The 132676-nt window shown below is 43.9% G+C and overlaps 4 protein-coding genes across 13 annotated transcripts in view; 1 reads left to right on the top strand and 3 right to left on the bottom strand.

Annotated features, from left to right (window-relative positions):
* The window catches only part of LATS1 (large tumor suppressor kinase 1), a 61770-nt gene extending 60385 nt beyond the window's left edge, over positions 1 to 1385 (bottom strand). For all 3 annotated transcript variants that reach the window (XM_070073424.1, XM_002722434.5, XM_070073425.1), the window contains exon 1: positions 1247 to 1385. The gene's annotated coding sequence lies outside the window, so the exon portion shown is untranslated. The remainder of the gene's footprint in view (positions 1 to 1246) is intronic.
* Positions 1386 to 11656: 10271 nt separating this feature from the next.
* Positions 11657 to 27119, bottom strand: NUP43 (nucleoporin 43). Its single transcript, XM_002722433.4, has 8 exons — positions 26929 to 27119; positions 26533 to 26655; positions 24795 to 24872; positions 22983 to 23163; positions 21252 to 21387; positions 18611 to 18762; positions 15935 to 16057; positions 11657 to 12017 (listed from the first exon to the last, which is right to left on the bottom strand). The coding sequence occupies exons 1-8, from the start codon at positions 27046 to 27048 to the stop codon at positions 11788 to 11790; spliced, it is 1143 nt and encodes a 380-aa protein (XP_002722479.1). The 5' UTR covers positions 27049 to 27119; the 3' UTR covers positions 11657 to 11787.
* Positions 27120 to 29064: 1945 nt separating this feature from the next.
* Positions 29065 to 79033, top strand: PCMT1 (protein-L-isoaspartate (D-aspartate) O-methyltransferase). Of its 4 annotated transcripts, none has more exons than XM_051836839.2 (8): positions 29065 to 29620; positions 43602 to 43706; positions 45999 to 46030; positions 61795 to 61899; positions 66611 to 66731; positions 67408 to 67493; positions 72026 to 72243; positions 78244 to 79033. In XM_051836839.2, exons 1-7 carry the CDS (start codon positions 29386 to 29388, stop codon positions 72203 to 72205), a joined length of 864 nt encoding a protein of 287 aa, XP_051692799.1. In that variant the 5' UTR covers positions 29065 to 29385; the 3' UTR covers positions 72206 to 72243; positions 78244 to 79033. The 4 variants fall into 4 exon arrangements, with proteins under 4 accessions (XP_051692799.1, XP_051692801.1, XP_051692800.1 ...); XM_051836840.2 differs by having other exon boundaries at positions 29103 to 29620; positions 72026 to 72251; XM_017338338.3 differs by having other exon boundaries at positions 29104 to 29620; positions 72026 to 72195.
* On the bottom strand, positions 73313 to 123693 carry LRP11 (LDL receptor related protein 11). Of its 5 annotated transcripts, none has more exons than XM_051836829.2 (7): positions 122774 to 123689; positions 115797 to 115954; positions 107189 to 107330; positions 102818 to 102943; positions 101216 to 101428; positions 89888 to 89977; positions 73313 to 77846 (listed from the first exon to the last, which is right to left on the bottom strand). In XM_051836829.2, exons 1-7 carry the CDS (start codon positions 123375 to 123377, stop codon positions 77749 to 77751), a joined length of 1431 nt encoding a protein of 476 aa, XP_051692789.1. In that variant the 5' UTR covers positions 123378 to 123689; the 3' UTR covers positions 73313 to 77748. The 5 variants fall into 5 exon arrangements, with proteins under 5 accessions (XP_051692789.1, XP_008248122.2, XP_051692791.1 ...); XM_008249900.4 differs by having other exon boundaries at positions 73313 to 85351; positions 122774 to 123686; XM_051836831.2 differs by lacking the exon at positions 101216 to 101428 and having other exon boundaries at positions 73313 to 85351; positions 122774 to 123690.
* Positions 123694 to 132676: the final 8983 nt, after the last annotated feature.

Genomic DNA, 132676 nt, shown 5'->3' with positions numbered 1-132676 from the left:
ATATAAAATCACAAAGACTAACAGTAAAAACAAAAGAACTCAACTGTAGAATGAAAGTCAGTTATCATTCATAAAAAATGTAGAAGCATTTTTTCTTTATTTTTGGAGAAAGGCACAGCACATTCAATCTATATTCACAAAAACAATGTGTCTTTCCCAGCATGGGCCATGATCCAGTTTCTTGCAGGAGCAAAGTGTCACAGGAACACAATGCTACTTCTTTTACTGTAAAATCAACCGAATTCCTCCAGTGCCCTGGGGAATCAACTAGCCCACTTTATCTGTCCGTCAATTATTTCACGGAAAGAGAAAACCTCAGCTAAAACAATCACAAGCAGAGAACATCCATCCATTCCAATCGTAATGTACTATCTTTTCTTCTTTGGCAAAAACAAAACAAAACAAAAAAACTTCTAACCGTCAGTAAATAGTTCACCAAGGTCTGAGAGATGTCATGATCCCGAGCAGTCAAATGCATTTCTACCGCAGTGATATAATAGTATTTGCGTGTGAAACAAAACTTACTGCTCATCAGACTTACGAATGACTTCCAGACAATGATCTGTATTTTAAAGTCGTATAATACGAGTAGACAGACATTAAGCTTTATTCGCTCGGTAAATGACTTTCAGTTGGACAAGTCAGAGTGAGTTATTAAATCAAGTCACCTCCGAGCCACAAGTTCTGTTTCACATTATAATGCACAATGTTACCTTGTCTTTCTCGTATTTACGCGCACATCTACTCCAGAAAGACTCCTCCATTTCTCCCACCACTTCCAGCTGCGAACCTAACATCACAGCGGACGGGGAAGAGATTCGGGGGCCCTCGGGGGTCCAAAGGGCCGTGGCTCTGTAACTGCAGTTTTCCCTCGGAACCACCCTTCGCCTCTGCTCCCCTCCTGGACACCGCTGGCTCGCAGGCGTCAGAGACGGCGGGGGAAGAAGGCAGTGGACGCAAGGCCGCCGCAAGGCCGGCTCTTCCCCGTCTAACCCACCCGAAAAGCCCGGGGCTCTGCCTGCAGCACCGGGCGCGGCCAACCCTCGCTTCCCCAGGGCAGGGCTCGGCGCAGGTCCACGCAACCAGCCACGCCAGGCCCGAACCGGGCCGGCTCAGCCCGGCGCCCGCAGCAGCCTCTGGACCCCCGCCAGCGGGGATGGGCGTGGGCCCCGGCGGCCACCGCCTCGCCGACTCCGGCTCCGGAGGAGAGAGTGAGCCCCACCCGCTACGCCAGCCCCGGACCTACCTGCAGGGGAAGCGGGGCTCCTGGACAGCGGCTACGGGCCTGAGGGCGGGCGCCGACGCGGCCGGAGCCCGGCCCAGGGACCCCAGGTGTCCCCGGTGGGGCAGGAGGGGCAGAGACGCCAGGGGGCTGCCGCGGGCCAGCGCGGCCTGTCGCAGGGGTCGCGGGGACCTGGCTCTCCCCTTAGCACCAGGCCACCGCCGCCGCCATTTTGCCTTCCACTCTGTGTCGCCGCCGCCGCACTCCGCGGCAGGTTTCCCGGATGTGGGCATTTCCCGGCGTCGCTTGCGCGGGGGCCGAGGACTGGGGGCTTCTGGCCGTCCGGCCGCCGGGAGCGAGCGTCCGGCCTGGGGCCTCCGTGCCACGGCCGGTGGCCCGCTGCCTCGAGCGACGGTGAACGGCGCCCCACGACGCTCGCGCGTGCCGCCGCAGGGCTGGCGAGTCCGCGGTCGTGGGAGCGGGCCCTCCCCCGCCCGAGCCCACTCGGTGTGTTCTGTGCCCGCCTTTGCCCGACGGGGAGAGCCTGCGACGCGCGGCCACCACGAGGGACTTGACTCTCCGGAGGGAACCCTGAAACTTCGCCGTGGACGTCGGCATTGGCGATCCGCAGGGCTTTGAAATGAAGTTTTTGTTCTTCCCGGCACAGTTTCCCCGAGCAAGCCCGTGAGCTGGCAGCGTGTGCATTTTCCGAACCAGCGCGAATTGAGCTTTATCTGTCAGATCCGTAGACGCTAGGAACGACGGTGATGGGTCGGGAAGGGGTTTTTATCTCTTGCTAAATCGAATTAGAAATCAAGGCTGGGGTCCCTGGGTGTGTGGTGTTGGCAGGTACCATCCACTCTGTAAAGATCGCCTTTGCCAATTTTGCCTCTAGCATGGATATGTATTTTCACGTAGCTCCTAATCACTATCTTACTGAAGACTATCACAGTGAAAAACATTAAGCACTTTTCTGATGTGTTTGCTTGCTGCTGTACCCACAAGTTAAAAAGTGGAAACGTTTTTTAAAAATCATTCAGCTGGGACTCATCCCCCCCCCCCCCTTTTAAGATTTATTTATTTATTTGAAAGGCAGAATTAGAGAGGCAGAGAAAGAGGTCTTCCATCTGCTGGTTCATTCCCCAGATGGCCCCAGCGGCCGGAGCTGGGCTGATCAGGAGCCAGGAGCTTCTTCCAGGTCTCCCTCGTGGGTGCAGGGGCCCAAGGACTTGGGCCATCTTCTGCAGCTTCCTCAGGCCATAGCAGAGAGCTGGATTGGAAGAGGAGCAGCCAGGGCTTGAACCAGGACCCATATGTGGATGCCTGCACTGCAGGCGGCGGCTCTACCAGCTAAGCCACAGCGTCGGCCCTGAGAACATACTTTAAAAAGCTCACGTTCCGAAAACATTTGATTGAAAATGTGTTTTCCAGGAGCACAGGTCTTACTTTGTTCAGCTGGAAGACTAAGGAACCTATGGGATTCCTTTCAGACCTAAAATTATGTGAATTACAGGAATTTAATGTGGTCTTAGGCCTGCTCACCCTGTCCAGAAGGACTGTGTATCTTGAAGAACCATAGCCACAGAATCTTGTCACCTCTGTCACCAACCCCAGGAATTTCTTAAGTGAAGCATTGTGGTCAGTGCCCCTAAACTCTTTAGGAAATTGCAGGATAATTCAAGGAGCTCAATGAATTGCTCTAAGTAGGTCTAGAAGTTTTTCTCCTGTGAGGTGAGGCTGGGGAGAAAAATAGGGGAAGGAGAGAAGGCATGATCAGGAGAGAACCGATGCCCCGCTGGGGCTCAGCAGCCATGCCGATGGAAGGCCTGGGGCGCGCTTGCTGTGGGTGGCGGTTGTCCAAGAGTGCCAACTCCTCCCGTTGCTTTCCAAGGACTTTGCATCATTGCTGCGATGAAAAACCTCTGGTCCAACTTCAGCTCACTTTTCAGTGCTTCATAGAAGAGGGTTTTTTGGTTGCATTTTCCTTTTAGCAATAGACATAAGGCCAAATTTAATTTTTGGTGACTAGGGAGGAAAAGAGGCGGCACACAAGTCTAGAGACCAATGTGGCCCAGTAAGTCTCCCCACACCCTAAAATTCATACCATCTCAGGGGAAGACAACACTTAAGTTGTGGGAGTTTTCTCGACCTCCTTGAGGGAGGACCCTAATAATTTAGGACTCTGCATAGACTTCTCCCCCATTTATTTAAATACTTACATCAGCAGGGACTCACGGCTACTTCTTTTATGTTCAGGTATGTTATTTGTTGCTCAAATTGTTCTGGTTTAGGCTACTGAGAGCTCTTTCAGCTGGACCTCTGTATTGCTTTAACATATTCCACTCATTGTACTTTATCATTTATATATTTATTTTTAGAACTTATTTACTTTCTGACACTATGGAATGTTCCAAGCTATCATTATTTAAAAACTATTTATGTGAAAGGCAAAGCAAGAGAGAGAAAGAGAGATCTTCAACTTGCTGGTTCACTCCCCCAAATGGCCACAGTGGACAGAGCTGAGCCTGGGAGTCTGGAATTCCATCTTACGTGGGTGCAGGGGCCCAAGCCCTAGGTCCTCTGCTGCCTTCCCAGGTGCATTAGCAGGAAGCTGAACCAGGAGCAGTCTCCAGGACTTGAACCTGTACTCTGATATGAGATGCTGGCATCCCAGACAGCAGTAAGCTAAGACCCAATGTGCCTTGTATATTTCCTGCCTATATTATAATCAGCATTTTTCCAAGGAGCTCATTTTTTTGGAGAATTTTGTTGGAGAATGGTATTAGAAATCAAACCCAGTACCATTACTTTTAGGACTTCTCTGGCTAGGAGAGTTTTAAATTTATTTATTCCATAACTTTCAGAGGTCAAAACTAATTTTTGATTTGTTGCAGCTACCATTTTTATAGTCTAGTGTTAATTGCAGCTTAGATTCATACATCCAAGGCCTATACAAACATTCTTTTGACAGGTAATACATTTATGATGGCTGTGTGTTAGGCTGGTCTGTCAGCTGTTGTCTCCCTGAATACACTCATGACAGGTTAGAATTGAACATTAGTTTATTTTTAATTAATTAAATATTTTTACCTGATCAGACAGCTTCTAGTTATTTTACTTCTTCCACACTCCATGTGGTTTCTTGCTCTGTATAGCTCTAATGGAGGTAAATGTTAATGGGAATAGTTTCCATGTAAGTTGACTATTAAGACCTAGTTGTCCTTGCAGCGCCGGCACACCGGGTTCCAGTCGCAGTCGGGGCGCCAGATTCTGTCCCGGTTGCCCCTCTTCCAGGCTAGCTCTCTGCTGTGGCCAGGGAGTGCAGTGGAGGATGGCCCAAGTGCTTGGGCCCTGCACCCCATGGGTGACCAGAATAAGTACCTGGCTCCTGCCTTTGGATCAGCGCGGTGCGCCGGCCGCAGCACACCAGCCGCGGCGGCCATTGGAGGGTGAACCAACAGCAAAAAGGAAGACCTTTCTCTCTCTCTCTCTCTCACTGTCCACTCTGCCTGTCAAAAAAAAAAAAAAAAAAAAAAAAGACCTAGTTGTTAGTCGTTCTACATTGCCATTTAACACTGATGGGGGTTCAGAATGATACCAACCAAAGAGTTCCAATAGTTGCGTATCTTATTTTGGGTATCTCCAGATTTCATATCTAAAATAAAAGCACTACTGCTTTAGACCTTTCATAGTCTGAGCTAGATATTATATCCTTTTTTTTATTTAAAAAAAGATTTATTTATTTGAAAGAGCAAGAGAGAGAGAGAGAGCCAGAGAGCCTCCATCTTTTGGTTCACTCCCAGGATGGCCGAAAGGCTGGAATGGGGCCAGGCCAAAGGCAAGAGCCAAGAGTTTCTTCCAGGTCTACCACGTGAGTGGCAGGGGCCCAAGCACTTGGCCATCATCCGCTGCTTTCCCAGGCTATTAGCAGGGAGCCGGATTGGAAGTAAAGCATCTGGGAATCGAACAGGCATCCACACGAGGTGCGAGCATTGCAAGCAGTGGCTTTACCTGCTATTCCACGCCAGCTTCATGAGCTAGATATGATATTTATACCATATACTTAAATGAAGTTTTGATATAAACTCTACATTGGTGAGGTAGAGTGCTTCTCGGACAAGATTCTAGAATGCATTATGGAAAAGATGTTTCTACAGTACTCTGGAATAGCATTTCACCAAGGTCAAGGATTTTTTAAATTATGCCCAGTTTCTGAAAGGATATTAGCTATAGCACAGATATTTCCTTATAGTAGCCTTGTGAACAAGATAGATGATGTGGACTGCCAATAAACTAGGGGTTTTTTTTTTTTTTTTTGGTTTTTGTTTTTTTTCTTGACTGTCAACCACATTTATTAATTCAGGAGGTAAGCAAAGATAATTTCACCTAATAAAAACCTCCTTATAAACAAAACATAATGAAGATTTGATCACACCTAGCCAGAATGTTTTTATTTTTGAGAACTAGTATACTTATGAAGAAATAATTTAAGTTGGTAAAATTCTAGTTTCAAGTAGTATGAAGAGATGTTGCCATGTATTTTGTTTATAAATATTTTAATAACCACAGGCCAAATACCAAAGATGATTCATGTGTCACTGATAACACAGAAGACTAGCAGTGGGCCTAAGCCCTCTAGTTCATTTAATATACGTCCTAACCAATAGGATGAAAGCAGAGGGCATTCTAGGCAAATCCGAAAATAATTAGCTTCATCAGAATATCCAAAGGAGATTTTTAACTCCTTTCCTGCATTGAAATGAAATCTGAACAAAAAGATGAACAAAAAGATTAGGCATATTAATAAGGAACAAAAACTGCAAAATCAACCACATCACCCCAAGCATATGGAAAGTGTGGCTTAGAAGTATGAGGTGTGAAGTTCAAGTTCAGTCAGCGGTCTAATTAGGAGCAAGCGTTAAGCCTAAGTGAAGATACTCACCTCTCATATCAAGAGCACCTCTCACTGTCTAACTCTGCCTGTCAAAAAAAAAAAAAAAAAAAAAAAAAAAAAAGTACCTGGGTTGTTTCTGGCTCTGGCTTTTTATGTCAGCTCCCTGCTAATGCAGACCCTGCAAGTAAGACCGTGAATTGAGCTCCCAGCTCCCAACTCTGGCCCAGCCCTGGCCATTGCAGGCATTTGGAGGGTGAACCAGTAGATGGAAGCACTCTCTCTCAAAAAGTCAATAAAAATGAAATCACAACATTACAAAGGAATGTCTATCACACCTAGAACTAGGATAGGGTTTCTGTTAGACTCTGAGCAAGGCAATCATTACGTGGAGAAGTGTTCGTTTTGGAAGCCACAGTTAAAAGAAGGTTTTTTGGGGTAAAGTGCCACATCCTATATCGGAATGCCAATTCAGGTCCTGCTACTCTGCTTCCCATCCAACTTCCTGCTAATGCACGTCCTGGGAGACAGCAGATGGCCAACATGGAGACCTGGATGAAGTTCTGGGATCCTGGCTTGAGCCTGGTCCGGCCCTGGCTGTTGTGGGCATTTAGGGAGTGATTCAGTGAATGGAACATCTGTCTCCCTGACTTTCAAGTAGATGAAAACACACATTAAAAGACATAAAAGAAACCTGCACCGCGGCTCACTAGGCTAATCCTCTGCCTTGCGGCGCCGGCACACCGGGTTCTAGTCACGGTTGGGGCACCAGATTCTGTCCCGGTCACCCCTCTTCCAGGCCAGCTCTCTGCTGTGGCCAGGGAGTGCAGTGGAGGATGGCCCAAACCCTTGGGCCCTGCACCCGCATGGGAGACCAGGAGAAGCACCTGGCTGCTGCCTTCGGATCAGCGCGGTGTGCAGGCCACAGCGCGCCGGCTGCGGCGGCCATTGGAGGGTGAACCAATGGCAAAGGAAGACCTTTCTCTCTGTCTCTGTCTCTCTCTCTCTCACTGTCCACTCTGCCTGTCCAAAAAAAAAAAAAAAAAAAGAAGACATAAAAGAGTACTTTTGGCAAACAAGAGCATTTTTTAAAGGGAAAATAACTTTGTGAGTTTAGTTCTGTGACTCATTGCTTACTATGGATCATACCATTAAACCCTTGGACAGAACACTGAGTGGGCTCTGTTCTTTATTTTTTGGGCCAGTGGGGGGGGGGGGGAAGGCAGGGGAGCTATTTATCACACTAATTTAAGCATCGTAATTTCTGCACCATAGCCTTTTGAAGCAGAGTAGAGTTTATCCAGACCACTTAAAGCTTTCTATAGAAAATCACATCTACAAGACATGAAGGACACTCAAAAGTAGGATTCAGCTAAGAAAGACTGAGAAAGGAATCTTGACCACAGATACCACAGAGGATTACAAAGGTTTGTCATGGAAACATGGAGTTTTATATATCTGAATATGTGATGAGGGGAATTAAATTTATCTTTTGTGGCTCCTAGGAAGTAAATTTCATTTCACTATATGAAAATTCCTTTATTGAGTAAAAGCCCTTATTAACCCATCTCAACGAAATATGTTAAATGTAACATGACTGGCTTGTTTCACAGTAGACTAGAGTGTTCCATCAATGTACATAGGTTCTACCTATGTACAACACTGTTTTGGATTCCTCACACACTCAAACCCTGCGACAATGCTGGCCTCAATTAGAGCTATCCCAATGAGAGGCTGCACTGGGAAAAGAAACTTTATCACAATATGTTTTTTAGTTGGATAATTTATGACAAATTGTAACACTATTTAAATGTTCTTTTACTTGTGGTTACAAATTCCCTTAAATTACAGCAAAGCCTCAAACTGAGAGCAACTGTTTCCAGTTCAAGCCAGTATTCTAAATCTGTCCGGCTCCCTCACACTACCCATCATTCACCATAATGATCAAGGGAAAATTCATACATTGCTGCAGGAAAGTGAGAAGGGTGCCAGCAACATTTATGAATCCTTCAGAAATGTCAGCAGCCGATGCTGCTGATGAAAGGAAAGGAAAAGAAAGGTGAAACAGAACCGTCGGGCCATTCACTCCATGCGGGAGACGGGCTACCCAAGGGGGAGGTCTCCAGAAGTTGAATGCAGGCCCACTCAGAGCAGGGGTGCCAGTGTGCAGAGTGGGACAGGGAGAAGAGGGCCGTTGCTCCAGCCGACTTCAGGCAACAGCAACATGCATTCACGCAAAAGGGAAACAGGAAGTTGGACCTCATTCATTGCAACCCATATGAATGTGTTCAACTACAAAGTCCTCTCCTCCAGGCCCAACTGCGAGAACAATGTTTTGTTGAAGAAACCAAATGTCAAGCTTGTCTTCTAGAAGTTCTCAAATTCTGCATTAGGCTGATTGCTTCTATATAGTCATTGAACATGTTCTTTTGTCTCTGGTAGTGCCTGTAAACTAGTACATAGGTAAATTAGATTCAATTTTGTCACTGGGAGTTGGGGAGGGACAGATAAATAGAAAATAGTCCTCAAATTAATATTTAGGGGAACAGCATTTATCTGAATTATTTAGTCTACTTCTTTTCAGTGCAACAGGAAAAAATAATACCCTGAGTTGAAGAACTGTATGTTTACATTTCATCCTAGAATACAGGAAGGGTGCCTTCTAACAGACAAGGGTATTTTATAGCTAGTGTTATTTGTTCTTTTTACATCACACCAGAAAACATGTCTACTTGCCTGCTTTTGTGCTGTTAAGATTGATCAGTGGGTTCAGGGGTTGTCTGATCCATTCAAGCTACCCATCAGCAAGAAAGAAAAAAGGAAAAATAGGGGGAATTTATACATTAAAAGCAGTTTAAGAGACAGGTGATCCAATGGACCTTGTCTGCTCACTTGAAAAAACTGACTATAAAAAATATATCTGGGGCCTATGCAGTGGCATAGGTTAAGCATCCACCTGTGGCACCGCATTCTTGTCTCAGCTGCTCCTGTTATAATCCAGCTATCTGCTAATGGCCTGAGAAAACAGTGGAAGAGGGCCACAGTGCTTGGGCCCCTGCACTCACACGGGAGACCTGGAGGAACTCCTGACTCCTGGCTTCAGATCAGCCCAGCTCCCGCCATTGTGGCCATTCGGGGAATGAACCAGAGGATGAAAGACCTCTCTCTGTCTCTCCCTCTGTCTGTAACTCTGCCTCTCAAATACATAAATCTTTAAAAAAAAAAAAATTGTAAGATAATCTTAGATATGTGATATTATGAAATAATAGTGTAGTACAGGCATGCAAAAGGTATTATACTTCTGAAGAGGGGGGTTCTGACTCTTCAGAGCTGCTAAGTAGGGAATTATGAATGAAATGTGAGATATAGAATTTGTTTAAAAAAAATCCAGAGCAGAAGTGGAGGGGTGTGGAATGGATGGACAGCAGCAGAGATGGAATAAGACTGGGTATGTGTTATAATTGATAAAGTAGTTGAGGGGCTGGCACTGTGGCACAGCAGGTTAAAGCCCTGGCCTGAAGTGCCGGCACTCCATGTGGGCACTGGTTCTAGTCCTGGCTGCTCATTTCTGATCAAGCTCTCTGCTATGGCCTGGGAAAGCAGTGGAAGATGATCCAAGTCCTTGGGCTCCTACATCTGGGTGGGAAACACAGAAGAAGCTCCTGGATCCTGATCAGCTCAGTTCCGGCCATTGCAGCCATTTGAGGAGTGAACCAGCAGATGGAAGACCTCTCCCTCTCTCTCTGCCTCTGCCTCTCTGTAGCTCTGCCTTTCAAATAAATAATCTTTAAAAAAAATGTATTTCCACTTTTATATAAAAGTCTTATATACTGATAGATAGAGAGGGCTATCAAAAAATTGTTTTAGACAATAAGTACTTAAAATTTTCTTTATATTTACTTTTCTGTAATGAATTACTTTTTAAAACAGAAGTCTGTTTTTGAAAGTCAGAATTAGAGAGAGAGAGAGAGAGAGAAAGTGTCCATCTGTTGGTTCATTCCCCCGATGGAGCTGGATCGAAGTGGAGCAGCCAGGACTCGAACCGGCGCCCAAATGGGATGCCAGTGCTGCAGACAGCTGTGCCACAGTGCTGTTCCCTGCAAGGGCAGTCTTAAACAAGTGCAAGGGCAGTCTTAAACAAGTAGTCGCAGCAATAAAACCAGAAACAATAACGTTTCTTATCAGTAATATATTTTCCCTTCTCTAGTTCTTTTACCTAAATATATATATGTGTGTGTGGGTGTGGGTGTGGGTGTATGCATGTGTGTGTGAACATGTGTCATTGTAAAGTATTGACAAAAACTGAAAAACCCTTGAAGTGGCACCCCAAAAAATGGAATATAATTATTAGGACAGAAGAGTAAAACTTTATACCATGATTTCTATTACTGGAACTATAAAATAAATGAACACACCCTTCAGTTGTGCAACAGCAATAATTTGTCATTAAGGTCTTATATCAATTATGCATTTAATCTAATAAACCCTGGACAATCTCATGAAACTGTCTTAAAACACCACATGTTAGACCATTATTAACATTTGGATAAGGATAAAGATAGCAGAATTCTTCACTTTTACCACATCCTTACCACAGTATCATACTGTTATCATACTTGTTTCAAAATGTAGTTTGGAAGTCAGTTTACTTATTAATATCAAATTGTGCTTTATTACATAATGTTCAGTTTGGTAATTTTTAAGTATATTGAAAAGATAAACAAAAGTAAAAACCCTTAGGAAAAGCCCATTTTCCCTTATCTCTTTCAAGAAAAATAGTTAGATCTAAGTAGTTGACAAGAGTTCTGTTCAAATCTATCCTAATAAATGAACTTGTCAAAAACATTTTCACCTTAAAAAAAATCTGACTTCAGGGCAAGTGACATGGCACAGTGGGTTAAGCTGCTGCCTGCATTGCTGAGATCTCATATTGGTGCTGATTTGAGTGTCCGCTGCTCCATTTCTGACCCAGCTCCCTGGTAATGCCCCTGGGAAAGCAGCAGAGGATGGCCCAAGTGCTTGGGCTCCTGCACCCATATGAGAAACCTAGAAGCTCGTCCTGGTCCAGCCCCAGCCGTTATAGCCATTTAGAGAGTAAACCAGTGGATAGAAGATCCGTCTCTCTCTAACTGCCTTTCAAATAAATAAACCTTTAAAAAAATTTTTGAGCCACAAATTTGTCATTTTTGCTCTATTCACCTTGAAAATGTTTATTAAAATTGTTAAAATAAAATGTGGAAGGATTGAGGAAAATATTTGCAAGAAGAATGTCATTATTGGCTAGTGCCACCATGGAGGGGTATACTCCTACACTGTTGACTACTGGAACCCAGTGGTGGCTTGACAGTGTTAAGTTCCACAGCGTCAATAATGAAGAGGTGCCATGAGCTGTCAATAACGGGCTGTTTGAAGGCAACATATTCATTGGCACAAGGATCCCTCTGATGTTCATGCACATGTTCCAAACTGTTTACCATCAGTCATTTATCAGATTCTGTAACTGCTGGGGGAGAGTAGCCAACTAACAAAGCCAAAACTGAACATTGATGTTAACAATAGTTTATTGATATTTCTGCTGCAAATCTCACATTTTCTGATAATAAAACTTAGTACACAGGTTGGGTTTCAAAAGGCTAACTGAACGCTGTACCTGAAATCTTGTAGTTGCACACTTTCAGGAAAACAGTTGTCTGGTAACGTAAATTGCCTCTGCATCAGTTCCACAAACAAGACAAGGACCTAAAACATCCAGAGTGTTCACAGACAAAGTCCTACTGGGAAGCAAACTGGTGATTTCAATTCGGTCTTTTGCAGGATCGGTGCTGAGCCAGGAACTTGTAAGAGACTGGTGAGCATTAGCCTGGTGATTAATGCCATGAGACAGAAAAGTACTAGTTCTTCCTCCTGGGAGAAAAAAGGAAAAGGGAAATAAACCTTTGAAGACTAACTTTGTATTAGTAAACATCCAAACTTCTACAGATACTTTTATTTTAGAGAATTGATAATCAAGTTGCTTAATTCTCAGAATAAAAGGCTGATAATTCTATTATCATATATCGTCACTTTTGACCAAAGGCATATTCAGTGATATTCTATGGGATAACATGGGTATCACACAAAGTCTTCAGGGAAAGCAGAAGATTTAATGACTCTATTTTTCTGTTCATCTTTTAACGGAAAGTTTCAGAAAGGTATCAAAATAGCCAGAAGGCAAATAGAATAAATAAGGAAGAATAAAAAGAAAAACCAAAAATAACGATAACACAGAGAAATATAAACTCTTGGGTAATAAAAAAATGAAGTGATCATGAGAAAGAGTTTCTGGACATATTTCCAAGTATTTCTGTTTTTAAAAAGTAGCATTAAGTACCTTTTAAACATTATTTACTTATTTGAAAGGCAGAGAGATAGGGAAAGAGAGCAAGACATCTCCCATCTGCTGATTCAACTCCCCGAATGCCCACAATAGCCAGCGCTGGACCAAGTCGAAGCTAAGAGCTGGGAACTCCATCTGGGTCTAACATCGGTGGCAGAGACCCAAGTACTGGAGCCATTACCTGCTCCCTCCTGGTGTGCACGTTAGCAAGAAGCTGGAATCAGGACTAGAGCTAGGCCTCAGGTGATCACTGATGTCATACGTAAGAGTGTCAGTTGTTCAATCAGCAACAGGAGTCACTGTGCACTTGCTCCCCATGTAGGACCTCTGTCTTTAATGAGTTATACTAAGAGAATTAATGGTAAAACTTGTCTTCAAACAGTACTTTATACTTTGTGTGTCTGTATGGGTACAAACTATTGAAATCTTTACTTAGTATAGAGTTGGTCTTCTGTATATAAAGATAATTAAAAATGAATCTTAATGAAGAATGGGATGGGAGAGGGAGTAGGAGATGGGATGGGAGTGGGGGTAGGAGGGGGGTATTGGGGAGGGTTGAACTGCTATACTCCAAAAGCTGTGCCTAAGAAATTTATATTTATTAAATAAAAGCTTTCTTAAAAAAAAAAAAGGAGTAGAGCTAGGACTTGAACTCAGGCACTCTGATATGGGATACAGGTATCTCTAGCTTCATTATAATAGCTGCATCAATCATTTGCCCTTAGACAAATATTTCTAAAAATATAAATGTCTTAGACTTTCATTCTTTACTTTTGTAGGTAAATGTTCTTAAAAAATAGACTTTTAGATTACTAGATTATACATTTTCATCTCATCAGTATTCTGCATTTAATAAAGAATTAGGTGAGAAAGAGGTAACATATCTCAATCTTAGGCATTATTTGTAATTTTATTTACTCAACTTTCTGTCAAATCAGACAGACAAACTTAATTCACTGGACAAATAGCTGAGTAACTACTACGTACCATCCTGAGCCAGATGAAGTCCCTGTGCCTTGAAGCTTAAAGAACCGCAAGTTTACCTCTTGCTTATCCTTCAAGGCTCAGCTCAACTAAGCAGCCTATGAAAACACTTGCAGCTCATGTTTCTCCCTTTCTAAAAGGAAGCGCTTGCATGTACCATTTACTATCTTGCAACACTTTGATACCATGATTTAACTTCTCATGCCTCTTCTCCATAACTAAATCAGGTCGCATATTTTACATGCTTTTTCAGTCTCTAGCATTGCAGCTTCCAATAGCAGAAAAGGGATTTAGTAAATGGCTTTGTTTCCAGTCCAACCAGGTTTCTTAAGTGGTAAAATTTCAGATGCAACATAATGGGGTAGGGCAGGAAGGGAAGAACGACCAAATACTTAGCTAATCCTTAGATAAAACTGCTAGTTTCTCTATAAGTCGAGCTGGCATAGATATGCATACAAACTGTACACAGTGCACACTTCTCCAGAATTTTTTGCCCTTCGTCACTGTTTTAGTGCTCCTGTATTTTATGCTGTTCTTGAATACTGTGAAACCTGACCCCATTATTACAATCATTGTGATGAGACTCCCTCCTGGTCTCCCTGCTTCCACTCCTCTACAGTCTGTGCCACAGCCGCCACACTCATTCTCTGCAAACACAGATCAACTCCTGCCACCCCGGCTCACCTGATGGCTTCTATCATACTTGGAATAAAATCTGAAATCCTTATCGCAGCCTACACAGATCAGCTCTGTCCCTCAGCCACCAGTCCTTATCTTCTTCCACTTCCTTCCCCTGCAGCTGAACCACCGCCACAGTGGCCTTCTGTTCTGTCGTGTAACTCACACCTTCCCTTCTACTCGGGTTCTTTCTGCCAAGTTCCCTCTCCTTGGACCTCTCACCAAAGCAGCTCCCTCACCTGTCTTTTCTCTACCCCATTCTACTTTACTCTTTTTCGCACTGATGATTATCAGCGTACTTAGTGCAGTTATTTTCTTTTTGGCCCGGAGGCCTCTCTCCCACTTCTCTGTGCTCTCTTCTGTACTGTGTGGGGGCGGCTCCTTTGCCATCTGCTGTCCAGATGGGCCCAGGCAACAGGAGGTCTGCTGGTGGGTGACTGCAAGGCGGAGGAGGGGAGAAGCAGCTCCACTCCTGCTCCAGGTTTTTGAACATGAGCACTGGCAGGAGTTCCAGTCTGAGTGAGGTGGCACTTTTCCTGCTGATTCAGAACCAACTTTGATAGCATTTCCAACAATGCAGCAGCAGAGGCACTATTTCTGATTTCTGGATATTATACTTTCTTCCTGTTTGCTCTCTCAGCTCCCTGGTCAGTCCTTACTGCTTTCACACACCCTCCAATGGGAAACCAATCCCTTCTAAACCTAGGGTAGTTTGCTTTTCTGATTGGACTCACACTGATAACATTTTTTTTTGTCTGTTAGATCATCTATTCTAGGGCTACAGACTTGTTCTGTCTGCTGCTGTAGACACCAACACTCAGAAGCACTAATAGTTCTAAATGAATGAATGCACAAATGAACTTTGGAATCACAGGGGAAAAATCCTCAAACATAGGAAGTTTGGAAGATGCAAAAAACAAAAAACAAAAACAACAAAACCAACCAAAAAACACACACCACTGAGTACAGTGTAGTTTCTGGCTGACCTCTATTTAACACCGACTTCAGTCAGGAGATAGGGCCTTTAAGCTGAGAAGAAACCAGTACCTTCATACACGAAAGATCCACTTCTGCCTGCCAAACACCCTGCTTTGGCAATGCAACATAAAAGAGCTGCCAATGCCTATCCTATTGTCACAGGCCTACGCCACTCAAAAAGAACCACCTTGGCTATCTGAAGTGAGTCAGCTTGTAGCATCAGCAGTACGGCAGTGAGTAGCTGAGATTTCAAGACCTATAATACCCAAATTTACTTACTTGAAACATAAAGATTTACACTTGGGCCACCCTCCGCTGCTTTTCGCAAGCTATTAGCAGGGAGGTGGGTCGATGTGGAGTAGTTGGACATGAACCAGTCCTGTATGGGATGCTGGCATTGCAGGGAGTAGATTTAACCACTATACCACCATGCTCATTCCTCTGCCATTCTTTAATGTGGAAAATATGGGAATGTCGAATTTGGTATTTAAAAGCATAATGGAAGAGGGCACATGTGGCTTAGTGGTTAAGATGCAATTAAGATGCCCAAATTTGCTCCTATCCTGAGAATGTGTAACCTGAGAGGCAGCAGGTAATAGCTTAAGTAGTCGGTCCCTGCTGCTCATGTGGGAGGTCTAGACGGACTTCCTAGCTCCCAGCTTCAGTCTGGCCAAGCCCCAGCTCTTGGGGACATTTGGGGAGTAAACCAACAGATGAGAACTCACTCTCAAAGAAATAAATAATGAAATAAATCTTTAAAAAGTATATAAAAATACACAGAAGAATCTCCACCACGATGTTTTACCTTGATGAAAGAGTGATGACTTTTCAGGGACATCTGTGGAGGCATCCCAGTGCCAGAGGGATCCGTCTTCAGAACACGTGAAGAGATGATCGGGATTGGAGGGGTGGAAGTGAACTTCCCACACTGAAAAACAGGAACCAAGAAGCTTACTCCTGCCTAGACTAGGGAACAAAGCACGTTAAAGCCCATTTCCAGGCAGCATCTTCCACTAACCTCTTCTCACATAACTTGAAACCCCAAAAAGCTTCAGAATAAAATAAAGCTGTAGTACAACACGCCAATGGTATAACATGTAAACAGAAAAAGAAGCCAAGTGAATCTACTTGTGTATTAGCCAGAAAATGGATGAAAATAACTGCAAGTCAAATGACCATATAATCCAAGAAATTTTTGGCAGAAAATCATGAAAAAGGGATAATACCGAAAATATTTTTTAATTGGTAAGTTTTCTTAATTTTTGTTTTACTAATACATGAAAGTTATGTTATTGGAAAGACAGAGAAACCCAAAAAATAAATATACAAATGAATTTTTTTAAAAGATGTATTTGTTTATTTGAAAGTCAGAGTTACACAGAGAGGCGGAGAGGGAGGGAGGGAGGGAGGGAGAGAGAGAGAGAGGTCTTCCATCTGCTGGTTTACCCCCCAATTGGTCACAATGGCTGGAGCTGTGCTGATCCAAATCCAGGAGCCAGGAGCCTCCTCTGACTCTCCCATGTGGGTGCAAGGGCCCAAGGCCCTGGGCCATCTTCTACTGCTTTCCCAGGCCACAGCAGAGAGCTGGATCAGAAGTGGAGCAGCCAGGACCTGAACCGGCACCCATATGGGATGCTGGCACTGGAGGTGGTGGCCTTACCTGCTAGGCCACAGTGCTGGCCCCACAAATGAAATTCTAAAAATAAGAGTCCGATACTGGCTCATGCCAATATTGACAAGACTGGATATTTCTGGCCTCTGTCAGAAATAGCAACTAACATGTAGCAACCAAAATGTGGGAATGTTCTAAAATTTGGATTCAGTTTTACACAGAGGGCTTCCAAGAAGCCATCCTGGGATGTCTCTCTCCCCTAAGCTCTAAATTTTAAGAGAACATTGTGTGTCCATAGACATCTATAAGCCAATGATGGGTCAAGAATTCTTAGGAAGTTACATGCAGCATGCAGACACGTAAACTGTCAATAAGCGTTTTGGGAGTCTGAGTTAGGTCACCTTAAAGATTCAGCACAGAAAGTGAACTGCGGTGTAACAAGGAAATGACAGTCTTCATTCAGACAGCTAGCACAATTAAGTAGCAACTATTAAACATAAACAGGTCACCTTTCTCAGGAAAAGAATGTATTATGGGTGAATCCACATGATGTATATTCATATTTCATTAAAGCAGAGTGAAACAAAACAGCCTGCAGAGCCCCACAGACTGCCCACATCTACATTCTGATGGTATTTACTTCTTTCAAACTAGAAAGTAAACCCTTAAAAAGAAAAAACCATTTTATTTCTAGCTAGGAATCACGATACACTCAAATGAACACATTATAAGCCAATGCATTTGATTGCATTGCTTAACAATACAGGCTGGCCCTTAAAAGGGACTGATAAGAGATCTGAAAAGGTTGCAATTCTACCCCAGGTAAGCCAACATCAGAATCTCTGAGAACATACCTCATTCCTATTTTAGCCTTTTTACCCCTAGCCAGAGCTGGGGAGAAGCAAACAATTTTGTATCTTTTTATTTCCTTCTTGAATATAATCTTAAGATGATTTATCTTTCCAAGGAAATAATGTGAAACTTATTTAAAGAGAAGTTGCACTATTGGTTCAATGTCTACTTTCTTGTACTTTTAATCAAAAAGGGTTTAATATAAATTTCTTTGAAATTAGAATTTAAGAAATATAATCCAGGGGCTGGCATCTGGTACAGAAGGTTAAGAAGCTGCTTGCAATGCCGGCATCCCACACTCGAGTGCTGGTTCAAGTTCTAACTTCTCTGCGTCTGATTCAGCAGATCACCTGGGAAGGCTGCACAAGACAGCCCAAGAGCTTGGGCCTCTGCAAACAAGGCTGGAGAACAGAATGGAGTTCCAGTCTCCTGCCTTCTACCTGGCCCAGACCTGGCGATTATGGCCACTTGGGGAGTGAAAGCAGAGGATGGGAAATCTCTCTCACTCTGCCTTTCTGATAAACAGAGTGATCCATCTATCTTTTAAAAAAAACCCAATCCATCCTGGCATGTCAGTAGCCTATATATCTCCTGTGGTAATATTTGATGTGGTAATATTTGAAAAACACAACTTACTATCACATATGAAAAAAAGTCTGCATAAAATGGGGAAAGGGAATCTCATACAATTAAACATGGCAAAATAAATTGATATTTTTATGTAGAACAATTTGACAACACACATTTCAGCTTTCAAAATAATGCAAACGTTTTGAACCACTAATTCTACTTCTAAAAACTATCCTAATAAAGTACATTTAGAAGAAGGTGATTATCTATATTTACCACAGTTCTGAGACATGCTACAGAACTCACATGTCAAAAAAAGGGGTTATTTAAATTTATACAAGTCAGCCCTTAAAAGTTATGATGCAAAATGATGTGCATGAATAGCTGGAAAGTTGGTTATGTCAGGTAGCTCCCCCGAAACACTTTCTGTATTTCCATGCTACTTACTCTCAGCCTCGTGAGCCTTCAGCAGTGACACAGGCATGGTACCTTGTCTAACATCCCAAATGCTCAACATTCCATCCTGGCCACCGGTCGCTACAACATGCTGCTGGTTGGGATGTCTATCGACACAGTGGAGTGGCACTCGGTCACCAGTCCTTTCATGGGAAACACAATGAAATCAAGTATGCTGTAAAACATAATTTATCCTTGCAGAACCCAATAGCTGGAGCTACTGGCTGAATTTTAATGAGGCCAAATAATTAAGTAGATTAAAAATGAGATATCCATTCATTACAGTTAGAATGCAATTATCAAAGAAACAAACAAACAAACAAAAATCCACAAATGCTCATGAGGATGTGAACAAAGGAGAATTCTTATATACTTTTGGTGGGAATATAAATACAGCCCTCAGGAAAAACAATATGAAGAGTCTTTGAAAAAACCTGGGGTGGATATTTGGTGTAGCAGTTAGGTTGCCACTTGGGACACTTGCTCCCAGCTCCTGATCCAGCCTCCTGCTAATGTGCATCCTGGGAGACAGCAAGCAACGCCTCAAGTGCTTGAGTACCTGCCATTCACAGAGGAGACTTGAACTGAGTTCCCCACTCCTGGTTTAGGCTTGGCTGAGGCCTGGCTCATCCCTGGCTGTTATGGACATTTGGAGAGTGAACCAACAAATGGAAGATCTTTCTTCCTGCCTTGCAAATAAAATGGAAATAAATACTAAACAAACAATCAATCCCAGAAATATAACTATTGCATAATTCAGCAATCCTACCACTGAGTATATATCTAAAGGAGCTGGAATTGTCATGTTGAAGAGACATCTATACGCCCATGTTTATGGTAGCATTATTCACAATAGCCAAGACACAGAATCAATCTACATGTCCACAGCCAGATGGCTGGATAAATATGACACAGATATATACACGATTGAATACAGCCCTAGAAAATAACAAAAACTCTGTCACTTGCAGCATATGGATGGAACTGCAGAACTTAATGTTAAGTGAACGGTCAGGCACAGAGAGATGAACACTGCATGTTCTCACTTATATGTGGAAGCTAAAGTTGATCTGATGGAAGTAGAGACCAGAACAGTGGTTACCAGAGCCTGGCAAGGGTTTGTGAGAGGGAAAGTTTGAAGAGAGGATACTTAATAGGCACAGAGTTGCAGCTGAATAGAAGAAATAATTTCTAATGTTCTATATAGCACAATATGATAAATTATGGTTGACAAAAATTAATTGAATATTTCAAAATAGCTATCAGAGAGATAAAGGATGTTCTCAACCCAAAGAAATGATAAATGAGGTGACAGATACGCTAATCACCCCAATCTGATCATTACACACTCTATACGTGTATTTAAGTATTATATCATACCCTATAAATATATACGATTACTATGTCAATTATTTTTTTTTAAAACAAAAGCAATAGTAAAAAAATTACTAGATAAAGCATACTTCCAAATAACAAAATAATTTTTGGAATTAAAAGCTAAAATTATCCATTCGCTCTTCAATCTGGAGACGTGGGAAGCAAGATAATATGATGGCAGGATACACAAAATACATTTCCATTTCATAGGTTTTTAAAAATATCATACGTTGGGGTGAGCACTATGGGACCCCTCACAACACCCACATTTCATGTTGAAGTGCTGACTCAGCTACTGTTTCTGACCCAGCTTCCTGCTAATATACCTGGGAGACAGCTCAGGTGCTTGGTCCCCTGCCACCCATGATGGAGTTTTGGGCTCCTGACTTTGGCCTAGCCCAGCCCTGGTTGTTGTGGCCATTTGGTGTGTGAAACAGTCTCAAAAAAGCTAAACATTAAAAAATATGTCATATATCAAATATGCTGAATGTTCTTTACTCCCATCTTATTTAATGCTCAGCTTATATAAATGCTGTTTCTTAATTTGACACATTCTATTTTCTTAAGAGAAAAAAAAGAGTTGAACATCCAGAAAGCAGGATTTCTGCTCTGGAAAAAACTCATGGACTGTATTTTCACTCCAATTACTAACCAAAAAAAAAAAAAAATCATTTGATAAGCAGAAGTAAGTTCTCCATGAAATAATATGAACTTCAAAGAGATAAAGGCTCTGAATCGAAAGAATTTACTAAATGAAGCCCACCACATTAACTTGCTCTATCAAATTTAATCAAAGATTATTCTCTTTATTTAAAAAAATTTTTTTAAAGATTTTATTTAGTTATTTGAGAGGTAGAGTTATAGATGGTGAGAAGGAGAGACAGAGAAAGGTCTTCTCTCTGCTGGTTTACTCCCAAAATGGTCACAACATCTGGGGCTGCGCTGATCCGAAGCCAGGAGCCAGGAGCTTCTTCCTGGTCTCCCAGGCGGGCCCTCCCAGGGGCCAAAGCACTTGGACCATCTTCCACTGCCTTCCCAGACCACAGCAGAGAGCCAGATCGGAAGAGCAGCAGCCAGGACCAGAACTGGCGTTCATAGGGGATGCTGGCACCACAGGAAGAGGATTAACCTACTGCACCACAGTGCCGGGCCCAGGGGTTATTCTCTTAAAATGCAATTAAAATACAATATGGTTTAAAGCCAATTGCTGTAAACAATTGAATAAATTAACACTGCATTACACATCAAAACTTACAGTGATAATATTTGAGAGGGCTCATTTCCTTGTTGTCGGAAATCCCATATTTTTAATTGTCCAATTGAATTTACCGTGAGAATCTCAGGAGTGCGAAGGAAGGTGACAGCATGGAGTGTACTGCTGTCTGCATTGTCTACAAATTTAAAAAATGGTAGTGTGTGTTAATGGAGCTCTTTTTTCTAAGAAAATGTTAAATCACATGCCTTCTACTGATGGAAATATTACAAATAACATTTCCAATAAATCACAGCATAATCTCTACAGAAAAACTCATAATGTATAGGTTTAGACTCTTTTTGGACAGAAAAACAAAACTCACAGGACATCTGAACTGTTTTCTGAGTGGAGGACTCAGTTTTCAGATTTCTTCCTTTATCTGCTCTTAAGACTATTACCCTGTATTTCTGAGATAGCTGTTGAAGCTCTTTTATATCCAATTTTTTCTCTTCAAGTCCTTGACCCTGAACTTTTATTTTAAATTGAGCCCAAACTCAGTGCCAACTACAGATTTTATTATTTGTATTTTTCTATCTCAGATCTATTCATCTTTACTCTCATCAGCTCTCTCCTCCAGAAGATCCTTCCTGATTGTCCCAATGATCCTTTTCTTTGAGCTCCTAGGGCGTTTAGAATTTACACTGCGTAACTTAACATACACTTACAGGTGTTAGTTTTGTACCACTCCTCTTCATTGCCATCAGGCAGCGGTTCTTAACAATCACACAAGTCATGTATTTCAGAAGTAAAATCCATAAGTAACACCCGATGCCTGGGCTCAGTCCCTAGGGATTATGACCCAAGAGATCTAGCGTGATGGTTAGAAATACCCCAGGCGAGGCCGGCGCCGCGGCTCACTAGGCTAATCCTCCGCCTAGCGGCGCCGGCACACCGGGTTCTAGTCCCGGTCGGGGCGCCGGATTCTGTCCCGGTTGCCCCTCTTCCAGGCCAGCCCTCTGCTGTGGCTAGGGAGTGCAGTGGAGGATGGCCCAGGTGCTTGGGCCCTGCACCCCATGGGAGACCAGGAAAAGCACCTGGCTCCTGGCTCCTGCCATCGGATCAGCGCGGTGCGCCGGCCGCAGCGCGCCGGCCGCGGCGGCCATTGGAGGGTGAACCAACGGCAAAGGAAGACCTTTCTCTCTGTCTCTCTCTCTCACTGTCCACTCTGCCTGTCAAAAAAAAAAAAAAAAAAAAAAAAAAAAAAAAAAAAAAAAGAAATACCCCAGGCGAGTTTGTGTGAGGCATGGCTGAAGACCACCACCTTAGAACTACTCTTCAAAAGCATGACATGGAGTGTTATCACTCCCTTGCTTAAACACTTTCGATGGCTCTCCAGTTTTCCACCTGAAAACGTAACCCCAGTGGTTTAGCATTAGAGAATCTTTACAACCTGGTCCCATTTACCTTTCTGGATTCATCATTTGTCTCTCTTAGACAAATACCTAAAGTCAGGTCCGGCTACATTTTTGTCAATAGCTGTTTAACTGTATCCTGCTTCCATACTACTCCTTTTGCCTGGTATGTCATCTTTTAGTATTACTTATGGTCTAAAACCTAGACGAAATTGTCAACCCTCCTTCTTCTCTGTGGTCAGTCTCTTACTAGCCTCATCAACACAGTTTTGACAAAGGCCTTGTACATTTTTAACCCTCACTTAGCCTTATTTATTTAGCATATGGCACATGCATACTTGCTATGTACAGAGGAAAGACACGTAATGATTTTTCTTACCTATAGTTCTCACAGCTTCCTTATGATCCGCTCTGAAGAGATTTATGCGACCGTCTTCTCCAACTGTGACAATTTCTGGGTTGTCGCACACAACCCCTGTGCAAGGTGCACTGCAGTAGGAAGGGCTGCCAGGACCCGTGTGGTAGTGAGCTGTTGTCCACTGCTGGCTGACTGATAGAGTCTAGGCATCAGAAATGAGCACACTATATTAATCAAAGAAAGCTCTAGGGAACTAGTGCTTTCCCCCAACAAGAGTATTTTTAAATCCTACCTCACACCTTCTTTTTAAAAGAATAACTCTTGGGGATGGTGCTATGGCATAGTAGGTTAAGTATCAGCCTGCTGTGCTGGCACCCCATATGGATGCTGGTTTGAGTCCTGGCTACTACACTTCTGATCCAGCTACCTGGTAATGGCCTGGGAACGCAGCAGAAGATAGCCCAAGTGTTTGGGCTCCTGAACCCATGTGGGAGACCTGGAAGAAGCTCCTGGCTTTGGACTGGCCCAGCTCTAGCCATCGCAGCCATTTGGGGAGTGAACCAGCAGATGGAAGACCTCTTTCTCTGTCTCTTCCTCTGTCTGTAACTCTGCCTCTCAAATAGATAAACAAATCTAAAAAACAAAACAAAAACAAAACAAAACAAAACTCTCCTTTCTCCTTTACAGTATTGATACTCAATTACTGCCAAAGCTCTGTGCACACTGAACTAGGCTGAAAACGAATGTGGTCTAACAATGTTCCACATTTATCTCAAACTAACATAATTGTTTTTAGGTAAGAGGTAGTTGAATGTTCAAAAACAACTAAATTTTTATGGGAATGAGTACATCTAATAAATAAATCGCTACAGTCTCTCATAAGTGACTCCATTAAGAAAAATACTTAATGAGATCTGGGTCTTATGTTTATTAGGCATGCCTGTAAGTAAGGTGGCATTTAACCTTAAAACCTAAATGAACACTCTCCTCCAGCAACTTCAAACTGCGTTATTACTGGTGGGGCTGTTTTAAGGAACTGCCTGCACCAGTAGGTTCTGCAGGCTGGGCCTGATGGGCTTTAGCACACAAGAAAGTACTGAAAAATAAGTCATGTCTTCATACAGCAGATGCTGGCTTCAATTGCAGACCTGAGTTCTATCCACAGAGGCAAGACAGCCGATCCTGTTCTCTGCTACAGTATCTGAGCTAAAAGAGGCTCTTTCTTCAAAAGACTAGAATAGGAACTTAAAGAATTATGGAAAATTACCTGCCAAATTACCATATTGCTTCATCCAAACTAACAGAATGCATTGCAGGTTTACCCAATTTCAATAACAGCTCACAGGGCTGGCGCTGTGGCGTAGCAGGTAAAGCCACCACCTACAATGCCGGCATCTCATATGGGCAATGGTTCAAGTCCTGGCTGCTTCACTTCCCATTTAGCTCCCTGCTAATGGCCTGGGAAAGCAGTAGAGGATGGCCCAAGTGCTTGAGCCCCTGCACCCAAGCAGGAGACCTGGAAGAAACTCCTGACTTCTGGCTTTGGTCTGGCCCACCCCTGGCTGATGCAGCCACTGAGAAATGAACCAGTGGAAGGAAGACCTTTCTGTTTCTGTCTTTCCCCTCCTTTCTCTGTAATTCTCTTTCAAAAACAAACAAACAAACAAACAAACAACTCACAAAAACATGGTTCTAGAATTACATTCGCAAAAAGTAATGATATTTTCCCCCCCTTCATATCGTAAGGCTTTAAAACTATTAAATACGGTTTTCCTTACACCTTTCTAAAAATAACTAAAATACAAATTCACTTTTCAAACCAAAGTTCTTTACCTGGTTATTTGGATGGTGAAGGAAAATTGTTACACATCCTGTTGATGAAGCAGCTACAATTCTTTCCTGGTCAAAAAACTAAACAGAAAAATTCCTGCTTATTATAGATTCAGAAAAACTAGTAGGGAGGAAACCCGTTGTTTAACTGAATTTATAGCAAATTACGTAACTGTAAAAGGTAAAAAGCCTGTAAGTGCTACCCAAATAACATTTGTTAGATCTAAAAGTTAACATTGCTATACAAATAAAGGTATTTTCATGAGGAATAAATGGTTGGCCAAGTTAAATTCTCTAAGCCTTGGAATGTGGTGGGCATTTGGCTTGCTATGATGTTGGGTTGAGATGCCCAAGTTCAGAATGCCTGTGTTCAACACCCAGTTCTGGCTCCTTATTTCAGCTTCCTGTTAACGCAGGTCCTGCAAAGCAATGGTAATGACTCAAGTAATTGGGTCCATGCTACCCACATGGGAGACCTGGACTGAGTTCCTGGCTCTTGGCTCCTGATTGACGCAGGCTTTGGTGAATGAGCCAGTTGATGGGAGCTCTAACAAATACATTAAAAAAGAAATTTCCCTGAGGCCACTGCTGTGGTACAATAGGCTAAGCTTCCGCCTGCAGGGCCAACATCTCACACGCACCCTGGTTTCCATCCTGGCTGCTCCTCTTCTGACCCGGCCCTCTGCTATGGTCTGAGAAAGCAGTAGAGGATGGCCCAAGTCCTTGGACCCCTGCACCCGCATGGGAGACTGGGAAGAAGCTCCTGGCTTCAGATCAGCCCAGTTATGGCCATTGCAGCCATTTGGGGAGTGAACCAGCAGATCGAGAACTTTCTCTCTGTCTCTAACTCTACCTCTCAAATAAGTAAATTTTTAAAAATCTGTATTTTTAAACAGGGAGTACTAATCCTACTCAGGGTGGGTTATGAGAAATCAAAAAATTTAAAAGACCTACCCTGCACAGTATTTGTCACAAATGAGGATAATTCAAGAAGTTTATGGAAAATGAAATTAAAAGATAATGCATTCTAGTGCAAAATTTTTAAAAGCCCATGCATAGTTTATCTATAATATGCATTTTCCATGAACTTTGAGATCCTTAGCAGTGTGTGCTCGAAAGATAATATTCTTAGCATTCTCACGGGCAAAATAGAAATAACAATACTGACTCACAGACATGTAATTAGAATTAAACGGTCTTATGTAAAACTCCAAAAATATCACTTGCAGGCCGGCACCGCAGCTCAATAGGCTAATCCTCCGCCTGCGGCGCCGGCACACCGGGTTCTAGTCCCGGCTGGGGCGCCGGATTCTGTCCCGGTTGCTCCTCTTGCAGTCCAGCTCTCTGCTGTGGCCCGGAAAGGCAGTGGAGGATGGCCCAAGTGCTTGGGCCCTGCACCCGCATGGGAGACCAGGAGGAGGCACCTGGCTCCTGGCTTCGGATCGGTGCAGCGCCGTCCGAGGTGGCCATTTGAGGGGTGAACCAACGGAAGGAAGACCTGTCTCTCTCACTAACTTTGCCTGTCAAAAAAAAAATAATAATAATAAAATAAAAAAATCGCTTGCAGCTGGGAGGTTGTGCCACTAAGTGATCAGTCTACGTTGGGTAAATCCTAACCTATGGAGAACTCGCTTTCCTGTAAACTAGGGGTGAGGCCAGGAGAGCTCTCAGGTCTCTGCACTCTAAATGCACTGCTCTGGCTTTCTTTAGAAGCGAGCCTCTGGGCACTGGACGCGTTTACCTGTAAGTCCATGACGTCACCATGGTGTTTGATATCGCACAACAGTCGATGGTCTCCTTCCAGGCTTCCATCAGAGTCCGGGTTTCCGAAATCTCCGATAGACCACAGTGAAACGTGATTCTCCTGTAAAGCAAACGGCTTCATCTTGAGATGACAGAACCGTCAACTCTGGAAAGTAAACCCAATGCGTATCGCCTTAAGGCAACCTGGGCTCCAAAGCATCTCACACGGCATGGGCAGAATGTGAAACAAGAAGACGGGGGCTCGGGCACACCCACGCTGGCTGCAGCCGAGCCCCCGGACCCGGGGCCGGGGAGGATGGAAAGTCGCGCGCTCCAGGGCACCTGGGCGTGGGAGAGGACGGAGCCCCGGGGTCCCGCCCCGGAGCCAGGGTACCTCATTGTCCCAAGAGCCCGTGGCAAAGGTCTCGGCGGTCTGCAGGCTCCCCGGAGGCACCGGCCGCCAGCGGGTTTTGCTGATTTTCTCAGACACAAACTTGGCATACAGCTCCTCCATGCTGAAAGCAACAGCAGCAGGCACAGCCAGCCGCGCGCCGCGCGCCTCCGGGTTCCGCCCCTTCCCGCGGAGCTCTGATTGGATGGGAGCTCGCCGGGCGACGGCGGCCGCGAAGGGCCAATTCCCAGCGGAAGGCGGTGCAGGCACTGCCGGGCCCGGACCAGGAGGGGTCTGAGGCGCCCATGATCAGCGAGGTGGCTTTGAGCAAAACCAAGAGTGCCCCGGCCTATGTGCAGTGGGATCTGCACCCGACATGCAAATGCAGAGGAGGAACATGGAGACAACGTGCTTGTGCAATAACTTAAGAACAAAATCACTGCGTGGGAAACCACCTTGCAGGCACATCAGCTGCTTGTCACTATGCATAGCAAACAACTCAAAATCCTTCAATCTTCATGGCACTATTTCCAATAAAGTACGAATTTATTATCCTAAACCTTTGACTCCAGTTTTAGTTCTGCTGCCAGTTACCTAAGGTTACCTAACTGTAACCTTGGTCAACTCACTTACATACGTAATTTTTTAAGAAAAGATTTATTTCAAAGGCAGAGTTGCAGAGAGAGGGAGAGACACACACACAGAGGGAGCTCTTCCATCCGCTGGCTCACTCCCCAAATGGTGGCTTAGGCCAGGGCTGGGTCAGGTCAAAGCTGGGAACAGCCAGGACGCAAATCGGCGGCTAAAACCACTGTGCCACAACACCGGCTCCACTTCCATTACATAATTAAGAACGGATTTTGTGATACCTAACGTCCACAGCCTGGGGCATGAGTGCTGCGGGTTCCTTTAGTGCCTTTGGTTATGGCTAAAATACCTTTCCACTCCTCCTCTCAGAATCCTGTCCACCCTTCACCCTTTCCCTGACGGCCTCAGCGGAGGATGAGGAGGAGAATAAAACAGAACGTTTCGTATCTGCATCACTAAGAGCACGCATTTTGCCCCGTTTCTGGTTTCCTTTTCCAAAGCTCCTTAGCGTGGAAATCCTACTGATTCCAAGAGGTATGATTTATTCCACCTTGGCAACTCTCTTACACCGCTGTATTCATAACTATATGTTGTCTCTTTAAAGGGGGCCGTGCCGGGCTGCCGGTTTACGAGGTCGGGGGTCCCACTTCACCGGGACAGTTTGTGCAAGGAGTGGACGAAACGTAACCGCCGCGGCCGGCTTCGGTGAGAGTTACCAGGGTCTGCTCTGCAGCCGAAGATCGCCAGCCGTCTGCGGAGAGACGGAACGGGCGCCCGGGAAGCGGATGAGCCCCAAGTCGACAATTTCATTCCTATCATATATCCACGGAAAGAACAATTGCGTGTGGGCTCGTTTACGACCACAGAACCCCGACAAGAGGACATGCGTATTTTTGAACAGTGTCACATTCGACAGAACCTGGTAAGCGCGAGAACTTGAAAACTGCTGCTGATCTAAGAGCTTAGACGCGGTGACACAGCTTTGTTTCTTTCCTAAACGTTTACCGAATGACCTAAACGACGGCTGCATTCTGTCAGACTCCGTGCTAGCTCGCAGTCTGCAGCTTGGACGCCACAGGCAGTTTCCCCATCCCGGGCTTGGGCACGGTTCGAGCCCAGCCTCACAGCGGAATCCGTGAGGCTCCGTTTACTGACAACGCACACTTGCGTTGGGAGAACCACACATTCACCATAGGACACTGGGGCGTTTTCCACCGGTTGCAGCTTTTTACGTTTGCTCTAAAGGAGCGAAGCATCCCCGCCTCACCGCACGCCCCAGTCTCAGTTTTTTCTCCCTGGCTCCCACTGTTTCTGCATAACCAAACAGGGGTGCGCCTGTCATAAAGCCGGAGGCTGGTGTTCTCGGGTCGCAGAGGGTCCTCGCCCTTGGGGCTCGATTAAGAGCATCATTTCGGCGCCGTCACTCCAGCCTTGACTCTAATCGACCCAAATATTAGTCGACGGGGTTGGGTGAGGCGGGACGGAGGGAGCCCACCGTCTAACAATCTGGACCGCTATAGGAGCAGCCCCGCCGCTCGCCTCAGGTGACACAGCGCCGACTGCGGAGCCACCAACGGCCACGGCACAGATCGGCCCCGTCATCCCGCCGCCGCGCCCGGCGCCCGGACCGCGCAGGAGACCGCCCCCACCCCCAGGGCTGCAGGGCAAGGGCGGCGGACAGCCCGAGGCCTCAGAAAGGGGCACGCAGGGGCTGCGGCGGCGCTGACTCAGCCCTGCCGCCCTGCGGCCCCAGGGCAGCCGCAGCGGCCACTGGCACCGGCGGCGGGGGCACTAGGCCTCCCCCGCCTGCGGCCCCACCCGGCCGCACCCGAGGGCCGCGCGGCGTCGCAGGGCGCATGCGTGCCGCGGGGGATGCCGGGAGCGCGCAGTGGCGGCAGCGGCAGCGGCGGCGACGGCAGTAGCAGCGGCGGCGACAGCGGGGACGCGAGCGGGGCGGTGACCGTGTGGGAGGTGGTCTCACTCTTAGCGAAACTGTTGGGGACCGTCGCCGCGCTGAAGGTGGTTCTGTACCTGCTCCGAGTGTGCTTAGCGATGGCCTGGAAATCCGGCGGCGCCAGCCACTCGGAGCTAATCCACAATCTCCGCAGTAAGTGCCACCCCCGCCCGGTGTGGGGCAGTTGGGGCAGGCTAGGCCCGGACCGGGTCCCCCGGGCCGGCCGCAGCGTTCGGTCGGCCACCCGTCCGCCTCCGCGCCTGTCGGAGGGCTTGGGCAGAGTTGCAACGGCAGTCGCGGGCTGCACGCGCCGGCGATCGCCTCCCCCTGGAGCGGTCCGTAGCCGGACGGGCAGCGAGAGCGCGCGTGGGGGCCCGCTGCTGCTGCTGCTGCTGCTGCTGCTGGGGCGGGGGCGGGGGCGGGGGTGGTGGTCTCCCCGCGCTCCTGCGAGCCGGGGGGCGCCGCACCGGTGATGACTGGGCTGTGTCTGGAGTCGGCGATCCGAGCGCAGCCGGGCAGGCGAGGGGCGTGACTCCGGGGTGGGGGAGATGCGGGCCGGGCACCTGAGTCGGAACTGAGGGGGACCCCACGCTGGCCCCCCGGCCTCCTTGAGGGGCTTCCCTGCGAGCTTTCTCTGCGGTCGCCTCCCCCGCCCTGCGTGTTTTCCTCTGGAGGGAGATGCCGCTGTCTGATACAGGCGAGCGGAGGGGGGGAAGGCGAGAGTCCTGCGGGTGCGAATGCGGGCTGCTGTCCAGTGGAAAGCTCCGTGGGGGGCGGAGGGACAGAGTGCAGGGGACGCTGGTCCTGGGAGACTTGTGTTTTCGGAGCCTTTAGAGCTCCCAGATCCAGCCAGAGGGTTTACGGATGGAATGCTCTTTTTTCAGCCCTACCGTAGGCTTTAAAAACCTGCTATGGAAGTTTATACACACACACATACATACACACACACACACACACACCATTCTCTTTTGGTTTTTGTATTCCTTCCTCTGATGATGATTTCAGGGTGGGATGGAGTGCTGTGTCACTTTCTTTTTTTAAAATTGAAATATAGTGTCGGCGTCTGTTCGGGAGGCCAGAAGGATCTCACTCTAGGAAGAATTGATAGCTCTTTCTTTGCAGCTAACTTTGCAAATAATCTTATCCTGCCACGTAGTATTTTTAATTGTCCTGTGTTTTATTTTAAGTTTTTTTTCGTGTGGTTGTCTTACTGCTCGACCGGATCTGGAACCACCTTGGAGGCTGGGAACATTTTTTAAAAAGTGATCTTTGAATCATCTAAAATAGTTTAGTATTCATTTTTTTCCCCACCACAAATACCTACTCATTGTCCAGTGTACTAGAGAACTTCAAAAAGTTCATGGAAAACGGAATTAAAAGATGAGTTTATTTTGGTGCAAAAATTGTTTGAAACCCGCCCATAGGTTATTTACGATAGGTATTTTCCATGAATGTTTTGAAGATAGGGTGGATGCTTTGATCTGTGCTAGGAATGCAAAGATAAATGAGAGAAACACTGTTTGGCACATGGTCAGTACTTATTTGTCATCGGACTTTTAAAAACAATACTTGAAAGTTGTGTTTTTAATGTTTAGCAAAAAAGATTGTTTAGATGTCAAAATTTTGTCACCCATTGCCAGTGTTTGCTTTCTGGTCAGGTGTTTGGAAGTAGACATTTATGTAATTGCGGCAGTGTGTGTGACTTGGGTTCCCAAGTAATTGCACATAACCTCAATATGTTGTAAATATATTTATAAAATTTCTTCATGTGATTAAAGTACTGCTATTGCAGTATACGTATGTGAAACAGTCTATACATGAATGGTGAGTCAGTCATTTTCAACCTGTAGATTATCAGAGTGGACTCCTGGCTGTGGCAGGGACTGGTAATCAGTCAGTCTCTTCATTTTGGCCTGATTTTTTGGTAAGCCAAGACTAGATCTTTGCCCACTTTAATGTATTGTATTACTGTTCTTACCTGAAATTTCCCAGGATGTCTTTCTTTCAGAAAATATATTTTGGAGTATTTACCATCGTTGATATTGAAAATACTTAGTTTTATAAAGACTGATGGTTGGTAAGAGGAAACTGGAGTATTCAAGTTGCTGTCTCTTTTGTAACACTTGTGCAACTTTAGTTTCAACTTCTTGCTGAAGTAATTCTAGCTAATAGAGTTCTTTTTTATTTATGTGTGGAAACATACTAGCAAGTAACTTGCAGTGCATTGATATTTGTATGATTTTTTAATATCAATGTGTGTCTACTTTAATTATAACTAAGTAAAATTAAAAATTCATTTCTTCTGTTATATTAGCCATATGTCAAGAGCTAAAAATTCCCATGAAGCTGTGGCACATTGCAGATATAGAGGATATCTACCATCACAGAAAGTTCTGTTGGGCTGTACTAGACCTAGATGCTTGATTGTATTACGTTCCATTTAGTGTAACCTTAGTCTATAGGAGAAGAAAGTTTCTATTGCACCGTTACAGATATTTGTATTAGAATTGTACTTACCTTTGGCAGACATACATTAAGGGTGGCAGTGAAAAACCTAAGATTATCAAACTAGGAAGCTGAAGATAATGAGAGGATTAATATTTTATATGGTGCTTTGCTGAGATTGAGGTTCTTTTTTTTTTTTTTTTTAAGTAATTAATTTGTTTGAAAGGCAGAGTTTCAGAGAGACAAGGAGAGATGGAGAAAGCGAGCTTTTATCTGCTGGTTCACTCCCCAGCTGGCCATAGCCCCTGAGGCTGGGCCAGGCCAAAGTCAGGAGCCTGGAACTGCATCTGGGTTTCCCCATTTGGATGGCAGGAGAGGAGGCACTTGGGCCATTCTCTGTTTCTTTCTCAGGCACATTAGCAGGGAGCTGCATTGCAAGTGGAGCAGCTGGGGCTCATGAGGAATGCTGACATTGCAAGGGGTGGCTTAACCCACTGGGCCACAATGCATACTAGTCCATTGAGATTTCTTTGGTTTAGTGGAGAGAAGACTTTAGGGAATAATGGTGTTTAAATAGTTGAAGAAATGTTATGAAAAATAGGCCCAAGCCAGGACAAATAGAAGGCAAATTTTGGTTCATTGTAAGGAAGAATTCACAAAGCTATCTTAACAATCAGAGTCAGCTTTGAAAAATAGTGTTTTCTGTCACTGAATATGTTGAAGAATGGTTGACCATTTCCCTGTAAGGAGTATTGTAGAAGGGATTTCATCATCAGATTTGATTTAAATGCAGTCTAGATTTCTAAAGGTCTTTCTGAGTCTTACGATTTTGTAAGTTTTTAAAGGCATTCTGTTTACCATCTATTTCCATTTTATTTGAAAGGGAGGGAGAGAGAGAGAGAAACAAGGATCTTTCATCTGCTGTTCACTTTCTGCATGTCCACAGCAGCTGAGGTTGCCCAGGTGGAAGCCAGGAGCTGGAAACGTGGTCCTGGCCTCCCACCCAGATGGCAGGGACCCAAATACCTCAGCCATCACCTGCTGCCCCCTAGGGTGCTAATTAACGCGAATATGGAATCACAAGTGGAGCTGGAGCTTGAACCCAGACACTCTGATATGGGATGTGAACATCCCAAGCAGCGTCTTTTCAGAAATAGAGAAGGGGAGAGAGAGAAAGAGATCTCCCATCTTCTGGTTCACTACCAAATGGCTGCAACAGCCTGGGTTGTGCCAGGCTGAAGCGGGAGCCATGAGCTTCTTCTGGGTTTCCCGCTTGGGTGCAGGGGCCCAAGTATTTGGGCCATGTTTTGTTGCTTTCCCAGGTGCATTAGCAGGGATCTAGATCAGAAGTAGAGCAGCCGGGACTTGAACCGGTGCCCATATGGGATGCTGGCACTGCAACAGAGGCTTAACCTCTTATACTACAGCATTGGCCTCAGGCAGTGTCTTAATAACTGTGGTAAATGCCTGCTCCTAGTAGCATTATGAATTACTTGAAATCACTTTGTATGTGTGCATGTGTTTTAAGTATTTTATTTGAAAGGCAGAGCAACAGAGAGAGATCTTCCATCCATTGGTTTACTCCTTAGATGACTGCAACAGCCAGGTGTGGGCCAGGTCGAAGGCAGGAGCTGAGTAGTTGATACTGGTCTCTCACATAAGTGGCAAGGGCCCAAGTAGTTGGGCCATCCAGTGTGCTGGTGTCACAGCTGCTGCTTAACTCTCTGTGCAGCAGTGCTAGCCCCTGGTATGTATGTTTTAGGTACGAGCCAAAAACATTAATATTTTAACATTAACTTCTAATGTTAGCTGTATTTTAGAGTTTTGCATAACAATTTAGTTTGTCAGAGATGAACAGGAATCCAAGAGACATATCTTTCTCCTTTGAGAAATGACATCAAAACAGTTAATTTTACCTGTCAGTTGAAAGTGATTAAGATATAGACATCCCTTTCTGTTTTTTGTTTGTTTGTTTGTTTGTTTTTTAAGATTTACTTGAAAGAGTTACCGAGAGAGAGAGGAAGAGACAGAGAGAAGTCTTCTATCTGCTAGTTCACTCCTCAAGTGGCCACAGTGGCTGGGGCTGAGCCAGGCTGGAGCTGGGAGCCAGGAGCTTCTGCCTAGTCTCCCACATAGTTCAGGGGCCCAAGCACTTGGGCCATCTGTGCTGCTTTCCCAAGCTCATTAGCAGGGAGCTAGATCAGAAGTGGAGTAGCCAGGACTTGAACTGGTGTTCATATGGGATGCCAGTGCCACAGGACACCATAGTGCCATCCAGTCTAGATTCATACCTAGAATGATGTACCTGGTTATTGGTTGTCCCACTTAAAAAAACAAAAAATATTTATTTGAAAAGCAACGCATTAGAGAGAGGGAAAGAGAAGGTTGGAGAGAGATCTTCCATTCTCTGGTTCACTCCCCAAATGGCTGTTAATAGACAGGGTTTGGTCAGGCTGAAGCCAGGAGCCAGGAATACCATCTGGGCCTACATGGGTGGCAAGGACCCAAATACTTGGGTCATTTTCCAGTGTCTTCCAAGGCATATTAACAAGAAGCTGGATCTGAAGTGGAGCAGCCAGGACTCAAACCAGTGCTTTGATATGGGATGCAGGTGTCAGTAGTGGCTTACCTGTTGTGCCACAACGCTGGTGCTCTCTTGTCCCACTTTGAAATCCCCTCCTCTCAGATACATTTTGCCTTTTTTTTTTTTTTTTAAATAAGGATTTTATTTTATTTATTTGAAAGAGTTACAGAGAGATGGAGACACACAGGTTTTCTATCTGCTGGTTCACTCCCTAAATGGATGCAATGGCCGGAGCTGAGCTAATCCGAAGCCAGGAACTTCTGGGCTTCCCACGTGGGTGCAGGGGCCCAAATACTCGGGCCGTCTTCTGCTTTCCCAGGCTGTGGCAGACAGTTAGATCGGAATGTGAGCAGCCAGGACTAGAACCGGTGCCCATATGGGATGCTGGTGCTTCAGGCAGAGGATAAACCTACTGCACCATGGCACTAGTCCCTCCTTTTCTCTTGTAGCTCTGCTCTTTCTGTCATCTGCAAGTAGTTTATCTTTACGGTTTCTGTATTCCAGCCAGGGAGAAGAACAGGGCCCTTTAAGGGACATGATCTGGAGGTTGCATACATAATTTCTGCCTACATTCCATTGACAAGAACATAATTGTAAGCCTACTCATGGTTATGGGAAGCTAGAGAATGCACGCAGTTAAAATATATTACAAGGAAAAGAAGTCCTTGCTCCATCTTGCTTATTGTTGTCACCTACTGTCTATAACAGGGTTCAGAAAATTGAAAAGATAAATTTTAAGTTATGTATGTACATGGTTAAGATACAAGAAGGATTGACAGTGAAAAACAACAGTTGCCTACCACATTTCTTATCCCAGACTCAGTGTCTCAAGTGAGCCACTTTTAACTATTTTCGGTTCTTGGTGATCTTCATATCTCTAAACCATATGCTTAAGCTGCTATGCCTTGTTTTATCAACTTTAGACACCATTTGCTGACGTGCTGCCAAGACGAATGAATATTTATACACGACAAACTGACAAACATACCCCTTCCCCTATATAGTTACATCATGCTTTTTGGTTTTCCTTTTGAGGTTTGTAACCACAAAACTTTAAGTTACATCCTTTAATCTCTAATTCTTGTTCCTTAATTATTTCTTGTTCCGTAATTTACAAATTAACTCTATCTCCTAACTCCCCACTTAAAAAACCTCTTATTTATTCATTTTTATTTTATTTGAAAGAGATCTTCAATATATTAGTTCACACCCCAGATGCCTGCAGCAGTCAGGGCTTGGCTAGGCCAAAACCAGGAGCTTGGTATTGATTCCAGGTCTCCCACAGGGGCGGCAGAGACCCAAGTATTTGGGCCATCTGCTTCCTGGGGTGTCTATTAGCAAGAAGCTGATTGGAAGCAGAGTAGCTGGGATGCAGATCAGGTGCTGCAGTACCAGATGTGGGTTTCCAAAGTGGCTACTTATCCCTAACCCTCCCCCCACCCCCACTTTGTAGGAAACAATATTAGGAAGCTTCTCCTCACTTCTCATTTCAATTTATTAGCAGTTCTTTTGCCAAAGTCAATGGAATTTATATTCTAAGCAATAAATGAAACTTCTGCACTATTTGTTGATTTTAAAAATTGGAAGTCAGTTGCCATCATTAGTATTTATGACTGAGTCAGTGCTTTGCCAAGCTACATAGTGAGCTATGAGTTTATTCCATTCCTTGTTCTTTCTTTCCTTCCGGTATTGCAAACCCTTCAACTTTGAAGAGAAATATCAAATGTTTTTCTTATTTTTCCATTTGACACTTCATCATTTGCTTGAGATCATGCCACAGTTTAGTTTTCTTAATATGTAAATCATGGCTTTTGATTTTGTTACCTGTAATTTGATCCTTCTGTGCTCCTCTCCACTCTTCAAATTGGGAAGAGAAACGTGTACCTTCTTAAAAAGGCCCTAATTTTCTCAAACTTTATTATTTGGCTTATGGCTTGGATGCTATTTTATTCTCCTTTCTGCATCTTACTGACTTCTCATTTGGATCAGTTGCATATTTATTTGGGCCAACATTAGCTATTATAATTATTGAATTAGAGTCCTTGGACCCCAGGGTGGCAAGCAGATTGGATTTGGGTGGTTTTCAAGCTGTTCACTAGTTCAAAAAGCCCAATGATAATTGTACATTTACTATTAATTAGGGTATATATGCAAAGTGAGGCTTCAAATTATTTTGCTAGAAATATTTCAGGGCACTGAAATATTTACATATATATATGTTATACATATATATATATATATGTTTGACATATATATATATATATGTCATAGATTACCAAAATTAGGAAAACCGTTAAATAACTTAGAGTAGCTTGGTTTAAGTGTTTTTCAATACATGAGGTCCTGAGTAGAGATAAATAATAACAACCCTGATTTGAAAATGTGGGAAAGCACCCAGTTATGCCTAATGAAACTTCATTCTGAGCCTTGATGCATTGAGCTTTTTTTCTTTTAAAGAAATTGCTGTAAAGTTGATAGTGAAAGTCCTTGCTTGCTTGCTTTCTATTTTTTTTAATATTTATTTATTTATTTGAAAGTCAGAGTTACACAGAGATAGGAGAGGCAGAGAGAGAGAGATTGATTGATTGATTGATTGATTCTTCCATCTACTGGTTTACTCCCCAAATGGCCACAATGGCTGGAGCTGCGCAGATCTGAAGCCAGGAGTAGCTGGGTCTGGAACCAGAGCTCATATGGGATGCTGGCACTGTGGGTGGCAACTTTACCCACTATGCCATGGCGCTGGCCCCTGTGTTCACCTTTTTTTCCAAGGATTTATTTTATTTGAAAGGAATAGTGAGAGAGAAAGGGAGAGCTAAGGAGAGACATTTCTGTGTACTGGTTTATTCCCAAAATGCTTGCTATGGTCAAGATTAGGGTAGGCTGAAGCCAGGAGCTAGGAACTACATCTGGTCTCCCAAGTGGGTGGTAACCACTTAGGCTATCATCTGCTGCATTCCAGGTGCACTTTGCAGGAAGCTGGGGCAGAAGACTAGTAGGGAGTCGGTGCTGTGGCATAGAGGGCTGGCATCCCAAATGGGTGCCGGTTTGAATCCCGGCTGTTCCACTTCTGATCCAGCTCTCTGCCTGTGAAAGCAGTAGAAGATGGCCCAAGTGCTTGGGCCCCTGCACCCACGTGGGAGACCCAGAAGAAGCTCCTGGCTCCTGGTTTAGGGTTGGCCTAGCTCCAGCTATTGCAACCATTTGGGGAGTGAACCAGCAGATGGAAGACCCTTCTCTGCCTCTGCTTCTCTGTAACTGCCTTTCAAATAAATAAATAAATAAAATCTTAATCTTAAAAAAAAAAAAAAAAAAACCCTAAAAACCAGAATAGTAGTAGTCAAGACTTGAGCCAGGCATTCAGATATGATGTGGGCATCCCAAGTGGCAGCTTAGCCTTTTGGCCACAATGCCTGCCCACATTCAGCGTTTTAGCATATTTCTGAGTCATTTAGTAGTTTTGACAGATTTCATATGCTTCTATAACTGTACAGTAAGAAAAGAACCAAAGAAACTCACTTTGTGTGTGTGATGTTTAATTTTAAAATATATATGGAAGACAGGGAAATAAGAGAAATCTTTCATCCACTGGTTTGTTCCCCAAATGCTCTCAAAAGCTGGGGTTGGGCTAGACTGAAGTCAGGTGCCAGAAACTCATTGTGGGTCTTGCACATGGATGGTAGGAACCTAATTATTTGAGCCATCATCACTGCCCCCAAGAGTCTTTATTGGCTGGAAACAGGAGTCAGGGGCTAGAGCCAAACCCAAGCACTCTGATGTGAAACAGGGCCATCTTAACTGCTAGGCTATATACCCATATTCTGCTTTTATAACCTTAAGAAAATATTTTCTCTGTTTATTTTTAATAATCTGGGTAGCTTGTCTAATCTTCTTTGTATGTGAATAATATTTTTATTTTGGTTAATTTATCCCAAATTTGTATTTTAAAATGGGGAGATCATATAAGTTTGTCAGTCTTACCCTTTCTCTAGTGTGTATCTTGGTTGTTAATTAATTTTTATTTTTTTTCCTATTTGAAAGGTTTGTATTTATAACTTTTATAGTATCTTCAGTCCACTTTTATCTTTTCAATATCTAGTCTATCAGTGTTACATTCTTTGATTCTTCCTATCATACAATAATCAGTGATCTGATTCTTCTTTCTTCCTTTCTTCCTTTGTGTTTTTTTTTTTTTTTTTGCGTTCTTTCTACTTTGTCAGAACATCTAACATTTATTTAATTTTTTTAAAGGCTTGTTTATTTACTTGAGAGGCAGAGTTACAGGCAGAGAGAGAGACACAGAGAGAGGTCTTCCATCTGCTGGTTTACTCCCCAAATGGCCACAACAGCTGGGGCTGGCCTATCCAAAGCCAGGAGCCAGGAATTTCTTCTGGGTCTTCCATGTGGGTGCAGGGCCCCAGGTACACAGGTCTTCGTCTACTGCTTTCCCAGCCCATCAGCAGGGAGCTGGATTGGAAGAGGAACAGCTGGCACTGCATCCCATATGGGTTGCCAGCGCTGCAGGCAGAGGCTTAGCCTACTACACCACAGCACCAGCCCCCTAAACATCTAACATTGAAATACTATTATCCTACCCATGTCCTTGTCCTTATGTTAGTCTTTGCACTACTATTGGATATGTCTGCACTGCTGATGTATTCTGATTGTCTCTTGGTTAGATGAAATACATCCTCTAGAAGATTTCTCAGGTAGGGCTTGTGTGCATAGCATTCTCTTTAAGTCTTAGACATTCAAAATGGGTTTTTTGTCTGTGGCCTTGGTATTTGAAGGATATCTTGGCTGGGTATAAAAACCTGGCTTGCCCATAAAGAAGATCATCATAAAAATTTGCCAAATTTAAGAATATAATTTGAAGAATGTGGCAAACATCTGATTTGTAGCCACACTCTAATCATAAACAGCAATCAACAAACTAGCCAATCGGTCAAAACTGAGTAGCTTGCTGATTTTAAAAATATTTTTTGAAGCATGAATTTAAAAAAAAATGTATTATCTCTGGCTGTTCTTGCACTACAGTGACAGAGTTGAATAGTTGCAACAGAGACTGTAAGGCCTACACAACCTGAAATATTAACTATTTAGCTTCTTACAGAAGTTTGCTGGTCTCTGCTTATAGAATGTTCCTTTCACCTAAAGTGTTTCTTTATGCCTTCTTTGCAGTTATACCAACCCCTAGCCACTACAGATTGGCTTTTGCCACTCTATTTTTGGCTTTTTTATAATTTGATATCAACAGGATCATATAGAATATAGTTTTCTTGTCTGATTTCTTTCACTTAGGTTAGCGCTTTTGAGCATTATTTCTGTTGGGAGTGTTCGTGGTTTGCTGCTTATTGTTGGCTTCATTTTCCTTTCCTGAATTTCTTAAAAACACTGCTTCATTCTTCTTTTGCTTTGAATGTTGCTCTTAAGAGACTTGATGGTTACCTTTAAAAAAAAAGCAAAAAACCCCTTAATAAATAATTGGATAATTTTTGCCTTGAGAGCCTGATAGTTTTTCTCTATGCCTTTAAAATTTATGTTTTGCTTGGGTATGTTTTAAAGTTATTACTCCTAGAAATGCTTTTACTTACTTTCTAGTAAGTTTTCTTGGAATATTGTTTAAATATTGATTGTGTTCAAACAGCTAAAATATTTGACTTAAATTTTCTTTTTACAGTAACTTTGAATGGAGTTATCTTTTTTTTTTTTTTTAAGATTTATTTGAAAGGCAGAGTTAGAGAGAGAGGCAGAGAGAGAGAGAGAAAGAGCGAGAGAGGGAGCGAGAGCGAGAGAGAGAGAGAGAAGTATCTTCCATCCATCGGGTCACTCCCCAGATGGCTGCAACAGCCAGGAATGGGTCAGGCCAAAGCAAGGAGCTTCCCCTGGGTCTCCCATGTGGGTGCAGGGGCAAGCACTTGAGCCATCCTCTGCTGATTTCCCAGGCACATTAGCAGGTAGCTGGATCAGAAGTGGAGCAGCTGAGACTCAAATTGGTACTGTAGGCTGCTGCTTTAACCCACTGAACCACAATGCTGGCTCCTCTTTTCTTTTTTTCCTACTCTTTGGCATTTTGTAAAGAGGGTTCAAGAGCACTATTTTGTTAGTATAAACTTGCAGTTAGTAATGGTGGAAAAGGGCAGAGATTGGCATATCTTGTTTTGTTTGTACAGGATCCTTAATGTTTGTTTTTTCTCTTCATTGCTACAGCTCCCAAGAGGTGCCATCCTTTCTCCTACAAACAGTACTTCTGGTGGTTGCTACTTCCAGTCTCACTAGATTTTTTAAAAAATAATTTTTTAAAAAATAAAAAATTTTTTTAAAAAAAATTTAACCGCTACATAAAAATGGAACATACTTATGGAATATTATGTGATGCTTCAATACATTTATACATTATAATTTTCAGTTAGGGTAACCATACCTATCTCCTCTAACATTTATCACTTCTTTATGATGAAAGCATTTTTTTAGGAAAATATCCAGTCTATTATCATAATCTGTAGTTAACCCTAGTTTGCAATGGCACACCAGAACTTCTTACTCCTATATGACTGCAACTTAGTACCTGTTAAATGGCCTTTCCCCATTCCTCCCTTCTTCCTACTACCCAGGCTTTCTATTTTCATACTCTCTCTCTCTCTGTTTTTTTGTGCTTTTTTTTTTTTTAAAGATTTATTTATTTATTTGAAAGAGTTGCAGAGAGAAGGAGAGAGACAGAAAGAGGTCTTCCATCCACTGGTTCACTCCCCAAAGGGCCACAGTGGTCAGGGCTGGACCAGGCTGAAGCAAATAGCCAGGAGCCTATCCAGATTGCCCATGTGGGTGGCAGGGGCCCAAGCACTTGGGTCATCTTCCACTGCTTTTCTCAGGCTGTTAGCATGGAGCTGGATCAGAAGTGGAGTAGCTGGGACACAAACTGGTACTCACATGGGATGCTGACATCACAGGTGGTAGCTTTACCTACTACACCATAATGCTAGTCCATACCCCTAGCTTATCATAACCACTATACACTCAGCTAATGTGAAATCGTGAAGTTGTTTTTTAGGCTGCTTTTACTAAGATATAATTCTATACCATATAATTTACCCATTTAAATTGTAGAATTTAATGATTTTTAGTATATTCACAGATATATGTAATCATCACCTTGGTCAATTTAGCATTTGCATTAATTTAAAAAGATAGTTTATATCACCCTCCTGTTCTCTCATCATCCTCACCATGAGTGTCCATTAATGGAATTTCTGTCTATAGATATGCCTATTCAGGGCATTTGTAAATATGTAGTCTTTTATAGCAGGCTTTCACTTACCGTAATGTTTTCAAGGTTTATTTGGGTTGTAGCATAACTCAGTACTTCGTTTGTTCCCTTTTATGGCTAAATAATAGTCCATTGTGTGGATATTCCACATTTTGCTTGTCCATTCATCTTTTGTTGGACATTTTGTTTTTTTCCACCTTTTGTTTATTCTAAGTAATGCTGTCATGAGCATTCATGTATGAGTTTATATATGGTTATATGTCTTTTGGGTATATTCCTAGGACTGGAATTGTTGGGTCATATGGTAACTGTGTTTAAACATTTAAGGAGCTGCCAAACTATCTTCTTAAGTAGCTGCTTCATTTTGTATTCCACTTGCACTCTTCAAGGGTTCTGGTTTCTCCACATCTTTGTCAACAATTGCTATTAGCAACTTTTTTGATCTTAGCCAAAAGGCTGAGAAGCGATTCAAGTTTTTATTATAGCTATCTTAGTGGGTATGAAATGGTATCTCATTGTAGTTTTAATTCTTGATAGCATCTTTTTTAAAAAAAGATTTATTTATTATTTACTTGAAAGGCAGAGTTACACACAGAGAGAGGTCTTCCATCCTCTGGTTCACTCCCCAAACGGTTGCAATGGCCCAAGCTGAGCTGCTCCGAAGCCGGGAGCCGGGAGTTTCTTCTGGGTCTTCCATGCAGTTGCAGAGGCCCACGCACTTGGGACATCTTCTACTGCTTTCCTAGGCCACAGCGGAGAGCTGGATTGGAAGTGGAACAGCCGGGACTCAACTGGCGTCCTTATGGGATGCCGGTGCTGCAGGCAGAGGCTTAGCCTACTGTGCCACAGTGCAGGCCCCATCTAGCATCATTTCTTGTGTTTATTAACCATTTGCATATCTTTGCAGAAAAGTCTAGTGACAGTTCTTTATATGTTCTTGATTATAACTACTGTCTCAGAGGTATGGTTTGTAAATATTTTTCCCCTCTGAGTGGGATAGTGTCATTTGAATTACAAAATTTAAAAATTTTGATACGTTTGTTGCCATATCTAAAAACCCATTGCTAGGTCTTTGGTCATGAAGATTTACCCCAGTATTTACTTCAGAGTGTTATGGTTTGAACTGTTAAATTTTAAAAAAGATTTATTTATTGAAAGGCAGAGTATCAGAGAGAGAGAGAGAGAGAGAACGAACATCATTCAACTGTTGATTTATTCCCAAAATGGCTGCAACAGCCAGAGAAGGAGCAGACTGAAGCTGGGAGTCAGGAACTCCATCCTGGTCTTCTATATGGGTGGCAGGGTCTTAGGTACATGAGCCGTTGGCTGCTGCCATGATGGTGACCCTGAGCTCTTACCTTTAGTTCTTTGTTCCATTTTGAATTAATTTTTGTATATGGTGTGAGTTAAGCACTGACATTCATTCTTTTGCATGTGGCTTTCCAGTTGTCCTAGCACCATTTATTGAAAAAGACTGTTCTTTCACTGAATAATCTTGGCACTTTAAGTAAGTTTCTTATCCTTTTCACCAGCCGTGGTCCTTGTCCAGGAGTTTTCAAATCAGTGCATGGCATTAGCATCTCAGGCATTCCTCCCACTCCTGTTGCTAAGTACAGTCAGTCAGGTATACCTTCCTTATTAAAGGCAGCTCAAATCCTTCCGCTTTCCTCCATCCTTACTGTCATCGTTAGAGATCAAGTTACCGTTACCTGGGTGTTGTGAAAACTTCAATCATGCGTTTTCTCATTCTGGTCTCTGTAGTGCAGCCAGAATAATTATTCTAAAATGCATTTGATCCTGTCACTCCCTGTGTAAAATATTTGCCTCATTCATTTCAGAAAATGGTATCATAAAGACAGATAAAGTGTTTGAAGTTATGCTGGCTACGGATCGCTCCCACTATGCCAAATGTAACCCTTATATGGATTCTCCACAATCAATAGGTAAGCTTTAGATTTCTGAAAATATTATACTTTCCCTCATTTACTCTATAATTTTTGTAAGTAGAAAAAGACTGGGACACAGATGTTTATCTGTTACTGCCTTGCTGATTTGAATTTTGTGACTCAATAAGTTTCATAATCCCAAGCATATTCATCTTACTAAAATGATGTATCTTTTTCTGTTTTCGCTAATAGTACATAATATGTGTAATGAGTTTTTTAAAAAAAATTCTTAGAATATTTTAATGAAAACTTAGTTTTAGGTGGGTGCTGAGTTTTCTTTACAGGTCTTACTGTTGACTTTTTGTGAGGGCATTCTTTTTTTTTTTAAATGTCAGGGATGAGAAAGAGTCATATAACTTATTGTAAGCATTTTTATTTATTAATTTTTTGAGAGGCAGAATTACAGGCAGAGGGAAAGACAAAGAGATACGTCTTCCATCTGCTTATTCACTCCTCAGACGGCCACAATGGCCAGAGCAGAGCTGATCCAAAGCCAGGAGCCAGGAGCTTCTTCCATGTCTCCCATGTGCGTGGAGGGCCCCAAGAATTTGGGTCATCTTCTGCTTTCCCAGGCCATTATCAGGGAGCTGGATTGGAAGAGAGGCAGCCAGGACTCAAACTGGTGCCCATATGGAATGCTGGTGCCACAGGTGGAGGCTTAGACTAGTATAGCCCCGGTATTAATTTTTTAAATCAATATTTGAAGGAAATAAATGTAATTAAGTTATTACTGACTTTCTACTTCACTTGCCCTGATTTTTTTTGGCTTATGTTTGTTTTTAGAAATTTCCATATTTAACTCATTCTCCCGAAGCAGGTTTTGCTTAACTGCTGAGCCTTGGCAGTGGGCGCCTTTGAGGCTTAGAAGGCCTCAGGATTCTGTCGGCCGGCTGCCTTGCTGTCTTCTTTTGAAACACTCTGACAGTCCACAGAGAAGGTCCTGAGGAGCTTCTGAACCCCGAAGGCACCTGCTACCACCGCTCAGTGAAAATTGCTCCAGAGACAGAAGCAGGTAAATAAATTTTGAGAAAGTAACATTAGAACAAATTAAAATTAAAAGCCAAGAAAGACGGTATGAATTAATTTCAGGTGATAAAGAGTAAATTGAAGTAGATTATTAATCTCAGAAGCTACTTTGATTATCACTTGTTCTAGTGTTTTAAAAAGTTTTTGGTGCCAGCACTGTGGCGTAGCAGATAAAGCCGCTGTCTACAGTGCCAGCATCTCATATGGGTGCCAGATCAAGTCCCAGCTTCTCTACTTCCAATCTTGCTCTCTGCTATGGCCTGAGAAAACAGTAGAAGATGGCCCAAGTGCTTGGGCCCCTGTGCTTGCTTGGCTGACCCAGAAGAAGCTCCTGGCTCCTACTTCAGATGGGCCCAGCTCCAGTCATTGCAGACGTTAGGGGAGTGAACCAGCAGATGGAAGACCTCTCTCTCTCTCTGCCTCTGCCTCTCTGTAACTCTGCCTTTCAAATAAATGAATAAATCTTAAAAAAAAAATAAAATGTAACAGCTTACATAAACAAAAAATTTTTTTTGAAGTTGCAGAAATATGAAGCAATTAAAAAAAAAACCGATTTATTTATTTGAAAGGCAGAGTTACAGAGAGGCAGAGAGAGAGAGGTTTTCCTTCCACTGGTTTATTCCCTAAATGGCCGCAACGGTCGGAGCTGGGCTGATCCAGAGCCAGGAGCCAGGGGTCAGGAGCTAGGAGCTTCTTCTGAGTCTCCCATGTGAGTGCAGAGGCCCAAGGACTTGGGTTGTCTTCTGCTGCTTTCCCAGCCCGTAGCAGAGAGCTGGATCAGAAGTGGAGCAGCCAGGACTTGACCTTCTGCCCATATGGGATGCTGGTACTGCAGGCGGTGGCTTTACGCCCTATGTCACAGTGCTGGCCCCAAAACAATTTAATTTTACAAAGATTTTGAATAGTTTTAATATAATATTTGGAAGCTTATTTTCTTTTTATAAATTTGAGGAAAGAAATTTAAAATCTATTACTTCTTATTGTAATCCTTCCTTTTTAGCTAACAATACAAGAGAAGAAACTTGTAGAAATAGTGGGACTATTTCAAATGAACACATTGGCCATTGGCATGACTGTGCTTTCTAATTTTAACTGCTGCATATCAGTCCTCTAACAAATAAAAGACTTATTTTCTTGAGAGCATATGAGGTAGATAAGAATTGTTATGAAAATAATGTATGGATGTTAGAGCAGGAATAATATGAAATATTTGGTGTGTTTTTTTCAGCTGAATGTATCAGTAGTTCTCATCTTATTTTGCAGGTTTCCAAGCAACAATCAGTGCTCCACACATGGTAAGTTATTTTTTTTCATTTGGTTAAAAATGAATCACAGTTTCCTCTGTGATTATCATCTTCAGTAAAAAAGGTTTAAAGTTTTAAAATTTTAACTGTCAGGGCCGGCACTATGGCATAGCAGGTAAAGCTGCCGCCTACAGTGCCAGCATCCCATATGGGAGCTGGCTCGAGTCCTGGATGCTCCACTTCTGATCCAGCTCTCTGCTATGGCCTGGGTGAGCAGTGGAAGATGGTGCAAGTCCTTGGGCCCCTGCACCTGTGTGGGGGACCTGGAGGAAGCTCCTGGCTCCTGGCTTTGGATCAGCACAGCTCCGGCTGTTGTGGCCATCTGGGGAGTGAACCCAGCAGATGGAAGACCTCTCTCTCTCTCTCTCTCTCTCTCTCTCTGTCTCTCTCTGCTTCTCTATAACTCTGCCTTTCAAGTAATAAATAAATCTTTAAAAATTTTTTTTAACTGTCAATTTTATCATCTGTGAATTATAAAAACTAGTAATAAAATTATTCTTAATATATGTATGCAGAAGGAGCTGTTCTTGGTAAGAATTGTCATATTAAAGATTCAAGTGGCTATCAGTATGTAAAAATGTAAAAATTGAACATAAAATTGATTTAGTTATGAATTAAGGGAAGACTATTATAAATAGTGTAATGGACATATTATAGAAATTTCAAGTTGAATATTTTACAATTTATTTGGAAAAATCATTAGGGAATGGTTAAATAGAGCAGCTGTGAAGTCACGTGACCTTGTTTTCAGTGTTCTAGCACTTCTAACCTGTCGGGAATTTTCTTGTGTTTTAAATGTCAGTTATTTGAATGAGAACTCTATTGGATTTTGGTAGAGAGAACAATAGCTTTTTAAATTCTCTGCAAATATTTATAGTTGTAGAAGCTCATATTTAAACTTTAAATAAATTTTGCATTTGTATTTATAGTCAACCAATAATTATACTAAAATAAGAAATAGGAGACTGCTTTAAAGCATAACAAAAAAGAAACTATAACAGAAACTTGTTATGTTTTGCATCATAAATATTTGAGATTTTGTAGTGAAAAAAAGGTTAGAAGCAAAAATAAAATAAGAAAAACTGAGGGAAATACTTGTTTTTAATTTTAATTTTTTAAATATTTATTTTCATCTACTTGAAAGCACCATGGTGTGGGGGTGGGGGTGGGAGAGTAATATCTTCCGTCTTCAGATTTATTCTCCAAATGTCCATAATAGCCAGGGTTGGGCCAGGTTGAAGCAGAAGGCTAAAATTCCACCTGGATCTCCCACGTGGTAGGCACCCAAACACTTGAGTCATAATGAGCTGCTTCCCAGGATACATGAGCAGGAAGCTGGATCAGAAATGGAGCCCAGACTCAAACCCAAGCATTTCAGCACAGGATACAGGTGTCCTTAGAAGTGGCTAAACCACCACACCATGATGCTTGCCAAAGGGAGATATTTGTAATACAAATGACATCATAGGACATATTTCAATATGTATAGATATATGCAAACATTGTGTGTATCCTTTAATGAGTAAAACACTGGTAACTCAAAGGAAAATGGGTAAAGGACAAGATTGATTATTCAGAGGCCAGCATGTGGCATGATGGGTTAAGCTGCTGCCTGCAGTGCTGGCATTCCAGCTCCCTGCTAATTTAGCTGTGGAAGATGTCCTAAGTATTTGGGACTTTGCCACCCATGTGGGAAACCCGGATGAAATTCCGGACTCCTGGATTCGGCCTGCCCCACCCCCTGCCATTGCGGCCATTTGGAGAGTGAACCAGTGGGTGGAAAATCTCTCACTCTGTGTCTCTGTCTCTCTCTGCCTTTGAAATGAGTGAAACAAATCTTAAATGCTCGATGATTCCAAAGAAAAAAAAAAGACTGATAATTCATAGAAAAAGAAAAATGCTTTTTACAGCTGAATAAATAAAAAGCTGTTATGTTCACTTATATTTAATAAATTGCAAAGTAGCCCTGTAGTGAAGTACCAGTTTTCACCCATCTGATCGTCAGATCCGAAAGCTTTACTGTAGGTGCTGGAATGGGCAAGCCTTTTGGGAAGGAGTTGCTGAGTACCAGAGTAAATTGTTTTTGACAGGACCTGTCAAAGTGGGAAATGAATACACCGTAGACTCCTGGTTTTCAAACATTGAATTAATTAATTTTCATTTTATTTGAAAGAGAAGACAGAAAGCAGTCTTCCAACTACTGGGTCACTCCTCAATTGCCTATAATAACCAGGGCTAGCCCAGGCTGAAGCCAGGAGCCAGAAGCTTCCTCTGGGTCACTCAAGTGGGTAGCAGGGGCCCAAACACTTGGGCCATCTTCTGTTTCCCAGGCACATTAGCAGGGAGCTGAATCCGAAGTGGAGCAGCCTGGTCTCAAACCATCACCCATATGGTATGCCAGCATTACAAGCAGTGGCTTAACTTGCTGTCCCATAACACCGGCCCCACAAAACCTTCCCTCTCCTCTCCCCTCCCCTCCCCTCCTCTCCCCTCCCTTCCCCTCCCCTCCCCACCTCTCCCCTCCCCTCCCCTCCCCTCTTCTTTTCCTCTTTCCTCTTTCTTTCTTTTCAATATTTACTTATCTATTTTTAAAGATTTATTTATTTATTTGAAAGAGTTACAGAGAGGTGGGGCGGGTGGGGGGAGAGAAAGAAAAAAAGAGAAAGAAGTATTCCATCCGCTGGTTCACTCCCCATATGGCCGCAATGGCCAGAGCTGAGCTGATCTGAAGCCAGGAGCCAGGAGCTTCTTCCAATCTCCCATATGGATGCAGGGGCCCAAGGATGTGGGCTATCTTCTACTGCTTTCCCATGCCATGGCAGAGGACTGAAGCGGAAGTGAAGCAGCCAGCACTTGAACCGGTGCCCACATGGGATGCCGGCACTGCAGGCGGCAGCTTTACCTGCTGCGCCCCAGTGCCAGCCCCTGCCTTTTCATCTTTCAAAACTAAAACTGTAGTACTCGTTCAGTAACAACTCCATTTTCCATCTCTCCTTTCCCTAGCCCTTGACAACCACCATTGTGGTTTTTTGAATTTGACTACTCAACGTAACCTATATAAATGGAGTTATATAATATTGGCCTTTTTGTGATTTACTTACTTTTGCTTAACATAGTATCCTCAGAGTTTTTTCCACATCTTAGCTTATGTATGAATTTCCTTCCTAAATATTTTTAAAAATTTTATTTATTTATTTACTTACTTACCTATCTATCTATCTGAAAAGCTGAGAGACTGAGATAGACAGAGAGATTCTCATCCACTGTTTCACTCCCCACCAGATGCTCACAATGACCGGGGCTGGGCCAGGCTGAAGCCAGGAGCCAGGAGCCCAGTGCAAGTCTTCGACATGGGAGGTGGGAAGCCACTTATTTGAACTCTCACCTGCTGTCTCCCAGGATGAGCATTAGCAGGAAGCTGGAATTATGAGCGGAGCTGGACTCTGAAATGGGATATGGGTGTCCTAAATGGTGTCTTAACCACTGTACAAAATGCTTGCCCCCTAGATAATCATTTACATTTTCTGAGTTAAGCTGAGTAACACCTAATAAGGACAATAAGTATATTCATGTGTGTCTGTATGCATATACAAAAAGTAAGCATACAGTGTTCTTTGATATTTGTTGAGCAAGGTGTCAGTAGGATAAAATATTATGAATTAGATTATATGGACAAGCAGTTGTAAGCAGATTAAAAGCATCCTGACAGCAGTGAGCACACCCAGCATCCAGATTTTGGATTCTAAAGCCCATTGTCACTAAAAGAGTTGAGTACTCCTTGGACAAGTAACTGATACCTGGAGAAGCACTCAAGGCTGAAGGAGTAGTATCAGCAGGACATAGCAGGTTTGAAGAAGCTCCCAGAGACAATAATGAAGATTATAGATTGTAGCACAGTGAATTGAAAAACAGAAATCCATATGTCCATACATATTTAAAAAAAAAAAAAAGATGAAAAAAGAAAGTTGTTCTTTTGTCAAAGTTTACTTTTTTATTTAGGGAGAAAAAGAGACAAAGCTGCCATCCACTGTTTACTATGCAAATGCCCATACTGGATGGGGCTGGGCCAGGCCAAAGCTGAGTTTCAGTTCAGGTGCAGGTCTCTGACATGAATTGCAGGGACCCAGCTATTTCAGCCCTAACCTGCTGCCTTCTGGGTGAGCATTAGCTGAAAGCTGGAATCAGAAATGGAGCTGGGACTCTAACCCAGTCACTCATATGGGATGCAGGTGTCCCAACTGGAGTCTTGACTGCTAGGCCAAACACCCACTCAAGAAGGCTTTTTTTTTTTTTTTCAAATGGAAAAACAGAAGACTTCCAATTAATAAATGTGGAAGGAAAATATATATTTTACCCATTAAATTCCAAGTTTTTAATTCTGTGACTACTTCAGTGAAATTGACAGAGTTGCATTATAATAGGTTGAAAATAATAATCTAGAGCTTATATATCTTTTATTACTAAGAATGAAAATATGGGTTGTCCTATAAAGAGGATACTGGGACAGTGTAGTATCTTTTGCATTTGTAAGTTTTCCTATAAATATGATTTTGGGCAGATATGATATCCTTTCAAATATTACACCGTATACAAAGAACTGACTTTCAAGACCTGTTCAACAATTATTTTTGGTGGGAGGGAGAAAAACATTTCAGAGGGCTGTGTTACATTTTGCACGGTGTTGTCAGTTTCACACAACGTGATATGTTTTAATATTGTCGTTCTTGCTGCTTGAGAGTAATACAGCTTCTCATGCCAAATCTGATACCTTCTTGGACAGTAGTAGGTCCATGAGTGTTAATGTTTTCTTCTTCCTGATAGTTTCTCATTGCATCATTTCAGGTATGCTAAACCAATGTCTCCTGACATTCAACCAATTTGAGATCTTTCTTATCTTTGTTTACAAATTTGTGAATAATCTGTGTTTATATCGTATACACATCACTCATTTGAGTGAATAAAGGCCAGTGCCATTTTTTTTTTTTACCTCCAATAGAAGTAGAACATTTGAAAGCCAACCAGTCATATTTATCCACATCACCACTGAAATTGTGCATCAGTTCCCAGTACCTTTGGTTGAGGCATATTGGCTCTATTCGCTATTTCTTTTTTCTTTTCTTTCTTCTTCTTCTTCTTCTTTTTTTTTTTTTGGCAGGCAGAGTCAGACAGTGAGAGAGAAAGGTCGTCCTTCCATTGGTTCCACCCCACAAATGGCCACTACGGCCGGTGCGCTGCACCAATTTGAAGCCAGGAGCCAGGTGCTTCCTCCTGGTCTCCCGTGCGGGTGTAGGGCCCAAGTACTTGGGCCATCCTCCACTGCCCTCCCGGGCCACAGCAGAGAGCTGGACTGGAAGAGGAGCAACCGGGACAGAACCGGCGCCCCAGCTGGGACTAGAACCCGGTGTGCTGATGCCGCAGGCAGAGGATTAGCCAAGTGAGCTGCGGCGCTGGCCTATTTCTTTTTTCTGTAGTGAACTTTGCCAGGTGTCCCAATGTATTGTAATTCATTCCTACAGTGACACATTTATTATCTAACCCTTTTACCTAGAGAATTTCATTGTATTGAATCTGTAATAATATTACCTTTTTGCTTGTTTTATCATCAGTGCTGTTGGTTTCAGAGAACACTTGTTTAGTCTGTTTTCCCTTATGATGTCTGTAGCTTGAAATCCAGTATTTCAAAGTTGTACCAACAAGTCATGTCCAGTGAATAGATTGTCAAAAAAGCATGTGGTTGTGGGTTCTCCAGCACTTTGGACGTTTGTAGAACTGCTCCCAAGCCCACGGATCACAACTTGTCAACAAATAGCCAGAGGTTTAGCTGGAGTTTGTCGTGCTTCAGTGCAGCCCACTACATAGCGCTGTGCAGTATACACAGGCCCAGAGCCCTATTTATAGTGCTGCTATTTTCAAACATTGATAACGTGTAATATAGTGCATTCTTGGAAAGACAGTGACATCTGATTCTAGCAAATAGGTTCATGAATGCCTTTCTTATATTATGTATCAGTTATGTACATAATCTTTTGTTCAACTGAACATTTTGTAGAAGTAACTTTCGTAGTAAAGTATCATTTTTACAATGAATTTAAAATATTTTCAAATGCTCTAATAATTGACCTATTTTCTCAAAAGAATAGAACTCTAAAAACATAAAATTTACTTAGAAATTTACTGTAAATGGTACATTTATTGCACAATTTAGCTTTTTAAAGCTTTTTATTTCAGATGATGGGATATAATTCATTGAAATCATTCTGTATTCATTAATTTACTAATTAGAGAGTGTCAATGAATCTAACACTGTTAAAAGGGAAATTATTAGGGGACAAAGTAGTATCATATAATATGAAATCATTATTCCAGATATTACTTAGTAATTACAAAGAGAAAAACACATCTTGAAAGTAGTGACTCAGTGGTCAGAACATTGACTGAGTGGGTGAGCTTTCTGTGTCTGTTAGTGAGGTGGCCCTTCATTACCCACTTCCTGATGTAATGGGAGGTGCACAGCAGGAGCTGTGTGGTGTTCTTGCTAGAATCCTTTTTATCACTCTAACTCTGCGGTAATAGACACATTTAGAATGGAGGAATTTCATGTGGGAACAACTGGCCAGAACTCCTTGAAGGCGTCCGTGTTCTGGAGAAGAGAGTTAAGCAGCTCTCCAGAGGAGAGCTGGAGGGAGAATATTCTAGCTCAGCAAAGGATCTTGAGTGGATTAGGGGAAAATTGGTGTGAAGGAAATTTGAGTGTGGTGGATAATACTGAGTTGGTGATTCTCCTGAGTGTGGTTGTGAAGAAGGGTGACCTAAATACTCCTGAAGTATTTAGGAGTAAAGGGTCATGAGGTCTGCAGTCTGTTTTCAGATGGTTGGATAAAATAGTGTGGCACAATATAGACAAATGGGGAATTGATATGAGGAGAAAACTTTATTCATTTTTCTAGTTTTCCTGTGGGTTTTGAAATTACTCATAAATATAAAAATATATCTTTAAAAAAACTGTTTAGATTTAGAGATCAGCATGAGTTATCCAGAAAAATATTAGCTGTAGTGATAAAAGTTTGGAAAAAGCTAATCATTGTGATTGAAGGCCTTAGCATTTTATTTTATCTTATTGATTTTATTTTATATATATTTTTTAATTTGAGAGGTAGAGACAGAGACATAGAAAGTGAGTAAGCACACTCTGTTCACTGGTTCACTTGCCAAATGCCCATAACAGCTGGGGCTAACGCTGAGCCAGGGCTGAAGCCGGGAGCCAGAAATGCAATCTAGACTTTCCATTTGGGCGGCAGGAACCCAATTGCTTTGAACTATCACTGCTGTTGTCCAAGGTATACGTCGTCAGGGGCAAGAATCAGGAGCTGGAGCTGGGAATCCAACCCAGGCACTCAGATGTGGGATAACCATCCGTTCCCAGCATTGACTGTTTAGAAGAATTCAGCTTACTACTTTGTTGATGCCCTTCATTTGGGTGTCTATTGTTTCCTTCAAGTTACACATCTTTGATAGGAATAACACAGTAGTGTTTCTGTGTTCTTATTATATGCAGGTACCATACAATTTTGATTTATCTTGTTATTTGAAAGAGAGAGATCTTCCATCCACTGTTTCACTCTCCAAGTGGCTGCAATGGCCAGAGCTGGGCTAGGCTGAAGCCAGAAGTCCAGAACTCTATCCAGGTTTCCTAAATGGGTGTCAAGGTCCTAAAAACTTGCCATCATCTTCTGCCCACCAGGGTGTGCATTAGCAGGAAGCTGGATTGGAAGCGGAGGCTGGACTCAAACCATACATTCCAACAAGGGTTGTGGGTGTCCCAGTTGGTGGCTTAACGCACTGCACCACAGTGCCTGCTCTGCTTTTTCCTATTGAAGATACTCACTTGATTAAACTGCTTTCTGCCTGCCCCCTCCATGATAGAGTCACTCTTTTGTAATTAATAATTATTGTGTGCGGGGGTTACTTTGAGAGTGTGTAAATATTGGTTCCTTATTTATACCAGTATGTATTTATGATTTCTGTCTTCTTTCCACATTTAATTCCCTTCTCTGATAGTGTGAAACCTGGATCCTTTTCCTTCACATGTTTATTTGATCCTTACCCTGTCTGTAGCCAGTTTCCTTCCGCTGTCATTGCTAGCTGCGCCCTTTGCTGCTCCTTTTCCACCACTTACGTCCCTACCTGCTGGGCAGAAGCTCTCCCCATCTGCCTTGGCTCTGACTCCTGTTTGGGTCCATACTCTGCTCTGGCACCTTCGTACTCTGCAGCTCCCCTCCTGCCACCTGGGTGTGGGTAACTGCTCGGCCGGTTTTAATGGCCTTGGGATCGAGTCATTCAGAAAGGAGAGGGATGGGACAGGATAGTAGGAGAAAAAGGGAAAGGAGGGTGTTAACAAGATTTTTAAAATTAACCAAGTCACTTCATGCTTTGGCCCTTGGTTTATATGAGGTGGCAACTATTCCCCCCCCCCCCCCCAAAACTTTAGTTGTTTTTTTTTTTTTAAGAAAACTTTTATTTAATAAATATAAATTTTGAAAGTACAATTTTTGGATTATAGTGGTTTACCCTCCCCCATAACAACCCTCCCCCCTGCATACCATCCCATCTCCTACTCCCTCTCCCATCCCATTCTTCATTAAGGTTAATTTTTAGTTATTGTTATATACAGAAGATCAACTTAGTATATACTAAGTAAAGATTTCAACAGATTGCATCCACAGGCACATAAAGCATAGGGTACTGTTTTAGTGGTAGTTATACCGTCAATTCACAGAGTACAACAATTAAGGACAGAGATCCTACATGGGGAGTAAGTGCACAGTGACTCCTGTTGTTGATTTAACAATTGACACTCTAATTTATGGCATCAGTAATCAGCCGAAGCTCTTGTCATGAGCTGATGTGGCAGTTATTAAAGGCGTTTTTCTCCTTCATGTGTTGTAGGAAGACATAGACTTAGCATGTTTAACTTTCTCTTATGGAAAATCATGGAAGATTTTCAATGCCCTAAATGCAAAAATAGTATGTATAATGAACCTTTTTGTAACAATCCCAGCTTGTGCTAATCACTTCTTGCTCTCTTTTGCTGAAGTATTTTAAAGCAAATCCCAAATATTAATTTACCCCTAAAGTCTTTATTATAAGTCTCAAAGACTAAAAACAGACTCTTTTCACACCCAACAGTGTTCCTTGATATGTAGCCCATGTTCAAAATCTGCGAGGTCTCTAAAAAAAAAAAAAAGGTTTAAAATTTTACCTATTTGAGTGGCACAGGGAGAAAGAGAAAGACAGAGATTTCCCATTCTCTAGTTCATTTCCCAAATGCCCACAGCAGCTGGGGCTGGAACTCAGCCCAAGTCTCCAGTGTCAATGGTGGTTCCCATCATCTGCTGCCTCCCAGGTTGCACATGAGCAGGAAGCTAGTCGGGGCAGAGCCAGGTCTCAAACCTAGGCACTCTTGATATGGCATGCTGGTGTCCCAAGTGCTTTCTTACCCATTAGGCTAAATGCCTGCCCCTTCAAAAAGTGTTTACATTTTAATTTTACATTTTTAGTTATATTTTAATTTGCTTAATATCAAAATAGGTTCGATATATTGTATCTTTTCAATCTTTAATCTTTAATAGACACCTCATATTTTTTTAAAAGATTTATTTTATTTATTTGAAATCAGAGTTACAGTGAGAGGTAGAGACAGAGAGAAGTCTTGATGGTTTACTCCCCAGTTGGCCGCAAAGGCTAGAGCTGTGCCGATCCAAAGCCAGGAGCTTCCTCTGGGTCTCCCATGTGGGTGCAGGGGCCCAAGGAATAGGCCATCCTCCACTGCTATCCCAGGCCATAGCGGAGAGCTGGATCAGAAGAGGAGCAGCTGGGACTAGAACCGGCACCCATATGGGATGCCGGTGCTTCAGGTCAGGGCTTTAACCCACTGCGCCACAGCGCCGACCCTGATAGATACCTCATTTTAAAGGGCATTTCATTGTCGACAAAACTAGTTTATTTGTCCTATAGAATTTCCTATATTCTGAACTTGGTTGTTTCCTTGTGATGTTGAAGTTGTTACTTAAAAAAATTATTTTTGCAAAAGCAGTTCCTAATGGTACAAGTTCTTGTTGCTTCATGTCAGGGGTCAAATAATGTCTGGATGATGTACTGTAGTGATTGAAATGGTCTCTAAAAATTGGGCAGATAAGTGTTTGGTGCACAGATTAGGACAATGCTTGATGGTGTGGATGTTTGGCACAGTGGTTAAGTCACATGGGTTGCTTGCATCTCATTTTGGAGTGCCTGGGTTTAAATACCAGTCCCATTCCCCATTCCAGCTTCATATTAATACACACCCTTGGAGGCAGCGGGTGATGGCTCAAGTACTTGGATCCTTGTCATCCATATTGTAGACCTAAGTGGAGTTCCTGGTTCCTTGCTTCAGCCTGGCCCAACTCTGGCTTTTTATGTCATTTGCGGAGTGAACCAGTGGATGGGAGAATCTGTCCCTGTCGTTCTGCTTTTCAAATAGTTTTTTTTTTTTTTAAAGATTTTATTTATTTATTTGAGAGAGTTAGAGAGGGAGGGAGAGACAGAGAGACAAAGTTTCTTCCTTGCATCCACTGGTTCACTCCCCAAATGGCAGTAATAGCCAGAGATGAGCCAATCCGAAGTCAGGATCCAGGAACTTCTTTTTGGTCTCCCACAAAGGTGCAGGGGCCCAAGGACTTGGGCCATCTTCTGCTGCTTTCCCAGGCCATAGCAGAGAGCTGGATCAGAAGAGGAGCAGCCAGCATTCAAACTGGCACCCATAGGGGATGCTGGCGTCACAGATGGAAGCTTAGCCTACTATGCCATAGCACCAGCCCCTCAAACAGAATTTTTAAAAATTAAAACACAATAACAATTTAAATAATACAACTAAAAAATGTGGTAGAAAGCCTTAGCAACAGAATTAGTGAGGAAGAAGAAAGAATATCCAAGTTAGAACACAAATCTCTGGAAATTTTACTGTCAGACCAAAACCAAGAAGAAATTAAACTAAAAACAGTGTTGGAGTTCTATGTGATATTATCAAGTGTCCTGACATTTGGGTCTTATGAGTTCCTGAAGATGTGGTAAGAGAGAATGGATTAGAAGGCCTTTTTAATGCAATAATTGTAGAAAACTTCCCTAATTTAGAAAAAGAAAGGCACATCCAAGGACAGGAAGCACATAGAACTCCTAATAGACGTGACACATTGTAGTCAGACTCTCCACAATAAAACAAATAGAAAAGATTCTAAAATTTGCACAAGAGAAATACCAGGTTACTTTCAGAGGATCTCCAATTAGACTCACAGTGGACTTCTCGTCAGAAACCCTATAGGCTGGGAGAGAATGGTGAAATGTAGTCCAAGTCTTAAGAGGAAAGAACTGTCATCTCAGAATATTATACCCTGCAAAGTTTTCCTTTGTGAATGATGGGGAAATAAAGACCTTCCATAACAAACAGAAATTGAAAGAATTTGTCACCACTCGTCTAGCTCTACAAAAGATGATTAAGGAAACAGAAACGTCATCACTATGAAAGAAGGTAAAGGTGGAAAATCTCCCATAAGGGTACAAAGGAAATCCAGAGTAAACAATAGGAATATTTATGGAAAAATGGCAGGGCCAAGTTGTTACTTATCAGTAGTTACCTTGAATTTAAGTGACCTCAACTCTCCAGTTAAAAGACACAGACTGGCTGAATGGAAAAAAAAAGAAACCCATCTATTTGCTGCCTACAAGAAACACATCTCACCAGCAAAGTACATGCATGTACTGAAAGTGAAAGGATGAAAAAAGATATTCCATGCTAACAGGAAAAAAAAAAAAAAAAAAAAAGCTGGTATAGCCATCCTAATATCAGACAAAATAAACTTTAACACAAAAACTGTTAAAAGTGATAAAGAAGGGCAATATGCAATGATTAATCAATTCAACAGGAAGATATGACTAATAAATGTAAATGCACCTAATTACAAGGTACCTGGTTATTTAAAATAAATGTTAATGGGTCCAAAGGAGACATAGACTCCCATACAATAGTAATGAAGTCCAGACAGAAAATCAACAGGGAAACAACAGTTAACACTAAAGACCAAATGGACCTAATGCGTATCCACAGAACTTTTCATCCTACAGTTGCAGAATACACATTCTTCTCAGCAGTGCACGGAACTTTCTCTAGGATAGACCAAAGTCCAGGCCATAAAGCAAATCTCAGCAACTTTGAAGGAACTGAAATCATACCATGCATCTTCTCTCACCACAATGGAATGAAGCTGTAGATAACAACTCGAGTCTCTAGATCATATGCAAACACATGGAGACTGAACAACATGCTCCTGAATGAACAGTGGGTCATAGCAGAAATCAAAAGAGCAATCAAAAAACTGTTGAGGAGCAGTTTTTTTTAAAATACTGTTTGTTGCAATCTTTACTTAGTATAGAGTTAATCTTCTGTGTATAAAGTTATTTGAAATAAATCTTAGTAAAAAATAAGAATGGGAATAGGAGGAGGAGGAGGAAGAAGGGAGGGAGTGAGAAGGTAGGTACAATGTGAAGAATCACTATCGCTATGTTCTTAAAGTTGTATTTATGAAATGCGTGAAGTTTGTATACCTTAAATAAAAGATTTCTGGGGGAAAAGTAATAAAAATTTTGTTGTTATGACATAAACATAGCAGAGTGCACAAATATTATAATGTAAGGAGTTTGTTTGTTTTTTTTAAAGATTTATTTGAAGGTCAGAGTTAGAGATTTTTCCATCTGCTGGTTCACTCCCCAGATGGCTGCAACAGCTAGGGCTGAGCCAGGAGCTTCCTCCAGGTCTCATACTGAGTGAGTGTCGGGGCCCAACTACTTGAGCCATCTTCTGTTGTTTTTCCCTAGCCATTAGGAGAGAGCTGAATCAGAAGTAGAGTAGTTGGGATTTGAATTGGCGCCCATATGGGATGCTGGAGTTGCAGGTGGCTTCTTTGCCTGCTACGCCACAACACTGGCCCCCCAGTTGAGGAGTTTGTTTATGTGGACGTATGTATAACCACTACACAGATCAATATGTGGGACAAAGCACTTTCCTAGTCAGACCCACCCCCAAGCTAACAAGCATTCTGGCTTTAATACCTAGTTTAGTTTGGCAGTATAGAGAGTTTCCATTCTCTCCTTGATTTTGACAGTGCTGGTTTCTGATAAAATTGAAAAATTTCATACTTTCAGAAATGTCATAATAGTAGTACAGTTTTCATATACTTGTACCGCCCTTGATCTCAGCTAAAAGGCTGAGAAGTGATTGTTTTCATATACTTGTTACCAGTGTTTCCCAAATATTATTTTAGTACATTTGCTTTATTATTTATTCTTTCTCTATTTTCCCCATCTTTCTTCCCATTTCTCTGCATTTCTCTGCATGTCTGTCTGTGTATGTAAGAGTATATGTATTTCCTTTTTTCTGTGATCTTTGAAAATAAATTGTAGGCTCTTTACTTGTAAAAATAGGATGTTTAAAAGTTAAAAATAATACTCTTTAAATATTAGGACATTCTCTTACCTAACCAAAGTATAATTCTCAAAATTTGAAAATTAATGGTGATACAACACTGTTAGTCAATTTACAGACCTTATTTAGATTTCATCAGTTGTGCTGATAATGTTCCCTAAAGAGAGACTGGGGAACAGGTCTTGTCTTTTCTTTTACGACCTTTACATCTTTATGCAAATTATTTTATATAATGTCCCTCAATTTGGGCTTGTTTGATGTTTCTGCATAATCTGAAATAAATTATGCATATTTGTCTGGAATGACTCATCCCAGCAGAGGCATGTCCCAGTGCTGGTGATGGTAACCTTGAGCAGCTGGTTAAGGTGGTGTCAACTCCACTGAAAAGTTTTTCTAACTCCAATATAAAGCTACTCTTCTTCCTTTAGTAATAAGCATCGTGGACATTTTGAGATTATGTAACTATCTGATATTTATCAAATGCTAATTACTAGTTTTCAGCATCTATTTATGGTTTTTGCCTGAATGAGATTTCTGAAATGGTTGCCCAGAGATAATTTTCTTAAGTTCATCATTTTTCCTGTATTAGTAGGGAACACTCTCCTGTTATTCTTCCTTTATTTTCATCTGGCACAAAGTACTGTATTTATCACTATGGATTCATAGATACGTATTAAGATCTGGTAGTAAATAGATCTGTTGCTACTGAATTTGATGATTTTAATAATGACAATACTAGACATTTAAGATCAGTGTTTGCTAGGTCTGATCTTTTAAATTGGAAAAGCACTGAAATGCAAGTTTATAAAGAGGATGGAGAGGGGAAGGCTTTATTTCTTGGTTGAGTCCAAAGCATAAACAATGATTTTATTTATGATTTATATATACTTTAAGTATAGAATGTATATTCTTGGGCCCCTTCAGTTCTACTTCTAGGAATTTATTACATAGATAGAATCTATAAGATTTTTATAAAGATTAAATTATTATCCTACAAATATACCTTATAAGATTATATTTTTGTTATAGAAGATTGGACCTTACTTAAATACCTCTTGTTAGGGATACTTGTTATTATAATATATACACATGAGAATATATTCCTCAGTCATAAAGACAAATGAATAAGCTATTTAAGTATTAATATGAAAAGTCCTTCAAAATATAATTTTTTCATTCATGCATAGGATGTTTTGGAAGGGGTCAGAAGAAACTGGTGACTTTGTTTGCCTTTATGTAGTGAAACTGGATGCTTTACTGTGTAAATGTCCCCAAGATAGAAAAGCCTGGGAGCACAACGTTCAGCTGAGGGCTACGGTTACTTTTAGGATTTGAGATAAAAACACTTAGTACCAAACAGTTTTTTACTAGAAAGTAGTTCATAGGAAATTTAAAAATAAATGGAAAGTATGATGTTTCTCTCTTGCCTTAACACAGTACAGTTTGAGCATCCCTAATCTGAACTCCTGAACACTGCACAGTCTGAAGCCTTGTCATTGCCAACACAGTGTCTCAAGTAGGGCATCGTGACAGTGTCACACACCCTGTGTCCTGCTGCCTTCAGGCTGTGTACATAAAGCTTGACAAAACCTACTGAAGTTCCTGTTCAGGCTTGGGCCTTCCCATCCCTGTGGTAGCTCATTATGCTTGTGCAGCTACTAGGAAATTCAGAAAAACCCAGAATCCAAAATACTTCTGGTCCCAGGTATTCAAATAAGAGATACACAACCTATACTAAAAATCAGAACTTGCTAGTACTAATCTGAAAAGAGCTAATTTTAATAAAAAATAAGAAAGTATTATAATGCTGTTGTCATCCCATGAGAAAAAGGTATTAAAATGATTTCTTCGAGATGTTCATTACAAAACTTTACTCGTGTTTGATTGGTTTACATGGCTTTCAAAACTTAGTCTTCAAAGCAAATGCTTCATAAAATGTTGATAAACTTTTTCAAAAGAAAAAAAAGAAACTGGATGCTTAGGGATGGGAATGTAATGACTTTCACTAAATCCTTATGAATCTTTTGACCTTGAATTTTAGTTAAATTATGAAGCTATTCACGTATGAGACCTAAAATTACTGAAAATTTTAATTCTTAATCTAAATGTAAGAATTCTAATTAAACAGTGAAGATTTTCTTATGTAGTTCCTAGGTGAAGTATACACACACATGTGTTACATGTTTTCACTGTTTTAGTAAGTCTTGAAAAAATGAACATTTGGTTTCTGTTCTTTTGGCAGCATGCATATGCACTAGAACTTCTATTTGATCAGTTACATGAAGGAGCTAAAGCTCTTGATGTAGGATCCGGAAGTGGAATCCTTACTGCATGTTTTGCACGTATGGTAAGACCTTTGTTTTTTATTCTGTCCCCAACATAAGCATGTTATATTTTTTCACTAGTGGTTTTGATGGGTTTTGGGTTTGCTTTTTTAAATTAAGATAGCCATTGGCATGTGCATCACTTAGGATTTTTTTTATTAAGATTCATGTATTTATTGGAACGTAAGAGTGACAGAGATAAAGAAAGAGAAAGATCTTCTATCTGCAGATTCATTTCCCAGATGGCTGCAACAGTCGGGGGTCTCCCACGGTGGAAGGGACTCAATACTTGAGCTGCCTTCTGCTTCCCAGCTGCGTTAGCGTCGTGCATTGCACCACAACCCTGGCTCCTAATATAAATTTTAAAAACTCAGAAATCTAATTTTTGAAAAAATTTTAAAGATTTATTTAGTTAAAAAAAGAACAGTTTTCAAAAATGATGAATATGTCAAGTATAAAGAACAAGTCACTAATTAAATGCTGTTGCTTTTTTAAAGATTTATTTATTTGAAAGGCAGACACAGACACAGGGAAAGACAGAGATCTTCCATCTGCTGGTTCACTCTCCAGATGGCCACAGCTGACAGAGCTGGGCCAGGACAAAGCCAGGGTCCAGGAACCCTATTATCTGAGTGTTTAGGCTCCACATGTACCTCCACTCCTAACTCTGGTTTCCTGCTAATGCAGACCCTGGGAGGCAATAGTGATGGCTCAAGTGCTTGGGTCCCTGCCACTCATGTGAGAGACCTGGATTGAGTTTCTAGTTTTTGGCTTTGGTCCTGGTCCAGCCTCAGCCATTGAAGGCCTTTGGGGAATAAGTCAGTGGATGTGAGCCCTTTCCTACCTCTCAAATAAGTAAATAAATTTTTAAAAATCTCTGCCAACTGTTAGTGAGGATCTGGATATTTTATTTATTTATTTGAGAGGCAGAGTTACAGAGGGCGGGAGAGACAGAGAGATAGGTCTTCTAAGGTCTTCTGTCTACTGGTTCACTCCCCAAATGGCCGCAACAGCCAGAACTGGGCCAATCTGAAGCCAGGAACCAGGAGCTTCTTCTGGGTCTCCCATGCAGGTGCAGAGACCCAAACACTTGGGCCATTTTCCACTCTTTCCCAAGCCATCAGCAGAGAGCTGGGTCAGAAGAAGAGCAGCCAGGCCTGCCTGGAACCAGTGCCCATATGGGATGCTGGTGCTGTAGGTGGAGGCTTAGCCTACTAGCCACAGAGCTGGTCCAGGAGCTGAACTTTACAAAACAAGTAGAAGATCTGTATGTGAGCCCTTATTATGTGCCAGATACAGTTCTAGATGCATAGGACACATCAGTTTAAAATATTAAATTTTAAAAACTGAAAGTTAATTAAGTTAATTAAAAGTTAAAATTAAAAATTAAATTTTAAAATTCCTGTCTCCCTGGAGCTTCCATTCTAGTGAGTCTGATTACTTATTGACAGCAAATTACATGGGTTCTATTCCAAGATGTATCCATAAATCCCAACTCAATTAGACTAGAACCTTGCAGTCTGGACTCCAGGCACAAGATTTCTTGTGATCAATCTGATTTGATTATCTGAGCAAAGGTAAACCTATTCTCCAAGGTGCTTTGGTGGGGCCCTGCTTGTGCTCTGCAGAATCCTATACTAGTTAAGCCACTAGCAATAATAATTGAAGCAGATAATGAAGGCACTTTCCTAACATAATAGAAGCTCTGGGAGCTCTGTTTTGCCTAGCACTTAAGACGCTGGTTAGGACACTCATGTCCCACACTGGAGTGCCTGGGTTCCATTACTGGCAGATCCTGGGAGGCACTGGTGGATGGCTCAAGTGGCTGGGTTCTTGCCACCCACACGGCAGACCTGTGTATTTGCTCCTAGCTCCCAGACTCAGCCTGGCGCACCCCCAGCCATTTCATGCATTTGGGTAGTGAACCAGTAAGTGGGAGCTCACTCTCTTTATCTCTCTCAAATAAACAAACAAAAATTAAAAAAAAAAAAAAAAAACCACTAATAAAAGCACCACCTTCATTGCAAATAAACCTATAGAATTATGTTCAAACTGGGTCCACTCTATTGTCTCATGCCAGATGAGAACTTGGAAGAATATAGTTTGGAAGCTACTGGCTACCATCTTGAGTTCACAAAGGGTAGAGCCTGATAATGAAGCCAAAAGATAAGGGAAAGTAAAGCTGGACCATGAACCAGAGAGAAATCCACTTTCAATAACAATGTCTGGTTGTCTTCTAAACACAGCCGCACAAGATACCAGATACCCCACTAGACTTTGCCATTAATGTAAACTAAATAAATCCCCTTGTAGTCATTCCAGTTGGGGCTGAATGTTCTGTCTATCCCCAGGGACAGCAACAACAAAATTCTAAGTGATGGAGTGGGCAGGTGTTGTGAAACAGCAGGTTCTCTGCCACCTGTGATGCCTGCATCCCAGATTAGAGAGCCAGTTAGAGTCCTTACTACTCCATCTACTTCTTTATTTTTTTAAACATTTATTTATTTATTTGAAAGAGTTACTTACACACAGAGAGAAGGAGAGGCAGAGAGATCGAGAGAGAGAGAGATCGAGAGAGAGAGAGATCTTCCATCTGCTGGTTCAATCCCCAATTGGCTGCAAGGGCCGGAGGTGAGCTGATACAAAGCCAGGAGCTAGGAGCGTCGTCTTGGTCTCTCATGCGGGTGTGGGGGCCCAAGCACTTGGGCCATCTTCCACTGCTTTCCCAGACCACAGTAGAGAGCTGGATTGGAAGTGGAGCAGCTGGGGACTCGAACTGGTGCCTATATGTGATGGTGGCACTGCAGGCTGCCGCTTACCCACTACGCCACAGTGTCAGCCCCCATCTATTTTTGATCTATTAACTCTACCTTTAAAATAATAATAATAATAATATAAAAAACTTAAATGTAATGCTTCTCACAAGTTTTCTATGAGGTAGTGTTTTAAGTGCTTTTCATGTATTCCCTTATTTACTCTTCATATTCTTTATCAGGTATATACCATTTTCCTCCTTGTTTTGTAGAAGAGTCAAACCCAAAGGAAGAGAAGTTAGTTTACACATTTAGAAAGTTAAACGTGTTAATTAAATAATGACTCTTAAATATGAACCTGGATAGTCTGACTTCAGAGTATTTATTTTGAAGATTTATTTGCTTACTTGAAAGAGTTACAGAGAGAGAGAGAGACAGAGGTCTTCCATCCACTAGGCCAGGCTGAGGGCAGAGCCAGGAGCTTCATCAGGGTCTCCCAAGCACTTGGGTCGTCTTCTGCCCTTTCCCAGGTGCATTACTAGGGAGCTGGATCAGAAGTGGAGCAGCCTGGACTGGAACTGGTGTGCATATGGTGTGCCGTTACTGTGGATGCTGGCTTAACCCGCTGTGCCACAGTGCCAGCCCCTAGAACCTCTATTGTAGTAAATTGTTATTGATATTTGGGTCCTTTTTGTTTTTCTAGTAGCAGCAGTAGAATCAGGTATAGAAATCCCTCCTCAAAAAATATTTTATATAATATTTTAACATTCAAACTTGGGCTTTTAGATGAAATTTAAATAAAAAATGATTGCACTACCATAAAATATTAGTTTTAAAAATAATTTATTTTCATTTTATTTGAAATGCAGAGAGAGAAAGAGATCTTGCATCTGCTTGTTCACTCCCCAGATGCCTATGACAAACTGTGTTAGACCAAGTCAAAGCCAGGAACCCAGAACTGAATCTAGGTCTCCCACATGGGTGGCAGGGACCCAACTACTTGAGCCATTATCTGCTGCCTTGCAGTTTATCCAATAGCAGGAAGCTGATTGGAAGCGGAGGTATCAGGATGCAAACCAGGCACTCCAATGTGAGATTCAGCTTCCCAAGCAGCATCTTAACCACTGCACCAAATGCCTACCCTTAGCTAAATATTGGTAGATAAATCATACTTCAGAGTTCTCGGTTTAAAAATTAGAAATCTGAGAACAAAAAAAAAAAAAAAAAAAAAACAAAACAAAAAAACAAACCAGAAATGCCTTTTTGTATCAGTATTGCCACAAATAGTTTTATAAATCATTGTTTTATACCTTTGTGAAACCAGTAGTTAAGAATATTATACTACTGTACTTCAAATGATTTGTGATTACTTTAAAAGTTACTGTATATGGTGAAATGGTCATCTTTATATTTGATTACTGTTCATAGCCCTTCCCTATATTTCTACTAAACTGGGGTCTTTCTGTTCTTTATTTGTTAAACTTCTTATTTGGTGAAGCATTAAGCCTTTACATTAAGCATTAAGCATTACAGTCAACTGTAATGTAAATTAAAAATGTTATCTGAAAAAGTGAAAGAAAGGAAGAAAGAAGAAAGGGAAGGGAAGGGAAGCAGGGACTGGGGGGAGGAGGGTACAGGGGAAGGGAAGGAGGGAGGAAGGGAAAAGCATTATATTCTTAGAATTGTATTCACAAACTGTTAAAAACTGATTAAAAATAGAATTCTAAGAAATAATTTTTCTCATTATTATAACTATATTTTAGTTTCTTAATTGCTTAAGTATATTCAATGAGGGTCGTAGTTAAGAAAGTTATGTGTGGTAAAGTATGAGAAACTGAGCGTGTAGCAATCTAATAGGAGGCTTAAGCTGTTTCATTTTTATTTCCCATTGCAGAATAAGACTTTAAATAAGGAAACACTTCAGTGACACTTGAGAAAAATGAATTTACCTCAATGAGCTATTGAATTGTTTTTTTTCCAGGTGGGATGTAGTGGAAAAGTCATAGGAATTGATCACATTAAAGAGCTAGTAGATGACTCAATAAACAACGTCAGAAAGGATGACCCAACACTTTTGTCTTCAGGGAGAGTGCAACTGGTTGGTGAGTACATGAAGACTTTAAACACTTCTTCTCTGCAGGAATTTAATTTTTAGAAGCTCCTATACAAGCTAAATAATACTTAGAGCTAATTATTGCATTCTTCTGCATTCACTTTTAGCATCAGATATCAAAACAATGACTCTTTCTGTTCACCTGGTGGATGTATAGCACTGTATCTCTTTGTGATTTTAATTCTGTGTTTTGTAACCAGTGAGGCTTTCATGTGTTTGACCATTGGGTTTCCTCAGGTATTAGATTGTATTTTTCTTTGCTTTATAGGGGCTGTAGAGTCTAGCCCTTTGTTGGCTCTGTATAGCCCTGTGTGGTTTATCTTTTCATCTTATCAGTACCTTATTGATAAGTACAAATTCTTAATTTTGATGTATTTAGGCTTCCCAATTTTTTCCACTAATTTCCATGTCCTGTTTAAGGCTACTGTAAAGTCATGAAGATATATCCTTAAATTATTTTAGTTATTTGCCTTTAGGTCTTTGATCTTCCTGACGTTGATTTCTGTGTGTATCAGATACAGGTCTGATTATATTTTTTTCCCATATGAATATCCAGTTGTCCCAGAAAAATCTGTCCTTTCCCTATTTTAAACCTGCAGTACTGTAATTCTTCACACCATTTGATCCGAATGGATTTTTTAAGCATAACTTTTTTTTTTTTCCAGTGGGGGACGGGCGAATGGGCTATGCTGAAGAAGCCCCGTATGATGCTATTCATGTCGGAGCTGCAGCCCCAGTGGTGCCCCAGGCAGTGAGTTGGGATTTTTTTTCTGTGTTTCATTCAACTAAAACTTTGAAACATTTATATAGAATGGACTTCTAGATGTTTGAAATATAACTTTTATGTTGTGCATTTTGGATACAGTTAGCTGGCCCTCCTCTTTTTTCTCATATGTAAATAATTATGTAAGTGACATGAAAATCACTAGATCCCAGCTCATGGCTGTCTTACTTGAAGCAGTATTCGATCCAAGTAAGAACTAGGACAATAGAATTGGGAAATTCCCTCTGGAGTTCATGACCTGATAATCAGTTTGATGCTATTACATACCAGCATATATACTATATTAGGTGCATGGGAGATAATGGAAAGATTGTACATTGTACCCTCACAAAGGTTGTATTCTGCAAGAGATATATCATCCAGATAACAGGGAATTTAATGCAATTACAGCATGTCATTAGCTTATGAAATATATTGGTTGGAAAACAAAATACATCAACAAGGGAGAGAATTTTGCATAATCAAGGAGACTTCATACAGGGATAGAAGTTGAACTGAATATTAAAGAATACTAGGGTTTATACAGTTGGTAATGAGAAAGAAAGAGTTTCCAGAAGAGAATATTGTGTAGTCAAGGAAATGTTCAAGGTACAGTATTGATTTTTCATTTTAGTAAGATTCTGATCAGGTTATGTTAACCCTTAGTAATCTTTGGATAAATTCACTGTAATCCTAGGCCTCTGTAACCTAGGAGTTTTGCATAGCACTCGACCGGATGACCAGGAGTGGAAAGTGACAGTTTCTTCTGCCCAGTCTCCGCAACCTAACCTAAAAGTTTTGATTGTTGTTACTGTTTTGGTGTGTTTACATCAGTTATGAAGAATGTGGAAGTTGGGCAGTTTGTTGTGGACATTGATTTACTGCCCATTGGCTGAATGACTTTCGGAAAAATGGCTCATTGCGGTTCTGTTGGTTATCTGTTTCTTAAAAAAGTCCAAGCCTGTGGTTGTAATACATATTAATTGAAGTATTAATATAATGTAGAAATGTATCCAAATCATAAATGAACAGCTCAGTGAATTTGCATATATGAACACATGGCCAAAGGGTTCTTAATCTTTTTTCTTTCTTTTCAGCTTGGGAACATAGAGTAAACAGTCAGAATCTGATATAGAACTGTGTTTCATGAAGGGGTCGGTGCAGGGCTCATCTTTCACTAGAACCCATCTCAGGGTACAAGGGACATTTGTCAACTTGAACTTAAATGTTGTTGTAGGATTTGAAAATATTAGGGAGATCCACATATATTTTATTAAACTGTAAGACAGCTGTGCCATGGGGCTTTGCAGTTTTAAGATAGCAGAGTAAAGATGCTTATGCCTCCTCTTGGATATCACCCCCAAGTCAACAAACAAAAACACAGATTTCATCCTCAGTTAAGTAGGAGATCACTCCTGCAGTTATTGAACTCCACAGTGTATGGTGCTGGCGGTTGAAGAAAACCAAAGAGACTACAGTGTGGAATGTCAGGGCAGAAACAGTTTGCTCTGTAGGACTCAGAGAAGGCCTGGGAGTTGGAGTGAAGCATGGATTGAAGAGGGGCTGCTGCTTGGAAACTCTTCATGAGGACAGTCAGCCCTACCCAAGAAATGGTCCAAAAACTGAATGACATGATTTTATAGCTTGGCAAGATCTACTGGGTGCTCAGTACAATGCATTTTTTTCAGTTTTTTTTAAAAAAGAGCTACAATATCTTCATCAAATTTTAGGATATTGGGCATGAGAAGAAGATTCTGAAAGACTTGAGAAAAATAAAACAGACCATCTGGTAAGAATTGGTAATCAGAATTGTATCAGACTACAAAATACCAGCATTAGAATCAGACCTGAGGAGTAAACCATCAAAATTCTGAACTGAAATGATTTCCAGCCTAATTCTATATGCACAGATATCACCAAACAAATAGAATAAAGATAGTTTTAGACTTACACATCTGAATCTCTTTTTCAAAATATTCCATGCTGGGGTGGCTGTTTAGCCTGGTGGTTAAGACGTTGGTTAAGATACCCACCCATGTTACCCATAGGAGCACCTGGGTTCCATATCTGACTAGCTTTGTGCTAATGCAGATCCTGGGAGGCAGTGTGATGGCTTGTGCCATTTGGTGTGGGATGACTTAGTTCCTGTCTGTCAGCTCCAGCCTGGCCTGGCCTAGCCCTAGCCATTCCAGGAATTTGAGGAGCGAGCCAGCAGATGGGAACCCTCTCTCTGCCTATCTGTCTTTGTTCCTCAATGGTTCAAATCCAAAAAGAGAGAGCCATGGGATCTAGGAAGTAGAGCGTTTTGCTGAAGGAGAGGTGGTGGGAGATCCTAGGATTATTGCAATGGGAAGTCCCAGGATGAAAGCTGTACAGGCCTGGAGAACAAACAGTTCAGGTTTGGAGCAAGAGGAGGAAGGCACTAGAAGAGAGTCTACAGGAAAGAGAACACTAATGGATTGAGTTTGATTGAAAATTTCATTGAGAAGCTGTTTTAGCTAGAATGATTAGAATAATTAGAGAGTTACAATGAGAATTAAGTGATGAAAAAGGAAAAGCCTTCAGTCTTAGGGGAAATAAAACTATTGTATAAAGAAGGAAACTTTGGGGCCGGTGCTGTGGCTCAATAGGCTAATCCTCCGCCTTGCGGTGCCGGCACACCGGGTTCTAGTCCCGGTCGGGGCACCGTATTCTGTCTCTGTTGCCCCTCTTCCAGGCCAGCCCTCTGCTATGGCCCGGAAGTGCAGTGGAGGATGGCCCAAGTCCTTGGGCCCTGCACCCCATGGGAGACCAGGATAAGCACCTGGCTCCTGGCTTTGGATTAGCACGGTGTGCCGGCCGCGGCGGCCATTGGAGGGTGAACCAACGGCAAAAGGAAGACCTTCCTCTCTGTCTCTCTCTCACTGTCCACTCTGCCTGTCCAAAAAAAAAAAAAAAAAAAAAAAGAAAACTTTGGATACCTCTTGGCTTGGCAGCAAAATATATTTGAAGTTCTAACTGAAAATTAGTTTAATAAAAAAAATTATTGGCTGGATTGGGGAAAAGCAGCAGAACATATGGATATATTAAGAGAGCTCAATCCAGGGGCCAGTGTTGTGGTGTAGCAGGTACAGCCACCACCTGTGACACAGGTGACACCAGCATCCCATATGGGCACTGGTTCGAGTTCCAGCTGCTTCACTTCCACTCTAGCTACCTGTTAATGTGCCTGGAAAAGCAGCAGAAGATGGCCCAAGTGCTAGGCCCCCTGCACCCTTGTGGGAGACCCAGAGGAAGCTCTAGGCTCTTGGCTTCGTCCTGGCTCTGCCCTGGCTGTTGCAGCCATTTGGGGAGTGAACTAGTGGATGGAAGATTCTCTTTCTCTCTCTGTGTCCCTCTCTTCTTTCTGTAACTCTGCCTTTCAAAAAATATTTTTTTTTTTAAATAGAGCTCAATCCTTATCTAGCTTATAATTTATAATATAAAAGTAACAATAGAAGACAGAACTAAAAGGATTTTACATTGCTTGATTTGGGGAGCAAGATTGGGATGGGAGAAGAAGTTGTTGTTTTCTTTTGTTACAAACTTTGAAATGTAGAAAAACAAAGAATACTTGCAAGTATTACTTTGATAAAAATTAAAATGGAAAAAATAATATAGGCTAGCTGATAACCAAAATTTTAATTGAGGATGTCCTTAATGCTATCCAAAGTAAGATTTCTTCATTATTGTTTTTGAATAATGATGATTCATAAGGCTGTGTTCAAATGGTAGCATATGACTTGAACATTTCAGACTGGAGAGACTTGTTGGGTAGTCTTGGTTCTTCATAGATAAGGGGTCACCTCTAATACTGTGGAGACTCCGGCCTGCCTTCCCTTCTCATGCCAGTATGCCTCAATTTATTCAGAGCTAAAATATCCTTACCTTTGCTTGAGTGACGCCCTAGATCTTAAACTGAGAGACAGATTTCTTACTGATTTCCTACACTTCCCCGTTTTGCCCGGTCCCCACTCTTCCAGTCCACGAAGATTCAAAATAGGCACATAAGCTTTAGAATTTTCTGCTTTTGCCCTGGCCATCCCAGGAGGAAGTGGCCCAGTAGGAAGCGCTACAGGAGGTGGTTCAGTTCAAACATTCTGTGTCCTTCAGTTGTACCAGGGACTGTGTTAGATACTAGGAACACAGAGATGAATAAGGTGCAGTCTTTGTCCTCAAGGAGCTTGTAGTGGTTTAGTAGTGGAGGCTGATAGGCTGAATAACAAGTCTATCAACATACGGACAAGGGAGCTTAAAAAGTACAGGGAAAAAGTGTATCATGAAATAACTGCATGGATTTCAAAATTTTTGTAGCAAAATGCACTTATCTTTTATAATTCCATGTTTCCATGAACTTTCTGAAGCCCCTTGTATGTAGTAAATGAGATACATTTCTCCCTTTTGTCCATGGACACTGATAATTGTTTACAGTGATGACTAATGGTTTGACTGTTCATATAAAATCTGTAACTTGGTGGGTATGTGTTTTTCTTTCTCTGCAGCTAATAGACCAGCTAAAGCCTGGTGGAAGATTGATATTGCCAGTTGGTCCTGCGGGTGGAAACCAAATGTTGGAGCAGTACGATAAGCTACAAGATGGCAGCGTCAAAATGAAGCCTTTGATGGGGGTGATATATGTGCCTTTAACAGATAAAGAAAAGCAATGGTCTAGGTGGAAGTGATTTTATCTTCTGCTCTTTTCTTCTTCCACACGTGCAAGGTGAAAGGGTGTGAATTTTAAGACATTAGATTGTAAGAGCTGTGTGTTGGTTACCACCTTCATGCTGTCATTGAAACATCAGAAATTCATTACATTAAACGCAAGACATTTTGCATGATCTACCCTTATGATTTAGCTCATATTTTTGGGAAAGGGAGGGTGAGACTTGGTTGGCACTCAGGGTTTTTTAGTAGGTTTTTTCTTAAGAGACTATCAGTGGCAGTTCAGTACTTTCTAAGGATATTTTACTGTCAGCCACTCTGTTTCTGTAGGGATAATCATTATCATAGCTGTTGTGTGGGCACAGAAACAAAGGCTTTGGTCTGGAAAAGCAGGGCCCATCACGTCCTGCCTTGTTTGCTCTCTATTCTGCCATTGTTATAAGGAGAAAGAGAAAGATCAGTTGTCCCACTTTTTAAAGCTGTCAAGATCCCAGAGAGGACATCCATCTTTTAGCTGGTTTTCTCTTTTTTCAGTCAGATTCATGGATGTCTGACGACCTGTGCCTGTTTTAAAGTCAGCTGTATTTCTCTCCCTTCTATAGGCTAGGCCAGCCAAGTTTTAAGCTATTCTGGCTAAGTTCTGAGGAAGGGGAGGGGCTTCTAAGAGGTACCCAGCGAGTGCCCAGGTCTCACAAACCCACCCAGAGGGCTAGCACCAAGCCTTAGAGTCTTCATAGCATGGCTCAGTGCTTACTGTTGGTTCATTTTCATCAAAATCAGAATTTTGTTTCAAGCCTTTTCTCTGCTCCCACTCCCCTTGGTGAGGGGGGGTAAGACCCGAACATTCAGGTGCTGGGAGCCAAGTGAGACTGCTGGAAGGCAGATGCCAAAGTGAGAAAGGCTTTCTGTAAAGCCTCATTTCAGAATCTGTTTTTATTTGACATAGAGAGTCATATTTTAAGATAATTATTTTCTTAATATGTAAATGGTGATTATAAGTTTAATAGACCTCTCAATTTTGTTTTCTGGAAAGAGGAGAGGAACTTTTTGAATGAATATTGACTTGCAAAAATGGTAACGAATCTGTTTGTTCACTGTTATGGCTTATTTAGTAAATTCAGATCGACCTTTTCTTTTTCTTTTTTTTTTTTTTTCTTTTGAGATTTAAAAGTATTTATTAGAATCAAGGACCTCCACCCAGAGTGGCATGGAGGGGGCTTCCAAGAGAGGAAAAGAAATTGACCTTTTCTAAGAATCTCATTAGGCTTTGCATTTTGTTCTTATGTAAGGTTATTGTAGTCTTCTTCCTTGAATTATAGCCTGGAACACAGACATTGCCTTTTAAAAACGCGTGTAAACAGCTGTTGGGCTTCTCAGAATCAGATGCGGTTATGACATCTGAGTACCTGTCTTTGTTTCTAACGAGGTTATGCTGTCACATGATTGTGTGGAAGGGGCATACAGAGTTTCGAAGGGTTTTTAATGAAGGGACTTTTCAGAACATGGGAAAGGTTTTGGGAACCAGTAAAGGATGTTGACGTGGGAGCAGGGACACCCAGGGTAGTAGTCTGACACTTTTACCACCCCAGGTCCAAGTGCAAAAAGGGACACAGTTTTACTAGAACCCAGTGGGAGCAAGGACAGCCACGACAGGGCATGGCAGGGTTTGAGAAGGAGTTCCTGACAGGAGTGGTGGTGACAGAGGGAAGAGGCCACTCCCAGATCTGGGAATAACCTCAGTGTACCCTCTCTCTACAAGGACGTCATGTGGGTCAGACTTAATTAGGCCATTTGTGGTCTGAAATCAGTTCTCCCCATCACCTTCCCTCATCCTCTCCCTTCAGAACCTCTCCTGATTTTTTTTTTTTTTGGAAGATTTATTTATTTTATTTGAAAGGCAGAGTTACATAGAGGCAGAGAGAGAGAGGTCTTCCATCTACCGTTTCACTCCCCAGATGGCTGCAACAGCCAGAGCTGCATTGATCTGAAGCCAGGAGCATCCTCCAGGTCTCTCACACAGGTGCAGGGGCCATCTTCCACTACTTATTTTCCAGGCCAAAGCAGAGGGCTGGATCGGAAGTGGAGCAGCTGAGACTGCAACTGGCACCCATATGGGACGCCGGCACTGCAGGCAGTGACTTTACCCGCTATGCCACAGCACCAGCCCCTCTCTCCTGCTTTTAAAATTTAGGTCTGGAATAGATTTGAGTAGTTGTCTAGTTTTTATGTGCCATTTTCTATCACCTTGAGGCATAATCTATGCTTAAACGGTGTGGTCTTTGTAAATTGCCTTTGGAAAAGCGGCATCTGTTGTTAAGTGTCTGTCAGTGTGGAGGACCTTCTCAGTACCATCCTTCAGCTCCGCCAGTGTGTGTGGCCACTGTGCCAGGCACTGTGTGGGCGCCAGCACTGCTCTCGTGGAGTTCAGAGTCTGGTGGAGAACCAGAGGCCGTGGGAAACTGGCATTCCAGTGCAGTGCGTTTAGACTTGCAGCAGGGAGCGCCGAGGGGGAAGCCAAGCTGTGACGTGGTCTGGATCACATTTCAGAAAGATGGCTCTGGCTGTGGTGTTGAGAGGAGATTGGGAAAGGGCACAATTAAAATTTGTATTTCATTTTAAATAAGTATTTGTGTCAAAATTAGTATCTTGCTAATCTGGCAGAAGTTTTCCTTCCTTTTTGTCCTTAATAGTCACTAGAGTTAATGCAACAGGTCCATTTCTGGTTTGTGAAATTGAGGAATGTTTCAGGGTTCTCCTGCTTTAAGCTCTTTGAGTGATGTGTTCTTAAAGTGGCATGCATACATACACGAAAAAGATGCTATGAATTGACCATGCATTTCTAAGATTGACAGTTTAGATGCTAGGGAATCCAACTGGTCCTATTGTTTCATATTCTAAATTCTTTTTTCTTGTTGGGATTCTTTTTATGTTTCTCAATGCTTTCTACAAAGCAAAGTACACAAAGCTGTTTTTAACTCAAAACCCATTTATGTATTAGAAAATATTTATGAATTTTGATTGTTGTTTCCTGGTAGTACATCTTTTTATTTGTTTCTTTCCTTTTTTTTTTTTTTTTTTAAAGATTTTGTTTATTTGAATGCCAGAGCTCCAGAGAGAGACAGAGACAGAGAGATCCTCCATCCACTGATTCATTCCCCAAATGGCCATAGTGGCCAGGGCTGGGCTAGGAGGAATCCAGGAGCTAAGAGAGTCATCCAGGTCTCCCATGCAGGTGGCAGGGGCCCAAGCACCTGGGGCATCCTCTGCTGCCTTCCCAGGCACACCAGCAGGGAGCTGGGTTAGAAGTGGAGCAGCCAGGACCCGAACTGGTGGCCACAGGGATTCCAGCTTCACAGGCAGTGGCTTCACCCACTGCGTCATAACACCGCCCCTATTTATTCTTGTACAAGAATATATAAGGCTAAATGTTAACAGCATGGCATTATTACAACCTAATAAGCAGTATTATATATAATTATGTTATATAAAATAAACATACATAGTTACTAACCTAATGGATATATTTAGCACATACTTGTATATCCTACTACTATTCATTGGAAATGACCCGTGAATGTAAATCAGATAAGAAATACATGTTTGTAGAATTTGAATATTAGGAAAAACTGAATAACTTGAAAATTATTTATTTTACTTATGTTTATTTTAGTTTATGAATATAGCATTTTATAGGTAAACTCTATAGACTGGCTATTTTAATATTTGCATGAATTAAAGCAAAAAATATTCTGTAAGAATTATAATGCTGTTATTTAGAAGAATTTATAAAGCAGAATCAGAACTGATGATCTATCACTTAAAGGTAATCCAGGGGTCAGTGCTGTGGCGAAGTTGTATTAGGTTCTGTCTGTCTGTCTGTCTGTCTCTCCCCTTGTCTGTAACTCTGCCTTTCAAATCAATAAATAAACCTAATACTATATGGTAAAGCAGCTTATGGTATAGGTAATTTTTAAAATGTTTTCTTGCCCAATTTATGAAGTTGACTTTTTTTTTTTTTTTTTTTTTTTGACAGGCAGAGTGGACAGTGAGAGAGAGAGAGACAGAGAGAAAGGTCTTCTTTTGCCGTTGGTTCACCCTCCAATGGCCGCCGCGACCAGCGTGCTGCGGCCGGCGCACCGCGCTGATCCGATGGCAGGAGCCAGGTGTTTCTCCTGGTCTCCCATGGGGTGCAGGGCCCAAGCACTTGGGCCATCCTCCACTGCACTCCCTGGCCACAGCAGAGAGCTGGCCTGGAAGAGGGGCAACCGGGACAGAATCCGGAGCCCCGACAGGGACTAGAACCCGGTGTGCCGGCGCCGCAAGGTGGAGGATTAGCCTAGTGAGCCACAGCGCCGGCCTAGAATCTTTTTTTTTTTTTTTTTTTTGACAGTCAGAGTGGACAGTGAGAGAGAGACAGAGAGAAAGGTCTTCCTTTGCCGTTGGTTCACCCTCCAATGGCTACCACGGCCAGCGTGCTGCGGCCGGCGCACCGCGCTGATCCGAAGCCAGGAGCCAGGTGCTTATCCTGGTCACCCATGGGGTGCAGGGCCCAAGTACTTAGGCCATCCTCCACTGCACTCCCTGGCCACAGCAGAGAGCTGGTCTGGAAGGGGGGCAACTGGGACAGAATCCGGTGCCCCAACCGGGACTAGAACCCGGTGTGCCAGCGCCACAAGGCGGAGGATTAGCCTACTGAGCCACAGCGCCGGCTGGAAGTTGACTTTCTAAAAGACAGATTGTCTGGTAATTGCTTGATCCACCAGGTTCCTATGGAATAGAAGCTCTTGATTTCACCTTCCTTTCAAATTTAATAACTTCAACACTTTTCTAAATGAATTATTTATTTGAAAGGCAAAGCCACAAGCAGGGGGGCAGACAGATTTTCCATCCATGCATGGTTCATTTCCCCAAATGGCTGCAATGGCCAGATCTGGGTTGATCCGAAGCCAGGAGCCAGGAACTTCCTCCAGGTCTCTCACGTGGGTGCAGGGACCCAAGCACTTGGCTCATCCTCTGCTGCTTTCCCAGGCGCATCAGCAGGGAGCTGGATCAGAAGTAGAGCAGCCAGGACATGAACCGGTGCCCATGTGGGGTTCTGGTGCCACAGGCTGAGGCTTTACCCACTGTGCCACAGCACTGGCCCAAAACTTTTAAATTTTATTTTTTATTAGACAATTTCTTACTATAATAGTACAAGGAATAATTCTTAAGTTTCTTCATCCAGAGTCACCAATTATTAACATTTTTTCACATTTGCTTTCTCACTCCATATATACATATAAGTAATATTTTTAAATTACAAATATTATGTTTCTTTATCCATAAAGTAGTTGAGTGTTTAATGATGTTTTTGGCACTCAGATTACCCTCAAATGTGAGGCATTTAGGCTTTTCGAAGTAATTGTCTTCCATTTATTTTCACTTTTATGACATTGAGGTACAGTTGATAGACTGTGTGAAACTACTCCTTCCTCTCCTCCTCCTCTCACTGACAGCTGCTGGTCCAGTGCCACACTGGCCCAGCGCGTGGTGTCTGGGGGAGCTGCTAGCACTGCCTGTGAAATCAGCCGCAAGGTAGCAGGAGGGTACTTCCAGGTGGTGGATTTTCTCCCCGGGAGTTTGGGTGGAGACTGATGGACTCCACAGCTGCTGACAGACGCTCTAGCAAAAGAAGAAATTTTGGTGACTAACTCGAAAATAAGTGAATTCTAAATTCTCAAGTCGTGATTTTATGATAAATAAAGTATTAGCAATAATGTTCCCACATCTACAAGTTGCAGTTTTTCTGAAATTTCTGTTCTTGTGAGAACTCTTATCTTTAGAATTAAAAAATACAGAACTCAGGCCTATAGGGTTTTATAGTGCATTTTGGAGTAGCATGAAAGATGTGTGGGATAACTGGCTTCCATCTTTGCTTTGCCCTGGGATTGGTTGCTCTCAGTTTTTTGGCACAAGGCTTGGGGCTCGGTGCATCTTCACTGGCTCGGCAGTTGTGTGTTAGCTCTTCGCCAGGATCTGTAGTGTGACCCTGCTCACGCGTTCTCTCTTTCCTTCCCAGGGATGAACTCTAAGAGCATCGGCTTGACCAGCCTGTGATACTTCAGTGGATTGCTCATCTCAGTCCTCAAAGCTTTTTGGAAACCAACAGCATCACAGCTTGTTTTGGACTTTGTCACACTGTTATTTTCAGCATGAAAATGTGTGGTTTTGTAGGGTTTTCTAATTCTTCAAAGAGGCACAGAGCCCAACTGGCAGAGGGCTGCAGAGTAGGAGAGCGTGTGTTACTTCTTTCACATGCCCACAGTTTACCTTAAAATAGGAAAAGAAGGGGTTCTGCAAAATGGAAAATTTTAGTTTATGACTGATTTTGAGGAGTGGTTTTCCTTTTCTTGGACACTTAATTTTGTTCTGATGTTAATTTATCAAATTTCTTCTGTGTATCAGATAACACCACCATTCACAAGTTAAGAATCTTGATATTTGGATATCTGTTAGATGCTACTAAGAAATAGAGATGAGCTTTCTTTTTAAAGCTTTTGATGTGGTGTCATAGAATAGCATGTTGTAGATACAGTCAGCTGCTTTGTTACCTTCCAACTAGGCACTGTAAATACCGAAACTGAAGATGGCAGGCGTAAGCACTCTGCTGCTCTGATTGGTCTGACTGACATAGTTCGTTCTTCCTCTCTAAAAGTGATAGGGGACTTGTAGCTTAGCCTTGTTTGTGTGTGTGTGTTTCTAATTTGCTGCTGATAATGTATACGAATCTAACATGCTGTGTAAACTGTGTCTTTGTTACTGCACAGTTTATGCAGTGCTGCTTTGCCAAATAAAAGTTCAAAGCAAAAGAGGCTTTGGTGATTTTTGAATCTAGAAGAATAAAAACAGTAAGTCCACCAGATTCAGAATACTGGTTAGGCTCAGAGTGAGCGGATCAGTAGCGTGAATCAGTCCAACTGTACGTTGTAGAATGTGCCCAGGTGTCTTCAGGGCAAGGACCTGCCTTGTCTCTGTTCTCACATAGCTGAGGACGTGTCCTGTAGTGCACAGTAAATGCTGAGTGAGTGAGTCGGCGAATGAATTGATTTAATGTCAGGGAAGACCAGCCTTGAAGACAAGCAAACCAAAATCTTTCTCTCATCTACAAGTAGATTATTAATATGATGACTGTAAATAAATAGATCAATATGATGACTATAAAATGCATTTATAAGAAGGTAGTAGCACCTTAGGATCTTTAAATGTTGTGGTTTTATAATAGGGTCTTGGTTTTTTTGAGGCTTCTAGAACTTGAAATATCACCAGCTCTAGACTGAACAGAACCGGCGCTCCCCGTGAAGCCTTCTATGTGCAGTGTGTGTGATTCTTAGCATGCACACTGCCCCACTCTTAAAGAAGAATCTTAAACATTACTTTTAAAAAAATGGTTTTTAAAAAGTTATGCATATATCATTTCACAAGTTCCTCTTCTTGGGTGGTCTCAGAAACAAGGTTTGTACCTCAAACTTGAAAATTTGTTGTGGGCTTCCATTTGGCCTTTGCACTTCTGAGCTCCAGGCATGAACCTGCATGTGCAGGACTTACTGTCATCTGGGGTGGTTGCTAAGGTCAAATACTTTTAGGACTTAAAATTCATCTCAGGCTCACTCACCAGTTTGTGTCCTTCATAGTCACTAGGATCATGTTATTGCATATGAGTCTCTGTTAGTTTTATTTTTTTAAAAAAGACTTATTTATTTGAAAGGCTGGCAGAGAGAGGCAGAGAGAGAGAGGTTTTCCATCTGCTGGTTTGCTCCCCAGATGGCTGCAAGGGTCAGAGCTGTGCCAATCTGAATCCAGGAGCCAGGAATTTCCTCCGCGTCTCCCACATGGGTGCAGGGGCCCAAGGATTTGGGCCATCTTCTACTGCTTTCCCAGGCCACAGCAGAGAGCTGGATCAGAAGTGGAGAAGCCAGGACTCAAACCGGTACCCATGTGGGATGCCAACATTGCAGTTGCAGCTTAATCTGGTAAGCCACAGCGCCAGCCCTGAGAGAGCTAAATTTATGTACAAGGCAGTCTTCAAAAAGTTAAAGATAAGAAATGTCTAATTGGTAGTATCCATACTTTCTAAAACTTGGTATTTCATATTTCCTTAACAAAAATGATTTTTTTAAAGATTTATTCATTTGAAAGGCAGAGTTACAGAGAGGCAGAGAGAGAGAGAGGTCTTCCATCTGCTGGTTCAGTCTCCAATTGGCCGCAACGGCCGGAGCTGCACCAATCCAAAGCCAGAAGCCAAGAGCTTCCTCTGGATCTCCCACATGGGTGCAGGGGCCCAAGGACTTGGACCATCTTCTGCTGCTTTCCCAGGCCATAGCAGAGAGCTGGTTGGGAAGTGGAGCAGCGGAGACTTGAACTGGCACCCATATAGGATGCCAGCACTGCAGGCGGCAGCTTTACCCACTACTCCACAGTGCCGACCTCAGCAAAAATGATTCTTTTACATAAAGGGCAACAATGAAAGTATTTCAGAAAGTTCCAGTTTAGCGATAGCCCATCTAAATAAGGTTTGTTATTTTTTCCCCCACAGACTTGGTCTTTTATAACCCTAGATTAAAAATTGTGGTTTCTGTTGAAAGTTTCATCTCTTCAGCCAAGAATGTTAAAAGAAAATGACATTTAGGGGAAAATAATTCATCAGCATTGTCCATGCAAATATTTATAATCTCATTTGTTAATTTTAAAAGCTGCTATTATTTAAGAAAAAAGTTAACTGAATTTTTTAAAATTGGTTATAATGTACCTATATGTTAAAGTATCTTAAAAACTCAGTGGATTCTGGGGCTGGTGCTGTGGCTGAGCGGGTTAACGCCCTGGCCTGAAACGCGCCATCCCATGTGGGTGCTGGTTCTAGTCCTGGCTGCGCCTCTTCCGATCCAGCTCTCTGCTGAGGCCTGGGAAAGCAGTAGAGGACAGCTCAAGTCCTTGAGACCCTGCACCCACGTGGGAGACCTGGAGGAGGCTCCTGGCTCCTGGGTTTGGATCAGCTCAGCTCTGGCCATGGCAGCCATCTGGGGAGTGAACCAGCAGGTGGAAGACCTCTCTCTGTGTCTCTACCTCTCTCTGTAACTCTGCCTGTCAAATAAATAAAATAAATCTTAAAAAAAAAAAAAAAAAAAAAAAAAAAAAAACCTCATTGGATTCTAAAGTAAAAAGTTTTTTTTTTTTTTTTTGTAATAACCTAATACTCATGAATCCTTTGCAGCTATTTGCAGTGTGATTATCAGCCAGGAAACATCACCTTTGGTTGTTTGCAGTAGAGAGGTATTTCTTGTTTGCAGCTATGGTACTACAAGAATAAAAACTCAGGAGTATGGTAACTGCATACTAATACTGTAAATAAACAAATAGCAGTCATTTTCTAAGTGTTCTAAGTAGAATTCAAAAGCATTTCCTACAGCTTACAATATTCTTGAACTGCACTCAATAATACAAATGAGTCCTGAGTGAATTTCACTTGTAGCTCTTTGAATTTCTCTTACCACTGTTTACAAGGAGACCGTGTTTTGTCCTTGCTGCACTTAAAGGTTGGCTCAAGGAGAATACCAGTGAAAGAAGTCTCACTGCAAAGAAAAGTGGCTGGCCCTGGCCTTGAGCTTGTTTGCTATATTTTAATGAAAAGGAAATCAAGTCTAATAATCTTTTCCTCAATTCTTCTAATATCAGCATCTACATATCAGCATCTGTAATATCAGCAACTGGAGTTCCTGGTTCCCACTTTGGGTTTCATCGCTTTAACTGATTTCTGTGTTGGGACCAGAACTCTTTGAAATGGTCTTTGTTGGCAGTTAGTTCCCACATAGTGGCATGTGGGCCAGGGATCCCCTGGGGGCCTCTGAGTTTTCTCATCCCTTCCTGTCTCCCTCTGTCCTCCCGGATGTCTTCCTGTCTTTCCTTTTGTCTGCCTTTCAACCTCAGGGGACATCTTAGAGCTCTCAGTCTGCAGAGTCAGGTGGCCATCACAGAAAAAAATATTTTTGCTCTAAGATCAGGTGATGGCAATGAGGACAGCAATCCAGGGGCTTGGGGGAGCTGGGGACATTTGTATTTAAATCTTCGCACCCCAAACACTTCATGGTGTCCTGCAAAGGATCTCATCCCATGGAATAATTTCTTTCTGCCACCACTATTCATTTTTGTCCACTCCAACTGTGATTCTTCTGTGAGGATTTTGCCTGGAAATTACATGATAGATCAAAGAAACTTCAAAACTCTCTGTAAACATTATTATATACATTTTAAACCAACTGTGAGATATTTTCTGGGAAAAAATGTCCTGTCCCTCTTTGAAGCCTTGGCGCCATTGAGCAATCAGGAGGTGGAAGTGGAGCTGCGTGAAGCAGGCCAGGAAGTTATAGATGGGGTTTTAGGGAGTACCAGGGTGCTGCCTCATTCACTGGCAAAGCAAGCCAAAGGCATGGTCTCCGATTGGGCAGCTCGTGATTCTGATTTCTTCATTCTATATATCAGTCTCTGTGCACTCAGAGACCCACCTGAAACTCAGTTGGATTTTTGGTTCTTCAGTCATATGAAATACTGATTATACAAAAATGAAAATGTTGCAACCCTCTTTTAAAAAATTCCATATGCTCAGCACAATTTTCCCTAAACTTGTGTTGTTATTTCTCTGTTACTGTCCTGTGGGGAGGCATTTGTTACTCGTGACTGGAGACGCTAAAATGCTTGTGGAAGGCTGGGGAGTTGCTGTTGCCCACTTTACACTGAGAATGAAAGGAAAAAGTTTTAGATTTTCGTGAAGGTTTCTGTGTGCCTTAAATTAGGGAAAGATGTGAAACCAACACTGTTTCAGAGGTAAACTGTAGGCACCTTCCCCTTTGAAATGATTTTCTTCAGAATGTTGATTTTCAGCTACTTGAAAGGCAGGGGGAGAGAGAGCAAGAGTGAAACAAACAGATCTTTTGTCTACCAGTTCATTCCCCAAATGCTCACAGCAGCCAGGCCCAGGCCAGGCTGAAGCCAGGAGCTAGGAATGCCATCTCGGTCCCTCACTTGGGTGGCAGGGATCCAGGTACTTGAGCCATCATCTGTTACCTCCCAGGATTCATTGGCAGGAAGCTGGATTGACAGCAGAGTAGCTGGGACTCTTAACTGGTACTCTGATATGGAATGTGGGCATCCCAAGTATGAGTTTAACCACTGTACCACAACACCTGCCCCTAAAGTTATTTTTTAATTGTCTTAGATGCAGAACTCCATCAATCTTACCTAAGAAGACTTTTTAAAAATCCTAGTCAGTTCATTTGATAATATATTTTGAGCACCTTAACTCTTCCATGACCCTGGGCAAGTCTCTTCCCTAACCCTCAATTTCCTCCTTTATCATATAGAGTTGGTCTGATTAGATCTAAATGATACAGTAAAAGGTCAGTCAGTATTAGCAACTTACAGTAAAAGGTTTTAAAAAGACTTAAGAACAAAATACAATTTATTAAAGGAATGTCGTTTACATAGATAGAGGACATCTTTTCCCATTACCACAGAGATACTAAATTGTGTTTAATTTTTCATGTATAAAAGATGTACTGAAAGATGCATGCCTCAATAGTTTTTTATTGTATTAGGTATGGCTATAGGTGATATCCTTCTATATAAAAACAAACTGCACAACATCACTTACAGTGTTCACACATCAAGTTCATTCACACAGTTCACTTCTTTAAACTGCCCTTGAGAAATTTACTCCATTCTAAACATTCAACAAAATGCTGAAATTTTTCATGAAACAAAAATGGTACCAAATTAATTTGATCTTCTAGAACTAACTTTCCATTTGTGAATGTATTTTGGTGTGCAATCCCTTCTCCATCCCCCAAATTAAGCCCTTTGCTAAAGGAACAACCTACCTTAAGTTCAGTCTAAAAATAAAGTGTAATAGACCCTAGAGTGTTTTCCAAGTGTTTTAAAAGATTTTCCACTTAAAAAAAAGAAAAAAACTTATGAGTTTTGACAGGCACCACACTGATCATCCCTCCCAGCAGAATACTTTCTAGAATGTGTGTAACCTGGTTTCGAGTGAGGATCAGAGCAAACTGCCTTTAAAAGACTGCAGCGGCAAGGGCAGCACCGCTGGGCTGCACGTGCCAGTGTTCTGTAAGCTTGACTTTGAAAGTCGCTTTCCGCTCGGAAGTGCATGAGCCTAGCATCAGTGACTGCACTTTTGGAATAAGAAATAAAAACCACAGGCTTATTCCCTGGCTGAAGGAAGCTGCTGACGCTTGGACATGGTGATGGTTTTACAAAAGCCGTGTCCAGAGATGCACTCAATGTCTTTTTCAGTTTATGTGTTTCTCTCATCGCCAGAGACTCACGGGGAACCGTGACTCTATCCATGAATGGCTGGGTTCTGGACCAAATTCTGGGTTTCTCCTCCTGCAAGTTGGCTTGACCTCGGTGGCCTGATGCCAGAGGCACTGGGAAGGCTCCACAGTGGTCCTCCCGAGGCCGCACCCACCGGCTCCAAGGTCTAGAATTCAGATATACCTGCCGAAGGTAACGCCTCATTAAAGGTATAGGCTCTCTTGAGACCCATTCTCAGAAACAGGTTCTAAAGGGGAAAGATCAGGGCCACAGAACCCGGGGAGGCCATGCTCCAGGGGCCGGCGCTGCTGGGGGTTTCTAAGACGCCAAAGGGGAACACTGCCGTCCACCTGAAAACCGTCTCCCGGGATACGGCGGACTCTGTGCCCTGGCTGACTACAAATTCCTATTTCCAGGGACGGCTTATGTAAGTCAGAATTAGATTCCTAAAAGTCTCTTAACTATACGACTTCCTAAGCTTTAAAGTATTTTGCATACTTCCTAAGGAAAATCTACAATAAAGACAAAGGTTTGGAATTTGCAGAGTCTAGCCCAGTTAAAAACAAGAGAGGCCGTAAGTGCCAGGACCTAACATATGTGTAAATTGTAAGTGGCACGTGTCCCTGTCGCACGCTTTTTCGGCTCCATTTGTCATAGATACATCCCATTTATGAGGTAGTCGGATTCCTCAGAGGTGATGGGACGAGCTTTCTTAAGTTTCTGTTTGACCAGTCGGAGTCGACAGGCAACCATGAGAAGCAGCAGGGCACTGATAGCCAATCCCAATGCCAGGGGGAGCACGGCACCTGTGGGAAGGTCGGAGGCAAACAGGAGGGGTCAGTGGTGAGTGCGGTGCCAGCTGCCGTTTCCCAGTGATGAGCACTTCCCCTGCACTGGTAGCCCCGGCCACCCCAGCTGGCATTAGCATTACCACCGTTTCGCTAATGAAGGCACAGGGAGCTTGAGCAATCTGCCTAAGTGCAAAGACCATAGGTCTCCAACCCAGACCTCTTGAAAACCAACCTCTTGCCCCAGGTTCCTCGAAGATTTGTATGGCACAAGCCCTCATAGGCAGCTCCAAATAGACACGCTGACCAGAGGGCCCTTTTCCATTGCAGGCGCAGGTTACATCTGCGGCTTCGTACATGATCCTTCTCTCTTTAAGTAGGGACTAATTCCCAATTTCCTATTCTAGTTAGGGCTTAAGGAACTTATTTTCTTTTTGCCAGGAAACCTACTCTCAGCAGGTAAAACCTCTGATGGAAGCTAACTTCAAAATATGCTGGCGTGGGGCCGGAGTTGTGGTGTAGCAGGTTCATCCCCATGAACGCCAGTCCCGATCCAGCTCTCTGCTAATGTGCCTGGGAAGCAGCGGAAGATGTCCCAAGTCCTTGGGTCCCTGCCACTCATGTGGGAGGCCCAGGTGTAGTAGTTTCAGGCTCCTGGCTTCAGCCTGGCCCAGCCCTAGCTGTTGCAGCCATCTCGGGAGTGGACCAGCAGATGGAAGATCTCTCCCTCTTTCTCTGTCACTCTGCTTTTCAAATAAATAAAATCTTCAAAAAAACCAACCAAACAGACAAAACAAAACAAAACAAAAACCCAACCCACAAGATACGCTGGTGTAATTCTGGCCACGGGTAGTTAAAGCAAACCTCTGCCTCTTCCACTGGGGCTGGTCCTAGACACCGGACGATCAGTAGCCTCTCGAGGTTTGCAGGAGTGTGCGAAGGACAGGGTGTGCCCAGACCCGTCCTCCTTACTGAGTTCAGCAGGCTCTATTCTTAGTCTGCTGCCCTGTGGCAGGCCGGGTCTGGAATACGGGAGAGCTGTTTTTAGCTGCAGGGTCTTGCCAACTGGTGGAACTAGAGGAGTGAACTTCTCTACCGCGTAAGCTGACTCTAACGTTTTCTTTCATTTACTCATTCATTCCACATTAACCAGGATCCTCTGAGTGCACACTGAGCTAGGTACTGCTAAGCAAAGAGAATAAATAATATTTATTTGTCAATTAAAAGTAAGTAAAGAATCCCTCCTCCCCCAAAAAAGCCAATGCTAAGTGCCAGCTTTCTAGTTTAAAATCGCTGAATTCTCACATATGAGCTGGTATTATTTATCATTATGTTTGCCAACGAGAGAGCTAAGACATCAAGAATTAAATGACTTGACTGAGATTGCAGTGTGCACGATAGAGCTAGGATACCAGACAAGACAGCTTCAGAACCCGAGGTCTTAAGCACTGTGGTGCACCACTTCTCCCAAGTGTAAGGAGACTATCCCAGTAGGATAGACATCTAAATGGGAGACAATGCAGTAAGGCATCAGAATGAGCTACACAAGAAGCACAGGAGTGAAAGGAGTGGCCCTCCGTCTGCTCTGCAGGATTTTGGCTTGAGTGATCTGGATATTGTGATGGAACTGGTTGAGGTGGGTGAGGGAATAAGTTTTTTACATATTTTGATTTGAAATGCCTATAGATGATCCTTTGGAATCTTCTCCTAGGCTCTTGAATTATCAGACTAAGTGGTCCACCTTTATCATAAAGGTGGTGGGTGCAGCCACCCAGAGACAGAGGAAGAAAGGTCGTGGGAAACACAATATATCAAGGGCAAACAAGAGGACCAAAAGCAACAGAAAAACACAGGTCTGGAAGATAGCAGGACAAGCCAGACAGACTGGGGTCCTGGGAGAGACTAGTCCAGGCGGCAAGAAACTCAGTCGAGTCAGATGTCACAAGAGAGGTCAAGCAAGGTAGATCCCAGGGAGCCTGCTAGGCTTGGCAATTCACTTACAGGAGGCTGAAGATGGAGGGAGGCCCTCTTGCTTTTGGATACACTGAGAGCCATCTGGATGTGCTTGCAGCCATTGTAGGAATGAGCCAGGAGAGAAACAGATGGACAGCACGGGGGACTCAGTAGGAGGGTCAGAGTACCTGAGCAGAAAGGGGGCTCACAAGGTTGGGCAGACTGGCAAAGAGGGGGTGCCCTGTCCTTTAGTGCTGGAGGAAGAAGGTGAGAAGGGGACACACAGCGGGGTTTCTGCTTGTGGCTAGGTGACAGGAAACTCTCCAGACAGCCTTGATTTTCTGGGCTTAGCACTGGTTCCAGGCATTGCTGGCCTAGTCCAGAAGAAATGAGAACAGGCGCTGACAGTCTATGTGCGTTCCAACCTCTGGAATCACGGGTAAACCTCCTGCTCAGGTTCTCAAGAGCTATTTGGAAGGGTCTGGGTGCAGGAAGTGGGCAAGTGGAAGCAGCTTTATTGACAGTTGGGTATCAAGGTTTTGGATGTGGCCAGTATTTCCCTAGAGAATCATGAAAGACAAAAATCTGTGATCAACCCTCAGGCTGGAACTTGATTCTAGAGCTGTCTTGTCCATTCCACACACAGCAGCCCCTGGGAAGTGCCAAGAATCTCTGATTCGTTTCTCCATGCTAAGGTTTGGGAGCTTAGTAGCTAGCGTCATCTCCTAGCGACCACCCTAACGACAGCAGCCGTGAGGGCCTAAAGATGCCACTCTCCCTCGGTCTTCCTGCACTAAGCTGGATATGTTACAAAGGAACAAACCAAAAGGGAGACCTCGGTCAGCCCTGCAAGAGCCCAGGAGCCTTAAACCATTTCTTAACTAAGTGAAACACAACACCCAGCCCAGGTCTGCTTGTTCAGGGCAGGAAACGGAGAAGGGGCTTCCAGACTTCAAAATGGGTCTGTCTGGTTCAAAGAAGAGTCCCAGTGTTTGGGCAGGCAGTGGAGGCTCAGAGTGAAGACCTCAACCCCAACTCCTGGGCTCAGATTCAACTCTCCTAACTCTAGACTCACAAGCAATAGATAAATAATCAAGGACAGTGTTCTGCCAAATCAGATATGAGGTCGCCAAGCCATCGAATCTGATTCCTTTAAGATATGAAAGAGGAACTCTTGCATACGGTATTTGCCAGAATATTGAAAACTATTGTCAACTCTTTAATACTTAGTTGGCGTAGTTTCTTCCAGGTTTTTAGTTTGGCTAGTTGGAGATTTAAAGTGTCCCAGCCCCCTCTACAACACACCATGATGGTATTCTCCTAACCAGCTAAGATGACTGAATCACACAGCCTGTCTCATGAATAGGAGTGACGTTCAAAACAGGAAGCAACCAGAATGGGCACCAGCCAACGAGAACTGAAACTTGCTGCACGCAACTGTGGGTGGTGGCCAAAGGCAGGCTGCTTTCCTACCAGATGCTGAGGCGGGAGAGGGGCTGGCTGAGTTCACCAGGCCAGCAGACTAGAGGAGGGGCTATCCCAGGACTGGACATCACATTACTCTCAGACATCTACTGCCTAAAAAGGAAATTTCAATACCGTCCCCATATTACAAAGAATAGGATTAAAAAGTTTTCTCCATGTTCGGATTTGTAAGAATCACTTTGTCCTCCTTGATCTTTTATGAATTAGTTTGTGGGAGATGTGGAGTAAACCTGCCTTCCTACAGGACCATGTGCAAGGCGTCTTATTTCTAGTTGAAAACAACCCACATTGTGGAACTGTGGCATTCTTCCAGTTGGTAGGTAGCCCCTGTCCCTCCCACCGGCTTTCCCATTCATATTGGCTCCTGTCGTCACAGAGTACTTACAGAGAAAACTAGGTACTCTAAGGCCTTTGCTCTTCCATTAAAAATTTTGTTTCTTTTTTTCTCCTTTTATTTGAAAGGCAGAGAGCCACAGAGACAAATGGAGACAGATCTTCTACCTGCTGGTTCACTTCCCAAATGCCTGCAACAGCCAGGGCTTCCCCAGGGCAAAGCCAGGAGCCTGGAACTCAATCCAGGTCTCCTACATGGATGGCAGCGACCAACGACTTGGGCCACCTCTTCTCAGGGCGTGCATTAGCAGAAAACTGGACTGGAAGCAGAGCCAGAACCTGGCCCCAGGCTCTCTGTTATGGGATGTGTGCATCCCAAGTGGTACTTTATCCCCTGCACAAAATGCCCACCACCCTCCCCCTTTACTTACATCACCGATAGCTCAATAAGCATAGCAGCATTTAGCTATTTGCCTCATTAAACGGGCCAAGTGGTGCACCACATGCTTTATAGTGAAACTGCTTGTGTATTTTCTCTAACAGCCCTGTAAGGCAGGTGTACTTATATCGTCATCTCACTGGCGCAGAAGTCGAGATCCTGAGTTAAGAACTGCCCAAGGCCATCCCGTTTGGTGGTGCAGCCACCCTTGAGGTATGGCATTTTGTGGGAAAAGTTATCCCGTGACACAGTGGTTAAGAACGCAGACCCCAGACTCAGATGCTGAGTGGAGGCCGGCAGGTGACTACACTCTGTGGTGAGGTGTTTGCAAAGGACACGTTTACCTGTTTCTGGGGCCGGGTGTTCTCCTCGACTGCTCTTTGACTCAAAAATATAGTTCTCCTCTTTTCTCTTCTTCCCTGAAGAACTCCTGTCTGCAGAAGATAAGCAGAGCACACACTGAAGGCACATCAGAAACTCCGGGAGGCAGACCTGAAGCTATGACTATTTTTATTATTTTTATTTGTTCTTGATACTTACCTTACTTGGTTTTTAAAGATGGACTTAAAGGGCTTATAGGATTTATTTCTCTGATAAACATCAGGCCCATGTTTGATACTAATGCACTGGGTAGCTAAGGTGACAAATTGAGAGAGAGCAGATTTGTGGCTAACACAAAACCACCAGACAGAAAGGGGAGAAGTGCCCTGTGCCAGAACTATACCACCTCCAGCCCTGGAGAGGCAGAGAAGACCTCGGGCCACACAGACCACGGTGGTCTCGGGACCTCACGCCCTGGGAAGCAGAGAGAGTGAGGAAGGGATTTTCTTTGAAAAATGAGCAATGAGCATTTAGCCATGCTGTGCACTTCCTTCCCACCACCTACCAGGCAGCTACTATGAGCTCAGATTTTTCTACTTAGGCTCAGGATCCAGTTCTCTCTCAGGCTCATAGAGTAATAAGTGGTTCACAGGGCTAGGAGTCTAAGTGCGTCTACCTGTTTGCTGATGAAAACCAGCATGTCTGGTTTAATGCTATATTTGTTTAGCCTATACAGTTATCCTATACTACTCAGGGAAAATATTAGAAAGATCAAATCTCAGGTTTTTCTCCCCAGATGCTGATGAGCTGTGGTTGTGCCACTTGGTCATCTCCCATTTAGAATTTTACACCATTTCTGTCTATTACACGGACATAATACTGAATGGGGTGGGGGTGCAGTTACTCCTGTGCAGTGGTGTGATTTCAAGTCAGACTTTTGTAACACTTACTGGCAATGAATTGGAAATGATCTACTGACGAGGAATTTTATTGAAACACAATTTTTAAAGCTTTTTTACTCATAGGGCATCAACAGAAATACTTGTAATTTCTGCAACTGAAGTGAGACTATCCTAAAGGCAGTTGTCTAAAATTCTTTGATAACTTGTCCTGAGAATTTTCGGGGATTCATTATCACAAAGCCACTGCGTGACGGAAGACCGTGAAGTTAGTCTGGGTGTCACAGTCAGAAATCAGTGCTTGAGGAGGATCGCTGCTGACACACGTTAATGCTGTTAATCAGGAGGCAAGGGCAGGACAGTGATTTTCCTCCGGCCTCCCCAGCGCTCCTCCTCACTCAGCGCGGTCCCCGCCCGTCAGCACAGCACGCAGCCCGTGGCCTGTGTGTGCGTGCTCTGATAGGCCCCTCTTCCCTGTGCTCACTGTCACCGCCTTGCGCGTCCCCATCCTGGGCTGGAGCGCGATGACCCCCCCACCCCGCACTGCTGTGCTGTCAGCCATTCCCACCACGGTGCACGGCGTCTGCAAAGGCCGCTCATCCAGCAGGCAGGGAGTCTGCGTTAGCTTCTCGTGGCCAAGCCACGGCAGACTCCCATCCCCCGTGCCTCGCCTTGCGACTCTGTGAGAAGCCACACACAACGGCCTCTGATGAGTCAACCGTTTGGGATTTCCTCCATAAATCCTGAGCTCAGATAGAGCAAGACAGACGTGAGGCAAGCATTTGGTGCGTGGCTAAGGCACCACTTGGGATGCCTGCATGCCGTCTCAGAGTCCCAGCTCCACTCTGCAGTCCAGCTTCCTGTGAATGCGCCCCCTGGAAGGCAGCAGATGATGGCTGGAGTACTTGGGTCCCTGCCACCTAAGGGAGACCTGGACTGAGTTCCCTGCTCTTGGAGCGAAGGGGCAGATGGGGGAGCTCTCCCCTACCTTCCCCCCTTACCAATAAATGTATAGGTTTTGTTTTTCCAACCTAAAAATGATCAATTCTGTTATTGCTGCCCTTTTAGGATTTTTAAAAATGTATTCATTTGGAAGGTAGGGAAGCAGAGAGGGCTCCTATGCTCTGGGTCACAGTCTCCAAGTCCCCACAACCTCCCAGCTGAATCCAGGAGCCAGGACCTCAATCCATGTCCCCAGGCGGGTGACAGGAACCCAGCAGGAAGTTGAAGTGAGGAGCTGGAGCTGGGTATTGAACCCAGACTCTCAGATGTGGAACGCAGGCACCCTAACCAATGTGCTAACTTCTCGAATAAACATAAGCCCTCTTGCTGCCCTCTTGGCCTAGCCCTGTCTACTATGCCTGGGGAGAATTTCAGGTTCTTTTTTTATTATTATTATTTTTATTTTTTGACAGGCAGAGTGGACAGTGAGAGAGAGAGAGACAGAGAGAAAGATCTTCCTTTTGCCGTTGGTTCACCCTCCAATGGCTGCCGTGGCCGGTGCGCTGAGGCCAGCGCATCGCGCTGATCCGAAGCCAGGAGCCAGGTGCTTCTCCTGGTTTTCCATGAGGGTGCAGGGCCCAAGCACTTGGGCCATCCTCCACTGCACTCCCAGGCCATAGCAGAGAGCTGGCCTGGAAGAGGGGCAACCGGGACAGAATCCGGCACCCCAACTGGGACTAGAACCCGGTGTGCCAGCGCCACAAGGCGAAGGATTAGCCTATTGAGCCACGGCGCCGGCCAAATTTCAGGTTCTCTTGATTGCTCTCCATTCTCTACAAGGGACAGCTGAGTACCCTGGCTAATTTTCATTGCCAACTCCATTTGCCCAGGCAATGAATTAAAGTCCTTCTTTTCTACTTATTCAGACTCTCCTATTCTTCAGAGCAAGGGGGCTGGATTTCCAGGCCCCATGGCTAGGGCTGACCTGTCTGTCTAATAGGCAGAGTGGACCAAGAGCTGGGAATCCATGGTACTCCTGGGGGCCCACAGCAATGTTTTAAATCAAAATAACTAGGAAACAACGGACAGGATTAATAATCATAATGAATATATGATAGTGAATTCAACTTGGATTGCATTTATATCAACACAGTTATAAAACAGAATTTTCTGTTACTGTTTTTCCCATGGAGGAGGGGCCCCTGAGAGTCACAATGCAGTCCTACACATGGGCTTGTCCTTCTGAAAGTGCCATGCACATAGGCACCCAGGGACGCTGTAGCTACTTCCTGTTTCTGTAGCTGAGAAAGAAGATCCTCGAATACACAAGAGGTTTGTTGCTGGGGTTGGTACCATCCTGCTAAGTCTAAGGCTGGTTTCACCACTGACTAGCTGTGCCATCGCTTCATTTATTTATTTGAAAAGACAGAGCAACAAAGTAAGGGAAAATGGGAGAAGGGAGAGGGAAGGGAGGGGGAGGGGGAGGGGGAGAGGGAGAAGTAGAGGGAGAGGGAGAGAGAGAGAGAGAGAGAGAGAGAATCTTCCATCCATTGGTTCATTCCCCAGACAGCTGTAACGGCCAAGGTTGGGCCAGGGCTAATCCAGGAGCCCAAAGCTCCATCTCGGTCTCCCATGTGGGTCGCAGGGTCCCAAGTACTTGGGCCAGCCTTCACTGTCTAGGAGGTCTAGGCTTTGGGGGGTGGGGAGAGATGTTGTTTAAAAAGCTGCACAAGTTCTGAATCTTTGTCAAAACTAAGGAGTATTTTCTTAAACTAAGGAGAGGAAGACGGGGATGAAGGGAGTGGGAGGGATCGGGTATTGGGGAAGGGAATCTGGTTAGCAGACCTCAGGAGGTACTGCAGCCATGAACCCCAGAATGACAGCTTGCCCTGCCTGGGTGTTTCAAAGGCGACTTTCTCTCGTGTACAATTCATGGAGGGATTCACTGTAACTTCCCAGCACTTGGAGCACACAGAGAACGGTTTCACTTCACAGCTCTCACCACTATGGGGAACCAGAACAAAACTGCAACATCACTAGCTCTTGCAATTATTTCTTTTTGGTGATGATCCTGCTAGAAGAGTTAATGTTGTAGGAAATCATTTGCTTCTTTTCTGGATGACCTACTGTATTTACCATGCGTAAATTAGCCACATGTTGACACAGGGTCCGGGCAGCTGGATGGAGGCTTTTTTAATTACCAAAGAATATTCAGGCATGTTCTGGGAGAAAGCTGGAAACACCAGCTGGGAAAGGGGCTACCATAGGGGCTGGCCTTCCAGAATGTTCTGTAGCTTCCTCTGGCTTAGCCAACACAGGCACCAGCTTTGTCCCTTCCTGCTGTTCAGTGGCAAGTCAGACCACATGTCTGCAAAGCAGGTAAGAGGAAGCTCCTTCAGGAACCATTTGTGTTGTACTAGGACAAGATCACAGCCAGCCTGTGGAACTCGGCCTGCACATCTGCTTCCAGGAAAATGTTATTTAGGCTGCACTATAAGCACAAAACTCCTCAATGACATTGTACTTGCTGATTTGCAGATTGTAGCACCAATAACTTTTGAAAAAAAGCTCTACAACTTGTCTAGGATTAATTAAAAAGAATTCAAGTAAAATTCATTTTATTATTAGCCTTTCTCCATTGGTGAAGGGGGGATAATAAAAATATCACTGCTTACACACACACCTGTACTTGCCTGCAGGGTAATGTTTAAACCTGTTGGAATGCTGGTGGTATTCAACTAATTTCTAGATTTTATTTAAAATCAAGTGGTTCCTTGAGACCAACCCACATGTGGGTCAGGGGTTACAAATAGAATTCATTATGTAGACCATCTATAGATTTCAAACAATAAAAATTATGTAGCCTTCCAGTACAGTACCCCAAACTTTCAGACTAAATGAATCCTTGTAGAACACAGAAGATGCCTTTTCTAAGAGTGCCACTCCCGCAGGTGCCCCAGAATAACGGGGTACACCTAAAAAGCACCTGCTGATGGGGCTGGCACTGCGGCTCAGCAGGTTAAAGCTGTGGCCTGTGGTGCCAGCATCCCATATGGGAGCCGGTTAGAGCTCCGGCTGCTCTACTTCCAATCCAGCTCCCTACTAATGCGCCTGGGAAGGCAGCAGAGGACGGCCAAAGTCCTTGGGCCCCTGTACCCATGAGGGAGACCAGAAAAAGCTCCTGGCTTCAGTATGGCCCAGCTCCAGCTGTTGTGGCCATTTGGGGAGTGAACCAGCAGATAGAAGATCTCTCTCTGTAACTCTGACTCTCACACAAACAAATAAATCTTAAAAACAAACAAACAAAAAAGCATCTGCTGATTATAGTTGATCAAAGGACACTGTCCACAGAAGTGAGCAACTCATTGGAAGCAGAACTGCTACCCTCTGAATAACTTTGTGGAAATAACTCTCTGAGTATCCCCATTTGTTTCTTTTTTTTATCCAAAGAAGCCTTTTATTTAAGGAATATAAGCTTCATGCATTTCATAAGTACAACTTTAGGAATATAGTGAGTCTTCCCACCATACCCACCCTCATCCTCCTCCCTCTCCCATTCCCATTCTCCACTAAGATTCATTTTCGATTACCTTTACACACAGAGGACCAACACTATACTAAGTAGAGTCCAACAACTTGCACCAAAAAAAGAAAAAACCTGTTCCTCAACAGTTGAGACAAGGGCTGATCAAAGTCATTGCATCTTGAAGTTAATAATTTCACTTCTTTTTTTTTTTTAAAGAAACTTAACTAATCTTAAAGAAGCAGCCAAGAATGATACATCTTTTGTGAGCACTTGGACATAATTATAATACAACTCTTCGAGGACAGAGGTCCTGCATGGGAAGTTAGTGTACAGTGACTCCCGTTGTTAATTTAACAATAAACACTCTAATGGATGACATCAATGGAGTACTCCCATTGTGTTAAGTGAATGTCCCCACTTTGGATCTTCCACCCATTCAGGAACCCAGCTGATTTCTGGCACCATGCTGGAGCATGACAAACGCCATGGTGTGTCTATGGATGAAGTGCGAACCCGAGGGGTTCATGATGTAGGAGCCTGGCCCCAGTGTGGTGGTGTTATGGCTTCAGGACCTTCAAGGAAGACCTAGAAATGTATTAATTAGGGTACGGGTACTACCCTTGGAGGGATTAATATTCTCTCAGTTCCCAAGAGAGCAAGTGGTTACAGCAAACCCCAAGCCTGGCTCCTGAATCCCTCTGGCTTTCTGTCCAACATGTCTTCCACACACACTCAGCTGCAGTGCTACCTGCCCACGAGGCCCTAACCAGAGGCCAAACAGATGAGGTTATCCAATATTGCCTCCAAAAATTGTGAGCTAAACAAACCCCTTTTCCTTATAAAGTACATACCTCAGGTGTTTGCTGTAGCAACAGAAAACAAGTAGCTAAACGGGTGTGCTGGCTACCAGGCTCTAACAAATTTGAACTACCTTCCTGGAAGTGTGATCTGATGGTTTCCAAATGGTTTCTCCATCAGAGTGCAACACAATGGAAAGATCAGACACTCACGAAATCTCAAGGACATGTGGGGGAAAAATTTTCTCAAAGCGCCTTTATATGATATCCTATCTTAATAAGATAAATTTAAAAAATTAAAAACAAAAACCTTTTACAATAACCCAAAGGTCAAAGCTGCTGCCTCTCGTTACCTCCAGAGGTAAGCTGAACAATGAGGCTCTGAGGAGCCAGGAAAATGCAGGCAGAACTCCACACCTCCATACAGAAGTCACGGATTCTCCTAACCCAGGGTTTAGTCTTGTTCCTTAAAGAGTCTGGCCGACCTGCTGCACTAGACATCTGTTCTCAAGTTGCCCAGCAACAGATTCCACATGGATACAGATACAACACTCCTTTTCTAGCACACGGGAGGGCTGGGAACCAGCTTTCTTTCCTCTAGCTAGGCTGGATCCAAAAGGACAGCCTGGTTAATGAATGACTTGGACCACACAGAGAACAGGCCCCACAGCTGCAACAACATACGACAACAATTCAGCCACTGTGCCACTGTGTGCTGAGCAGACCCGGGCCACACTGGAGCTCTGTGCTCGTCTGGGCCAGTGGTTCTGAGAGTACTGAATGTGTATTTACTATGCAACCAAGCATCTGCACATACCCCTGGGAGGTGGCCTGGAATAAATTCCCAAGAGTGGGATAGGTGAAGGCAAACACGGCTTTAAGTCTTCAGAAACTGCCCATGGAAGACCGTACTATATTCCCTCCAGAAGTACATGAGGTTGGTTTCTCTCTATAGTTAGAAACATTAATTATTCTAATCCCTCATCCTTGTCAATGTGGTAGGAAAAAATGCATCTCATTACGTTCTATAAATTATTAGCATTAATATTAGTGTCTCAACACATTTTTGATAAGCTAAGATTTATTTAGCCTCATCAGATTCCTGTGAGGGAAAGAAGCAGCCAAAAAATATGTACTTGTCCATATTTACTAAACTAACTGACAATCCTTTTAAAACTCGGCCATATGCTGTGAACAGTACTGTGCTTTTAAATGTTTAAGTTATGCAGGGTGTTTTTATTTTTTAAATTATTTACTTGAAAGACAGAGCTACAGAGAAGGAGAGGCAGAGGCAGAGAGAGAGAGAAAGAGAGAGAGAGAGAGAGAGAGAATCTTCCATCTGCTGTTTCACTCCCCAAATAGCTGCAACATCTGGGGCTGGGCCAGGCTGAAGCCAGGGGCCAGCTTCATCAGGATCTCCCAAGTGGCTGCAGGGGCCCAAGCACTTGGGGCATCCTCTGCTGCTTTCCCAGGTGCATTAGCAGGGAGCTGGATTGGAAGTGGAGCAGCCAGGAGTTGAACCGGCACCCATATGGGATGCTGGCTCTGTAGACAATGGCTTTACGTGCTATGCCACAGCACCAGCCCCTATGCAGGGTCTTCAGCTCACATGAAATTGGAGGCTGGGGACTCCAGTGTGGTATTCTTGGGCATAGCAGAAGACAACAGACACAGCTGCTGTCGACACAGAGCTGTGAGGACTCTTTCTAGCATTTTCAAAGTTCTGTTCTGTTCTCACTTTCTTCACCCCTGGAATTTCAAAAAGTATGTTTGTTATAAGTATCTAATAATATATAAAAATGCTCATGAAACAGATAAAAGTTCTGTAAAAATAATGTTCTGTGGCTTTTGTTAAAAATGAATATATGTGTGTATGGGTATGAATACAAGTAAACAGAAGCAAATTCAAGAGAATGTTGGGGCCGGTGCTGTGGCATAGCAGGTAAAGCCTCTGCCTGTAGTGCTGGCATCCCACATGGGCGCCCGTTTGAATCCCAGCTGCTCCACTTCCAATCCAGCTCTCTGCTATGGCCCAGGAAAGCAGTAGAAGATGGCCCAAGTCTTTGAGCCCCTGCACCCACATGGGAGACCCGGAAGAAGCTCCTGGCTCCTGGCTTCAGATCGGCCCAGATCTGGCCATTGCAGCCATTTGGGGAGTGAACCAGTGGATGGAAGACCTCTCTCTTGCTCTGCCTCTGTCTCTCTGTAACTCTGGCTTTCAAATAAATAAATGAATTTAAAAAAAAAGGAGAGAACGTTAATGGTGAGTTTTGTTCAGTGACTTCTTTGTATTTTTCTGTATTTTCCAAATATTCTACAGTAAATTCTACATTATTTAATAATTGGTGGGGCCGGCGCTGTGGCATATTGGGTAAAGCTGCCGCCTGCAGTGCTGGCATCCTGTATGGTTGCTGGTTCGAGTCCCGGCTGCTCCACTTCTGATCCAGCTCTCTGCTGTGGCCTGGGAAAGCAGTAGAAGATGGCCCAAATCCTTGGGCCCCTACACCTATGTGGGAGACACGGAAGAAACTCCTGGCTCCTGCCTTCGGATTGGCACAGCTCCAGCTGTTGTGGCAACTGGGGAGTGAACCAGCAGATGGAAGACCTCTCTCTCTTTCTCTTTCTCTCTGCCTCTCCTTCTCTCTGTGTAACTCTGACTTTCAAATCAATTAATAAATCTTTTAAAAATAATTGGGAAAAATTCTAATATATTATCAAGAATGACTGGACGACTGATCTGTTTACAATCACAGCCAAAGCCAAAGGCTTACCATGAAAAAGGACAAAAACCAAATACTGCGGAGGTCGGGTGCCGACTCCCATCAAGCACTGTTAGCAACCCGGAGTGTGATCTTCACAAGGATTCTGCAGCTGAGTCCACACTCCCCAGGGACAGCACTGTGATCAATAAGCAATACTTAGCACGGGTGAGGCCTGCGGACTGAAGTCTGATGTCATTCCTGATGCAGACTCCACGTGACATCTGAGAGACCATCTGGCTGGAACCCCTCATCAACAGATGAGGATGCGGGGGACTGGGCGTATGAAGCAACCCACTCCAGGTTCTGACGGCAGAGCCAAGACCAGAACCTAGCTAAGGGGAGCTGCGTGTTGGTCTGTATTCTAACTTCAGCTAACTCGTTCGTGCTCGTGAGGGTCTCTCTACCCCATCCAGCCAGCCTCCAGGAACACAGAGAACAGAGAGGAACACTCTGTCCAAGTCGCTATCTCAGGTTGCTGAATTCACCTCGTCTCCTCCAGCTGCTTCCTGGGTGGTGGAGAAAACCAATTAAAACAAAGACAAGGCTCAGGCATTGTGAGTGATTTCCCCAGTAGGTGGCAGGATGAACCAGGAATGGACCAGGAGCAGGCATCTGTAGGGTACTTAACCCAACCATCGAAAAGAAGGCTCAGCCCAGAATCCAGTGTTTTACAGATGTATTTGTATAGAGGGAATTAACATCTACAAAGTGCATAATCAAAAGACTAGAAAGAAACTCATCAGAATATTAAAAGTACTTTTCGGGGTTGTGTGTTTGGCCAATTGGGGCACCCAATTCCCATATCCAAGTGCCTACGTTGGCTCCTGGTTTCAGCTCCCAATTCCAGCTTCCTCTTAATGCAGACCCTGGGAGGCAGTGACAATGGCTTAAATAGTCAGTCCCCATCACCCATATGGGAGACCTGGATTGGGTTCCTGGCTCACAGCTTCCAGGCATTGGAGAATGAACCAGCAGATGGGGCTCTCTGTGCCTGTCTACCTCTCAATTAACAAGAATTTTTAAAAAGCAGTTTTGAATAAGGGGTAATATTTGAAATTATTTTAAAATTATTTTGCATCTTCCATATCTTGGACAATGAACACAAATTTTTTATAATAAAAGTTATTAAAACCATGATGAATTACTTCAGTAAATATATGGAGAGTTTAAGGACTGAAAAAGCACTTCCAAAAGCTTATAGAAATGTGATCCTATATTTCCGTCTCACATGTCACATAATCATAGAGAAGAAACTTAAAATGATGGATCCATGTAATCCGTTAGCAGCTTGAACGTATGTTACAATCTTACTAGCCTTATTTGAAAGCAGAAACCTGATAGAATTCGTTGCACTGGGAGGCCTAACTGAATTGGGAGCACAGGCAGCACATCCGAATGACATTTTCTTACATTCACGTGCTTTGGGTGAAGAGCGTGTGCAAGCACACCCAGGGGTTCTGCTGCGTCAGCTCAGAATAACCAGCATCTAGCACTCAGGGCACAAGTTTGCATCGGCTAAGTGTTAACACTTCCTAACGCTAAGGTACTTAGTGTGAGTGTGGCGTTGCCTCTAGAATGCGTGCATAGGCATGAATGTGGGTTCCACATCTGTGGATTTGACCAGCCATGGGCCGACAATATTCTGTACCAAACACACACATTTTTTTCTTCTCATTATTCCCTAAACAACATGGGGTAATACCTGCATACAGCATTTACACTGAATTAGACAGCATAATAATCTAGAGGGGACTTGAAGTACATGGGAGGATATGTGCAGGCTCTGTGTAAAAATGACACCGTTGTGGGGCTGCTGCTGGGGCACAGGTTAAGCATCCACCTGCAGTGCTGGCATCCCATTTGGGTGCCAGTTCAAGTCCTGGCTGCTCCACTTCTGATCCAGTTCCCTGCTGGTGGCCTAGGAAGGCAGCAAGCAGAAGATGGCTCAAGTGCTTGGGCCCCTGTACTGGCATGGGAGCCTGGATGAAGACCCTGGCTCCTGGCTTCAGACAGGCCACGTTCTGGCTGTTGTGGCCAACTGGGGAGTAGACCAGGGATGGAAGACCTCTCTCCCTCTCTCTCCCTCTCTCTCTCTCTCTCTGTAACTCTGTCTCTTAAGTAAATAAATAAATTAAAAAAAAAAAACTACACCATTGTACATAAGGGACTTGAGCATTCATGGATGGTGGTATCTGTGCAGGGTCCCAGAACCAATTCCCCATGGATACTGAGATAACCGTATTTAGTAGGTCCTTTTTCCTATAAATACGCACGGTTTTTACAGTGTTGTTTTTTGTTTGTTTGCTTTCCACTTTTTGGCTGAATTCTTTTATTCTTTTCACAAGAAAGAAGAGATTACAAGGAAGGCTTAGACCTATACTTGGTTTGGAACCACACTCGGGAGCCTTCACACCTGACTCCTCACCTGGCATCACAGGGACGACCTGGCTCCCCGTCCCTGCAGAGGCTGAGTGATTCCTCTTCTCTGGGTTTGCCAAGGGAGCTGGCTGGTCTGCGGCTGTGGCCTCCTGAGACTTCTCCAACAAGGAGACACCCCCTGTGTCTTCACTCAGTGCTGTCGTCCTCGGCTGGGCAGGACTTGTTGCCGCGTGGGTCACCATCTTCCGGTCTAGGCCCACTGAGTTTTGAGAAGAGCTTAGTTACTGGCTGGATTTCTCTTCTGAACTTTAACTAAAGCCACCACATTTGCAGTTGACTTGAAATTGTGGATATTTCGGATTAATGACCCACGCCATTTAAGACATGCACAGCCCCAGACAGACAATTTTATGTTATCTTCAAAAGGGTAGTCTGTCTACTCTTCTTTCAGCCATTAGCTTTCCAAATGCTAAACATAAAAAGAAATGGACAAAGGCAAAACTATAACCTAAGATTCTCACTCTGTCCTTCCCCCAGCCAATGGCTTCCCTTCTTCCTTGGGGTGCCCATCTACATGTATGACTTCTACAACTGATTCAAACTCTGACTTCAGCCAACCCTTGTATCAAAAGCTTCCTAAAATATTTATCAGAATATTAATTCAATGCCACTTATTTTAAAAAGAGGTATATGTGATAGAGGATTTTTTTTTAGGATGTGAGGAATCTGGAAAGTTAAAGAAAAGTTTTAAAAACACAAGTAATACCAAAAATTGGACTTTTGCAACTCAGACTGTAGACGCAGTGATTTCTCACTTAAGGCATAGCTTTTGGGGATGGCATTGTGACACAGTAGGTTAAGCTGCCACCTGCAACACCAGGTTCACCAGGTTTGAGTCCCGGTGGCACCGGCTCCCTGCTACTGTGCCTGGGAAAGCAGTGGTAGTTGGCCTATGTGCTTGTACCCCTGCACCCACATGAGAGACCTGGAGGGAGTTCCTGGCCAGACAGGGCCATTGCAGCCACCTGGGCAGACAGGACCAGCAGAAGGGAGATTCTTTCTCCCTCTCTCTCTCTCTCTCTTTCTCTCTCTCTCTCTCTCTCCCCCTCTGTCACACTGTCTTTCAAATAAGTAAAATAAATCTTTAAAAAAAAAGACATAGCTTTGGGGCTGGCACTGTGGCGCATTGGGTAAAGCCACCACCTGCTGTGCTGGCATCCCATATGGGTGTCAGTTCAAGTCCTGGCTGCTCTACTTCCGATCCAGCTCTCTGCTATAGCCTGGGAAAGCAGTAGAAGATGGCCCAAGCCTTTGAGCCTCTGCACCCACGTGGGAGACCCGGAAGAAGCTCCTGGCTCCTGGCTTCGGATCGGTGCAGCTCCAAACACTGCGGCCATCTGGGGAGTGAACCAGTGGGTGGAAGACCTCTCTCTCTTTCTGTCTCTGCCTCTCTGTAACTCTGCCTATCAAACAAACAAGTAAATAAATCCTTAAAAATAAGACATAGCTTTTTCATATAAAATTATATATAAAACCAGAAAGAGGAAGAAGGCCGAATTCCTATTTCACTCTGAGAATACAGGCATCCGTCTGCATCCCTTCCAGCTTCTCCCACTCCTCGAGTGCCAAGGTGATGCGGCCAACTCACAGTTCTGACAGAAGGCTTCATCAGAGCCGTCGGGACACTGCTGCACGCCGTCACAAGCCAGAGTGATGTCGATGCAGCAGCCATCGTCACAGAAGAAGTGGTAGCGCGAGCAAGCACCCAGGCACCCTGGTTGCAAAAATAGGCTCAGGTCACAGGAGCCCAGGCAAAGTTCAGATGTGCAGTGCATCCTGATGAATGATGTGTACAGGAAGATGCTCTTGGGTAAAGAGATGCAGATCATGGAGAAAACCCAACAGCTGGAGCTGGAGCAACATGTTCTGGGCAGGTTAGAGAGGCTGACCTCTCTGATTTAACGCTCAGAAACTCACCTGTGTTAGAGCCATTCTCCGAGCTTACCTGGCCTGACGGGTGCAAACAGAGGCAGTGGTGGTCTCCCCCTGTTTTCTCACTCTGCGTTCATCCGCTCACCCCTGCAGGATCCTCTCCCTTTAGCCATTTACTGCTTCCTGATAGGCCACCGAACACTGCCCCACCCCATGGGGAACCGTGAACAAACCACGAATGGCAACCTAGCTTTTGTCTTGCATTCTTGTTTCCTGAGTAAAACCCTTTACTGACTTTTTAGGACTGGATCCTATTTGCAGACTCCCATAATATCCTTACTTACTGCAGTAAGTTACAAACAGAATCCTCAGATACTACTAGCTGCTGCCAATCAATTTTTACAAAATAATGACAGTCTGCTGTCAATTCACAGGAGCTAGCAATAGTTTCTTCAAAGGACGAAGCCGTTTGTTAGACTTCACTACGTAAGTATTGGATTTCTGGCACTGATAGTGCAGACTAAAGATCTCCAGCTAAAATTAGGTTCTAAGGAGTCTCACAGTTTTACAGGAACAGCAAGGCTCATTGATTCTCTTGGGAACGTGGGAGAGTGGCAATGTATATGATACTCCACCAACAACAAATCACCAAGCACAGCACACATACGTGCATGGAACCCCTGGTACATATCTCACTGAAAGTGGTTAAATGGAATACATCTTGACCCAAGAGTAGCAAGAGGGTAAAGAATGGGTAGCCAGAGCTCCTGTGGAAGGCTGGGAAGCAAAGAGCCTGCAGCGAGGACTGAGAACTTGGGCCTGGGAAGTGCAGTCAGCTCCGGCCACTGGGGAGGAGTCGGGAGAAAAGGTGGCAGAGGACTCTGCCTACCGAACAGGATGAGTTACCCGTCCCAGTTCTCAAACTCACGACACAAGCATCCTAAACATCTCTGTTTTCCTTCTTTCTGGGTAGTTCTAGGGAGAGATAGATATTTATAATCTATTGATTTATTTCTGAATGACTGGTCTCCAAACATTTTGACCACATATCCTGATCAATAAAATACTGCTGAACACACATCTCTAATTTACTTACAAATAATAAGCATTTACTACTATACTGACATGTTGTACACCTTATAATATATGCTAATGTATAACGTATAATATATACTAAAACTTTAAGGAGATAATTAAAAATTATTAAGAATATAAGTTCTGGAGTCTTCTCTCCCACCCTAACACCATCTAGGACATCTCCTAGGTATCTGGACAGCATGACCCTGCTCACATTGGAAGTGCATATTGGCTATCGGAATTGGTTATTTTTTTCTCGACATGCAAAGATGTTCAAACTGTCAATACATTCAAAATTCAAAGAGTTATTATCACACAATCAGGGGTACCTGCTGGTCTGTTTACTCCAGTAGATGCTACCCTGGTTACCATAACAACAGAGTCATTAATCACAGGATCAATAAATCCAGCAGAGGGGACAGAAACACCTCTCTTCTTTCTCTGCTTTTCAAGGTCTCTGTGTGACATTTTATTAACTGTAATTCATAGTATGTCCTTCCAATAATACCAGTAAGTGATCTCAGACAGCAATTCGCACTACACTTATTCTTAATTTTTTATATAAAGTCACATACAGAAGATCTATCTCCAAGTGGCCTGTCAGTCATCAGAAGTGGTTCACATCACTTTCTGCTGCTTCAAATCCATTTTCTTATCATTCTGAAGAAGGGCAGAAGTCCCCCTGGACCCTGTGCAGCTGGCCCCGGTAGACAACCCAGGGCAACCAGGTGGCTGGTGAGGCGTTGGCCAGCTGCTCTGGTCGGCACAGGTTGCACGAAAGCAATAAACCCCTTCTAATTTCTGCAGGGACGACAGGCTATCTGGCTTCTCCCAGCAGCACCTGACTCAGCCCTGGCCCAGGCAAGCCCTCCCCCTCAGGGAGGAGCCCTCCAGGCCCTCAGTTCTACACAGGGAAGCCAAGGCCGTGCTTCCAGAGATCCTGGTGCACAAGGCCCTGAGCAACGGGCTGGCTCTCCTGTGCAGCTCACTACGTCTGCAAGACCACTCAAATCCGGGCTGGACGGGACACACCTCACTTACTGACCATCACCAAAGCCCTCACAGAGCTAGAAAGGGCATGAGTTTGGGTATGGCCAGTTCATGCGCAGTTGCTCCTCCGTCTTCATGGTAAGCTTAAACCTTGGCTGAACAGGAGTCGGCCAAGAAAAATTTTAATGCTGCTTATGCAAACTATCAAGATTGCCAAGTCTTTAGGGTTCTAAAATCTCCAACTCCTGATAAAACTTCATTTCTAATATGCCCAGGGAGCTGAGTTACTGGCTGGCTTTGACCTGTCTTTGATGGAAGTGATCCACTATGGTGGCAAGTAAGTCACAATCATATTCTAATTCTCGGACCCTTATTCTTCAAACTGCTGGCTTATTACCACTCACACATGAATGCCAGAGATCCACTGTAAGTCTGCTACAGCTATGGCTAGAGACAGTAGTTTCAAGAGACGACAAGCTACAGGAAGGGACTGCATTTACTGCGTGTACTGTCGTGTCCCTGGGGCTAGCACAGTTCCTGCACAAAAAAAAAAACCAGTATCTTCAATGTCCAGAATCTCAGCACTTCTCCAGGGGTGAACTGCATGTGTGCGGAAGGTCCCTTTGCAATATCCCTGTATCTCCAGTGCTCCCAAGTGCCATATGATGGGTGTTTTTGTTAACTTGAGCTCATTTGAGAAGTGCAGATGCTCGGGAAAGATGCAGATGTTTGGGAAAGTAAGAAACGCAGGTGAATGAAATGAATTTGACATTGCACAGCAGAATGGGAGAACTATCATATATTATTAGTGTATGTATGCATCTGTGAAAATTGTGCATGAAAAATCTATAAACAGTGCTTTTAAGTTGCTATGTATACTTTGCATAGTCTGATTTAACTTTACTCTTAGGTGCATTCTTTCTTTCATAAAAATTCTGAAATGATTCATTTTACCAGCAATTCAAGTCTTGATTCAATATGCCCTTCCCCGTTTTTATATTTTATTTTTAATGGACAAGTAATAATTATACAAGAGGTCTTCAGAAAGTTCATAGAAAACATGTATAATGAAAAAACTATGCATGGAGCTGGCGCCGTGGCTCAATAGGCTAATCCTCCGCCTTGCGGCGCCAGCACACTAGGTTCTAGTCCCGGTTGGGGCGCTGGATTCTGTCCCGGTTGCCCCTCTTCCAGGCCAGCTCTCTGCTATGGCCTGGGAGTGCAGTGGAGGATGGCCCAAGTGCTTGGGCCCTGCACCCCATGGGAGACCAGGAAAAGCACCTGGCTCCTGCCATTGGATCAGCGTGGTGCGCCGGCCGCGGTGGCCATTGGAGGGTGAACCAACGGCAAAGGGAGACCTTTCTCTCTCTGTCTCTCTCTCTCACTGTCCACTCTGCCTGTCAAAAAAAAAAAAAAAAAAACAAAAAAACTATGCATGGACATAAAAGTTTTTGCACCAAAATAAACTTATGTTTTAATGCCATTTTCCTGTATGCATTTGGAACTCCCTGCGTATCCAGGTAAATTATTATTATTAATCAGCGTCACCACATGTGCAATAGATCACTACAACTTCTTCCGGCCATCTAACTGGAACTTTACCAATGCCTCCCCTCCCAGGCTCTCCCTCGCCACTCTACTATTTCCTATGAGCTGCGCTGTTTTAGCTGCACTCTTTGCACCTACATATCAAACAGAACATCCACCTTTAAACAAAACCCTCTCCTGGAAAAGCCAGAAATTGTCTTTCACAGAAGCAGGTCAAGAAAAGATGGAGTGTCTCTAGGGTCCAGCAGCCCCCCAAGGTCTGTTCTCTTCCCTTGGGAGTGTCCCCTCCACCTTAACCTAGCCCTAACTTATCTCCAAATATAATGGAACCTATTTTTGTTATATTTTTAGTAAAACGTCCTCACTCGACAACCAATACTAAAATGGAAGAGCCCGTGGAACGCCAGGTGAACATCATCCTCCCATGAATAGCTTGGTCGCAGTAAATGTGCCAGAAGAATGTCCTTCTTACCTTCTGTGGAGTGGGCCATGGGAAGCACCGTGACTGACACGTTGTCGGAGGCTCTCTGACCGGCAGTGTCGGTCACAGTCAGCTGGAAGGTGTATGTTCCTTCCTGAAGGTGGGCCAGCTTCAGGGTTCCTGACTGAGGCACCTGACACACAAGAGGACACATGTTAAGTGAGGACATCCGAGCACAGCGCCCCTCATGCTCCAGAACTGGAAATCAGTCCCTCCTTGGGGCAGTGTCACAAACAAGCAGTGTCTCCACTTTGGGTCCAAGGCTGCTGAGGGCTGCTACATCACAACCTACTTTGGCAGGTTGGCCCCAGTTTATCTGAGCTGCCAATAACCTTGACTGACAGCCCCTTCACTTGTCCTTAGTAGCTGCTGGCCCCAGTCCGTACCTCCCTCTCCAAGCCCCACACTCACCTTCGAGCCCCTTCCTTCTCAGCTGCTGGCTTCGTCTACTTTCAGGAGAAAATCAGAACCACAGTGATGGCTCCCTCCTCCCTCACTCCGCACCCCCAGGAACGTTCCTGCACCCAGTGTCACCTCCCGTCCAACAGCAGTAGGGACCATCTTCCCCTCTGTGCTCCAGGCCAATCCCCCTTTCTAGGCCTTTACTTTCCTTCTGTGACTTAGAACCCCGACCCATCGATTAATTTGTGTTTCAGATGGTTTTGCTATTATTGCCATGCTCAAATTTCTTAAAAATAAACAAGACAACAAGTGACATCGCAAGCCCCCAGTTCTCTCTAGCCCCAGCCCTCTTCCCTCCCTTCTCAGCCGAGGTCCTCAGAGGGCTGCCTTGGCGGCTTCCGCGGACTCATTTCCCAGTGAGACTGCAGCAGACCCACACCCACCATTCCTCTGAAACTGTGCTGGCCAAACTCACTCCTGGACCCAGCAAGAGTCACCTGATGGTCAGGGCCAACAAGACCTGTCCTGGAAAGCTTGTTTTTGAACTGGCCCTCTCATTATGCCTAACAATGTTGGTCACCTCTGTCTCTGAATCCGCCTGCTTTTGCAGGTTCCATATCTATAGCTCTGTTCCCCTCCCCCACCCCCAGCCACTCCTTGCCTTTGCCTCCATGGTTCTCGCTGCTGCTCATTCCCTGACTCAGGGCCCCATCCTCATCCCCTGCTGTCCTCACACCATTCCAAGGCAGCACACCTGGCCCAAGGCCCAGCTCTGTGCAGTGACCTTGGAAGTCATTCTTGCACATTCAGCCTAAAGACTGCTTCTTGGACCTTGGTGGGTGAGACCCCAAAGGAAAGAAGTGGCCATCAAAGAAGGAGGTACTTTTCTCTGAAGGGAGGAGACAACTTCCACTCTACTTATGGCCCTATCTAAATACTGACAGAGTATGTGGATTCAAAAGGGTTCCATAGCCTAGGCAGCTCATGCCTTGGGTGATCACTGACATCATACATAAGAATGTTAATTGTTAACAACAGGAGTCACTGTGCACTAACTTCCCATGCAGGACCTCTGTCCTCAAAGAGTTGTATTACGAGAGTTAACAGTAAAACTTCTCCTCAAAGATTTATTGTTTTAGTGTATGAAGTGCAGGATATTCTTATGTCTCATACGTTTTAGTTATGCTTAAATGTCCAACTCTATTGCTTGTTTTCTTAGGTGCTTCCTTAATGGTAAACTCATTCTCAAGGACTTACTTTCTTTTAATATATTAAGTGGAGGATATTCTCATGTCTCATAAGTTATAGTTACATCTAAGTGCTCACAAAAGATGTATCATTCTTGGGTGCTTCTTTAAAGTTCATTAAGTTTCTAAAAAATAAATAAGTGAAATTAACTTCGAGATGCAATAACTGAACAGCTCTTGTCTCAACTATTGAGGAACAGTTTTTTGCTTTTTTCATTTGTGCAAATTGTTGAACTCTTAGTATAGAGCTGGTCTTCTGTGTATAAAGTTAATTGAAAATGGATCTTAGTGGAGAATGGGACTGGGAATGGGAGGGAGGAGGAGGGGTGGGAGTGGGGGTGGGAGGGCAGGTATTGTGGGAAGAATCACCATATACCTAAAGTTGTACTTTTGAAATGTATGGAGTTTGTATTTCTTAAATAAAAGGTTTCTTTGGGGGGGGCGGGGAAAGACTGCTTCTTCAGCTCTCCTTAATACCCTATTCAAAAAAAAAATCCCTTTCTGCTTAGATGAACTAGCCTGGATATTGTCCTCTGCAAATGAACACCGGCCATCACACATTCTGTTCCACAGACACCTCCATGGACTTCTGAAATCGCAGAAAATTGCCCAATTGTAACCATCAAACGCTTTCATCTGTGAAGCCCTGGAATTTGGATTCCTGCACCTACACACGAGAAGAATGCTTTACACATTTAGAGACAATGCAGTGAGACACAGTGGTGGCTGTACTTGAGTCGGGGCCTGGGGAGTGGCACTGGGATCCTGCACTCCATACGCTCGCCCAGGTGGTTTGCAGAGTCTGTCACCCAACAGCTGGGTTTGAACGCCACGCCAGGCTGGCATGTGGCTGTGCATTAACCTCCTGGGTTTCTTTACCTGTGAAGTAGAGTAATAGCACCCATCTCTTCAACACTTTTTAAACTTATTTGAAGGAAGGACAAGAAAAAGAGATCCCATCTGTTGATTCACCCCCCCCCCACCCCCCCACATGTCCAGAATGGACTGGGATGGGGCAGGGAAGCAAAGCTGAGAGCTGGGAACTCAATCTCTGGGGCCATGCATGCTGCTCCCCCCCCCCCCGCCCCGCCCCGTCTGAGTTGGCCGGAAGCTGGAGACAGGAACGGGGACTGGGGAGCAAGCCCAGGTACACTGATGTGGGGTGTAGGCATCCCAATCAGCACTTTAACTGCCGTGCTGAATGCCCACCCTGCACCAGACTTGTCAGAATCAGTGAGATGATTTGTGAGAAGCTCGGTAGAGTGGCTTTCTCTCAGGGCCAGCGACAGAACTGAGACTTCCCACTGTCAAATGTCTAGGCCGGTCAACAAGCTGTCCACCACTTTCCTTAGAAGCGCTTTGAGCTGGAGAGCTGGCAGAGAAGGCCTGCCCTTTGCTGTTTGTTTCAAAGAGACGTGAAGCAGTGCTCACTGCCACGCTGTCACCTGACCTTCAGGCCTCCAATGACACTGGGAGGATCTCAAACAGCGGTCACTTACTGAGCACTAAAATGCAAAGAGGGCAGCAGAGAGAAAGAGAGCACGCTGAGGATAGTAGCTTCAAAGAAGCCTGGGGTGAGCAGCTGATCCCAGGAACAAGACCACACTGCTGTGATGGTGGCAGTCAGTCTAAGAACCATCAGAGAAAGAAAGGGGGGGGGGGCGGCGCCGTGGCTCACTTGGTTAATCCTCCACCTGCAGCACCAGCATCCCATATGGGCACCAGGTTCTAGTCCCCATAGCTCCTCTTCCAGTCCAGCTCTCTGCTGTGGCCCGGGAGGGCAGTGGAGGGTGGCCCAAGTGCTTGGGCCCCTGCACCTGCATGGGAGACCAGCAAGAGGCACCTGGCTCTTGGCTTCAGATCGGCGTAGCTCCGGCCGTAGCAGCCATTTGGGGAGTGAACCAACGGAAGGAAGACCTTTCTCTCTGTCTCTGTCTCTCTCTCTCTGTCTATAACTCTTCCTGTCAAATAAATTAAAAAAAATGAAAAAAAAAAAAAGATAAAGAACCATCAGAGAAGACCAGAGCTCCAGAGGAACATGCCCGAAATCAGGATGTCAGCATCTATATGGTCCCCTCCCTGCTTCTTTCCTAGCTCATGTGCAGTCCATCAGGAAATTTTGTGGCTAACCTTAAAAACACACCCGGACTTTGCCCGCTGGTCCCCACACTCATGCTGCCATTCTGGCCTGAGCCCACCCAGCCTCTTCTTGCCTGGGTCACCGCAGTGGCCGGGCAATGAGTGAAATTAGGGCTTGGTGTCCCCTTTCTTCTGCAAACTTTCTCCTCCCACCCCCATCTACAGGGAGGGGAGAGTCACCCATGGGCTCTCCCTGTGGCCAAAGGGGCACCCGCACCAGGCAGAACAAGGTGAACAGATGACAGGTAGAGCACAGGCTGCCTAAGCAGAGGAGGCCTTGGACAATGGCAGGCTCCCATCCCCCTGACTCTGGCTCAGAACCAGGCGGGAACTTCACTCTCTCAGGACTCAAGAACTCAGGGAACATGAACAAACTGGAATGTGTCAGTGCGAGGCCCAGCGGCCTTCAGTGGGGTGCTGCGGGAGAGACTCTCTGTCCCCACTGGCCTGCTTGAACACAGACAAGGAGCCCGGAGACCACAGACAGCCTGAGGCTCCAGGGTTCACGCACACAGGCAGGTAAGCGGAGAGGGGAGGTGGGAGGACTGACTCACGCAGGGGATTTGTAAGATGTGAGTGGCAGAGGGATGCTGAGTCATGGCTGGGCTCTCAGGGTGGCCATCGGAATGAGGTGGAGATGCAGTCAACAGAGATTCAAAAAGAGACCACAAAGGCACTGCCATCACCCAGGGCTTAGGCTGATGCTCCCTGGGAAGGGTGTCAGGGCTGGTGTGCACCAGAAAGCCCCTCCCCATGCTGGGGCTGGAAGGACAGAGCCTTCGGATTGGCCCGGTGCGCTGGCTGCAGCGCCCCAGCCACGGCAGCCATTGGAGGGTGAACCAACGGTAAAGGAAGACCTTTTTCTCTCTCTCTCACTGTCCACTCTGCCTGTGATGCCAGCATCCCATATGGGCACTGGTTCATGGCCCAGTACTCTACTTCTGATCCAGCTCCCTGCTAATGCGCCTGGGAAAAGCAGTGGAAGATGGCTGAGGTTTTTGAGCCCTGCACCCACATGCAACAGCAGAAGTTCCTGGCTCCTGGCTTCAGCTTGGCCCTTCCCCAGCTGTCGTGGCCATCTAGGGAGTGAACCAGCAGATGGAAGATCTCTCTTTCTCCCTCTCTCTCAATGTATGTAACTCTGACTTTGAAATAAATAAATAAATCTTAAAAAAAAAAATCCAGGGTTTTCTATCTCTGCTGGGAACTCCACCTCGGCAGCAGCATGGCCTTTGTTGGTTGGCCTCGCACCAGGTCAGTGTGTGACTCAACCTGAGTTTCTAACTCAGTTCCATCCTAGCTAAGGATTCAGTGGCTAGGAATACATGTTTGGGCTTCAACACACACACAGTTATATACACAATACTTTTATTACTGTACAATTTAGTTACCAAATAACTGTTTTTATTTTTTAAGACTTATTTATTTGGAAGGTAAGGGTAGACATTCTCTCTCTCTCTCTCTCTCTCTCTCTCTCTCTCACACACACACACACACACACACAATTTCTTCCCTTGGTTCACTCCCCAAATGGTTGCAACAGCCAGGTGTGGGCCAGGCCGAAGCCAGGAGCCAAGAGCTCCATCTTGGTCTCCTACATGGGTTGGGGGTACAAGTAGCTGGACACCTGCTGCTGCCTTCCCACGTGCATCTGCAGGAAGCTAGATCAGAAGAAGAGCAGCTGGGACTTGAATCCAGCATTCCAACATGGGATGCTGGCTGGCAGTGGCTTAATTTGCTATGCAACAATGCAGGCCCCACTTACCTATTTTTAGAAACTATGTATTGGATAATCCAATGAGCGACTGGTTTTGATTTAATAATGAAGTTATTGGTGTAAGAAACATCCATCTTTAGCAGACTTCCATTACATACGATATTCTAGAATTATTAATGTAGAGTGAAGGTTTGTGTGGCCCCAAATTCACATGCTGGGACTTAATCTCGGTGTGATGGTGTTTGGAGGCAGGGCTCAGGGAGGTGAATAGCTCATGCTGCTATCAAAAATGGGACTTGCGCCCTTATAAAAGAAGCAACAGAGAGCTCCTTTGCCCCTGCTATCATGTGAGGATGTGGCAAAAAGACATCTCTCAAGGTGCTATATAACACCTTGATTTTGGACTTCCTAGAATGCAGAGCTGTCAGAAATATGCTTCTGTTGGCTGGTGCTGTGGCTCACTTGGCTAATCCTCTGCCTGCGGCACTGGCACCCTGGGTTCTAGTCCCGGTTGGGGCGCCAGATTCTGTCCCGGTTGCTCCTCTTCCAGTCCAGCTCTCTGCTGTGGCCTGGGAAGGCAGTGGAGGATGGCCCAAGTGCTTGGGCCCTGCACCTGCATGGGAGACCAGGAGGAAGCATCTGGCTCCTGGCTTTGGATTGGTGCAGCGCGCCAGCTGTGATAGCCATTTTGGGGGTGAACCAACGGAAGGAAGACCTTTCTCTCTGTCTCTGTCACTGTCTAACTCTGCCTGTCAAAAAAAAAAAAAGAAATATATTTCTATTTATAAGCTACTCAGTTATGGTATTTTGCTGCAGCAGCCTGAATGGACTAAGTCAATGGTTCAGTTACAAAATTCTCAACATCAGATGACTGTAAATCAATCTGCTGGTCTGTGAATTCCAAATCTCTCTGTATAACATTAGGAAGTGATGGCAGATAGACTCTAAAATTTTCAAGCCACCACCTAAGAGTGACAAAGCCTGCAGAAGGGGAAACATCTGCCACCAAAGTGCTCAATCTATGGTGCTAGGATTGTGATGACATCATAGTAGGATGTGGGTTTACTTTGGCGGTGTTAATGAATGTATGCTGTTATATGAGAGTCACAGTTTGGTGGCAGATGGCTCTCCCACTGTAGGCTTTGTCATTTACATGATGGCTTTGTAAGCTCAGGGTCTATGTGCCATCATCTGGCTAAGGAAGTGGTCTAGAGTTTGCTCTTGATGGCACAGCAGTCAGTCCAAAAAGCCTACGAGAATTACCAAGTTTTGTCAGTCCTTTATAAGTGTCTTTAATAAGTTAAATACTGAATCATTGTCATTATTTTTATTCATCAGTCATAAATGTAATTCATTGCCAATAAAGTTTTTAGTAGCTAGTGTGAAAAGCTAAGTGATGACAGAAGCAAATTTGAACAGTTAAGTGCCCAAAGTGCCAGTTAACAGCGTCCACCCCAGGTTCTCCAGGGGGATGATCCACTAGTGACTCGGCCTAACACCTTTCCTGAACAACCTTAATTCTCAAAGTTCCAAGTCGTCAATTTTGTAGCTGACACAAAGGATAATAAATATGACAGGTGACACTCAAAGTTCAAGATGTTGTAGATGAAAACCAGAAAGCTGAGATTTAAGAAGGTTAGAGAAGAGTTCCTGCCCCCAGGTTCAACAGTCAACTACACAAACACAGGACAGGGGGAGCTGCTATGACAGCACTTCCTGTGAAACATGACGCAGGTAGGGGTGATCTTGCTAATGGAATACTCCACATAACCCTTTGTGTGATGCAACATAGTTCATGGGAATTATGCCTCATAAACAAGCCAAGACGAGGTCTGGATCTCCAGTGGTAACAGCTGCCTGAGAAACAGCCAAGGTTTCACGTGGGGTTCCTTCAGGGTTTGGGGATTTTAAGGAGGGTGTAGATTAATCTGAGAAAAGCCAGGGGCTGGATGGCAGATGGCCTGAAAATCAATCCATGTGAGGAACAGCTGAAAGAACTGGGGGTGTTGAGTTCTGAGAGGATCAGACCAAGTGGTGATGTTTATTCCGTACAAAGACTTGGAGGACTTTTATATGGAACAAAAAGAAGATATGTTCTGCGTTTTTCCAAAGGGAAGACCTGGCACCAATGCATACGAATGAAGAGAGGCACATCCCCTTTCCCTAATACTTGGGGCTGACTGACAATGTCATAGGACATATGTGAGACAGTGAACTTTTGTCCTGGATGGCCTTTGGAAGGGACGCCCGCATGAGGCTGGGTAAGATGCTTATCAAGGGTCCAGTCCAGTTCCAGGGCTACACAGTCACGGAAGAAACCCAGTGGACTTAGTGTTGAGGGACCAGCTGATTACTGCTCTTGTTTTAGTTCCAATGAAGTCCACGTCAGTGCTTTCCCACCTCTTTCTCTTCCTCCACCTGCTCTAACTGAAGCAGTCTGGACGATGTTTATCTGCCAAACCGTGAAAATGCTCCTAACTCGACAGCCATCTGACAGGATTAATACAAGACACCATTCGTCTCCCTACTTAAGATGCCCGGGCATGTACAGGCAGCCACTGGACAAGCGGCTCACTTCCATCTGCAGCAAGGGGCTGACGAGGAGGGAGAGTAGGGGCACTGGGTGGGAACACCTGCCACCCACCCCCTCGCTCCTTAACTGAATGGGCTCGGGCTAGTAAGATGTTCGTGTTCTGGACCAGGGGAAGAATAAACTCATTCTACTGTTATTTTCCTCTTTATATCCCTTTGTAGGTTTTCAGTTTTCTACTTGGGTCTTGAACTAAGAAATAAACCCTTTAGAAAGTGGGTCATTGAAGCAAAGCATGACTTTTCCTTGAAGTTGCTTTGTATTCTGGAGAAGTAAAAAAAAAAAAAAAAAAAAAAAAGGCAGCAAGAACAAAGGCAAACTCTGTACTCTGTATTCTACTCTGTAGAAAAGTAAATTTGTAGAACGATCCATTCTTGGACAATCAAATCTTTATGCTTTCTCCATTTTAAACTTCTGCCAGCTGACAGAGACTTGGGGGACGTGGGTGGAGAAGACCACTTCCCTGAAGTATCACTTTCTACCACCAATGACAATATGGATTACCTTCATGTCCACTGCCGGGTCCCCTTGCAGCAGTGTCCACTCATACTGGACAATGGCGTGGTCATCTGTGCTCTCACGGCCATCCAAAGTTACCTCGTCTGTGGGTAGATGCAAGACCACATTCTGTCCAGCTTTGCTTTGTGGAGGCTCGTCCTTTTCTACGGGAGAAAATGTATAATTCATGAGAGATGATTCCCTAGTCTTCTGTAATTTTTGAAGCAAAGGATCTTGCTTGCTGAACAGATATGGGCCAGCAAAGAGCTGCAAAGAGGATGTATATTAACTGGAAATTAATTTCCTATGGATATTCATTGTGTTCTCTTACATAACAGTGAAACAGTAATATATCAGGGATAGATAATTTAGCTATAATACATGCAGAAGAGGAAGCGTGGAGGGTCTTCTGTTTGCAGTACTGCAAGTTGTGGGTATAGGACACTGTACTAGAAGCCGCCACACATATGGAGTTCTAGGCTCCTGGTTTTGGCCTGATCCAGCCTCAGTTGTTGCGACCATTTAGGGAGTAAACCAAGTTTCTCTGTCACTCTTTTACATAATAAATACATATTTATATGTACTTATTAAATATACATTACATATTAATATAATATTATATAATTATATATTATATAATTACTGCAAATGACATGTTAAATTTATTTATATAAATAAATTTATATAAATAAATAATGTTAAATTTAATATATATTTAAGATTTAGTTATTTATTTGAAAAGCAGAGTGACAGAAAGAGAGAGAGAAAGAGAGAGATCTGGTTCACTTCCCAATACCGACAATAGCTGGGGCTGGGCCAGGCTGAAGCTAGGAGTCCGAAACACTATCTGGGTCTCTGAGTGGGTAGCAGGAACCCAAGTATCTGGACTTTCATGCTCTGCCTTCCAGGTGCATTAACAGGAAGCTGGATCAGAAGAATGGAGTAGTTGGGACTCAAACCACCCACTCCAATACAGGATGTGAATATTCCAAACTGCAGCTTAACCCACTGTGCCATAACGCCTGCCCCTCTATTAGATAATTTTTTTAGTTCTTGAAAATAAACTAATTAAAACCAAATTCATCTGTAATATAGATTTTCCTTTTTTCTTATCCTCAACTTTTAAAAATAAAAGTGATTATAAAAAGTTCAATGGACAGGACACAGATTAAACTTGGAAAGTTAAGGCAAACTTGGATCCATACAAAATAAAGCCCACACAGAAATTCTTTGGAATCAAATTTTTCATTGGAGGTTTAGAGCTTTCAAAAGCTAATTATGGGGACTGGTGCTGTGGCATAGTGGGTAAAGCCGCGGCCTGCAATGCCGGCATGCCGTATGGATGTTTGTGTCCTGGTTGATCCACTTCCAATCCAGTTTCCAGCTAATGTACCTGAGAAAGCAGCAGAAGATGGTCCAAGTACCTGGGCCCCTGCCACCTATGTGGGAGACCCAGAAGAAGCTCCTGGCTCCTGGATTCAGACTGGCTGTTGCGGCCATACCAGGAGTGAATCAGTGGATGGAAGATCGATCTCTCTATATATCTCCCTCTCTATATATAACTCTGTCTTAAAAAAAATTAAAAAAAACTAGTTATGATAACAAAAGCTTTCTGTGAATAAAGGTGTAAGTAATTTATAATTGTAGGGAATGAACACAATTGCTTATTAAGTGCTGTTGCCAAGGGGGTACATGTTTTTATGAGACAAATCCCATTTTCACAGTCATTTAAAAAGGAGTGAAACCCTTTTACATAAACCAAGAAAAAAAATAATCCTGCCTAAGCAGCAACTTGTTCTGCCTGTTTCCACCTCTACAGATCCAGCAGCGGATGTCTTTGTTCTGCTTCTCCCAGGTAAGGGGAGACGAGGCATCTGCGTTACCCACAGGCCTTTTATGGAGTGTCCACATTTCCTTTGGTTCTGAAAGGTTCATGGTCTCCACACAATAGTTGACCACTTTATAATTCTGGAAACTGTCCTAAAATTCTGCAGGTATGCATAATAGTTAGCAGCTATTTGCATTAAGTATTGCTTTAAAATGTTATTTTTAAGGGGATGAAAATATGCCTATATGATATAAAGAAATGAACATTTAGATATATTTTCACTCTCAAAGATTTAAGATGGAAGAATCAGGTAAATGCTGCCATAACCCATATGACATAAAACAAACTCTGTCTCTCCTAAAAGGAAAAAAAAATCATTTTCGTCACTTACTTTTGTTTAGGTGAGTTTTAAGATATGATTGATGGACCCAGGGAAATCCTCATCTCCTCTAAATTGACAGACTGAAATAACAGAGCTAACAGAGCTAATGTTTGCTCTTCAGTTCAAATGTGGGCAAATTACATTGTAAAATGTCTTGTGAAATAAGCCAGAGCTTACCTCCCCAGAAACAGAGCTTAACATAAACAATTGACAACAGGAAGAGGGAAGGAGTGTGCTACCAGTGAAAAAAATGTTTGCCTTGCTAAAGAAGAACAAGATAGACGTAAATTCTGGTTTTCATCATAAAAATGTAACAGGCCCACATGAAATAGTATGGAAATGTTGATTTCTTCTGAAAACTAACCACACCTGGTAAGACCTACAGAGGTGACGTGAGACGCACACCAACTCAGATGGCACATAGGAAGGCGGCAGGTCATACAGAGAGGAAGAGCAGTGTTAGTGACCTTCCTGCACTGCACGTTGCTGTGAACACAGCCTTCGTGGCAAGGAGGATGTTCTGGCATCATGTGTGCTGCAGACATGACGTGGGGTACGGAAGTGCGGCCACACAGAAGGGGGAGGCACACTCACATATGTGCAAGCAGCCATCGTGTGTGTGTGTGTGTGTGTGTGTGTATGTGGTGTTATTACAACACATGTTATTAAAAACAAAGTATTGGCCGGCGCCGCAGCTCACTAGGCTAATCCTCTACCTGCGGTGCCGGCACCCCAGGTTCTAGTCCCGGTCGGGGTGCCGGATTCTGTCCCGGTTGCCCCTCTTCTAGGCCAGCTCTCTGCTGTGGCCCGGGAGGGGAGTGGAGGATGGCCCAGGTGCTTGGGCCCTGCACCCCATGGGAGACCAGGAGAAGCACCTGGCTCCTGGCTTCGGATGGGCGCTGCACGCCGGCCGTAGTGGCCATTTGGGGGGTGAACCAACGGAAGGAAGATCTTTCTCTCTGTCTCTCTCTCTCAGTGTCTAACTCTGCCTGTCAAAAACAAACAAACAAACAAACAAACAAACCAAAGTATCCACAACTCCAATGTGATGATGATTTTATGTATGTACTGTTCTGGCCTATCTCTGCATGACGCTAATGACAAGGCTAACAGGGGCCAGTTTTGGGTGACTGCTTGTCCAGGCACCGTGACAAGTGCTCCACAGGCATCGCTTCATTTCACAAATCCCTAAGGCAGCCATTTTCATCTGTGTAATACTGCCGAGGAAACTCTGTGCAGAGGACCCAGGTTAGTTGGCTAAGATCACACAAGTGATAAATGTCTCAGCCCAGATATTTCTCACTCATAGGCCCTGAGCTTTCGAGTACAGCTTGAGGCAACCTAGGTGTGTAATTCAAGTTACAAGAAAGTGAGTTTAATCCATTAACTTTTGATATATTATTTTATTTATTGATATTAATTCATATATCTAGCAGTGCCCACATGATTAAACTTCACATCTGTAACCTTAATTTCCTAACCCATACTACTGGATATTTGTTTGTTGCGTTTTTCCCACCATTATAAATAATGCCATAACAAATACTTTTCTGCTCATTTTTTAAAAGATGTATTTATTTATTTGAAAGTCAGAGTCACAAAGGGAGACGGAGAAACAGAGATCCTCCATCTGCTGGTTCACTCCCCAGATGGTTGCAACAGCCAGAGCTAGGCCAAGCTGAAGCCAAGAACCTCTTTCATGTCTCCCATGTGGGTGGCAGGAGTCCAAACACTTGGGCCATCTTTCACTGCCTTTCCTAGACCATTAGCAGGGAGCTGGATTGGAAGAACAGCAGCTTTGACACAAACTGGTGCCCATACGGAATGCCAGTGTTGCTTTACCTGCTATGCCACAATGCCGGCCCCATACTTACTCTTTAGCATGGTTTACTTTCCTTAAAAAATGTTCAGAAGAATGAATGACTACCACTCATGTTTTAATGTTCTCTGCTAGATATCTCTCACTTGATTTCCACGAGGTTGGTGCTTATTTACACCATAAGTGGTCATGTAAGAGTAGCCATTTGGCACCGTGGCTTAAGATGTCACTTGGGATGCCTGTACCCCTTATCAGGCTGCCTGCTTTAAGCCCTGACTGCTCCCTTTCCAATCCAGCTTCCTAGTAAAGTGCATCGGCTCAAGTGCTTCCGTCTCCGCTATCCACAGGGAGACCCAGTTGGAGGGAGTTCCCAGATCCCGGTTTCTGCCTGGTCCAGCCCTGGTTGTTTCAGGCATTTGGGAAGTAAACCAGGGGGTGGAAGATCTCTCTCTCTCTCTCTCTCTCTGCCTTTCAAATAAAGTTGAACTAAATCAATAATATAAAGATTTCCACAGGCATTCCAATTTGAGTAATTTTTTATTTTTGCCAATTTAATAAGCATTAGCTGGCATTATTTGCATTTCTTTTATTACTTCTAATACCGAGCATTTTTCCATGTTTATCAACTTCTGGGAACCGTTTTGCACATGTTCTTCACCCATTTAATTTTACTTTCTGACTCATAATCTCTTTCTATTAACATTAAATAATTGTATCTCATGTTTTCCCATACCCTTGCTTGCAATTCCTTTTCTTTAAGGTTTCTATAAACATGAATATCATCTATTCTTTTCCTTTATAATCTCTTTAATGGATATTCATATTAATAGTAGTAAGTTCATTTTCTTCAAATTTTCCTAGGTATGAAAATTTTAAAGACATATTTGGTTCTTTACATGGAATTTGCATGTGGTCAGCTTTGTAGTTCTAAAAATATTTTTCCAACACTGCCAAAGAATTACCTAAATAGCATTTATTAAATATATTTATAACACACAGAAGATGCAATGTGGGAAGTCAAGGTCCCTGGGGAAGACTGGTCAGGCACGTGAGGAGGGATGAGCCTCCAGCAGGAAGGTCAGCTCTTTACTCTGTACTTGGTGGAGACAAGGGAAAGGCCAGGGGGAGCAGGTGCAGCTGCAGAGGGAAGAACAGCACTCTGCCTGACAGCGCTGATATTCTCCATCAGCAAAGGGGCTGATTTCCACACTGTTCCCAGAGACACTGGATTCCAGGCCGACTCTCTGGTGGAGACAGAAAGGCGCTGGTCCTATGCTCTTAGCTCCTCTGGGATCTGAACATCTCCAGTTCCCACGTCACCACTGCTCTTCACTTAATCTTCACAACTGGACCCCAACCCTCCAGGAAGCCACGTGACCAAAGCAGGCTCCTATGACAAATCTATGTGTGCAGGTGCCACCTCTATAACTCACAAGCCAAGCCCACCTACAACAACCAAAGCTGGAAGGTGAGCAGGCATTCAGGTTCCCACAGGATCGGCAGGGAGGAGCCAGGTCTCCAACTCAGGGCTCAGAATTTTCAGTCATCTCAAGACACCTCTCCATCCCCCACTCTTTCCTGTACTCTCCTCCCATCCTCCACAGCTGGCCACCTGGTCAGTCCCAACAGAGTGGTCTCCTTCTCGGCTTCCAGTTCCAGAAGGCCTACCACTGCTGGACAGAGCACAAGGGCTGCTCCCTATCTCAGAGCACGACCCGCGTGCTGCTTGACCCCCACGCACGATACTCTTTGGCCAAACCTTCACTCACACTGGGAGCTCTAACAGGACCTAGGGCTCTGGGCTGCGGGGAGGGAGGACAGAGAAGTTATGTGTGTGCGAAGAGCTCAGGGCAGTGCCTAACCCCAAACTCCACAGTGTGGGGGTGCGGGTAGAGGGGCTGCTTTCCCCCATTTCAGATAGAACACCACAGTGTCTACCTCAAGACCCAGAAAGGCAAGAGTGACCCCGTGATATCTCTTTCCTTGTTAAGGATTCTAAGCCTTATCAGATGGGAGGTGGGGGAGGGGCTAAGTGGGATGGGGAGACATGTACAGACCCTTCTCAGTGGATCCAGATTTCCCAGTGGCTAAGGCTGCCGGCCACTGCCGCCCTGGACTCACTGTTACTACAAACCAAACAGCAACCGTGTAGGATAAAGCACTCGGGCCTGACCACAAGAGGCCCAGCCAAGGTCTCTTTCAGTCACCTTGATCTCCAACGCCTATAACTGCTGCTGTCAAAGCGTTAGTGGTGGAAATGCATGTTAGGAAAAAAACTACGAATGGACTTCGAAATTTTTTGTACCCAAAATACGTATCTTCTAATGCCATTTTCCACGAACTTTTTGAAGTCCCCCACATCACAGAAGGGAACACCCGTCGAGCACCCATCGTTTCCAGCTGTCTTCAAAATGAGCCATACCTGTAACTTTCCTATTGCTTTTTTTTTTTTTTCCAACTAAATTCAAATCCTTTCCTTTCGCTCTTCACAACAGGGAACAGTCTGCCTTCCCAGTTTTGTCTGTCGACAGCAACTCCGGGCGGAAGCGCGCGAGGGAACAGCCGTGGGCGTTAATGAGCCATGTGGTATCTAATAAGATTTCTGCTCCACACAAACCATGCCCTATAAAAACCCACGGGACTAAAATAAACTTTGCCTCTTCTCGCTCCGAGTTCTCCTCCGCCTTGACGCCGAATTTCCGCGAAGCCTCTCCTACCGCTTCTCTCTCTCCCAGCCTAGGAAAATTCCAGCTGCTCTGCCCACACCTCCCGGGTTTCCTCCGCAGCCACCCGCGGGGCCGGGAGATCAGAGCCGTTCCTCCGCACGCCCGCAGCTAGGGACCCCTGGGACAAGCGCGTTACTTTTTCTGAGTTGTGCTGCCCAGCCAGGCCTCCGGCAGGTTGCACGGCCGCAAGACCCCAGCGCCCTGGCCCCGAGCAGGCCGCGCGCTTACCTGGTCCGGGCGAGGCCCACGCAGCGTCCGGCGCCGCGACGCGGCTGAGGCTGTAGCTGCTGTAGCCGCGGTGCAGCGCGAACTTGCAGACGCTGCGGCCGCGCACCGTGCAGTTGAAGAGGTAGCAGCCGAGCGCGGCGGCAGGGGGCGCGGGCCGCCGCGGCAACTCCACCACCGCCACGGAGCAGCGCGGCTCGGAGCAGCAGGCGGCCACGCACTGCCGCCAGTCCCGCACGGTCGCCGGCGCGCTCAGGAAGCTGGCGCCCGCCGCGATGGAGTCCTTGGTGCGGATGATGGCGTCCGGCATGGCACTGTAGCCGCCGCCACCCGGGCCCGGGCAGCCCTCCCGGGGGCCGCCGCCGGCGCGCAGCTCCAGCTCCAGCTCCTCTTGCGGCCGCTCCTGCTGGAGCTGCCGGCGGAACTCTTCCAGCAGCTGCTCCACGCCCGAGAGCTGCGCGTGCAGATCCGACCGTGGCGCCCCGGGAGGCCCGGCCGCGCGGCCGCTCGCCAACCACAGGCAGAGAAGCAGCAGCCCGCGCAACGCCCGGTGCCGCGGCGGCAGCCGGCGCCGCGAGCCTGCGCCCTCCCGGGCGGCGAAGGCCATGGCGGCCGGCAGCTGAGGGAGGAGCCGAGGCGCGGCCGAGAGCGCGAGGGAGGCGCGGGAGCCGGCGAGCGCGGGCCGCCGAGCGCGCTAGGCCCCGGCCTCAGAGCGCGGCGCCCCCGGGGCCCGGCTGCGGCCCCGACGAGGCGGGCGCACGGGCGCCGGGAGCAGCGGGAGGCATAACGGGCCCGGCCTGCCTGGCGTCGCCCCTCCGGGAGGCTGGCGGGGGCCCCGACCGCGGAGACCGGCGCGGCGGCGAGGTGGCCTCGGCGCGGATCAGCACCGGGCTGGAGGACAGCGGCCGCGGCGGGGCGGAGCCGCCGACAGCCCCGCCCCGGCCCGCCCTCCGCGCGCGCGGCCCCCTCGGGCCCGGGAGCTTCGCCAGCGCGCGCGGGCGGGGGTTGGCGCCGCGCCCGGACCCCGGCGGCCTGGCGGCTCCCGCGCAGGGAGCTGGCTGCTCGCAGCAGGCTGCGTGAACGACTGCCCGCGGGCGAGAGGGGAGGGTCTGCCCGCAAAGCCTGGTGACCTCAGGGAAGCGGGGGCGGGGGCGCAGTTAGGCACCGCGGTGCCCCTTGGCTGGACAGCCCTGGTTGTTGGCCGGGGTTCCCGTTCACCTGCGCGCCACAGACGCAGTCCCGGACAGGGACCCGGCGAGGAGAGAGGCCTTCTCTCTTCTCTCCAACGGAGGACGTCCGGGTGTATAGTGTTGTGACAGGAGGCCGGCTGCCCAATGTCCACACCTCAGGGCTCCCGCCCTGGGACGGCTTCCACGCCGTGTTTATTTTTGAGTCGGTATCTGGTGATTTCTTTTTCTCTTGATACGGGTTTTTTGTTTTGTTTTTTTGCTTTTTAGCATGTCCAGAAATTTTTGACTGGGTGCTGTACATTGTGAGTTGACCATTGGTTAGATATTTGTATTTATTTTAGACAGGGGAGAGGAAGTAATTCGGTAATTATTGGAAAATAGCAGCCTCTGCTATTTATTTCTTTACTTCTTTATTTATTTTTATGGTCAGAGCTGAGATTTAAGAATCCATTGCTTTGAGGTCCTGAAGAGCAGAGCGGGGGTGGGGGGTGAGGCTAATGTTTTGCCATTTCGGGAAAGAGAAATTACGCAGCATTTGACGGGGTGTGTTTGAGTGACTTGGGGGCTGAAATACGCAGCGGCTTACCCCTGAAGGCTGTCGGGACTGTCCCACTCCGGGTTGGAGGTTCTTCTACCTTTGGAGATACTTGCTCCTCCCAACTGTAGCCACTTCAAGGTGACCTTGAGGCCATGTAAGGTTTCGTTTCTGTCACAGGCCTTAGAGAGCTTGAGCAGACTTGTTGTGAGAGCTTTAACTTACGAGGGTGCCATCAAATCCTCTAAAGACTAGCTAATTATAATAATTAGCAATGTTAGAAATCAACTTTTTGACAATATATTAATAATCACATATGATTTCAGAATTTTCCCAACACTTTTTTTTAAAAAAGATTTATTTATTTGAAAGGCAGAGTTTGAGAGGGAGAGAAACCTTCCATTTGCTGGTTCACTCCCCAAATGGCTGCAACATTTGAGGCTGTGGCTGGGCGGGTCTGAAGCCAGGAGTCAGGAAATTCTGGGTCTCCCACGTGAGTGTCAGGGGCCCAAGCACTTGGGCCATCCTCCACTGGCTTCCCAGGCCATTATCAGGGAGCTGGACTGAAGTGGAGCATCCGGGACTCGAACTCATGCCCATATGGGATGCCAGCATCACAGATGGTAGCTTTACCCACGATGCCACAAAGCCAGCCCTTGCCCAACACTTTTAAAAAATTTGGTTTTTGAAAGACACAGAGACAGGCAGAGAGCTCTCCCATCTGCTGGTTCACTCCCTAAACACCACAACAGTCAGAGCTGGGCCAGATGAAAGCTGGGATCTGGAAACTCTATTCCAGTCCCCCAAGCAGGTGGCAGGAATTCCAGGGCTTGAGCCACCACCTGCTGCTAACCAGGGTTCACATTAGCAGGAAGATGCAATCAAAAGCAGAGCTGGGACTTGAACTCAGATACTCGAGTATGGATGCTGATATCCCAAGTGAGGCCTTAAGCACTGTGCTAACCCCATCCCCCACACTTATATACGTGATTTCATATGGTTTTCCAAAGATTCTGAGATGGACACATACTTAACCCTCACTCCTGCCTTGGGGACAGTGATAGAGGCTGAGTTCATGTGTTCCATGGGGAAGAAGGGAAGGCAGCATTTCTTGAGTTTTTCACAAAGAATTTGTTTTAAACAATTTTTAATTAAAACATTTTTATTAAGATGTATTTATTTATTTGAAAGAGAATTTTTGAGTGAGGGTGAGAAACAGAGATCTTCCATCTACTTGTTCACTCACCAAATGACTACAAAAGCCAGGAGCCAGGAGCTTCATCTGGGTCTCCCACATGGGGGGCAGGCACCCGAGGACTTGGGCCATCTTCCATTGCCTTCCCAGGTGCTGCAGCAGAGAGTTGGATCAAAAGTGGAGCAGCTGGGACCAGAACCAGCACTCATATAGGATGCTGGTGTTGCGGGCAGTGGCTTAACTGTGCCATGACACCAGTCCCACCATTTTTAATCTTTAAAAAGCTTGAATTATAGAGGCCGGCGCCGCGGCTCACTAGGCTAATCCTCTGCCTTGCGGCGCCGGCACACCGGGTTCTAGTCCCGGTCGGGGCGCCGAATTCTGTCCCGGTTGCCCCTCTTCCAGGCCAGCTCTCTGCTGTGGCCAGGGAGTGCAGTGGAGGATGGCCCAGGTCCTTGGGCTCTGCACCCCATGGGAGACCAGGAGAAGCACCTGGCTCCTGCCATTGGATCAGCGCGGTGTGCTGGCCGCGGCGGCCATTGGAGGGTGAACCAACGGCAAAGGAAGACCTTTCTCTCTGTCTCTCTCACTATCCACTCTGCCTGTCCAAAAAAAAAAAAAAAAAAAAAAAAAAGCTTGAATTTTAGTTCAATTAAATCTGAAAATGTAGTTTTTTTTTATTGGATGGCGGTGGTGAGACCAAAGGAGAGTGCCCACCTGCTTATTCACTCTAAATGCCTGCAAAGCCAGGGCGGGCCAGTAAAAGCTGGGAGCTGGGAACACAGTCCAAGTGTCCCGTGAGGGTGGCAGAAAACCAATCTCCTGAGCTGTCACCACTGTCTTCCCAAGGTCTATGGCAGCCGGAAGCTGAATCAGAAGCCAGAGGCCAACAATGAACCTCAGTACTCCAGTAAGGGTCGTGGGCTTAACTGACATCTTAATGGTAAGGCTAAATGTCTACTTTCCAGTTTTAGTTTACTTATTCATTTACTTTTTTAGAGGTTTTTAAAAAGTTATTTTATTTATTTGAAAGGCAGAGTTAGAGAGAGGCAGAGGCAGAGAGAGAGAGGTCTTCCATCCACTGGTTCTCTCCCCTGATGGCCACAATGGCTGGAGTTGGGCCAAACTGAAGCCAGGAACTAGGAGCTTCTTCTGGGTCTCCCACACAGGTGCAGGGGCTCAAGGACTTGGCCCATGTTCTACTGCTTTCCCAGGCCATAGCCGAAAGCTGGATTGGAAGTGGAGCAGCTAGGACTTGAACCAGTGCCATTTCAGATGCCAGCGTTGCAGGTGGAAGCTTAGCCTACTACACCATAGTGCCAGCCCCAAGTATAAAATAAAGGTCTATTGGTGAAATGTTTTTTTCCCCCCCTTGGCTTATGTTTTTTTTTTTTTTTTCTCTTGATTTTTGTACATTGATTTTCCATTCTTACTTTTAGTTGTTTTTTTTTTTTATAGGTAATTTGAGCTTTTTCTACATAACTGATAACATTATGAGTGATGGTAGTTGTATGTCTTCCTTTCTAATCTGTGTTTCACTCCTTTTTTTTTTTTTTTTTGACAGGCAGAGTGGACAGTGAGAGAGAGAGACAGAGAGAAAGGTCTTCCTTTTTGCCATTGGTTCACCCTCCAATGGCCGCCGCGGCCGGCGCGCTGCGGCCGGCGCACTGCGCTGATCCGAAGCCAGGAGCTTCTCCTGGTCTCCCATGGGGTGCAGGGCCCAAGCACTTGGGCCATCCTCCACTGCATTCCCTGGCCACAGCAGAGAGCTGGCCTGGAAGAGGGGCAACTGGGACAGAATCCGGCACCCCGACTGGGACTAGAACCCGGTGTGCCAGCGCCGCAAGGCGGAGGATTAGTCTAATGAGCCATGGCGCCGGCCAAAAGAGTTTTTAAAACTCCTTAAAATGTTATGTTGGGGGCTGGTGTTGTGGCATAGTGGGTAGGGCCACCACATGAGATACCAGCGTCCCTGGGCAGCAGTTCATGTTCTGGCTGCTCCACTTCTGATCCAGCTCCGTGATAACGGCCTGGGAAAAGCAGCAGAAGAGGGACCAAGTATTTAGGCCCCTGCCATCCACTGGGGGAGACCTGGATGAGGCTCTTGCTCCTGGCTTTGGTTTGGCCCTAGCCTGGCCCAACTGTGGTCATTGTGGCCATCTGCAGAGTGAACCAGCAGATGTAAGATCTCTCTGTGTCTGTCTCTCCCTTTCTCTGTGTAATGCCGACTTTCCAATAAATAAATAAATTTTTTAAAAAACACACATATTGCTACACAACAGCAGGAGCCTGGCACCCCACCCAAGCCTTCGACGTGGGTGGCAGGGGCCCAAGTACTTGGACCGTCATCTGCTGCTTTCCCAGGTACATTAATTCAAAGTGTATTAATGGCATGGACCCACTAAGATCTGTGAAGATGATTGCAAATAGTAGCCTGAAGTATTCTTGGGACATTGAGAGAAAATTGTAGAGCTGACAGGTAAATGAATGTCCCTAAAAAAATTTCCCAGATGGTTCTCTCTGGGAGTTAGTCGGGGACAGACATTAGACTGTCTCCACCCATCACTCATTCTTCATCATTCCACCAGTCTTTCCCCCAACAACCAGGCACCTGGTCCACATGGCCTGTTGGCTTTTGTTCTGCATCCAGGCCTCATGTTGATGGTCATCCCATTTTCTGGGGAATGTTACTTTCCCATGTAGCTACAACAACAGTCAGATTGCAAACATTTTAGATCTTTTGGGCTGGCAAAAATTAGAGAGTGTGAAGGAGGGCAGACATTGTGGCACAGTGGGTTAAGCTGCCACCTGCTACACTGGCATCCCACATCAGAGTGCAAGTCTAGTCCTGGCTGCTTCACTTCTGATCTGGATTCAGTTCTACTCTCATATTGCTCTAATTAATTATATTAGCAATGAATTCCTATTTAAATAGGGTCACAATGATAGATTCTGGGGGTTATGCCTTTTTATTTTTAACTTTTTAAAATCTTTTTAATTTTATTTTTAAATTATATTCAGTGTGGTTTGTAGATATAATTCCTTTTTTTCCCAAAGAAACCTTTTATTCAATGAGTGCAAATTTCATAAGTAGAACTTAGGAATATAGTGATTCTTCCCACCATGCCCACACTTCCACCCATACTCCCACCCCACATTCTCCCTCTCCCATTCCCAGTCCCATTCTCCATTAAGATTCATTTTCAATTAACTTCGTACACAGAAGACCAACTCAATACTAAGTAAATATTTCAACAATTTGTGCACATACACACACACACACACAAGCAAACTGTTTGAGAACAAGTTTTACAGTTAATTCTCATAATAAAATTGAGGACAGAGTTCCTGCATGGGAAGTAATTACACAGTGACTCCTGTTGTTAACAATTAACAATCTTATGTATGATGTCAGTGATCACCCGAGGCTCTTGACATGAAGTGCCAAGGCTATGGAAGGCTTTTGAATCCACAATCCCCGTCAATATTTAGACAGGGCCATAAGCAAAGTGGAAGTTCTCTCCTCCCTTCAGAAAAAAGAACATCCTTCTTTGATGGCCACTTTTTTCCACTGGGTCTCTCTCACAGAGATCTTTCATGTAGGATGTTCTTTTTTTTTTTTTTTTTTTTTTTTTTGCCACAGTGTCTTGGCTTTCCATGCCTGAAACGCTCTCATGAGCTTTTCAGCCATACCAGGATGTCTTAAGGCTGATTCTTTTTTTTTTTTTTTTTTTTTTTTTTTTTTTTTTTTTTGGACAGGCAGAGTGGACAGTGAGAGAGAGAGACAGAGAGAGAGAGAGAAAGGTCTTCCTTTAATGTTGGTTCACCCTCCAGTGGACGCTGCGGCCAGCGCACTGTGGCTGGCGCACCGCGCTGATCTGAAGCCAGGAGCCAGGTGCTTCTCCTGGTCTCCCATATGGGTGCAGAGCCCAAGCACTTGGGCCATCCTCCAATGCACCCCCAGGCCACAGCAGAGAGCTGGCCTGGAAGAGGGGCAACTGGGACAGAATCCGGCACCCCGACCAGGACTAGAACACGGTGGGCTGGCGCCACAGGCAGAGGATTAGCCTATTGAGCCGCGGTGCCAGCCAAGGCTGATTCTGAGGTCAGAGCACTATTAAAAGTGAGTGTCATTCTATGATTCTGCTGTGTGGACTGTTTTCCATGTTGGAACATTCTCTCCTTCTTAATTCTATTATTATTACAAGATATTTGATCTTATTTGTATGATTCCTTTAACACATAATCCTATCTATATGGTCACTTTAACATATAATATCATACCTTTAACACTGAAGATAGCATTTTTACCACCCAGCTTAATGGGATTTGGGGTCTGATGGCAAGTTTTTAAACTATACCCTTAGGACTAAGTCATTAGGAACGTATGCAGAACTATACAACTTTGCAATTATAAACTTCCTGCTCCCTCTCTTATTCCCATTCTTATTTTTACTGAGATCTATTTTCAATTGACTTTATACACATATGATTAACTCTGTTAAGTAAATAGTTCTAACAGATAGTATGAAGAAGAGAAAAAAATAACTATTCCTCAACAGTCACGACAAGGGCTGTTCAAGTCACTACTTTTCAAAGTGTGAATTTCACTCTACATATTTCCTTTTAGGTGCTCTATTAGTTCTCACAGATCAAGGAGAAATATGGTATTTCTCCCATTGGGATTGGCTTATTTCACTAAGTATGATGTTTTCCAGATTCATCCATTTTGTTGCAAATCATTGCATTTCATTTTTTAATGCTGTGTAGTATTCCATAATGTACATATTCTATAATTTCTTTATCTAGTCTTTAGTCGGTGGACATTTAGGTTAATTCCATGACTTAGCTATTGTGCATTGAGCTGCAATAAACATGGGGGTGCAGACAGCTCTTTTATTTCTTGATTTCATTTCTCTTGGGTAAATTCCCTGGAGTTGGATGGCTGGGTTGTATGGTAGGTCTATATTCAGATTTCTGAGATATCTCAAAACTGTCTTCCATAGTGGTTTTACCAGTTTACATCCCCACCAATAGTGGATTAGGGTACCTTTTTCCCCACATCCTCACCAGCATTTGTTGTTTGTTGATTTCTATATGAGAGCTTTTCTAACAGGGGTGAGGTGAAACCTCATTGTGGTTTCGATTTGCATTTTCTGATGACTAGTGATCCTGAACATTTTTCATGTGTCTGTTGGCCATTTGTATTTCCTCTTTTGAAAAAAACCTGTTTAAGTCTCTGGGCCATCTCTTAATTGGGTGGGTTGTTTTGTTGTTGTGGAGCTTCTTGATCTCTTTAGATATTCTGGTTATTAATCCTTTATCAGTTGCATAGTTTGCAAATAATTTCTCCCATTCTGTCATCTGTCTCTTCATTTACCTGAGTGTTTCTTTTGCAGTACAGAAACTTCTCAATTTGATGTAGTCACATTTGTTAATTTTGGCTTTAGCTGCCTGTGCCTCTGGGGTCTTTTCCAAGAACTCTTTGCCTGTGACAATGTCTTTCAGGGTTTCCCCAATGTTCTTTAATAATTTGATGGTGTCAGGTCGTAGATTTAGATCTTTAATCGATGGTGAGTGGATTTTTGTGTAAGGTGTAAGTTAGGGGTCTTGTTTCATACTTCTGCATGTGGAAATCCAGTTTTCCTAGGCCCATTTGTTGAAGAGACTGTCTTTATCCAGGGGTTGGTTTTAGCTCCTTTATGAAATAGAAGTTGGTTACAGAAGCTTGGATTGATTTCTGGCATTTCTATTCTGTTCCATTGGTCTATCGATCTGTTTTTGTGCCAGTACCAGTTTGTTTTGATTATAACTGCCTTACAGCATGTCTTAAAACCTGGTATTGTGATACCTCCGGATTTGTTTTTGTTGCATAATATTGCTTTAGCTATTAGAGGTCTCCTGTGCCTCCATATGAATTTCAGCATCATTTTTTCTAGATCTGAGAAGGATGTCCTTGGTATTTTTGATTGGTATCACAGTGAATCTGTAAATATCTTTTGGAAGAATGGACATTTTGATGATATTGATTCTTCCAATCCATGAACATGGAAGATTTTTCCATTTTTTGTTTCTTCTTCTATTTCTTTCTTTAATTTTCTGTAATTCTCATCATAGAGATAGTTGATATCATTGGTTACATTATTCCAGGTATTTTATTTTTTGTAGCTATTGTGAATGGGATTGATCTTAGAAGTTCTTTCTCAGCCACGGCATTGTCTGTGTATACAAAGGCTGGTGATTTTTGTGTATTAATGTTATATCCTGCTACTTTACCAAACTCTTCTATGAGTTCCAATAGTCTGTTGGTAGAGTCTTTTGGGTCCCCTCTATATAGAATCATGTCATCTGCAAATAGGGATAGTTTGACTTCCTCCTTCCCAATTTGTATCCCTTTGATTTCTTTTTCTTGCCTAATGGCTCTGGCTAATACTTTCAGGACTATATTGAACAGCAATGGTGAGAATTGGCATCCCTGTTTGGTACCAGATCTCATTGGAAATGCTTCCAACTTTTCCCCATTCAATATGATACTGGATGAGGGTTTGTCATAAAATGCGTTGATTGTGTTAAGGAATGATGATTCTTTATATTTCTATGGTGTTGTTACATTTCCTTTTTCACTTCTAATTTTATTGATTTGAGTCTTTTCTATCCTTTTTTTGTTAGTTGGGCCAATGGTGTGTTAATTTTGTTTATTTTTTCAAAAAACCAGCTCTTTGATGATCTTATATTGTCTCTTGGATTCAATTTTTTGATTTCTTCTCTAATTTTAATTATTCCTTTTCTCTTATTAGTTTTGGGTTTTGTTTGCTGTTGTTTTTCTAGATCCTTGAGATGCATTTTTGTTGTGCCTTTCCAATTTATTGATTTAGGCACCTATTGCTATAAACTTTCCTCCTAACACTGCTTTTGCTATATCCCATAAGTTTTGATATGTTGTGTTGTCATCTTCATTTGTTTGCAGAACTTTTCTCTTTTGATTT

Source organism: Oryctolagus cuniculus, chromosome 5 (assembly GCF_964237555.1).
Source record: "Oryctolagus cuniculus chromosome 5, mOryCun1.1, whole genome shotgun sequence".
Classification (NCBI taxonomy): domain Eukaryota; kingdom Metazoa; phylum Chordata; class Mammalia; order Lagomorpha; family Leporidae; genus Oryctolagus; species Oryctolagus cuniculus.
This window is presented reverse-complemented; position numbering and strand designations above follow the sequence as displayed.

Coding starts and splice junctions, on each gene's coding strand:
- NUP43 (XM_002722433.4), bottom strand. CDS start 27,048: ATGGAGGAGCTGTATGCCAAGTTTGTGTCTGAGAAAATCAGCAAAACC. Junction 26,656..26,928: donor CGGGCTCTTGGGACAATGAG/GTACCCTGGCTC, acceptor TTTGCTTTACAG/GAGAATCACGTTTCACTGTG. Junction 18,763..21,251: donor CCCTCTCAAATATTATCACT/GTAAGTTTTGAT, acceptor TTCCCATGAAAG/GACTGGTGACCGAGTGCCAC.
- PCMT1 (XM_017338338.3), top strand. CDS start 29,386: ATGCCGGGAGCGCGCAGTGGCGGCAGCGGCAGCGGCGGCGACGGCAGT. Junction 43,707..45,998: donor GGATTCTCCACAATCAATAG/GTAAGCTTTAGA, acceptor CTTATTTTGCAG/GTTTCCAAGCAACAATCAGT. Junction 46,031..61,794: donor CAATCAGTGCTCCACACATG/GTAAGTTATTTT, acceptor TTCTTTTGGCAG/CATGCATATGCACTAGAACT.
- LRP11 (XM_008249900.4), bottom strand. CDS start 123,377: ATGGCCTTCGCCGCCCGGGAGGGCGCAGGCTCGCGGCGCCGGCTGCCG. Junction 102,944..107,188: donor CATGGCCCACTCCACAGAAG/GTAAGAAGGACA, acceptor TTTTGCAACCAG/GGTGCCTGGGTGCTTGCTCG. Junction 85,352..89,887: donor ACACCCGGCCCCAGAAACAG/GTAAACGTGTCC, acceptor ACCTTCCCACAG/GTGCCGTGCTCCCCCTGGCA.